This window comes from Pelodiscus sinensis, chromosome 19 (assembly GCF_052426305.1).
Source record: "Pelodiscus sinensis isolate ZL-2025 chromosome 19, ASM5242630v1, whole genome shotgun sequence".
Lineage (NCBI taxonomy): Eukaryota > Metazoa > Chordata > Testudines > Trionychidae > Pelodiscus > Pelodiscus sinensis.
In genome coordinates this window covers 16,432,234-16,573,442 of record NC_143070.1, presented here as the reverse complement: position 1 = coordinate 16,573,442, position 141,209 = coordinate 16,432,234, and the positions used below count along the sequence as shown (strand labels likewise).

Below are 141,209 nucleotides of genomic sequence, written 5' to 3'. Positions count from 1 at the left end.
CGCTGCCTTTGGACCTGGGCGGCAGCAGGGCAGCGGCTGCTGTTGTGGGGCCCAGATCGGAGGGGGCCCCACTGAGCAGCGAGTGAGGGGTGGTCACTGACGGGTCCCCCAGCTCAGAAGTCAACGCCGCCCCAGCAGCAGGGCAGAGGCAGGGTGGCCTGGCATGTTGTTGCCACCGTTCCTTCCGCACTGCTGCTGGCAGGGCTGCCTTCTCCGCTGGGGACCACAGAGCAGGGGCCACAGGGGAGGTGCCCAGCTCGGAGGGCAGCTCCGCTCCCAGCAGCAGCGCAGAAGGAAGGGGGAGTGGCTGCCATTGCATCCTTCCCTCTGCCCCCTGCTGGGGGCATCGCTCCCTTCCAAGCTGGGTGGCCAGAGCGAGCGGGATCCCAGCTGTGGGGTCAGTGCCAGCAGCAGCAGCAGCGCAGGAGAAGTGGAGGCAGCGATGCCGTTGCCACCCTTCTGTCTGCGCCGCTGCTGGCCAGGTTGGGGGCAGAGAGCAGCTGCCCCTCCGGCCGCCCAGCTGGGGAGGCCAGGAGAGATCAGGGACATTTCTTCTTATTTCCAAACTCCGCCGGGATGGGGACCTGGGGACTGAACACGAGGCCACGGCTGGGAAAGCCCAAACGTCCGGTGCCCCCGTGAGCGACCCTCCTGCCCTCGCCTTGCCGCCCCCTTCTGGGCAGGGACCCCCAGGGGGAGAAACGCTGCACTAGGGGATTCCTCTACGACCCCGAGGGCCACCACGGCCAGGAGTTCCCGGCAGCCCCTTTCCCACCACTTCCACGGAGGAGGCGGCAGGTTCTCAGGGGAGGTTTCCCCAACTCGGAGATCTGCCTGGATGGAGAGTGGAGGAGCAAAGGGAGGGCCTGGCCAGGAACGCCCAGGGCAGGGCTCACACGGCAGCACCCATGGCAGGGAGTGGCCAGAGACTCCTGGGAACAGACGGGTGTGAAAAGAAACCTGCTGCTCAGCCAGGCCCAAAACTCTGTGTCTGCCGGCCACTGGGGCAGCCCAGATGTATCCAGCCTCCCGCTGACTCTGGAGTCCCTGCTGCCTTCTCCTGCATTGCCTGGAAGAGGAGAAGTGATTCGTGGTGTCCGAGAGATGCTCCCTCGATGCCAAAATCTCCACCCACCTCAGGAGCCAAGTAAAAGAATGTGAGACTGGTTTAAAATAAAGAGATTGAAGAGAAATAACCCGATCATTGATTGTACGAGCTTTGCTTTCTTGCCCTTAAGCACATGCTCGGGTTGGTCTCAGCCATTCTCTGCAAACCAGAGGTCTTGAAAAACTTTTCTTGTGACAGCTGAGGGGGAGGCTGCACCCCAGGGCCTGTGGGGACAGAGCGGTGCATGCAGCCCACAGGCACAGAAGGGGAGTTTCTGTTGCCATGACAACAGTCTCTCCCCAGGCAAAGCCCTCCCAGACTCCTGGCTGGAGCAGTCATGCCTAGCAGTCAGAGCAGGGGCTGTGGGTCACAGCTGGGGTCAGGAGTCCCAGAGCAGCCCAGAGACCGGTCTGATGGGCTCAGATTTGAAGGGCCAAAGGAATCATCATGCTCATCTGATCTGAGCTCCTGCACCTTGCAGACCCCAGAACCTTCCCCACCCCTCCGGTCCCAGCCCCACTTGCCCTGGCTGTTACTGATGCCCTCACGTCTCGGCTCAGCAATGGCAAGGGATGGAGAATCCCCCATTGCACGACTTGGTCTCTGCAGAGGGGGGCAGCCGCATCCACCCAACCCCCACAGGCTCTGCCCGTCTGACCCCTTGACAAGCCCTTCCCCCCCCAACACGGGGTCAGTAGGAGCAGGCGTGTTCTGGCCGGAGCCCCCAGCCACACGGCGGGGAAAGAATTGTCTGGAGCAGCTCAGCACTGGGGAGCCCCCGTTTCCCTCTGCTGAGCGCGGGGCAGCCGGTCCAATTCCTCCCACCCATGTCAGTCCAAGGGCCGCCGATGGGAGCTGGCAGCACAAACCCTCCCATTCCCGCCCCGTCGCCTGAGCCCCCGTGTCCCTGGGCCCAAGCCCTGGGCCCTGCTGGCCGAGGAGCAGGGACTCCGACAGCCACACGCTGAGCCCCCAGGAACAATCCCCGCCCTGGGCCCCTTCCTACCAGCCCTGGCGTCTCTCCCCTAACGCGGCCTGTGGGCACGGCCCGTCCGAGGGCCTCCCTGGCCGTGGCTGCTGCTGGAGGCTCCTGCCCCCTCGGCTCCCCTGGGCCCGGAGCTCCCTGCGCATCCTCCTGCTCCTGCAGTCGGCCCGGCCTGAGCGGCTCCAGAGGCTTTTCTACTCCGCTCCCTCGGGGGGCAGGCCCAGCAGGACGGGGGGGGCTGATTCTCAGGGCAGGGTTGATGCCCCCCCAGCCCCCGGTCATCTGAAGCAGGGGGCTGAGCCCGCCAAAGCTCATGATCCCACCTGCATGTTTTATTGGTCTGTAAAGTGCTACCAGGCCATTTGTTGTGTGACCAGAGCGAGGGCTGAGGAGGAAGGTCCGGCCTGGGGCTCACAGCCGGTTGTGCTGGGGGTGGGTGAGGCAGAGGATACAGGCCAGGCAGAGGCCTAAGAGGGTCTGTCCATGGCCAGAGGGGATCCCAAGGAGCGACTGTCTCGAGTTGCAGCTGGGGAGCTCTGGGGTGGGTATTAGGGGAAACGATTTCACTGAGGCTGGGGAAACGCTGGAGCGGGAGGCCTGGGGAATGGGGGGAATCTCTGTCCTGAGAGGATTTTAAGGCCAGACCTGACACAGGCCTGGCTGGGGTGAGTGAGTTGGGCTGGGCCCTGCTCTGAGCAGGAACAGGACGAGCTGACTCCTCAGGGCCCTTCCAGCCCAGTGATTCTAGGACTCTGCACCGGGGCAGAGAGGGGGGTCCCAGGAGAGGTTCCCAGGAGCACCAGGCCTAGAGGCTAGAAGAGGGATGTGAGGGGTGCACTGGGCACTGGAACTAGGACGTGGTTTCTCCTGGGCGTGTGTGTTGCTTTTGTTCACACTCAGCTGAACGGCAACATTTCCTCCATCATCATCATCAGACTAGTGAACACAACAGCCCCGACCTGCTCCCGGGGGATACCCATATCGGCTGGTCCAGCTGCCCCCGAAACATAGGTCGGGGTGAAGATTTTCTCCCGGTTAACTCTGCATCCTGAACCATCAGTGCACACACAGCCCAGCACTGCCTGTGCCCCCCGTCCAAACCCCACCCCCGTCTCCCGCAGCCTAGAAACTTCCCCACCCAGACACCCCCACGAGACCAGCTAGTCTCCTATTATCAGTCACCAACCTCCCCATGTACCTGAAAAACTGCCAGTCTGTGCCCCACACACACAGCCCCCTCTGCCAGCCACTGCCCCACATCCCTGACTACCTGCCAGTCTGAGCCCCACAGAGCCCCCCTCTGCCAGCCTCTCCCCCCATGTCCTTAACTAACTGCCAGTCTGTCCCCACAAACAGCCCCTCTCTGCCAGCCTCTGCCCTATGTCCCTGACTAACTGCCTGTCATTTCCCACAGAGCTGCTATGTACGGGTATGTCTACACTACCCTCCTAGTTCGACCTACCGGTACACCTCATTTCACGAGGAGTAATGGTAGTTCGGAATAGGACCCTAGTCCGAACTACCTAGTTCGAGCCCCGTGTAGCCGCGATAAACCTTCAGTTCAACTTGCCGGTGAGAGTCGTGTCTGGCTGCGGATGGGGGTGCAGGCCGGTGACTCCCCCACAGCCCGTGACAGAAGCAAAGAGCCAGGATGGGAGAGATGGGGCCTCCTGTCTCCTTTCCCCAGCCAGAGTTAACAGGGCTCCCCCCCTCCCCTTTGAGCTTCTGCGGAGGTAAGTGAAGGTGCCCGGCTGCAGGGTTTGTGCTGGGGCTTGAGGCTTAAACCTGAGCTGTCTGCTCAGTGGCAACCCCCGCAGGCCCTTCCATCACCCAGCCGGCAGAGCGAGAGCTGTAGCGGGCGCTCAGCTAGTGACTGTCGGTGGCTGGCTGGACTCTGGCTCCAAGGGGAGCGTCTCCTCCCTCCCCTAGCTGGGCAGAGCGAGAGGAGAGAGGAAGGGTTCGGGGGCTCCCAGCCCGAACCCAGCTGCAGCCAATACACCTGGACGTGTGGGTGCCTGGACATGCCACTTCCCTCACCCCCTGGACCCAATCCTGCTGTAGCTGGAATCTTCCATGGCCCAGTCACCACTTTCCAGCCCGAGCCCCCAGGCCCAGACCTACCCGGGCAGACCCCTCTACCTGGCTTCAACCCAGCCATGGTCAGTCTTCTCACACCTGTGGTGTGTCCCTTCCCCTGGCCCAACCTAGCCTGGGACCGGCCCTGCTGTGGCTGGGGAGGGAGGCCTGTCCTGGGGCCCAGCAGCAGGGGAACCCCCAGACACTGACTCAGCCCTTGTGGCTGCCGACTCTACCTGGGAGCGGGGCCCAAAGGGGACACCTGTTGCATAAATTGCTAGTTTCGTCCCCTGGGGGCTAGTTCAATTTGCTTCAAGAAGAGAGTCACACTTTCAGGCTGGGTCCAATTCTATTTTATTGTTTGCAAACAAGTTTGGCCGAGGAGCTCAGTGCTCAAAGCAAGGTCGACCTTGAGCATCGCCTGAGCTGAAACTTTTATAGATTTCACATTCCTTCTGGTCAGCGTGTCGCAACGTGATTGGTGACTGCAAGTTTACTCAGTTCCCTGGCAGAAAGTTTAGCAGCATCTAAGACATGCGCAATCAGCTAAATGATACGTGCTGTTTCGAGCTTAAGCAATGGAGGGGAAGAAGCACACTTAGTTTTTACTACACCCTGGCCCATGAGCCCCCTCCAGCCAGCCACAACCCCTCCCGTGTGATCCCCCGCAACTCTCCCTTTCCCCGCCCGTGGCCCCCTCTCCCGCGGCCAGCCACCCCCGCCTGTGTTCTCTCCCCTGCAACTCCCCTGCCTGTGAACCCCCCCTTGCCTGGCTGTCCCCCGCCACCTGTGTGCCCCCGCCCCCAACCTCCACCCTCTCTTCTCCTCCCCCGGGCCTATTTCCTGGGCCTATTTTGATTGCCAGTCTGCCCCTGGCCACTAATCCCCACCCAGGGACAGATGGTGCCTGAGGGGAAGACAGTCTCAGATCCGGGGCAGTAAATCTTTTCGCTCTGTCACTGGCCGGTGGGATGAACCTCAGGAGCGAAGGCCGAGACCTCAGGGCTGCTCCCCACTCAGAGCCGGGCGCCCCTGGAGGCAGGAGAGTCCCTGAGTCACTGCCCAGCTGGGACAGATTCTGTCCCTGACGCCTCGAACCCTCCCCAGGGCCAAACTCTGCCCCTCACGCTCTGATTCTCCCCCAGCCAACGTGACTCTGGATCCAGACATGGCGCATCCCCGGCTCGTCCTGTCTGAGGATGGGAAACGTGTGAGATGGGCAGACACATGGCAGCCAGTGGCTGACACCCCGGAGAGATTTGACACTTGGTCCTGTGTGCTGGGCCGAGAGGGCTTCACCTCGGGGAGACATTACTGGGAGGTGGAGGTGGGGGATGGGCAATGGGCTGTGGGGGTGTCCAGAGAGTCTGCGAGCAGGAAGGGATGGATCAGCCTGAGCCCCCAGAGGGAGGTCTGGGCTGTGCGGTGGTGGCAGGATCAATTCCAGGCTCTCACTGACCCTCACACCCCCCTGCCCCTGAACCCCCCCAGCAGGATCCGGGTTTGTCTGGACTGTGACTGGGGGGCAGGTGACATTTATCGATGCTGCTACCGAGGTCCTGATCTTCACTTTCCCACCGGGCTCCCTCCCTGGGGAGAGAATCTGACCCTTGATCTGGGTGTTGGGGGACACTGAGCTCCGACTGTCCCCCTGACACCAGCCTCTGGCCTCACACCCCCAGTCTCTGTGACCCTGGAGGACTCCCCTGTACCCAGCCCTTGGCTCCTCCTCTCTATTATCCTGAAACCTCCTCCCTCCCCTCACAGATCCGGACAAGGGAGGTGGAAGGAACCTACTTCAGCCCCAGGGAGCAGACAGGCCCTCAAGGGCAGAGGTGGGGGCTGGGCAGGGACAGAACTAACAGCGGCGCTGGGGAAAGGCAGAGTTGAGGGCTGGGTAGGTGTCTCCCCAACAGGCACCAGGGGGAGAGACTGGGACGCCAGCCACCACGTCCCCCTGGCACAGCAGGGGTTGTGCCATGTTTGGTGCAGCGGTGTCATGGCGCAGCCTCCAGCTGCCATTGCAGAGCAGCCAACAGGTGTCACTAGAGGGCGCTGTGATCCGGTTGATCAAGCCATGTCACACAAGGCATTTGGTTCATCATTCCCAGAGCAAAAGAATCTTCCTCAGTATCTCAGACATCCCTGTAACGAGTTTTACTGCGCTCAGTTCAGGAGCAGTTTGAAAAGCTCTCTATGTATGTGGATGGAACCCCAAGGAGATGACCTGGATTCCTGGGGCTCTGTCTGCTGGCAGCTCAGGGACAGGCGCAGGGAGTTTGCCTTGGCTCCCCATCCCTACCAGGGACAGAGTCTGCCCAGCAACCCATAGGGAGTGAGATGCCCCTCCCAGGGAGTTCAGGAGGGGAAGGAGGAGCCATTGGTTGGAGAGTCTGGAGCCAGCCAGGGAAGGGGAAGCTGGCTGTGTGGGAGCTAGTGAACCCCAGGCCTGCATGCAGGGTTCCCCCTGAGAACTAGCCTCTAGGGACCGGAAGGCAGGATCCCTCAGCTGGGTGTTATGTCTCCACTGTTGATTCCCAGTTTGTGGAGTTTGCTGGGAGGCTTCCCCAGCGAGGCAGAGCTGGCTCTCCCGCTCCCTGGGTGAGACCAGCCACCATGGTCAGCTCTGCCCTGTCTGCTGGTTCGGGGCTGCTGCCGGCTCTGTGTGTGTCTGAATGCTGGGCTAGGAGATTATAGTTTGAATTTTGGTGCAGTTGTGTGGCCTGCACCTTGAGCCCAGCACCCCTTTGTGGTGAGGGGAAATTCCGGGATTGAAGCAGCCTGATTCCTGCCTGAAGAGGATCCCTGCCAGAAGAGAGCAGCCCCTCTGCAGTGACTGAGTCATCTCTGAACCTGAGGCTCATCCATGGAGTGTGTGAGTGCAGCATCTTTTAGTTAGTAAGTCAGGGAATTTGTTTGGGGATTTTATTACCTGCTGCATATTAAACCTGTGGAGGATTTACCACCTTCTCCCACTTGTGAGTCCTTTGGGCTGTACTGGACCCAGTCAGCCCCACTGCTAAACCACTGCAGAGAAGAATTTTGTGGTCAAAAGTCATCAAGGGCCCCAACAAAGTGCACGTACCAAAGGGACACTGACCTTACAGTTGCTGGGCACCGGTGAACTTAAAAATAGTGTTTTACCCTGTTCTATTTGTCTCCTGTTTAATATAACTGTGTTTATTATAGTGTATGTGTGTGTGCTATTTTCTGGGAGTCTCCAACTACCTGGCAAATACGTGGGGATTCCCCTGGGTTAGAATTTTTCTCCCAAGCTGCCCTGGTGACCCTGCCAGGAAGGAGTGAGGGGGGTGGAGGCACCGCCAAATAAATCCATCGGAAAAAATAAAGTTGAGTGGGTGGCGGGATCCAGAAGAACCCAGACCTCTCCATCAAAACCTGTAAGCAGATTGGCCTTAAAGAAGGTAACCAGGTGGAGAGGGGCGCTACATGTATATTTAGTACTAAGCAATTAAAACAACAATACAAGGCATCACAAGCATTAAAAGGCATTAAGAGCAATATTTAAATGGAATAACAATCTACATCTACTCCTTAACCCGATTTAGCAGCTTAATTCTTAATTCAATTTAACACACTCACACACACTCACCCTCTGGGGCTGGCCACACCCCAGGGAATGTTGGTTAATTTGGTTGAGGTGGAAGTCCAATGTGCACATCACCCCAATATGCCAAATCGATGGACTCCAACTCCTGGGGGGAAATGGTGTGGTACATATCCCCTCGGCAGGGGCCAGGCCAGTGGGATGCCATCCACCGGCTGCACACAGTCCAGGTGGGGTGATGTCCGTTAGTGACACCCCCTTCTTCTTACTGGTGTGTCCTCGACCGATCCAGAAATATCCGGTTTTTGCACCACTCGCCTCACCACTAGTGAGAAACAACGGTCTGTCCTTGGTTAGACTCTTCTCTTGTTACTTTTCTTATCTGGCAATGCTGGAAACGCTGCCTCAGCCACATACACAGAGTTCTTTTATTTCCCACGGTCCTTCTTCTTAAAGTTGTAAACACGTCCATAATCCTCCAGGGGTTTTGTCCAGAACAAACAAGTCCATAATTCTCTGGGGCGCTTGCCTGGACCTCAGCATGGCCTCTCTTCAGCTCACTTACTGTTGATTCACTCATGCACTCGTGCTAACCATTCACACTACCCATGATTCATGACACAGGTGACAGAGGAAGGCTGGTTCAGTGGTTAGAGAACTGAGCTGGGTTCAGCTCCCTGCTCTGGCCTGGTTCCTGGGACACTCGGGGTAAGTCACTGGGCTGGGATTCCCAACCCAACTCCCCTTAAGGTCAGTCAGTGTCAGGCACCTACACAGCTCTATGAATCCCATAGTCGCTTCGTGCTTCGGTTCCCCCACCTGTAGCACGGGGCTAATAGCCCTGCCCTGCCTCACAGGCAGGTGAGAGGGTCAATACAGCGATGCCCAGGAGGTGATCACTATGGTAGTGGGGGCCAAGGCAGCACCCTGAGCCTGGTCCGCACCAGGAAGTGTTGCTGGGGCAGTGGAAACCCCCCAGTGTGGACACAGCTCTAGCCCTATGTAAGTGATTCTCCTCCCCTGGCACCACTGATGATGTCGGAGTGAAATAATCCCATTGGCACAGGACAAAGCAGCCGCAGCATTTACCTGGCACCCACCACCTCACACAGACAGAGATGAAAACTGGCTGAGGAGTTGGGGGGGACAGTAGATCACTGCTCCTGCACCTGAAGCATCACAGCCCATTAAACAGCTTCTCAGCTACTAAACACATCGCCCCAGTGTGTGAACTTGGCTTTCCTGGGGTGGGCAGGAGGAGACCTGGCTGGGAAAAAAACGGCCTTTTTTCAACATGAAATTCTTCCCGGAACCAGCTTTGAATTTCTGCTTTTCTAGGTGTTGTTGGAATCACCTTCTGCCTCCTGAGCCCTGTGACTGGAACAGGAGCATTTACTTCTCGCATTGGCCCCCTGCACACTGTGTGGCCATTTGTCATCTTTTTCTCATGCATCCTGTGAACTTTGTCATTTGCTTTTCAGCCCCAGCTCCCAGAGTCAAGGGATTCAATGAGCCTCTCAGTTTCATTATCAGTTCTCTCCAACCTTTTTACACCGAAGATCCCTTCTTCAATGTCAGGGCAAGCCAAGATCTACTCCAAGCACCCACCTTCCCCAAACACCCATCCATTCCCTGAGGCCCCATCCTCTCCATTCCCCTCCTCTCCATCACTTGCTGTCCCCAGCCCTTATGCACTCTCCCTGGGTTGAGACAGGAGGTGCGGGTTCTGAGGTGGGAATGGGGGATTTGGGTGTGGGAAGGGATGAGAGATGTAAACTCTGGGAGGGAATTCAGGTGCAGCAGGAGCTTGAGAACGGACAGATGTCTCAGGAAGAGGGGTGTGACATACTGGACCGGCCTGGGCACAGTTGAAGGTGTCCACTCAGGGCAAATTCCTCAACTTTGGGGCTCCTTATAGACACCAGACTGGAGACCTTCCCAAACAGGCTACAAACCAGTCCCACAGAGCGCTTCAGCTAGTTGCCTGAAGCCTCAGGAGCAAAACCCCTCCAACACCCCCGTAATATCCGTGCCCCAGATGGCCCCGGGCCTCACATTCAGGTGAGGGGTCTTAGAACCCAATTTCACCTACCCCAAACAAGTTCTGTCCGGTTCCAAGAAACCAGCCACAGATTGACGGTCAATTTACCTTCTGGACCTTACCCACAAATCACACTGAGCCAATCCTTTAGCATCTAACATCTAAAGGTTTATTGCTACCAGAAAGAAAAGCATGAGAGTAAGGGTGCTAAAGTATCATACGCTACATGCGTTGCATCTCCCAGCTCTCGATGCAGGCGCTAGCAGAGAAGTTATAGCTGCTGGCTTGGAAGTCCTTGTTGTACATCCTAGGTTAAGACAGGTCCTCAGTTCTTTCCAGCTCTTCGATCCCTGCACTGCTGCCTCTGGGATGAAGTGCTGAGCTGATTACCAAGATGGAGTCAGCTACATGGCATCTTTATACATCCTTCCTGGTCTCTTCTTGGCTGCAACAGGTCACCTGGCTAGTGGCCTATCACTGTGTTCCCTGCTGGCAGCCCTTAGGTGTCGGTCACCATTCCCGAGCCGTGTCCTTGGCCCATTGAGTGCTATTGTCCCACAGGGCCTCACTAATCAGCATGTCCATAGGCCGGGCTCTGCCCACTGCTCAACCACATTCAGAGAGACTTCCAGTCTCCATACAGATTACAGATTCCTAACTACACACACAGGCTACGTCTACACTGGCACTCTTTTCTGGAACAGGAATGCAGATTAGACAAGTCGGAATTGCAAATGCAGCGGGGATTTAAATTTTCCCCACTCCATTTGCATGAACATGGCTGCCGCTTTTTTCCGGCTCGAGGCTTTGCCAGAAAAAAGCGCCAGTCTAGACAGGGATCATTCGGAAAATAAAGCCTTTTCCGGGAGATCCCTTATTCCTGATTTTAAAAGGAATAAGGGATCTTCTGGAAAAGGCTTTATTTTCCGAAAGATCCCCGTCTAGACTGGCACTTTTTTCCAGCAAAGCCCTGAGCCGGAAAAAAGCGGCAGCCATGTTCATGCAAATGGAGCGGGGAAAATTTAAATCCCTGCTGCATTTGCAATTCCGACTTGTCTCATCTGCATGCCTTTCCGGAAAAGGATGCCAGTTTAGACACAACCACAGACATTATACAGATATATGAAGAGCAGATACAGAATCAGAAGAAAGCAAGCTTTTGTTTGCCCCCTCATATGGCCCCCTTTGTACCACTTTTGGGGCGAACACCCCCCCATGGGTGTAGCAGTGACCCGGCTGCTCCCCTCACAATCCAATAATGTGACACTTCTGAGGTGCGACCGTGCAGCCGGCTGACTTCCTAGGAGGAACAGGTATTGAGTGGGGGGAGCACAGGGAATGGCTCAAACATCCCGAGGGGTGGCCAGAGTCAGGACACTCACCCTGCAGCATGGGGGGAGGGGGCGGCCGTGTCATCACACAGGCCTTTGTCAGGCCCTCCCCATATTAGGCAAAGATGGTGGGGAGGTGGTGACCTCACTGAGAGATGGTGACATCAGCCAGGCACAAGAGGGGCAAGGCCGGGATGACCTCGCAGACCCCTGTGGCATTTGCTAAGGCAAGTCTCTGTCTCGCAATGTCTTTCTGAGGACTCAGAGCTTCCTGGTTCCTGCACGTGAGCGCCTGGAGGAACCTCTGTCGAGCTTTCTCCTCCTTCTCCTGATTTCCCTACAGCTCAGACATCCCTGTGGAGAAGGTAAGAGCCTCCGAGGGGGTGGGAACTGCTCAGTCTGATCCACCTGGTCCCGGCTGGATTCTAGGCACGGAACACTGGGTGAAAGGGTCGGAATTTTATTCCCCACCTGGGGCTTTGTCCCTTAGAACCACTGGGGCCGTGGGGGTTTCTCCTGTTTGGTTTCTTTTTCCCTCCGTCCCGCCTGCATTTCTCTTCTTTTCTTGTCTCTTTTGTCCTCTTCTGCTCCACACCCAACATGAAGAGCTGGTCTCCCGGGAGTCAAACCAGAAAGGTGGGGCATAAATAGTGCTCTGACTGGGATCGCCCCCTTGATGTGGCCATGCTTTGGGCTCTTTGGTGAGAACGTTCCACCGCCCTCCCTCAGTCTCTCCGATTGGCAGGACAGGGGCATTGATGGGGAGGAGTCTCAGGTCCTTGTCCTTGTGCAAGTCTGAGCCAGTATGTCAGACCCAAGGAGATGTTTCGCTAAGGTTGGTGGTTCTCTGTGTTCACTGTCTTGGGGCCAGACCCACTTCCTCAGATCATATTCTGGAAGACAGTTGGCATTACCATATACACCAAAGGAATAGAATGAAAAAAGTGAACACATTATTAACCTGACAAATTAGATTAAGTACAGAAGGTGGGGTGAGGGAGAGGAAGGGAGGGAATAGCTGTTAATGAATGGCTAATCAGGGGCTGATGAGTGGGGAGCTATCATTGTAATGGGCAAGGGAATTAGCATCTTTGTATCTTTGGCACATCTCTTATTTTGAGTTCAGGGAGCTGTGTAGACACACCCTAAGATGCTACAGGAGAAGTCCTTGTCTTTTAAAGTTACAGACTCCCAGGGCTGCCCCTCTGAAACTAGTTCTGTGACATTCTTTGGAAGCACTTCCCAGTCTGCTGTTGCTGTCAATGATGTGTTAAATGGGAGGGAGGGAGATGCTCTCTTATAACCTCAGCCCCTGATTTCCCCTCCTCTCCTCCAGCCAGGGCAGAGCAGGGCAAGGGCCCGGCCGGCCACAGGGATGGAACCAGCTCCCTGCTGGGCACGGGGCTGTCCCTGCCTCCTGAGAGGAGATGCCCAGGCCCAGCCCCTGAGGAGCCAGCTGCACTACAGGAGTAGGACCAGGCTATGGGGAGCATCCCTGAGTCATGAGCTCTAGCTGCTCCTTATCGAGTGAGGCTGAGTCTAGGCTGCAAGTTTTTGCAGCAGAGAGTATGCTAATGACTCATTAGCATGAGTTGTGATGTCATTAGCATATTTTGTGCTTTTTTGCACAAGGGGTTTTTGCGCAAAAAGGAACAGTGTAGCCACTTCCGTTTTTCGCCATAAAGCCCTTTTGCACCAGATCCGGAGAGGCATAAGGATCTTGTGCAAAAAGGAGGTTTTGAGCAAAACAGAAATAACTACCCTGCTTCTTTTTGTGCAAAAACCCCCTTGTGCAAAAACATTTGTCCCTCATTATCATACTCTCTGCTGCAAAAACCTCTCAGCATAGACAAGCCCGAGAGCAGTAAAACCAGCAGCTAAAGAAGAACAGAAGCAGCAGCAGAAGCAGCAGCAGAAGGCGGCGGAGCAGCAGAAGGAGCAGAAGTAGCATCAGCAGAAGAATCAAAAGAGGAAGAAGCAGAAGAAGTAACAGCAACAGAAGGTACAGCAGAAAGAGGAACAACAGGAAATGAAGCTGCAGTAGCACAAACAAAAGAAGAAGAAGCATGAAAAAAGTAGGGGCAGAAGAAGTAGTAGAAAAAGAATAGTAGAAGAAACAGGACGTACTAGCAGAAGAAGAAAAATTAAAAGAAGCAGCAGTGGCACAAGAAGAAAAGTAGCAGCAGCAGGAGAAAAAGCAGAAGAAGGAGGAACAGTAAAAGCATCAGTAGCAGAAGAATCAGTAGCAGATTAAAAGGAAGCAGAAACAGGAAAGAAACAGCCACAGAATCAGCAGCAGCAGAAGAAGAGACAGCAGCAGATTGAAGCAAAAGTGGCAGCAGCAGTAGCAAGACTAGAAGAAGCAACAAAAAAGGATGGAGGAGCAGAAGCAGATGAAGCATCAGGAGAAATAGAAGAAGAAGCAGTGTCAGCAACAGAAAAGCAGCAGCAGTAGAAGATGCAACGGAATAAGAAACAGAAGAACAAACAGAAGAAGCAGCCTGAAAAGAAGTTGGGGCAGGGAAAGTTGCAGGAACAGAAGCTGATGAAGCAGCAGCAGCAGCAGCAGAAACATTGGGAGAAGTAGCAGAAGAAATGTGGCAGGAGGAGAAGAAGAAATAGCAGCAGAAGGAGAAACAGCAGCACAGGAAAAGAGCAGAAGAAATAGGTGGTAGCAGCTACAGCAGTAGAAGAAAGTCAGCAGAAGAAGCCGTGGCAGAAGAAGAAAACTAGCAGCAGAATAAGTAGTAGCAACAAAGGAAGGAGGAGAAAAAGCAGCAGAAGAAGAATCAACAAAAGAAACAACAGAAGAAACAGCAGCAGCAGAAGAAGAACAAGCAGCAACGGAAGAAAAGAAACAGCAGAAGAACAAGAAGCAGAAGAAGCAGACACAGTGGAAGAAGCAGCAGCAGAAGTAGCATGAGCATCAGAAGAAGAGCAGCAGCAGGAGAAGAAGAAGGCAGAGCAGCGGAAGGAGCAGAAGTAGCAGCAGCAGAAGAATCGAAAGAGGAAGAAGCAGAACGGCTGTGTCTAGACTGCATCCCTTTTTCGTAAAAGGGATGCAAATTAGACATATCGCAATTGCAAATGAAGCGGGGATTTAAATCTCCCCCGCTTCATTAGCATAAAAATGGCTGCTGCTTTTTTCCGGCTAGGAGCTTTGCCGGAAAAAAGCGCTAGTCTAGACGCGGATATTTCGGAAAATAAAGCCTTTTCCGAAAGATCCCTTATCCCTCTTAAAATAAGGGATAAGGGATCTTTCGGAAAAGGCGTTATTTTCCGAAAGATCCGCGTCTAGACTGGCGCTTTTCTCTGGCAAAGCTCCGAGGGAGAAGGGATCTTTCAGTGTCTTCTTTATGACTCGGCCGTGGCACAATCTAGTTATTTCGAGAGGAGGGGCAGGTATCTAACAATATTGCAAGCCCCAGACCCCCGCTACTCTGGGTCCCAGTCCAGGCTATTGGATTCTGCACCTGCTGCCTAACTCTCTTCTCCATTATTAAGGGCAAAGCAGCAGAGACAACACCAGCAGCTGCCCTTCATAGCTCAGCTGGCAGCGTGGAGAGCGGTAGTGGGGTCACAGCAAGTTATCCTGACGTGGCTGGTTCGGCTTGAAGGAGAGTTTCTTTCCCCTCCCCTGGCTGAGGCAGGGCAGGGGAAGGAAGGCAGGGCATGCTGGGCCCTAGGGGGAGTAGCAGGGCAGGCATGGAGCTTCCAGGGAGCTGCTGAAGGGCAGGAATTCTCAGCAGCCCAGGGGCACAGCTGTGATGCTGTAAAGAGCCCAGTCCTAGAGGGTCAGGGGAGAAAGAGCCCAGCCAAGCCCTGGGACTCAAGCAGGGACCTTTTGCTCTTCAGTCGAACATGGGCCCAACTGAGCTACCTCAGCAGGAGCTGCCCAGGTGCTTTGGTCACCACCTCAGATGAGCGGGGGGAGTCTCTCCGCCGTAGCACACAAGGAAGAAGCTGTTGCAAGGGGCCCTGTGAGGCAAGATGAGTTTTGCCTGCTTCCCTCAGCTTGACTCGCTTCCTGCCTCATTCCTGCCTGGGGTCACCGGACCTGGAGATCATGGGTTTAATTCCACCTGGAGTAAAGACCTGCATTTTCCCCATCTACTGCAAAGTAAAGTGACGATGGAAGTGTGCTGGGAGCTGCAAAGTGCCCCAGTAAGTACCAGATGCCTAGATGGGCTGAGAGAGCAGCTGGGTCTTGCTGAGTGGAGATTGGCCAGAAAGGTCTCAGGACCTGCAATGGGGGTTCACTCTTCTGGGCAGCGCCACCTGCTGGTTGCCTCAGAGTCTTATTTATGACTCGGCGGTGCCACAGTCGCCCACTGGGGCAATGGCAGGTACATCGCAAAGCCCAGCACCCCCAGCATTCTGGGTCCCAATCCAGAGCTATCGGATTCTGCTGCCTCTTCTAACTCCCTCCACCATTATTAAGGGCAAAGCAGCAGAGGTAACCCTTGGGGCTGCTTTCAGTAGCTCAGCTGGGAGAGCGGAGGACTGGAGTGGGAACTCAGGAAATTATTCTTGTCTGGTTTCCCTCTGTGTCTGTGCCCTCCTGAGGCAGGGCAAGAGAAGAAAGGCAGCTTTTGTCTGAGTGAGATGTGTTCCCGAAAAAGCAGACAGCCCAGAACCCACAGCAGCCAGCTTAGCAAAAATCACAGCCCCCCATCTCTGTGAATTTCTGTTGTCACCCGCTGGTACCCAGCACGCATGGAGGAGAAGGGACAGAGCTAGGTCAAGGGAAGGTTCTGCCTCCTGCCTTCCTTCCCAGTAGCTTTCCAGTATGAACCAGCTGTGGGTGTTAGAGCTTCCCCCTGCCTGGCCGTGCGATGGGATGAGTTACCTGGGCGGGGGGTGTCTCTGTATGGAGGCCTGAGTGTATTGTGATGTCATGTGTGACAACAACAAAGAATGTGGCTGCAGCATTCTTATCCTGCCTCCAGTCCAACTGGTTGGCAACGGCTGGTGCCCAAGGATCTGAGAGACGAGAACTGAGCCTCTGTCAAGAACCTCAGGAAGCCGCTGTCCCCGCGGGCGTGAGAGAGGATGAGTCTGTACAGAAGGTAATTCCCGGAGTCTTTCCCTGCCCCCGAGAGCCCACCTTGGAGATTGGAGCCTCCTCGGCCTAGGACGGGTGGGGGCAGGGGCTGCAACAGTCACTTCCCAACACTCCGTTTTGATTTGACTCGGGGCATCTTCCCTTCTCCTTCTGCTTCAGCCTTTCCCGTGCTCCTGAGGCAGAGGGGGATGATTTTCCCTCCCTGCCGACCACTGGGGATGAATTTCCATGTTTCTTACTTAAAGGGAACGTAGCAAAACTTGAGTAGAATTTGTGTTTATTTCTCCATGGAGCTTATTCCTCTTGGAGGTGCCCCTAAGGCATCCCCTGCCTTCAGGGTGGGTAGAGAAATGTTTGGTGTCAAGTAATGATTGTCCAACATCCATGTGTTCAGACAACATCCAGCTCAGAATGTACAGAATTAGAATAACAAAGTGCTATTTTAATTATATTGAAAGTGGTACAGCTCCATAGCCAGTCCCAAGCTCTCATGTGGGTAGTTCTCTCAGAAATTCAAAACCCCATAGGAATTGTCCTGTACCCCCTCCAGCCTATAAAATATCTGTGTAAATTCCCTCTGACATTCTATTCCAGGTAACGGTTGAAATAAACTGCTACCTCATTTTGTCACGAGTCTCGGTGTGTTTTCTTTGTAATTTTTTGGTGACCTCAGTTCTGATTCGATGTTCTAAATAGTGTGTAAAACTCTTCATTGAATGCTCACTGGTTCTTTTCCCCCTGCTAACAAAATCCAGATTTTGAAATACTTGACAGGAATTAAACACATTTGCAGCTGATACTCTGTCCTTGCAGTGCTTCAACCCCGCTACTTAACAATCTTTTATTCCTTTTACTGGGTTTGATGGGAACAGAGGGTTCCTCATTTTCAGCTTGGCCCCTATCTGTAGCCAGAGTCCCAACATTCTGAGCACAAAGCTGTGAGGTTTGAGAGAAGGCCCAGCTGAGAATCATAGAAAATAGATGGGACCAGTGATCCCTCTGAGAGTCTCCAGCCACGAGTTTTGTCTTGTGCACCAATAATAAGGTCATGTGCGCTTGTTTGGATTTGTGCCACTGTGGCACCAGCAGTTACTAACAAATACCTTAGATATATTTAAAATGTTATGGAAGAAAGAATACTACAACAAGGGATCGTTGGCAAGGTGCCTGACTTTAAATGTTTGTTTACTATGAAATCAAATACATTGTTTTCAGTAGCCATTTGGTATCTTACAGGTGTCCTGTTACTCTGAGGTATAACACAAAACTGCTATTTCTTGGCATAGCAAACAAAATCTGTTATCATTCGTATTGACATATTAAATGAAAAATGTGTTACAGTTTATGCTTGAAATTAAAGATTATGTCTCTTGGCTTGATGCACATGAAAAAAACTTTCTGCGGGCAAAAGTGTTAGAGAGTCTCTGTTGTTGTGACTTGTGAAACAAAAACTAAATCATTTGGTTTTAACACAAAAAATCACTTCATTTATTTGCTGTATGTAGAAGAGCACTAATCACAGTTCTTGTCTGTCTGTCACGTGATTTTCAATTGGACCCTCATGAGCACCTGCCGACCGCCCCCACCAGCTCCTGCAGCAGCTCCTGCAGGCATGTGCATGTGTGTGTGTGTGTATATGTGTGTGTGAGAGAGAGAGAGAGAGAGAGCTCACCGTGAGTTCTGGGTGTGTGAGTGATACCACTGTGGCCTGCAGAGTGTGTGTGTGGGGGGGGGGGCTGCCCTAGACTAACTGCCACCAACTGGCGCCCTAGGAGATCAATGCAGTAGGCGCCCCCCCCCCATCCCAAAGGCAGATATTGACTGAGGGTTTTGGTTCTGTGCTGGGGAGAGGGGGGCTGGGGATGGAGTTCTGTGGCTGGGGGTCAGGGGGTTGGGGTTGGGAGTTTGGGGATGGAGTTGGAGTTCGGGGGCTTGGGGCCAGGGGGTTGGGGGCTTTGGGCCATGGGGCTGGGGCTGGTGGCTGCGGGCCCGGGGATGGCCGGGGAGAGGGAACAGGGTGCCAGCCGGGGGACAGAGTCCCCTGCACCCGCCTCCCCCCAAGATCCCACCCCCCCCCAGAGAGAAATCCCCCATGTTCCTCCTCCCCTGGGGACGACCCCTCCTGCGGCACAGGGGAACCCCCCCCCACGTATTCCTCCTCCTCCGGAGCTCCCTCCCCCCACGGCACAGGGGAAACACCCCCACCCCACCCGTGCACTCCCACTCCCAGGACTTTCCCCCTCCTGGCCGCAGGGAAGCCATGCTCCAGGTAAGGCACAGCAAAGGGAATGGGAAATGGAAGAGCCAGAGTTTAGAATTTGGCGCTCCATGCAACTTGGTACCCCAGGCAGCTGTCTAGTATGCCTATAGGCACGGGCTGCCCGTGTGTGTGTGTGTGTGTGTTTGTGAGAGAGAGAGAGAGAGAGAGAGAGAGAGAGAGAGATCATTAGATCATGGTGGCCTGCAATGTGTGTGTATGTCAGTATGCTTGTGAGATCACTGTGGCCTGTAGAGTATGTGTGTATGTGATCACTGGTGTATATCTGTGTGTGCTGAACATGGCCTGCAGTGTGTATGTGAGTATGTGATCACTGCGCGTGTGTGACAAATATCGATCACTGTGCAGGGTGTGTGTGTGTGTGTAAATGATCACCGAGGCACACTTAAGACCAAAATGACAAAAGTTTATACAGAGATAGTTTGGATATTCTAGAGAAGACTAAAGCCAGGCTCACAGACAGCACTGGAAGTTTGAAATGTTGCCCGTGTATCCACTAGTTGTGACACTGCATTGCATTGTCCTACATTCTGTCACCATAAAGTCCCCATTTCCTGCAAATTTGTCATGAGCTTTGCTTCATTATTTCTCTGCAATGATTTATTTGTAGCCCTTGTTCTGGTTTGCAATGAACTCCTCCTCCTCCTCTGTGGTCTTTCGGCTGATGATTTCACTTGACTACTGCCCCAAATTGTTCTGTATTTGTTAGCTCGCTTGCTAATGATTTCAGTGCCAAATTCATCCCTGAATTGATGTGTGGAAAGTGAGGCAAAGCTGTCCATTCATTTAGTTCATTCTCTGGAAACCTCTTATGCAGAGGCTTACACAGCAGGGAGATGAAACATAGAACAGGTTCACTGCTGAATGTTCATCGGTTGTGCTTGATTTGGTTCGATTTTTCACACTGTTGCTCCAAGAGACTGTTTCCCCGATATCCTGCCCTCTCATCCTGTGGATCTGAGCCCTTGCTAATTTTACAGCTTCACTTGTTACAGCTTCACTTCTGCCAGCGTCTGGTCAGTTCTGCTAATTTGCGTGAGACATCATTTAATACAGCTGCAGTGACGTGGCAATTATTGTCAGAGAGCTTATTCAGGCAGCACTTTGCTAATGGGTCATTATTTTCTCAGATTTCTTGTTCCAAATATTTGAGAAGGGGCTCATAATTACACAGCCAAATGTCTAGATAGCCACCGTACTTCAGTTAGAGGTTTCAACGATACAGTCTCATTTTCTGTGACATTTGCTCTTTCCTCAAATTATCCTCCTTGGACTGAGGAGCTGCAAAAGACCCTATAAACAGTCTTAAAAAGGGTCTCTCCTTTCTTCAGCATTGGCACTTGGTTCCACGCATCCGCTAAACCCAGGTCTTCTCGATGTGCCACGCAGGGTTGTGCTGTTAAATATGGGATGCCCTGCTTGAGTTGTGTGGCAACACCATTGTTTTTCCCTAGTATGACTGAAGGGAACATCACCGATTTCATCACATCCCGCTTATTCAGGCTGTCAGAGGCTTAGACAGCAGCTGTAACAGCTTGTGCATTACAAGCAGATCATTGACTAATTCCACCAAACACAGTCTTCTGCCCTGCCCATGCTACACCTCTGAACTTGAAGCAAATGATAAGCAAGTTGGTGACAGGAATCGCTGCGCTTTCATCAGTAATAAGCATATGGTAGGAAGACAGGTGAATAGCTGTCACGATTCTGAATGGACAATGATGTCAATTGACTCCAAAACCTCAAAAGCAGAGTTTTTTCTATGCCAGCTTGTACATGCTGGTGCGTTCCCATGTGGAGCTGTTCATTTGTATTGGAAGCAGAAAATTATCCATGAGAATTTTTATTTCTTCTGGCTTTAAATGTTTTCTTTCCATCAGTTCCAGTCTCTTCTGTTTCTCATTCGTGGTTTCTAAGAGCATACTTCACAGGTCAAATCCCAGGGGATGAGAATTTCTGCTCCTAATAATATGTACAGCAGATTCACGACTTTGGCTTGCAAAATCAACCTCTTGTAGTTCAACAGCCTCTCCATTCCCATTGGTGGCCTGGGGAGAAGTAGCTGGATATTGTAGCCTTAGCACAAGTTTAGAAGGTCAAGTCCACATCAGCCCTGTACAGGAACATGTCTCTCCTCTGTACACAGATCTTGCCTTTAGATCATTGAGATTCTGCTTCATCTCTTTCATTCAGCCATTCTCCTTTGAGCGTGGGGCAGCATTTCTTAGGATTTCCCGCTGTGTTGGTCGATGCTCTTTGCCTCCATTTACAAATGACTGTTATATGCTCCATTATATTTCCTGGCATAGAAGTTAAGCCGAGTGGTCTCTACTTTCTTTGGTGGTTCCTATTTTCCCTTTTATAGATAGACACTGTATTTGCCCATTTCCAGTCTTCTGGTATCTCTCTCAACCTTAATGACCTTTCAAAGACGATAGCTAAAGGCTCAGATACCTCCTCTATCAACTCCTTGAGCATCTAGGATGCGTTTCATCCAACCCTGGTGACCTGAAGACATTTAATTTTTCTTACTAAGTTTTCATTTCTAATGTTTTTTAGTTTAACTTCTAAACCTCCCCCATTCCCACTAGCATCCACTACCTTAGGCATCTCGTGGTCATCAAACTTGTTGGTGAAAACTGAAACAAAGTGTCAGTAAGCACCTCTGTCATTTCCAGGTTTCCTGTTATTGTTTCTCCCTCCTCACTGAGCAATGGGCCTACCCTGACCTTTGTCTTCCTCTTGCTTCTCACATATTTGTAAAATCTCTTTTTGTTACCCTTTATGTCTCTAGCTAGACTGAGTTAGTTTTGTGCATTCGCCTTTCTCATGTGGCCCTGCCTAGCTGTGTTGTTTTCTTGTATTCCTCCTTTGTTATTTGACCTAGTTTCTACTTTTTACACAACTCCTTTTTAATTTTTGGATCGTGTAGGAGCTCCTGGTGAAGCCAAGGTGGTCTCTTCCTGTACTTTCCATCTTTCCTGCTCAGTGGAATAGTTTGCTTTTGGGCCCTAATAATGTCCCTTGGACAAACTGCCAGTTGTCTTCCGCTCTTTTTCCTCTTCATCTTGCTTCCCATGCGAAACTTACGTACCACCTCTCTGAGATTACTAAAATCTGCCTTCCTGAAATCCACTGTCTCTATTTTGCTTTTCTCTCTTCTACCTTAGAATCGGGACCTCTATGATTTCATGATCTCTATCACCCAAGCTGCCTTCCACTTTCAAATTTCAACCAGTTCCTCTCTATTTGTTGAAATCAAATCTAGAGCAGCTTTCTCAGCCTTCTGAAATAAAAAATTGTCTCCAATGCAGTCCAGGAATGTATTGGCTAATCTGTGCCTTGCTGTGTTAGTCTCCCAACATGTGTATGGATTGTTGAAGTCCCCCATCACCACCAAATCCTGTGCTTTGGGATGTTTTTGTGAATTCTTTTAAAACAGCCTCATCCACCTAGAATCATCGAATCCTAGGGCTGGAAGAGACTTCAGGAGGTTATTGAGTCCAGCGCCCCGGCCCAATACAGGAGCAACCCCAACTAAATCATCCCAGCCAGGGCATTGTCAAGCCAGGGCTTACAAAGCTCTAGGGATGGAGATTCTACCACTTCCCAAGATAACGGATTCCAGTGCTTCACAACTCTCCTAGTAAAATAGTTTTTCCTAATAGCCAACGTAGATCTCCCCCACAGAAACTTGAGACCATTGCTCCTTGTTCAGTCTTCCATCACTACCGAGAACAGCCTCTCTCCATCCACTTTGGAACCTCTCTACAGGAAGTTGCAGGCTGCTATCAAATCCCCCCTCACTCTTCTCTTCTGTAGACTAAATAATCCCAAATCCCTCAGTCTCTCCTCATAGGCCATGTGCTCCAGCCCCCTCATCATTTTGGTTGCCCTTGGCTGGATCCTCTCCAATGTGTCCACATCCTTTCTGTAGTGGGTGGCACAGAACTGGATGCAATACTCCAGATGTGGCCTCACCAGGGTCGAATAAAGAGGAAAACAGGCTTTCTCGCCCCGGAACTCGCAGGCGGCGGGACCGCCCAGAGCGCAGCAGTCCCGCCACCTCTACTTCCGGGGCGAGAAAAGCTGCTCCCGGTGCACCTGGTCTGCTGGGGACCGTCTCCAGCAGACCAGGGCCACCGGGAGCGAAGCTGCAGCCACGGCGGGGTACCGCGCTTCTGAGGCTTTGCCAGAGCTTCGCGGCTTCGCTCCCGGTGGCCCTGGTCTGCTGGAGACAGTCCCCAGCAGACCAGGAGCACCGGGAGCAGCCCTGGAACCAATGCTTGGGGCTTTCCGCTTGAAACCGATCGCCATCCAGATATCAAGCAATTTATCACTAGCTGTTGGGCCCGACAATCTAGCTCACTTTATATCCACATTACAGTCCATATGTTCAATCCATACTTCCTGAACTGCTGGCAAGAATATTGTGGGAGATCAAATGAAAAGTTTTGGTAAGTCAAGGTATATCACATCCACTGACTTCCCCATGTCCATGGAGCCAGTTACCTCAACATAAAAGCTAATCAGATTGGTGAGGCACTACTTGCCCTTCGGGAATCCATGTTGACTATTCCTGATCACTTTCCTCTTTTTTAAGTACTTCAAAATGGATTCCTTGAGGATGCCCACCATGCTTTTTCTGGGGACTGAGATAAGGCAGACTGGTCTGTAGTTCCCTGGATTGTCCTTTTCCCCTTTTAAAGGATAGACACTGCATTTGCTTTTTTCCAGTCATCCAGGATCGCTCCAAATCTCTATGAGTTTTCAAAAATAATGGCCAGTTCTGCAATGACATTTGCCAACTCCCTCAGTATCCTCGGATGTGTTAAATCCAGATCCATAGATTTGTGTATGTTTAGCTTTTCTAAATATTTCTTCACCTGTTCATTTTCCATGGAGGGCTGCCCAGCTCCTTCCCATACTGTCTTGCCTAGTGCAATAATCTATGAGCTGACTTTCTTTGGAAAGACAGAGGCAAAGAAAGCATTGAGTACTTCAGCTTTTCCCACATCACCTGTCATTAGGTTACCTCCCTCATCCAGTAAGTGCCCCACGCCATCTCTGAGCACCCTCTAATTGCTAACATGCTGTGACGGACCGGGCCATGTCTTGGCACAGCTGAAGGCATCTGCTCAGGGGGAATGGCTCAAATTCGGTGCTCCTTACAGCCCCCAGACTGGAGACCTTCCCAAACAGTCCACAAACCAGTCCCACAGAGCGCTTCAGCAGCCTGCCAGAAGCCTCACGAGCAAAACTCCTCCGACACCCCAGCGATATCCGTGCCCCACATGGCCCCGGGCCTCGTACACAGGTGAGGGGTCTTAGAACCCAATCCCACCTACCCTTAGCAAGTTCTGTCCAGTTCCAAGAAACCAGCCACAGATCCCTGGTCAATTTATCCTCTGGACCTTACCCACAAATCACACTGAGCCAAACCTTTAGCATCTAACTTCTAAAGGTTTATTGCTACAAGAAAGAAAAGCATGAGAGTGAGGTTGCTAAAGTATCATACGTTCCATGCATCGAATCTCCCAGTTTTCAATGCAGGCTCTAGCAGAGATTAGAAGTCCTTGTTGCACATCCTAGGATCAGGACGGGTCCACAGTTCTTTCTGGCTCTTCAATCCCTGCACTGCTGCCTCTGGGATGAAGTGCTGAGCTGAGTACCAAGATGGAGTGGACCACATGGCATATTTATATACCTCCTTCCTGGGCTCTTCTTGGCTGCAGCAGCTCACCTGGCACAGTATCCCTGTGTTCCCTGCTGGCAGCCCTTAGGTGTCAGGCCTCATTCTTGAGGTGTGTCCTTGGCCTATTGAGTGCCATTGTTCCACACAGCCTCGCTAATTAGCATGTCCATAGGCCAGGCTCTGCCCAATGCTCAAGCACATTCAGAGAAATATTCAGTATCCATACAAAGTAAAGTAAAACTCCATTGGTCCGGCATCTGATGGTCCGGCACTCCTGATGGTCCGGCACCATCAGGAACCCGGAAGTGCTCCGGGCAGCCGGACCATTGGAACTGGTCTGCCCCCGGCTTCCCTGATTCAGACGCTGCTGAAACTGACCAGCGGCTGAATCGGAGAAGCTGGGGGCAGAGCAGTTGGAGTACTGCCCGGTAGGTCCCATAGCGCTGCCCCTTGGGGCTGCGGGACCAACCGGCAGCACCCCAGCTGCTCTGCCCCAGGCATCCCCCAGAGCAGCTGGGGTGCTGCCGGGTTGGTCTCCAAGGGGCGGAGCTACCGGACCAACCCGGCAGCACCCCGGCTGCTCTGCTGCAGGCGTCCCAATTCAGCTGCTGCTGAAACTGACCAGCAGCAGATGAATCGGGGATGCCTGGAGCAGAGCCCGACCATGGGAAGAGGGGGGCTAAGACGGGTGTGGGGTGGCATCTCCCCCCATCCGACCCGTCATAGCCCTCCCTTCCAATAGTCCGGTATATCTGATAATCCGGCATCCCCGGGGTCCTAAAGGTACCAGATTATCAGAAGTTTACTGTACATGCTTATAATTTCACACACAGACATTGTACAATCACATGAATAGCGTACATATGATTAGCAGACAGTAAACTTCTATTCAACACCTCACATGGCCCCCTTTATACCACTTTTGGGGCAAACACACCCCCATGGGTGCAGCAGTGATCTGGCTGCTCCCCTCAAAATCCAGGAACGTGACACATGCCTGTAGAAACCTTTCTTGTTACCCATCACATCCCTTGCTAGCTACAAATCCAATGATGCTTTTTCCTTCAGGACGACTCCCTTGCATTCTCAAGTATATTTAGACTCCTCCCAAGTCATCTCTCCAAGTTTCCACTTATAAACTTCCTGTTTGTGTTTAAGATCACGAAGGATTTCCCTGCTAAGCCCATCGGGTTGTCCACTATATTTGCTTTTCTTACTGTGCATCGGGATGCTTTGGTCTTGTGCCTTCATTAAGGCTTCTTTAAAATCCTGCCAGCTCTCCTGGACTCCTTTCCCCTTCATGTTAGCACCTCAGGGAATCCCGCCCATCACTTCCCTGAGGGAGCCAAGTCTGCTTTTCTGAAGGCCAGTCCCCTCTTCTGCCTGGCTTGGTGGGCTGGAGTGGACCCCTAGCATGACATCACCCTTCTTTTTACCTCTTTTTACCTAACCCAGACACTCTTAACAAGTCTGTCTCCTATGCCTGTCTCCACCTCAGCCCAGTGTACATTCTTAATAGATACGGCAACACCTCCTCCCTTTTATCCCTGCCTGTCAGTCCTGGGCAAGCTGTACCCTTCGGTATCAATATTCCAATTGTGTGTATTATCCCACCAAGTCTCTGTGATACCAACTGGGTCATCCTTGTGTTTCTTTATTAGCACTTCAAGTTCTTCCTGCCTATTCCCCGTCCTCCTTGCCTTTGTACACCGGCATCTAAGATACCGATTGGATTTTGCCCCCCACGTCTGCCTTGTCCCTCCTTTCTCTCTGCTGTTATAGCCCATGCTCCCTCCCATTTCCAACCCATCTCCCAGGTCTCCATGATTTTCATTTGCCTGTGGGCTTTGGCCACCTGTCCCCATCAAAACTAGTTTAAAGCCCTTCTCACTAGGGGTATGTCTACACTACAATGTTAGTTCGAACTAACGGACATTAGTTCGAACTAACATTCATAGCCGCTAAACTAGCGCTCCGCTAGTTCGAATTTGAATCGGACTAGCAGAGCGCTTAGTTCGAACTAGGAAAACCTCATTTTACGAGGATTAAGCCTAGTTCGAACTTACTAGTTCTAATTAAGGGGTGTGTAGTCCAGCCTTCCACAAACTTTGGGCAGGGACACCACTCCTACCCCCTGGCTAAGACTACTCCATGGACCCAACCTCCATGACTTGATCTCACTTCCCTTTAAACTCTGTTCTGCGTGTAGCCTTCACAGCCTCCTGCAGCAAGGAGTTCCACAGGTCGACTCTTTACTTTGTGAAGAACAACTTTCTGTTACTAGTTTGAAGCCTGCTACCCATTCCTTTCCTTTGGTGTTCTCTAGTCCTTCTTTATGGGAACTCATGAAGAACTTTTCTGAATGTACCCTCTCCACCCAACCCCTGCTTTTAGAGACCTCTATCCTGTCCCCGCTCCATCTCCTCTTTTCTAAGCTGAACAGTCCCAGTCTCTGTAGCCTCTCTTGATCTGGGACCTGTTCCCAACCCCTGATCATGTTAGTTGCCCTCCCCTCTCCCAGCCTTTCTCTTCCCCTCTCCCACCTCCTTTTCCCAGTCTCCCCCAGTTTTGTTCAATAAAGACAGAGTCAATGTTGGAAGAAACGTTATCTTTATTTTGTACATCAATATGAATGGGGGCTAGGGAAGGGTAAGTGGAAGAAGGTGAGGGAGGAATGGGGCACGAGCCCCCGATGGGGAGGACTGGGCTGGCTCTGCGGGCTTCTGGGGGTGGAAGCTCTCCTGCAGCCCCCCAATTGCCTCCTCTCCCCAGATGGCAGCCTGCGGCAAGTGCAGCCGGGCTGATGGCCGAGTGCTGTGATGTGCCCAGTGTGGGCACTCCGGGCACTCCAAGCCAGGACTGCTTTGCAAGCGGGGCACCCCTTAGAACTGTGTGTCCGGGGTGGGGGTCGGGACCCTTTAAGCGCAGCCCTCGGGTAGCCTGAGACAGCAGCTCCACGCTCTAAGTCCTCCTCTGATGCCCTGCCGGCACTGCTTCCGGCCATCCTTAAGCCTGGTTCAGGGTCTACTTAATGTGGACATGCTAGTTCAAATTAGCAAAACGCTAATTCGAACTAGTTTTTTAGTCTGGATCCGTTAGTTCGAATTAGCTTAGTTCAAATTAACTAATTCGAACTAAGTTAGTTCGAACTAACGTTGTAGTGTAGACGTACCCTGCCTTACTAACTAAAAGATGCTGCACTCCATGGAAGAGGCTCTGGTTCAGAGATGACTCGGTCACTGCAGAGGGGCTGGTCTCTTCTGGCAGGGATCCTCTTCACGCAAGAATCAGGCTGCTTCAATCCCGGAATTTCCCATTACCACAAAGGGGTGCCAGGCTCAAGGTGCAGGCCACACAACTGCACCAAAATTCAAGCTATAATCTCCTAGTCCAGCATTCAGACACACGCACAGCAGGCAGCAGCCCCGAACCAGCAGACAGGGCAGAGCTGACCATGGTGGCTGGTCTCACCCAGGGAGCGGGAGAGCCAGCTCTGCCTCGCTGGGGAAGCCTCCCAGCAAACTCCACAAACTGGGAATCAACAGTGGAGACATAACACCCTGCTGAGGGATCCTGCCTTCCCATCCCTAGAGGCTAGTTCTCAGGGGGAACCCTGCATGCAGGCCTGGGGTTCACTAGCTCCCTCACAGCCAGCTTCCCCTTCCCTGGCTGGCTCCAGACTCTCCAGCCAATGGCTCCTCCTTCCCCTCCTGAACTCCCTGGGAGGGGCATCTCACTCCCTATGGGTTGCTGGGCAGACTCTGTCCCTGGTAGGGAGGGGGAGCCAAGGCAAACTCCCTGCGCCTGTCCCTGAGCTGCCAGCAGACAGAGCCCCAGGAATCTAGGTCATCTCCTTGGGGTTACAGACACATATAGGCTGTGTCTACATTGGCACCCTTTTCTGGAAAAGGGATGCTAATGAGACACTTCCGAATTGCAAATGCCGCAGGGATTTAAATTTTCCCCTTGGCATTTGCATGAACATGGCTGCCGCTTTTTTCCTGCTCGGGGCTTTGCTGGAAAAAAGCGCCAGTCTAGACGGGATCTTTCGGAAAATAAAGCTGGATGGGGAGCAGCCTCTGGGGTGCCAGGGCCAGGACACCAGCCTAGCAGAGGATGGGTGGGAGGTGGCAGTGACATCACAAAGGGCCTATTGTATGACCACAGCCTATTGGGGGACAGTGGTGACCTCACAAAGAGTCTCTGGCAACAAGCACTCAGGACAGAGGTGCACGGCCGGGGCAAACGCCGAGTTTCCTGCGGCTTGGCAGCAGCACGGCCCCTTCTCAGGGTCTCTGCAGGGGCCGGATGGAGAAGTGGGACTGAGGGGCGGGGGCAGGAGCCTCGTCGACATTTTCTCCTTCCCTGCAGCTGGTCCTGTCGTCCCAGGTGACAAGGTAGGAGCCTCGGAAAGGTTTGGAGCCTGCTCAGTCTGGTTCCCCTTTGCCCCATTCCCTCTCTCTGTCTCGCCTTCTCCTGCGTCTTTTCCCCTTTCCCTGCCCCACCAAGCAGGAGGAGGTGTTGGGGAGTTGGGACAGTGGGAAGCCTCACACAGAACTCAGACTGGCAGAGTTCTCGGAGCAGGTGACCTGGCCCTCCATTTGGACGTGTGCTGAGACCCACCCCCCACCTCCTAGCTCCCACAGTCTTGCTCCCGAATGGCCAAGCGGGTGGTTACCGACGGAGGACACTTGCAGCCTTTTGTTCTCTTTCAAACCGATTTCGGGGAGTCATTATTAACAGTTCCCAGCCATGCGGGAAGTGCCTAACACCTGGGGTTCCACAGGGGTTCCACCTGGGGTTCCACAGGGGTCTGCTTATTAAGTTTGCAGATGACCCCAAGCTGGGAAGGGTGGCAAGTGCTTTGGAGGACAGGGTCATACTTCAAACTGATTTGGACAAACTGGAGACATGGGCTGAAGTAAACAGGATGAAGTTTAATGAGGAGAAATGCAAAGCGCTCCACTTAGAAAGGAACCACCCATTTCACACATGCTGAATGGCTAGGAAGGAGTCCTGCAGGAAGGGATCTAGGGCGTCAGAGTGGACCACATGTGAAACAGGAGTCAACAGTGTGACACTGTTGCAAGAAAAGCAAACATGCTTCTGGGAGGCGTTAACAGGCATGTCGTGAGCAAGATTCGAGAAGTCATTCTTCTGCTCTACTGTGCACTGATTAATCCTCAGTTGGAGTCTCGCTGCTGATTAGGCCTCTGTTGGAGTTTTGTGTGCAGTTCTGGGCACTGCATTTCAAGAGAGTGTGTTCTACTTCCAGGGGAAAAAAAGGAAACTGTGAACCGTAATTTGAATACCTTTCTTCCAGGACAGGGTTTTGTTTTTGTTTTGTTTTTTGAAGAGGCATTTCTGGGGCCAAATGTCCCAAAAAGCCTCTTTCGGAAGCTCCCTTCTTCCTGATGGGAGGAGGAAGACTGGGCTTCCAAAAGAGTAGGTTTCCACTTCCAGCTGAGCAAACGTGTTCCCTGGATGTAGCGGGGGTGGGGATGGGCAGGTTTCTGTGTGGGGGGGGGGGGGGCGTGTTTCTGGGATACAGCAGTATATACCAGCCTGAGAGGGGACACGAGAGCAGTTTTCAAGTGCCTAAAATGGGGTTATATGGAGGAGGAGATAAATTGCTCTCCTTGGCCTCCGAGGAGAGGACAAGAAGCAATGGGCTTAAGTGCAGCAAGGGAGGTTTAGGCTGGACATGAGGAAAAACTTCCTGTGAGGGGTGTTACACTCGGGAGATATTTCAGAGCAGACACCTGTCAGGGATGCTCTAATGGTGCTTGGTCCTGCCGGAAGGGTAGGGGGCTGGACCCAATGATCCCTGATGGCTGGTGCCCATTAGTGGTGGCTGGGCTGTGGCCGGTTGGAAGGCCTCTGTGTGTCCTAAGGGAGTGCTTGGGGGCAGGACATCAGCCTGACTGGGGTTGGGGGGGCAATGACACCACAAAGGCCTATGGAGGGGAGGGGCTAGGGAAGGGCTGAGCTCATGGAGATCCCCTGACAGCTGCACGGCAGGGCAGCCTCAGAGACACCCCCCAGCCCTTTCTGGCTGTGTGAGGAGCCCCCCAAAGAGGCGGGGCTGGAATCGCTCTGAGACCGACCCTGCTGGGGGTGACCTGGGCCAGCCCTTGGGACGTCCCCGGAGACCTCTCGCCCGCCCCCCTCTCCCAATCTCGCTGCTGATTGGCTGAGCCGGGGGCCACGGACAGGGAGGAGGTTTCCCGGGTGTGACCCCCCTGCTCTTCCTTTGCAGGCTCTGCATGGCCGGGGTCCAGGCCTCCAGCTGGCCCTGCAGGGGGACCGGCAGGCACAGCCCCACACAGGTGCCAGGAGAGCTGGTAGGTGAGCATGAGCAGGGGTGTGGGGGCAGTCTTCCCTTAGCACTGGGGTTGGGGGGCATGGGGACCCTGGGGCAGGGCCGGCAGGACAGGGCTGTGTTGGGCCTTTTCTCCATCCAGGACAGGGGAAGGGGATGGAAATTGAAGTCAGGGCCTGGCTGGCTTTGGGATAGGGACCCTCAAATCCCATACACCTGGCGGGGGGGGGGGGGCTTGTTGGCACAGCCTGGGCACTGGTCTATTGACCCGGCTCTACCTCTCTCCCCCGCAGCGCGTCAGCTCCTGCATCACGTCCACGGTGTCCTAGGGGAGAGCCAAGGCCCAGGGAACAACAGAGCCGGTTGTAACCCCCCGCCATTTCCCACATGGGAGGTGAGTGACCTCTGAGCCGGCCCCGGACCCTGGGGTGGGTAGGCGGCTCCCGCAGGGCCGGCAGCGGTAGGGCTGCGGGATGGCAGCAACCCCTGGGGAGGGCCAAATCCGAGCCGGGCCTGAGCAAGGTGGCCAGTGTCCGGTTTGGAACCGGACAGGCCAGAATCTGAGGTTTCTGTGTGGGAAAGAAATGGAGACAATAGAAATGAGACAATGGGAATGGCCGGGATTTCCCTGGGGAGACGGAATGTCGATTGTGATGTCATGTCAAGTGTGTCCAGTAGTTTTGTTGAGACCATCTGGCAACCCCAGGCCTGAGCCAGACTTAGGCCCAGTTCAGGGGTGACCTTAGGACGTTAAGGGCCCATGTTCCAGCCAGACTCCTGCCCCGACCTGGGTCCCTCCTTGTCCCCCTGGAGCATCTGGGGGTGCAAGTCCCCATGGAGGGCCTTGCCCACCGCTCTTTGCCCCAGGAGCTGGGGGTCTCGTTAGCTCCTCTTCCCAGTGGCTTCAGCGGAGGGATGTGGGGAGGGAGGTGCCTGGCCCAGGGGGGTTGGGAGCTGGCAGCAGGACTGCCAAAAACCAGACTCTCCAGTAGAAAACTGGACACCTGCCATCCCTAGCCGGCTGCAGGACACTGATGGGGCCCCGTCTCCTCCCTTCCATCCCAGCTCAGCACAGCCCCCACTAGGGAGCTTGGGGCCCAGCTGGGACTGTCCCTCAGGGGCCCAGCCGAGGACACCGGCCGGCCGGCCAGGGAGGGTCCTGACCCCTGTGCCCACTGCTGCTGCACCAGAGGTGAGGGACCCCGCTGGGCAACGGGCCCCCAAGCACTGACACCCACAGACGCCAGGCCGGGGGCCCTGCTGAAGTGTCGCCCCCCGATCCCGCCCCCCCCCCGGGAATGGGAGCCTGGTTGCTACACACCAGACCCTCTGGGACCAGCCCCACGGGAGGGTGAGTCTGTCTCTCTCCCCTCCCCCACACTCCATGTAGGACCAGCCCCTCCCCAGGCCCCAAGGCACCTGCTCTTTGTGAGGCCAGGGATGCAGCCCACTGGGAACCCAGCCCCAGCCAGGGCCCTAGGGCAGCTGGACGCTGCAGGGGAACAGCTCGGGGGAGAGGGGCATCACCAGCTCCTGCACTGATAGCCCAGGAGGGGTCTGGCCCTGGGGGCACTAGAGAGGTGCTACGCCCATCCCAGGGCCCAGCTCCCCCTGCCCCCTGGTTCCCAGGCACCGCGTCTGACAGGCCCTTGCTCTCTTGGGACAGGAGGAGCCCGGCCACGGGGACACGCCAGCTCCCCTGGTCTGACCCTGGCCCCAGGTGCCTGCAGCTCGGCAGGGGCTGCCCCAGGGCAGGTGACGACAGCTGGGGAGGGAGCCGCCTGCGATATCAGCACCTCGCTTTCCCTGCTCACGCTGGGAGTGGAGCCGCAGCCGCGGCCGGGCACCGGGGAGAGGGAGGGGCTTCCCCCCCCCGCCGCTGGGGATAGAACCATCCACCCATCTCCTGTCTCTGGACAGGGACCTGCACAGCCTCGTGAGTCAAGGCCAGCTTACGGACTACAGCCGTTAGGCTGAACTGCCTGACTAAAGGGGCAAAACACTGGCCATTGGGCCACACTGCCCAGAGGAAAGGGGCAATGTACTGACTCTGGCCATTGGGCCACACTGCCCTTAGAAAAGGGGCAATGTACTGACTGGCCATTGGGCCACACTGCCCTTAGAAAAGGGGCAATTACTGACACTGGCCATTGGGCCACACTGCCCTTAGAAAAGGGGCAATGTACTGACTGGCCATTGGGCCACACTGCCCTTAGAAAAGGGGCAATTACTGACACTGGCCATTGGGCCACACTGCCTTTAGAAAAGGGGCAAGGTACTGACACTGGCCATTGGGCCATACTGCCCTTAGAAAAGGGGCAATGTACTGACACTGGCCATTGGGCCACACTGCCATAAGAAAAGGGGCAAGGTACTGACTGGCCATTGGGCCACACTGCCCAGAGGAAAGGGGCAAGGTACTGACTGGCCATTGGGCCACACTGCCCAGAGGAAAGGGGCAAGGTACTGACTGGCCATCGGGCCACACTGCGGTTACGGACTCCACCCACTAGGCTGCCCTGCCCTATGCCGGGCTCTGCCAGAGGGAAGCTGGGAGCCCACAGGCTTTGTGGCCAGAGAAGCTGCCGTCCCCTCGGCACCAGGCGCGAGTTGGACCCAGGGGCCGGATGGTGACGATTTCAGCCCAGGGACGGGGCGTGTCGTGGCACAGACTGAAGGCTGAAGAACTCACCCAGAGGCCAGGACCAGGGCAGCGGAGGAGGAAACCGGCTGGCCAGGGCAGAGAGGCCAGATGGAGGCTGCACTTCGGGGACCGGCTGAAGCTGGAACAGACGGAGGGGCCTCCCCGTCGCGCCGCTTCCCCCCGGAAGACAAGCTCATGCTGCCGGTGCCCAGCAGCCAGGACGCCAGGCAGAGAAGCCAACGTGAACCCGGCACCTCGCAGCCCTGCCCTGGGCGCTCGTGGCCTGGCCAGGCCTTTCCCAGGGAGACTCCCATCCAGTGCAGATCCCTACGGCGGGGGTGGGGAGCCTCAGGCATGGGGGCCAGATGCAGCCCCGGCTTCCGGGGATCCGGCCCCTGAAGGTCGAGGCTCCCCCTGCGTTGGGGCCCACGCTGGTGAGAGAAGGGGGGCTGTTTCTCACTTGTGTGCAGCCCCCCATAGATTTCTCTTTGGGTCACTGGTCCCGACCCAGCAAAGGTTCCCCACCCCTGCTCTGCGGGGGGTAAAGGTCCCTGGGAACCTGACTAGGGCCCCACCCATTTCACAGCCAGGAGACGTGCAACCGGGGGAGAGGAGGGGATGGGGGAATAGCGAGGGGAGTCTGAGCTCCCCACGTGGAGAGGGGCCTGGGGCGTCAGCTGCTCCCTGACCTGGCTGGGATGGGACAGGAGTTGTCCTGCCCCAACACGGGCACTCGCGGAGGGGGCAGATCAGAGCCACCCTGAGGGGCAGGGAGAAGTGAGGGTGGAACGGCTCTAGCTCTGCCCCACAGGCTGCTGGGAAGTGAAATTGGCACTCTTGGGACGCCCCCACCCCCATTGCACACAATCCTAATTTGGGCCAGGACCCAGCCGGTCAGAGAGCTGGGAAATTTCCCAGGGAAGCCCCCGGGAGTGTGCCAGGGAGCAGTGTGGACACGGTCTGGTTGTGAAATGGGCGAGGTTGCAGGGGGACGCGATGGGGCCCTAGTTCCGGCGTATTCCCTGGAAGTTGTGGGAAAGGGTTTGCCAGAAACTCCTGGCCCTGTTGGTCTCCAGGGTCATTGGGGAATCCCCTAGTGCAGCCTTTCTCCAGCTGGGGCTCCCCACCCAAAAGGGGGTCCCAGGGCCAGGGGAGGGGGCTCGCGAGCAGGGTCACTGGCCGCCTGGGTTTTCCCAGCCATGACCTCGTCTTTGGGCCTCAAATCTTCCTCTGGGCAGATGTTTGGAAATATTAAAAACTGTCGGATTTCTCCCGGCTTTCCCAGCTGAGTGGCTGGAGAGCAGCGGCTACTGTCTGGCCATCCGGTTTGGGGGCAGCCCCATTGACAGCAGTAGCACAGGAGGAAGGGAGGCCTGGTCCGGTGTTGTCACCCTTCCTTCTGCACTGCTGCTGCCGGGGTGGGCTGCCTTTCCATCTGGGTGGCTGCAGAGCAGCGGCCCCTGGCAGGTCACCCAGCTCAAAAGTCAGCGCCAGCACCAGCTGCAGCGCAGAGGGAAGGGGGCAGTGCTGCAGGGTGTGGGGCTGCCTTCTGAGCTGGGTGGCTGGAGAGCAGTGGCTGTTGGCCAGGGGCCCAGCTTAGGCGACGGCGTCCCTGCCAGCAGCAGCACAGAAGCAGGGTGGCTCCGTGTTGTGTCACTCCTACTTCTGCACCACTGCTGGCGGTGGCCCTGTCTTCCGAGCTGGGCGCCCCAGGAGCAGCCACGACTCTTTGGTCACCCGCTCGGCCGTCAGTGCTGCCCCAAGAGCGGTGCAGCAGGAAGTGCAGGAGGGGCGGGATTGCAGCACTTCCTTCAGCACCGCGTCGGGTGTCAGCCCTGCCTCCCAAACCGGGTGACCAGAGAGCGGGTGCCACTGGCCAGGGGCTACCTCAGAGGGCAGCGCCGATACCAGCAGCAGCACAAACTAGGGGTGTCAACGTGTGTAGCTGGCTACACGATTAACCAATACGTCTGGGCTTATTGGTTAATCCTGTCGCCTCCACACACCCCTCCCCCGGCTGCCTCAGGAACAGAGGCAGCAAGAGGGGGGGAAGGTGGGAGCTGGTGTCAGCGGGGATCCAGCTATTAAGCTGCCTCCCCATGAGCACCAGATCCCATGGAGCTGCCTGGCCCGCACCATGGGCTGCTGCCTCTCATAGAGACGCAGCAACACGGAGGGTGAGGGAGTCAGGCAGGAGCTGGTGCACACGGGAAGCAGCTTTTAAGACAGCTCCCCATGTGTATCAGCTCCTGTGGAACCACGTCTCACCCATCCCCCTCCACTGCTGCCTCCCTATCAGCGTGGGGGCAGGGCAGACATGAGATGAGATGTTCGGGGAACTATCTTCTAAGCCGGCTCTCCACACAGGCCAGCTCCATGGAGCCCCCTTTCCGCCCTTGCTGTCTCACATAGAGGCGAGGGGGATGGGGAGTTGCTCGAGGGGAGCTGACTTAAAATCTAGTTCTCCGTGAGCACCAGTTCTGCGGAGCTGCCTGCTCCTGCTTCTCACACTCCAGAGGAGGCTGCTGCAGAGCAGCCTCTGTCCGGGGCTGGCACAAGCTCTCGTCGCACAGAGGCTGCTGTGTGGGATGCCGGTGCAGCCTCTGTCTGCTGTGTGGGATGCCGGTGCAGCCTCTGTCTGCTGTGTGGGATGCCGGTGCAGCCTCTGTCTGCTGTGTGGGATGCCGGTGCAGCGCCTCATTGCTGACTCAGGCTCCAGGGACTATTGAATCATCATGGAATTGCTACAGTTTGATGCAGTGACATGATTGTTCACTGACTCCCTGTCTGACATCCCTAGCAAACAGGGAGGGCGGCCCTGGACGGTGCTCCCCTCGTCCTTCTCTGCCATCGCTGGCAACAGCGCCGCCACTCCCGCCGGGCAGCTGGACAGTCCGTGCTATCTCCAGTAACAGTGCAGAAGGCAGGTGGGCTGCTGCAGCTTTGCCTCCCTGCCTTCCGCGCCGCTGCTGCTGGGTAAGGATGTTAAGTAACGATTCATGGACAAGTTGAGGAGTCGATGGAATTTCCATTGGCTACTCGACTAGTCGATGGGCACTTTCTGCACTTTGAACTGGACAAGGGCCCCAGCAGCGCCTCCTGTGCACTTCAAAACGGGAACTCCTGTGCAGCCCGGGGCCAGCAGGAAGTTCCACTGACTCGGCTTTACGAGGGTCCTTCCGCTTTGAAAGGCTCAGGATCCTGGAGGCTCTTGTGCATTTCTGAGTGGAAGCACCTGGAGTCAGCAGGGGACTCAGACCCCTGGCAACTCCGAGGTCCATGTGGCGCTGCTCCTTTGGAGAACCCCCTTTTCACACCTTTTCCCATGAGCAGGCAGCGCCAGCACCACCAGCAGCGCAGAAGGGAGGGCGGCTTGGTGTGGCGGTGCCTCCCTTCCCTCTGCACTGCTGTGGGTAGAGGCTCTGCCTACTAATGGGGAGGCTGAGGAAGTTATAAGGGGTCAGGTGCCCAACCTGGATGGCAACTCCACCGCCAGCAGCAGTGCAGGAGGGAGGGAAGCTGGTCTGGTATCGCCACCCTCCCTGCTGTGCCGCTGCTGGCCGTGCCTCTCAGTGCTCAGCTGGGCAGCTAGAGAGCGCAGGCACCATGTGCACAAGGCCGCCAGCCCCCAGCAGAGCCACCCTCCCTTCCGTGCCACTGCTGGGGGCAGCCCTGCCTGCCACACTGACGCTACGTCTAGACGACAGGCTTTTGTCCACAGAAGTTTTGTCGACAGATACTGTGGACAAAGCTTCTGTCAACAAAGAGCATCTAGACTACGTCCAGTTCTGTAGACAGAGCAAGCCGCTTTGTCAACATGGCAGTGTAGACGCAAAGGGCAGTGGAGATGCAATAGCGCCTTCTGGCGACAGAACTCTCTCGACAAAAGGCGTTATTCCTCGTACAATGAGGTTTACAGCTGTCGACAAAACAGCGGAGTTCTGTAAACGTTGTCAACAGAACTCAGCAGCAGTGTAGACGCAGGTATAATTGTGTCGACAAAAGTCCACTTTTGTCGACACAACCCTGTAGTCTAGACACACCCTGAGTGGCCTGCGAGAGGCCCATGCTGGCAGGACTCCCAGCTGCAAAGTCAGCACCAGCAGCAGCACAGGAGGGAGGGAGGCCTGGTCTGGTATCTCAGCCCTTCCTTCTGTGCCGCTGCAGGCGGTGGCGCTGCCTTTGCACCTGGGCAGCAGCAGAGCAGCGGCTGCTGTTGTGGGGCCCAGATCGGAGGGGGCCCCACTGAGCAGCGAGTGAGGGTTGGTCACTGACGGGTCCCCCAGCTCAGAAGTCAACGCCGCCCCAGCAGCAGCGCAGAGGCAGGGTGGCCTGGCATGTTGTTGCCACCGTTCCTTCCGCACTGCTGCTGGCAGGGCTGCCTTCTCCGCTGGGGACCACAGAGCAGGGGCCACAGGGGAGGTGCCCAGCTCGGAGGGCAGCTCCGCTCCCAGCAGCAGCGCAGAAGGAAGGGGGAGTGGCTGCCATTGCATCCTTCCCTCTGCCCCCTGCTGGGGGCATCGCTCCCTTCCAAGCTGGGTGGCCAGAGCGAGCGGGATCCCAGCTGTGGGGTCAGTGCCAGCAGCAGCAGCAGCGCAGGAGAAGTGGAGGCAGCGATGCCGTTGCCACCCGTCCGTCTGCGCCGCTGCTGGCCAGGTTGGGGGCAGAGAGCAGCTGCCCCTCCAGCCGCCCAGCTGGGGAGGCCAGGAGAGATCAGGGACATTTCTTCTTATTTCCAAACTCCGCCAGGATGGGGACCTGGGGACTGAACACGAGGCCACGTCTGGGAAAACCCAAACGTCCGGTGCCCCCGTGAGCGACCCTCCTGCCCTCGCCTTGCCGCCCCCTTCTGGGCAGGGACCCCCAGGGGGAGAAACGCTGCACTAGGGGATTCCTCTACGACCCCGAGGGCCACCACGGCCAGGAGTTCCCGGCAGCCCCTTTCCCACCACTTCCACGGAGGAGGCGGCAGGTTCTCAGGGGAGGTTTCCCCAACTCGGAGATCTGCCTGGATGGAGAGTGGAGGAGCAAAGGGAGGGCCTGGCCAGGAACGCCCAGGGCCAGAGCAGGGCTCACACGGCAGCACCCGCGGCAGGGAGTGGCCAGAGACTCCTGGGAACCGACGGGTGTGAAAAGAAACCTGCTGCTCAGCCAGGCCCAAAACTCTGTGTCTGCTGGCCACTGGGCCAGCCCAGATGTATCCAGCCTCCCGCTGACTCTGGAGTCCCTGCTGCCTTCTCCTGCATTGCCGGGAAGAGGAGAAGTGATTCGTGGTGTCCGAGAGATGCTCCCTTGATGCCAAAATCTCCACCCACCTCAGGGGTAGCAACAGCAGGAGCCAAGTAAAAAAATTGTGAGACTGGTTTAAAATAAAGAGATTGAAGAGAAATCAACCAATAATGGACTGTATGAGCTTTGATTTCTGGGCCTTAAGCGCACGCGCGGGTGGGTCTCAGCCATTCCCTGCAAACCGAAGGACTTGAAACACTTTTCCCATGACAGCCGAGGGGGCGGCTACACCCCAGGGCCTGTGGGGACAGAGCGGTGCCAGCAGAGCCCCTCACTGGGATGCAGCCCACAGGCACAGCCCCCTCCCCAGGCAAAGCTCTCCCAGATTCCTGGCTGGAGCAGTCATGCCTAGGAGTCAGAGCAGGGGCTGTGGGTCAGAGCTGGGGTCAGGAGTCCCAGAGCAGCCCAAAGGCCGGTCTCATGGGCTCAGACTTGAACGGCCGAAGGAACCATCATGAGCATCTGGTCTGACCCCCTGCACCTTGCAGGCCTCAAAACCTCCCCCACCCCTCCGGCCCCAGCCCCACTTGCCCCCCAGCCCCACTTGCCCCCCAGCCCCACTTGCCCTGGCTGTTACTGATGCCCTCACGTCACGGCTCAGCAATGGCAAGGGATGGAGAATCCCCCATTGCACGACTTGGTCTCTGCAGAGGGGGGCAGCCGCATCCACCCAACCCCCACGGACTCTGGCCGTCTGACCCCTGGACAAGCTCTTCCCCCCCCACACACGGGGTCAGTCGGAGCAGGCGTGTTCTGGCCGGAGCCCCCAGCCACACGGCGGGGAAAGAATTGTCTGGAGCAGCTCAGCACTGGGGAGCCCCCGTTTCCCTCTGCGGAGCGCGGGGCAGCCGGTCCAATTCCTCCCACCCATGTCAGTCCAAGGGCCGCCGATGGGAGCTGGCAGCACAAACGCTCCCATTCCCGCCCCGTCGCCTCAGCCCCCGTGTCCCTGGGCCCAAGCCCTGGGCCCTGCTGGCCGAGGAGCAGGGACTCCGACCGCCACATGCTGAGCCCCCAGGAACAATCCCCGCCCTGGGCCCCTTCCTAGCAGCCCTGGCGTCTCTCCCCTCACGCGGCCTGTGGGCACGGCCCGTCCGAGGGCCTCCCTGGCCGTGGCTGCTGCTGGAGGCTCCTGCCCCCTCGGCTCCCCTGGGCCCGGAGCTCCCTGCGCATCCTCCTCCTCCTGCTGTCGGCCCGGCCTGAGCGGCTCCAGGGGCTTTTCTACTCCGCTCCCTCGGGGGGCAGGCCCAGCAGGACGGGGGGGCTGATTCTCAGAGCAGGGTTGATGCCCCCCAGCCCCCGGTCATCTGAAGCAGGGGGCTGAGCCCGCCAAAGCTCATGATCCCACCTGCATGTTTTATTGGTCTGTAAAGTGCTACCAGGCCATTTGTTGTGTGACCAGAGCGAGGGCTGAGGAGGAAGGTCCGGCCTGGGGCTCACAGCCGGTTGTGCTGGGGGTGGGTGAGGCAGAGGATGCAGGCCAGGCAGAGGCCTAAGAGGGTCTGTCCATGGCCAGAGAGGGGATCCCAAGGAGCGACTGTCTCGAGTTGCAGCTGGGGAGCTCTGGGGTGGGTATTAGGGGAAACGATTTCACTGAGGCTGGTGAAACGCTGGAGCGGGAGGCCTGGGGAAGGGGGGGAATCTCTGTCCTGAGAGGATTTTAAGGCCAGACCTGACAAAGGCCTGGCTGGGGTGAGTGAGTTGGGCTGGGCCCTGCTCTGAGCAGGAACAGGACGAGCTGACTCCTCAGGGCCCCTCCAGCCCAGTGATTCTAGGACTCTGCACAGGGGCAGAGAGGGGGGTCCCAGGAGAGGTTCCCAGGAGCACCAGGCCTAGAGGCTAGAAGAGGGATGTGAGGGGTGCACTGGGCACTGGAACTAGGACGTGGTTTCTCCTGGGCGTGTGTGTTGCTTTTGCTCACACTCAGCTGAACGGCAACATTTCCTCCATCATCATCATCAGACTAGTGAACACAACAGCCCCGACCTGCTCCCGGGGGGATGCTCAAAGGAAGCACCAGAAACCAAGTCGGCTGGTCCAGCTGCCCCCGAAACACAGGCCGGGGGTGAAGATTTTCTACCCGTTAACTCTGCATCCTGTATCACCAGTGCACACACAGCCCAGCACTGCCTGTGCCCCCCGTCCAAACCCCACCCCGCAGCCTAGAAACTTCCCCACCCAGACACCCCCACGAGACCAGCTAGTCTCCTATTATCAGTCATCAGCCTCACAATGTACCTGAAAAACTGCCAGTCTGTGCCCCCCACACACAGCCCCCTCTGCCAGCCACTGCCCCACATCCCTGACTAACTGCCAGTCTGTGCCTTAGAGAGCCCATCGTTCCAGCACCTATCCCATGTTGCTGACTGCCAGTCTGTGCCCCACACACAGAGCCCCCCTCCCCCTCACCAGACCCAGTAGTACAGGGTGTACGAGGCTCATGAGCAATTTGCCCTCCCCCCTGGCTTCTCTCCATGGCTGCTGAAGGGCTCTGGGATCACCACTCCCTGCTGTGTCCTGTCCAGCCGCAGGCCGAGGGGGAGCCGCACCTGGCTTGATTCCTGCTGCCCTGAGCCAGAGCTGAGCCAGGGGGTCAGACGCTCCCTGCAGCCCCCAGCGCCCAGGAGAACATGGACAGTAAGTGGGGTTGGGGGCCATGGTTGTGGGGAGCTGCCGCTCTCAGGGGAGCTGGGGAATTCCCGGTACCTCGACCCCCGACATTCCCAAGAGGAGCGGGCAGGGAGAAATCTCTGCTGTCCTGCTCATGGGCATGGAAACCTCAGCCCTGTCCTTCCCCCCCACACACACACAGTGGGGACCCCAGAGTCATCTCTGCCTCCCCTCTGTTCAGTCCCTTCTCCCTCCCAGCCTGAGTTCCTGTCTCCCCTCCTCTGCCATGCTGTTCGCTGCCTCTTCTTGTCTTTGCAAAATATCCTGTGAGGCAGAGACTTTTTGTGGGTTTTCCTGCATCCAGCCACAGTTTGGGGCCTCTGGATGCCCCTGTCCCTGCCCCGCCCAATGCAGGATGATTTAGCCCATTGTAATATGTCACGGTGTCAGCCTGTTTACCCACCTGCACCCCTGAGAACTTTCTAGATCCCCCTCCCTCCAGGGAATGTGGTTCCCAGCCTTGGGGGCTCAGTGCGGATTCTTGCCATGTCCGCCTGTGATGTCTGAAGGGAAGTTGTGACGTTGTGGGGTCTGTGTTCACTCTGTTGCCTTGTGGTGCTGTATGTGATTCTACTGTCCTGTGCTGTTCTGTAATAACTCTCTGTGTGTATGTGCCTCAGTTTCCCTGGGCTCTGCAACACGGCTTGGCTGAGGAAGGGAAAGGTTGGACATGACTCACTGTGGAGGTAAATGCATCTCTCCTGTCTTGAGTCTTGTGTCCTAAGGACCAGGGGACTGCACCTTTGGCCAGGAAGGGAAACAAAGGGGAGTGGTGCTGGCTGGGAAGGGGAGGGGCTGGAAACAGCTAACGGGGGAGGGGGGCAACGGGGCTGTCTGGGGGATGTGGGGGGGCAACGGGAAGCAGGGCTAGTTGTGGGGGAGGGGTTTGGCGGAAAGGGGCTGGCTGTGGAATATCAGGGGAGGGGGACTGGCCAGGAGGGGGGCGGGACTGCCCGGGATGAAGTTGGGGGGCAGAAAGCAGAGCTGGCAGGGTGTGTGCAGCGGTGCTGGCTGGGGGAGATTGGGAAGAGGAACTGGCCAGTGGGAAGCAGAGGTGGAGGTGGGAGATTGGGGGCTGCAGGGCTGGCTGGGAGGAAGGGGGAGCGGGAAGCAGAGTTGGTGGGGTCCGGGGCCACGGTGCTGGCCACGGGAGATCAGGAAGAGGAACGGGCCAGCGGGAAGCAGAGCTGGGGGGAGGGTCAGGAGCCGTGAGGCTGGTTGGGATGCACGAGCGAGGAGGAGGTGCCGCCCTCCTCCTCACACTTCTCCTCACCCCCACTTCCCCGCCTCCTCACACTCAACCAACCCAGGGCTCCTGGAAGCAATCGCGGCCCGTCTCCCAGCTGGGACCCCAGCCGCTCCCCTGGTGCGCAGCTGGAAAAATCAGAAAATAGCAGACCTTGCAAGTGTTTGGTATTTTCCGATTTTTTTTTTACCAGACAGAGCAAATACCGGACTGTCTGGTCCAATCCTGGACACCTGGCAACCCTATTGGTAGGAGGATGGTGGGAAAAGTCTTTAGAGGGGAGTCACATGAGACCTTTGAATTCTGGTCCTGTATCCCTCTTCCCCCAGAGTGTTACCTCGAGGCCCGGCTAATGGGGGTCAAAGTGCACTTTAAAAGATTCTCTGGGTGCACCCCCTGCTGAATGCTGCGCGCGCCTGTGGATGGACTGAACCCCCAAGAATGTGTCTAGTTCTCTTAAACCGTGTTCCCCCCCCCCCCACCTGTACCGCCCCGGGGGCACAGCCTGGAGCCCCGCCCCGCAGCGCAGGATCGCACCAATCCCGGGCTGGCAGGACACGGGGGTGGGACTCGCCTCCGCGTCAGCCGCCCTCGGGCTGGGTCCGGGGGTTCGCTCCGCGCTGCGAGGGGCCGGTGAGAATCCGGGCTGGGGGGTGGGAGCGGGACCCAGGTCCGGGCTGCGGGGCGCTACGGGGGGCAGGGGAGGAACTGGGGCTGGAAGACGCGCGGGGGGCTGGGGAAGGACAGGGGGGCGCATTTTGGGGGCGGGGCTCACGCGGACCCCAGGATAATGGGGGGGGGGGTTGCTCTCCCAGGGGCTGGGCCCGAGCTGCCGGGAGTGGAGCTCCACTTGGGAGGGCGTGGCCAGGGGGGCAGCCCCACAGGCAGAGGGAGAAGGGAGGGGGCGAGGCACAGAGCGCCCGGGGGCTCGGCCCCCGCTGCCTCCCCCCGCGGCGGGGTGGGCGCCGATCCGAGCCTGGTGCGGGCGAGCGGGGTCGAACGCGCTGCCCCGGGGCTGATGCTACTCCAGCAATGCGAGATCAGGGGGAGCCGGGTACCGCAGAAAATGAAACCCTCCTTTCTCCAAGAGGGGAACGCGCCGCGGTGCCTTTGAGCCAGGACCAGGAGAAACCGGGGGACACGCTGTGGCAGGGAACTGAGCCCCCTACAGCATCCCTGGGCGGTACAAGCCCCCCGAAGATCATCAAACCGCTCAGCGGGACCAAAGAGGTGGGTTAGTTTCCCTTCAAAAATGGCTCCTCGCTGACAGCCCCTCCCGCCCTGTGTCCTGTTTGTCCCGGGGCAGATGGAGCTTTTCTTACCCCATTAAAGCCCCAAATACATTCGAAACAAAAACAGGACTTGCTTCTTGTGCAATTGTGTTTCATTCCACAAGTGGGCTCTCACTGTTCTCAGAGATGTCAGAGGGAAATCGTCACAAAATGACTTCTGGTGTTTGGAAAACAGAAAGCAATGGGGAGGGGAAGGGAGATGAATTCTGTTGTGCCTCATACTTACAAGGGGGAAGGGAAAATTATTTCCTGGGTGAATCAAAGCAGAAACTGGCATCTTGCTCTCAAGGGTGTGTCTACATAGCACCCTTAACTGGGAACAAGCTAAGCAATTTGAGCTAAGCAAATCATGTCACATTACCGAATTGGAGGGAAGCAGCCAGATCGCTGCTGCACCCCTAGGTGGGGGTGTTGGCCCCAGAAATCTGTATGAAAGGGAGCCATGTGGGGTATTGAATGGGAGCTTGTTGTTTTCTGATCCTGTGTACACTGTTTATGTGAGTATATAATGTCTGTGTGTGTAGATCTGTAATCTGTGTGGAAACTGAAGATTTCCCTGCATGTGGTTAAGCATTGGGCAGGGCCGAGCCTGTGGAGCCTGTGGACATGCTAATTACCTGTGGAACAATGGTTCTCAGCTCAGCACTTCATCCCAGAGGCAGCACTGCAGGGATTGAAGAGCCTGGAAGACTGTGAACCCATCCTGATCGTAGAATGTGCAATAAGGACTTTTAAACCAGCAGCTGCAACATCTCTGCTAGAGCCTGCATCGAGGACTGGGAAATTCGGTGCATGTAACGTACTGTACTTTAATAACCTTACTCTCAGGCTTTTCTTTCTTGTGATAATAAACCTTTAGATATAGATTCTAAAGGATTGGCCCAGTGTGATTTGTGGGTAAGGTCCAGAGGGTAAATTGACCAGGGATCTGTGACTGGTTTCTTGGAACCGGACAGAACTTGTTCGGGGTAGGTGGGATTAGGTGCTAGGACCCCCCACCTGTGTATAGGCCCGGGGCCATCTGGGGCACGGATATTGCTGGGGTGTCGGAGGGGTTTTGCTCGGGAGGCTTCAGGCAGGTTGCTGAAGTGCTCTGTGAGTCTGGTTTGTGGCCTGTGTGGAGAGGTCACCAGTCGGGAGCTGTAAGTAGCCCCGGATTCGAGCAGTTCGCCCTGAGCGGACACCCTCAGCTGTGCCCAGACACAGCCCGGTCCGTCACACAAGCTAAGCAATTTGAGCTAAGCAAATCACATAGCTTATTTCAATCTGATTTCTAAGTAAAGCGTTATTCTGGAATGTCCCTTAGCCTTTGTGGAATGAGGGTTACAAGGGCCTTGGAATAGTGCGCCTGTTATTTTGAAATAAGGGGTTAAGAAGACATGGAATAGCTCTTCAGGGATCCCGGAGGTAACCCAACATAGTGCGGCTGTCGAGAGGTTGCCTTCCTGAAGTGGGGGAGATTCAGCATGCCCCTGGAGCAGGCTTGCCATATCTTAGTCTCCCAAAAAGAGGAAATTGCTGGGGGGGAAGGGTGCAACAAGGGTGAGGGAGAGAGACACAGGAAATGACATCGAGGAATTTCACCCCTCAAAGGGCTGTTTTCCTTTGGCAATGAGGGGCTAATGAAAACATCCAACACTCAGGGTGGATGAAAATAGGATTTGATTTTTTAATAACTTAAATAAACACTTGAATTTAAACTTGGGCTTTTAAAGCAAGTTTTTTTTAAAAAAATAAGTAATTTCAAAATTTTAAAATCATAACAATCCAAGGTAAATGATAAAGATCTATACTCTTGTAAAATCATTTAAATTAAATATACATAAATGAATGTGCAAATAGTACATGGGTGCCGCAGAAGTTTTACACAAGCCACTGAACTGCTAGAAATTACTAAGCTCCTAGAACTGTTATGCGGACACAATTCTGTCATTCAGACACTCTGGGGGCACCCACTGTTACCCATCTTTGGGCTCAGGCATAACCTTACACTCTATGGGTTTTAGGGTCTTTTGTCAGTGAAAGCACCTTACACAGTAATATCCTCCTTAATCGCTGTTTATGAACCGTCACCCAAAACAGACGGCACGCACTAAGCATACAATGCTCAGCCCTCCCAATAAAGCAGAGGAGCATTTCTGAATGGCCAGTCTGGATCAGGTCCATTAGGGGCACTGCTGAGCCTGCATTTTATCAAAGCACAGAGTCAAGGTTCAGCTGCTGTGGGCTTGGAACTGTGTCTTGGGGCTGCTTCCCAAAGAGCTTTCTTTTGGAGCCCAGTTTATACAGTGAAATTTGAGCCCTGCTTAGCTATATAAACCCAGGATAGCAGTTTTCAGGTATCTAAAAGGGTGTCATAAGGAGGAGGGAGAAAACTTGTTCATCTTGGCCTCTGGGGATAGAACAAGAAGCAAAGGGCTTAACTGCAGCAAGGGAGATTTAGGCTGGACATTAGGAAAAAGTTCCTAACTGTCAGGATAGTTAAACGCTGGAATAAATTGCCCAGGGAGGTTGTGGAATCCTCATCTCTGGAGATAGTTAAGAGCAGGTTAGATAAATGTCTATCAGGGATGTTCTAGACCCGTGGTCCCCAACCCAGTGCCCGCGGGCGCCATGGCACCCGCCGGGCCCTTTACGTGAGCCCGCGGAGCAATCTGGGCTGGCCCCGCCCCCGGGCATGCGGCAGGTGCCAGCCCCGGGCGCATGGCCGGCCCCGGGGGCGCCGCGCGTGTCCTTGCCGGCCCCAGCCCCGGCCCCGGGGGGCACCGCGCGTGTCCTTGCCGGCCCCAGCCTTGGCTCTGGCCCCGGGGGGCCCCGGGGGTGTCCTTGCCGGCCCCGGCCCTGCGCGTGCCCTTGCTGGGCCCGGCCTTGGCCGCGGGGGGCGGGGCCGCTCATGTGCTTGGCCCCGCCCCCAGTCATGTGGCCTGTGAGTGGCCCCGCCCCCATGCACCCAGCGTGTGAGCGGCCCCGCCCCCAGGCGCCCGGCAGCCCCAAAACGTTGGGGACCACTGCTAGACAGTAGTTGGTCCTGCCATGAGGGCCGGGGACTGGACTCGATGACCTCTCGAGGTCCTTCCAGTCCTAGTATTCTATGATTCTATGATATGTGAGCTAGTTATTTTACTGCAGTTTTACTAACCAATCGCACCCCACCACTTTCATTGATTTAGACCTAGGAAAATTAACCATGCAACAGACAGAAACAATTAGAGAAACGAGATCGTACAAACACTAGGGGAGAGGGGACCGTAATGACAGAACAATAAAGAAATGAGGATTTCACAACCCTAACTATTGATAAGCGGTTTGTTGCCAGCCAAAGTGCAGTTTCACTAAGTTTTCTTTACTCATCTTGAGTTCTGTTTCTTTATCTACTGATACTGGGTATCATTAGCACAAGGTCTCCTTGTGGTTCTAAAGTGTTATCATATAGATCACTCAGGGTATGTCTACACTACAGTGTTATTTCGAAATATCTTATTTCGAAATAGTTAATTCAAAATAGCTTGTTTTGAAATAACACATCTACACACAAAATGCATTTCAAAATAACATTTTGCTCTTTCGAAATAGCGCGTCCACACTGAGTGGACACTGAATTGCATTGAAGGCCAGCCGGAACCAGGTCCAGCAGGGAATCAGGTCAGGAGTTTATTTGTGTGGCTGCTGCCTGAGGCTATCTGAGGCTTGTGCTTAAAGCAACCCCCACCCCAGGCAGCCGGTTCTCAGCTTTCCCTGCTTGCTTGCCTACATGGATGAGGGACAGCAAAGCATTTTGTCTCTGTGTACTCTGGTTGCCCTCACTCAGGACACCACAGCACTTTGCAACATGGAGCTGGAGCTGCCTCTGGGCACTCTGGTGCTTCTTGTGAATGCATTGCTGCCAATCTGGTTGCACTTTCTGCAGGCTGCCATCCAGGAGGCCCATCGGGAGGCTGTCAGTATCCAGGAGGCCCTGAGGGAGAGCTTCCACCCTGAGGAGCACTAAGATCCTCCCTGGTCTGCCTCACTGGGGGCTTGTGCCTCATTCCTCCCCCACATTCTTCCACTTACCCTCCCAGCCCCCCTTCCTGATGTCAAATAAGATAGACGTATTTTCATGAACACAAACTCTTTATTTAACAAAACGGGGGGAGGGGGGATGAGACTGGAGAAAGGAGGTGGGAGGGGGTGAGAGAAACCTGGGAGGTGGAAGGGGAAAGCAAGAGGAAGAAGGGGGAGGGGAAGTTGAGGGTCTTGCCAGACCAACTTTATTTTCATGCGAACTTGCTCCTGGGTTTGCATGTGGCCTTTGGTGGCCAGGATGGCAGCTAGCCTGATATAGATGGCTGCGTTCCTCTATTTAGTGCGGAGATCATGGACGTTGGGGGCATCCCCCGCAAACCTGAGTAAGGTCCACCCTGATCTCCACCCTGGACCAGGAAGGTGCCCCCCTTCTCCAGGCCCTGGCAGGTTCCTGGGAGCTGGCAGACTGCTCCTGGGGAGCAGTGGAGGGCTGGCTGCCAGTGGCTTGCTGGCTCATGTTTTGGGGCCACTGAGTCAGGGGCAGTGACTGCTGGCTCTGGGCTGGCAGGCTTGGAGCTGGCACAGGCACTGTGGCCAGAGTCTACCCCTTTAAGAGCTCGGGGGAAGGAGAGGAGTGTTCTTGTTTGAGACTGGAGTGGCCACCAGGGCACCCTGGGAAGGTTGAACATAAGAACATAACCGCTGTTGATAACCAGTCGGCTTATCCGGATAAGCAAAGTGCTAAAGTGCCTAGCCTTTAGTACAAGGGCTGGAGATGGATGGCAGCCGATAAATCACTTGATCGTTGTCTTCTGTTCTCCTTCTCTGGGGCACCTGGCAGTGGCCACTGTCGGCAGACAGGATACTGGGCTAGATGGACCTTTGGTCTGACTCAGGATGGCCATTCTTATGTTCTTATGTTCTTATGCTCCGTGGCTGTGCCCAGTGGAACAAATCCAGTCCTTGATGCCACCTTAAATGATACACCAGCACTCTGAAGTGGATAAGTGATGCATTATAAGAAGTAGCAGAACATTGGATTTCATTCATTCATTTTCTGTGTTCACCAGACCAGCTATGGCTGTGTCTGCACTGCCGGAGGTCTATCCAGAAATAACCGAATTGAAAGACCAATGGAGCCCCAAACCTATCTGTTTTCTTCCTTGTTGCTTAATAAGTGAGATAACGAAGGTGGCTTTTTAATACAATGTTGTTTTATGTGGTAAATGCGCATGGTGGGGGGGTAGGCGGGACTGTCTGTCTTTAGCCGGCAATTCCGGGCAGAGAGGCTGGGAAAGTAAACAGGCAGATCCGCTGGCAGGGAACAGGCCCCAGCGCTAGTGAGAGGAGGCTCCAGCAGGCAGAGACTGCGCTGGGCCAGCCTGCGGGGAGGGGGCTCTGGCCTCCTGCTTCCCTGCCCCCTCTCAGCTCCCTCCTTCCCCGTGGGCTGAGGAGGACGTAGGCCCAGAGCCCAGCCTGCCCCAGGAGAGGGGAAGCCAAGTGCAGGGATGTGGGATGAGGCCTCATCTCTGGGCCTGAGGCAACAGGGCTTCCCCTCCCCTCTGAGCGTGTGTGGAGGCGAGCGACAGGGCCCGGCCGCAGGGTTTGCACTGGGGCTTGAGCCCGAGCTGTGAGCCTCGGCCGGACTTGATCCTTCCCCGCTCACTGCTGCCCCTCTGGCGAGCAGCGCACAGGAGGAGCCGGCCTCCCGGGGCAGGGGAGACCGAGGCACCTGCCTGGGAGAGGGGACGGGCTCACGCCAAGGGGCTTTCTGTGGTGCCGGGAGGCGGAGGGAGGCCAGGCACAGGCCAGCGGGAGAAGGGGCAGCGTCTGCCGGGACAGAACAGGAGACACCAAGAAGGAGACACCACGTTTCTGCCTGGTTCCACCAGGGGCCTTTCTGTGTGAGAAGTACCCGGGAAAACCTGCTACGCTGGTGAGCTCCTCTGCCCCGCCCCTGGGATGCCACCCACTTGGGTGCCACTTGCAGATGGGCCAAGCTGGACATGGCCTGTGAGCTGCAAATTCATTACTCCCCAGTGCTTCCTGGGGCTCCACATCGAGGTAGCTCATCTCCATTAGGGGAGCCTGCCTCAGACTCATTCTGAGGCTTCCCTGCAGTGTAGATGCTCGTATTTCGGAATGTATCTTCCAGAACAGCTTATCCTGAAATACAGGGCAATGTAGATGCACCCTGAGCGCCCAGGCCCAAGTTTGGGGCCTGGCAGATCTTTTGGAGGAGTCACTGTCAGTCTGGACTCATCACACTTCATGCAAAGGCTCCATAGAGTCTGAAAAAGGAAAGAGCAGGAAAACACGCCCAGAAAGGCAGAACTGATTGATACAAAGTGCAACCCGCCCATTTCCCAGAGGACGAAAGTGAAACTAAACTCTCTGGATTCCCTTGCAAGAAGCCATGGCTGCTGCGAATCCAGCAAAGACACTCCAGGATGAAATGACCTGTCCTCTCTGCCTGGAGTATTTCAATGATCCGGTGTTTCTCGACTGTGATCACAGCTACTGCCGAGCCTGCATCACCCAGTGCTGGGCAGGGGGGGCTCACTGCAGACGTCTCCTGCCCCCAGTGCAGACGGACCTTTCCCCAGGGGAACCTCAGGCCGAACAGGCAGCTGAGGAGTATTGTGGACGCAGCCAGAGCACTCAGGTTGCTGGCAGGGAAGGAACCAGCCCCAGAGAGACTGTGTGAGAAACACCAGGAGCCTCTCAAGCTCTTCTGCAGGGAGGATGGAATCCCCATCTGTGTGGTGTGCGACAGATCCAAGGGGCACCGAGGTCACACCGTGATTCCTGCCAAAGAAGCTGCGGAAGAATTCCAGGTAGGGAAATGCCGATTGCGATTCCTGCCCTCATGGGACTGAGGGGAGCACTGGGGAGCAGCTCCTGCCCTGGGAATCTAGCCGATAGGATCAGGGGTGGGACTGCAGGCAGCAGGGACGGCCTGGTGATAGGGCACCGCAGCAGGGACATTGCCTCCCAAGTGCCCCTCGTGGCATGGGGTAGTCCTGCCTCAGTTTCCCAAAAAAGACCCACAGTGGCATTTTGTGTGGCCAGTAACAGCCCTGCTCTCCCAGCCGGGACTCTCAGGACTTTGAGTCTGGAGTTTGCTCTTATCATCCTGAAGAAGATCCAGGGTCTCCTCTGCCTGCTCCAGGGGCCTCCTCCCTCTGGCTTTCCCTGGGCCTGTTTGACATATCTCAAGCTGGGTTAGATCCCAGGATCCCTCACCCTGCCCTTCATTGTCCCTTCCTGGGGAGAAGAATTGACTGTGTCTCAGGCAGGGCTGACAACCAATATTCTTTCTAATATTTTCCATCCATGTGTGGAATAAATTTTGTTCTCTGCACCAATGCATGTGTGTCTGAGCAGCACTCGTAGAAACACCTGCTGCCAGCTGTGGGTGACTGGGTGCTCTGCTAATCAGCTGGGCTGCACTGGAATCTCTCCTGGGTGCTGCCCAAGCGCCCGGCTTACAGGGACCCTGCTGAGAGCTCCTCCCTTGAAAGGGCCAGCCAGCCTGTGCCCAGTCTCCTCCCACCCACCTCTCCTGAGCCACAGGGACCTATGATTATGTGACCCCAGCTCCCTACGGTAACAAGGTCCGACAATTTCAAACACTCTGAAAACACTCCCAGTGTCTGTTACTGTGACTCTGTGTCTCTGAACCCATAAACCTGCCGGGCTCTGCAGCCGTGAGGACAGTGTGTGGTTGTGGTGGGCCAGCTCCCCTCCCTCTAGTCCCTCTAGTTTTGAAACTAACTCCCCTCCCTCTAGTTTTGAAACTAACAAAAACAGAAACAAAACTAAAAACCTAAACATCTTTGCTGGCAGGACATTACAGAAATGGGTTGAACCAAAAACGATCTATTTTATAAATGATTAGCAAACTCACATTTGATTTTTGTTTAGTCACATGAAATGTTTCTGCGTCTCCAGGAAAGGCTCCAGGCCCATCTGAAGACTCTGAGAGTCAAGAGACAAAAGCTGCTGGGACTGAAAGTGAGCAGGGAGAAGACCAGCCAGGAATACCTGGTAGGTTCCCGGCATTATGACCCTGCCTTTCTAGTGAGCCAGAGGGAGCTGATCCCGAATCAGACCTAAGGAGCAGCCAGGACAATCTAGTGACCAGATTATTGTTTCCCTTGGTCAGCCGAGGAATGAGCACCCAGAAATCACAATTCATTGTTTTAGCAGGATCCCTCCTTAGAGTTGGGCCCTAAACCAGCCACTTCCACCCTCTGTGAATTTGTGGACTTCTTTAGAAGTGTCAAAGGGAGGTTCCCCTTTGAAAATTGATTGTCTGTGTGAACAGCTGAATTCTATCCAGTGCTTGTTAGTCCAAGTCTTTTACTGACATAGTCCATGGCCCCAAAGGCACAAAGACCACAAGTCGGAAACCACTGTCACACCCACTGTAAACTGAAGCTTCTAGGAATAGCCAACTTAGCCTGTAACAGGATACACTTAAAAAACAAAAAATAGGCTGGTAGCACTTTAAAGAGTAACACAACGGCTCTGTCTACACTGGCATGATTTTCCGGAAATGCTTTCAACGGAAAAGTTTTCCATTAAAAGCATTTTCGGAAAAGAGCGTCTGGTTCTTCTTCTTCCAGAAACAGACACAAGCTGAGCGGCAGAAGATTGTGGCCGAGTTTCAGCAGCTGCGGCAGTTTGTGGAGGAACAAGAGCGACTCCTGCTGGCCCAGCTGCAGAAGCTGGACGAGATGATAGCAAAGGAAGGGACTGACACTGTCACCAAACTCTCGGAGCAGATTTCCCGTCTCAGCGAGCGGATCCAGGAGCTGGAGGGGACGTGTCAGAAGCCAGCGAGTGAATTCCTGCAGGTGAGACTGAGGGGAAACAGCCCAGCTCCCACCACAGAGACAGGACAGCCCCTAACACAGGGGTTCTAAAACTTGTGATACCGCAACCCCCCTCTCAGCTGTTTGCGATCCCCCGGAGGGTCAAGATCCACAGTTTGAGAAACGCTGCCCTGACAGGTGGGCACAGGAGTCAGAGGTCACAGGGCAGCTCCGTGTGCGCCCTCCTGGCATGGGAATTGTTGTTTTGTGCAGACCCACAGGCACAGAGAGACTAGCGATGGCAAAGCCCCATTCGCTCAGGGGTCCATGGCCCTGGGGCCAGGCAAAGTCTAGTTCCCCCTCACTCGCCAAATCCCTCCCTTGGAATTCACAGTGTGTGTCAGGTGAGACTGAAACTCTCTCTCTCTCTCTCTCTCTTTCTCTCTCTCCAGGACATCAGAAGCTCCCTGAGCAGGTAGGTCGCTCTCACCCCCTCACACCTCACAGTGCGGGGGGGAAACACTTGGCAGTGAAGTTGTCCCTGCCTCTCCCCAGGGCTCCACAGCAGAACGTGCGGGAAGGTCACATTTGGGATTTAAATCTCTGACCCATTTAACCCTGAGGCCCTCGTCCTTTTAGAGACGACTCTGCAGTTACCCATGGAAAGGCGCAGACTGGCCTGTGGTACATTCTACCCATGTCACCGCCCTGGGGACTGGCTGCCCCAGGACTGAGGGCTGGGACATGGGCCTGTCCCTGCTGGGCGCTGGGCACCATTCAGCACAGGGCAGCAGAGATCCAAGGTCTTTCCTGCCCGAGGGCTGTTTGGAGACCTTTGTGTGTTGTGCTTAAAAGAAGTACTCGGGATCTTTTTCAGGGGGATAAGGCACCACACCACATTTACTGAACATACATAGATCAATCAACACTTTATCATATGCATATGATATATCACACTCACACACTCACACACACAGACACAACCGCACTCCATCTTGTTGTTACCAATAGTTGCTCCCCCTAACTGCACTAGCCAGGTGAGTTAGATGGGGGAGGGGTGGAGCCAGGCTTCTGCCTATCCGGATCAATGCTCCTACGTTGACAAGACGAAAATCCGGGGTCCCCCTGCAAGATGCCTCCTATTTATCCCGCTCATGGATCCAGTTAGTCATCACCTCACCTTTATAATACTTCTAAGAAAGTTCTTCCAAGGGCAGGCACTTGCTGCTGGACTCCCAAGGAGTCTGTATGTCCAGTCTTCTTAATGAGCTCACTGCACAGGTATTGTCTTGGGTCTGGCTCCCAGCAACTGCTGCTGGAGGTGCTCCCCTTTCATTCTCCATTCACACCTCATTCATTTCAACAGGGCAATCAAGGAAAGGGGAGAGTTCAAATGACATTTTTTTCTTTACCTTATACAAAGTTTCTTAATACCAGGGATTCTATAAGAAGGCCTACAAGATCTATATATATAAAGGAAAGTTTCTCTTAATACAAAGTTATATGAGAAATGTTACAGAGATTCTATAAGAACACTTAAAGATATGTCTAAAAGGATAAGATCTTAATACAAAGTTATATGAGAATGATAATATTACAGGGATTTATCCACATGGGTGGGATGAGCTGGGGAGAGGGGAGCTGGTCTGTCAATCTAGTTCAGTGGTCATCAATCTTTTGAAGCATGAGATTACTTTTTTAATTTAAGTGCCATCCAAGATCTACCTCAAACCCAAATAAATTTGCCCCATCTCCTTTATACCCCTTCTCCAAGACCCCACCCTTGCTCACTCCATTCTCCCTCCCTCTCTCCCCCATCCTCTCTCCCTTTCACCAGGCTGGGGCAGAGGGTTGGGGGGCAGGCTCTGGTCTTGGATTAAGGGATTTGGAGTGTGAGAGGGGCTCTGAGCTGAGCTTGGGGCAGACGGTTGGGATGTAGGCGGGGGGTCTAGGTGCAAGCTCTGGGAAGGTGTTTGGATGCAGGGGTGCTTGGGGCGGGAGTCTGGGATGCAAGAGGGGTTCATGACTGGGGTAGGGTTTCAGGATGTGGGCTCCAACTGGGCACTACTCACCTCAGGAGGCTGCTGGGGGGTGGTGCAGTGAGGCTAGGGCAGGCTCCATGTCCTGGCCCTGCACCACTCCCCACAGCAGCCAGCAAACTCCATCCCAAGTACTGTTGTGCCCCCTCTCTGCTCTGTGGAGATAGGATACAGGATGAGAGAGCAGGTATCTTGACATCAGCACTCCCTCTTCTCCCTGCCCTGCCCTGCCCAGAAAGCAGGAGGCTTCTAGGGGTGGGGAAGGCAGCTCCAAGGCAAAGATAAGGAGACGCAAGGCAGGGGGGGAGGGGCAGCTAAAATGCCAGCGCTTGACAGCCTCTTGGCCAAACCAGTCAGGATCACCTGTCAGAGGCTCCAAGATCCACTGCTTGGTGACCACTGGTCTAGTTCTTCGTGGGCAGATTCCTACAGCCCTTCCCCTGGGAACCTCCCGTCCCTCAGTGCCTGGAGGCCCAGGAGGGAGTTGGCTGTGGAGACTCAAATACCCACTAACCAGAACTTAAGAACTGAGTCACTCAAGGCAGGATCACAGCGGGTCCCAACCTGTGGACCACAGACCCCTGTAGGGTTGTCAGGTGTCGGGTATTGGCCCAGACAGTCCAGTTGCAGCCTCTGTCCGGTAAAATGTCTGGTATTTTCTATTTCTCTCGGTTGGAAGGCCGCTTGGGACATTTCCCCCTATGTCAGGTGGGGATGTGGAGAGCAGGGAGCCTGGGGATTTAAAGGTGCAGTGACTTTTTTTGTGCGCTTTTTTTTCTTAACCAAATTTTTTCCTGCCATGTGAGGGGGAGGTGTTTTTTGTGAAAGTGTCTGGCAACCCTAGACTCTTGATGGTCCGTGAAGGTACTGCAGGGGATCTGTGGAAAGTCCAAAAGTAAGGTTTGAACCCATGGCGGTGGACATTGAAATTCTGAGGGAGATTAGAGAGGCTACCAAAATAGAGAACTCTGTAATAATGGGGGATTTTAATTATCCCCATATTGACTGGATACATGTCACCTCAGGAAGAGAAGCAGAGAAAATTTCTCAATGGCTTAAATGACTGCTTCTTGGAGCACCTGGTACAGGAACCCACAAGGGGAGAGGCAATTCTCGATTTAGTCCTTAGTAGAGCGCAGGATCAGGTCCAGGAGATAACCATTACAGGACCGCTTGGGAATAGTGACCATAATATAATAACATTTAACATTCCTGTGGTGGGAAGAACACCTCAGCAGTCCAGAACTCTGGCATTTAATTGCAAAAAGGGGAATTACACAAAATTGAGGAGGTTAGTTAAACAGAAATTAAAAGGCACAGTGACTAAAGGCAAATCCCTGCAAGCTGCATGGAAACTTTTTAAAGACACCATAATAGAGGCCCAACTTAAAGGTATACCCCAAATTAGAAAACATAGCAAGAGACCTAAAAAAGAGTCACCGTGGCTTAACCACCATGTAAAAGAAGCAGTGAGGGACAAAAAGGCATCTTTTAAGAAGTGGAAGTCCAATCCTAGTGCGATAAATAGAAAGGAACATAAACACTGTCAAACCAAGTGTAAAAATGTAATAAGAAAAGGAAAAAAAGATTTTGAGGAACAGCTAGCCAAAAATTCAAAAAGAAATAACAAAATGTTTTTAAAGTACATTAGAAGCAGGAAGCTTGCTAAAAAACCTGTGGGTCCCCTAGACGATCGAGATATAAAAGAAGCAATCAAGGACGATAAAGCCATTGCGGAGAAGCTAAATGATTTCTTTGCATCAGTCTTCACAGCTGAGGACGCTAAGGAGATTCCCAAATCTGCACCGTCCTTTATGGGTGATGAATCTGAGGAACGGTTCCATATTGAAGTGTCATTAGAGGTGGTTTTGGAACAAATAGAAAAACTTAATGTTAACAAATCTCCGGGACCGGATGGCATTCATCCAAGGGTTCTAAAAGAACTCAAATAGGATATTGCTGAACTATTATCTGTGATTTGTAACCTATCCTTTAAATCGGCTTCCGTACCTAATGACTGGAAGGTAGCTAACATGACACCAATATTTAAAAAGGGCTCTAGACAAATTCTTTTATTAAAACTAATAAAAGAAAGTTCTTCTTCACACAGCATGTAGCCAAACTGTGGAACTCCTTGCCAGAGGAGGCTGTGAAGGCTAGGACTATAACAGAGTTTAAAGAGAAGCTAGATAATTTCATGGAGGTTAGGCCCATAAAAGGCTATTAGCCACGGGATAGAAATGGTGTCCCTGGCCTCTGTTTGTCAGAGGCTGGAGAAGGATGGCAGGAGACTAATCACTTGATCATTGTCTTCGGTCCACTCTCTCTCTGTGGCGCCTGGTGCTGGCCACTGTCGGCAGACAAGCTACTGGGCTAGATGGACCTTTGGTCTGATCCAGTACGGCCGTTCTTATGTTCTTTTTCTTTTCCTTTTCTTTGTTTCTCCCCCAGGGAGGGGAGGGGGTCCGTGAAATTTTCATGGATTGAAAAGAGGTCCATATGCTTGAAAAGGCTGGGAACCACTGCATTGCCACCATGGGATGTTGCTTCTCCCCAGGTGTGAGAAGGGACAGGCCCAGCAGCCAGAGGAGATGGCTCCTGAACTGGAGAAGCGAGTCCATGGTTACTCCCGGAAAGTTATTGCGCTGTCGGAGACGCTGAGGGAGTTCAAAGGTACCTTGGGGGGATGGAGGAGGGGAAAGTGGGACCCTGGAAGGAGAATGGCGCAGGTCAATTGGTTCATAATTAGATGATGCTCCCATATAATTGCAGGGTGCATGACACTGCCTTGGGTTCCAAGACACTCAGGCTGATTAATTCAAACCCTTGTTTGTTCAGAAGCAGCCTTTGCAATTTCATTGAGTGTGAGAGTGAGAAACGCCAGAGAGAGAGAAACACGCCCAGTTCCCTTCTCCTGGGGCATAGGCGAGTCATGGTGCATTTCTCCTGTGATAGCAGGATGACCCCTGACAGTATCTGACCTGTTAGAACCATCCAGATTATACCCGGATGAGTTCTGTTCCAATCTCCTTTGTGTTGGGGACAGTCAGTACCTTGTGTGACTTGTACACGGCTCACACAGGAACTTTCAATTGCTGGAGGGTTTTTGCTGCCCAAGCAATTTTCAAGTTACTCTCTTTTCTGATGTGCACGAATCACTTCTCCACAGGGGGGTTCTGGACGTCGCTCCCTGGCCTAGGCAGGTCACTCTGGGTGTCTATGCAAACACCTTATGTGAGCAACACATCTGGGTCCTGCAGAGCAACTCAGGAACACGGCACTTTAAGAGCAAGGTCACTGTAGAAAACTTTTCCCTTATGGCAAGCACACGGCTCACCAGGCCCAAGCAGAGCCAATCAGCATCAATGCTGGGGGGCAATAATTCTTGGTGGGGGCCACTACAAGATTTTGGAAAGTGGCCAAGGCCCACACTTTGCTATGGTGGGGGTGCAGGGTTTAGGGTGGTGTTGCATACAGAAGGCCACACAGGGTAAGGGACTGGGCTGCAGGAGATGGTGTGGGGTCTGAGAGGGAGTTTGCGGTGGTGACCTGGGTCGCAGATTGGGGTGTAGGATCAGGGAGGGGGTCTGGATGCAGGTGAGGATTCTGGCCTGGGGGAGAAGTGTAGGAGGGGGGTACAGGTTCGGGGAGGGAGCTGTGACCTGGGAGAAGGGGAAAAGGATGGTGCAGACTGCAGAGGGTGTGGGTGGTGACCTCGGGCAGGGGAATGGGAGGAGGTGTGGATGTAGGAGAGGATTCTGGCCTGGGGGAGGGGTGCAGGAAGGGCTACAGGGTCTGGGAGGGAGTTATCACCTGGGACAGAGGGTACAGAGTGGGGGTGCAGGAGAGGCTGGGGTGCCAAAGGCAGCTCTGCAGCACCCCCAAGGCAGGCTGAGCTCCCTGCCTGCTGCAGCCCCAGATCACATTAAACTGCAGACTGCTCCCTCCATGTGGCTCTAAGGCTTGTGCTACCCCCACACCCAGGCCAATCTCTCAGTTCCTATTGGCCGGTTGTTTCCAGCCAATCGGAGCTGAGGGTTGGGCTGGGGGTGGGGAGATCACATGAAGCCCCCCCCCCCCACTGCAGAGCCCAGAGCCGCAGGGACTGAGCTTTAAACCACGGCAGCTGCGTGTGCCTGAGAGTCCCGGGATTGGGGTCCCCAGGCCTGATTTGGGGGCTTGGTGGGCCAGATCTGGCCCCTGGGCCGTATATTGTCCAGCATAAATACCCAGGTTCAGTCTCCAATCGTGTAGAGAGCAACGACCCTGGTCCCAGTTCTCAGCACTTCCCCTACTAGCCAAGCCGAGGGAGAGAAGGAGACTCATGGATGGTCACAACCTTCTGGCCCAAATTCAGCAAAATCCCTTCGTTTTGGCCCCTGCGTCTCTCCCAGCCAGAGGGCTGCAGGGCGGGTGTCCCAGGGCCGGGACAGAGTGGCCCGGCGAGATACCGGGAATTTCCCCGTTGGCCGAAGGGCCGAATGGCGGCTGCTGAAGGAGGAGGGGGAAACCCGGCAAGCGGCTCCTGGAAGCAGCTGCCGGAGTTGTGGCTCTGCACGGCCCTTTCTCCCCCATCCCCTCCCCACTCCAGAGGTATGGTGAAGGAGGGGCGGCGGGACAGTTACCTCTGCCCCCTAGTGCCGTGCTAAGGGGTGGGCCCCGGGCTGGGGTGAGTCCAGGAGCTGCCCTCTGGCTACATGCTGCTGCGGCTGAGCCAGTTCTCTTCAAACTGCAGCTGAAGCAGCCAGCTGGGTGGGAGGAGCAGTAGTTTTCAATCAAGGCTGCCCCCCCCACCCTGATCTCCCCCAGCCAGCCCCGCTGTCCCCGACCCTTCCCGTCCCCTCCAGCTCTGCTTTCTTCCAGGTGCCCATCCCCCAATCTCCCCCGGCCAACCCCACTGCCCCTGAGCCCCCTCCGCCAGCTCTGCTTCCCGCCGGCTGCCCCCCCCCCGATCTTTCCCAGCCAGCCCCGCTGCACCCGAAGCCCCCCTCCCACCAACTCTGCTTCCCCCCCCTTCCTCCCAGCCAGCCCTGCTCCCCTCCTGGATGGTCCCTTCCCCCCACCCCCATCAAGTGTGTCCAGTATTTTTTTAGACTACCTGGTAACCCTAATCAAGGGGCCAAAGTGCCAAAAGCTGCTTTGATGCCAAAGTCTCTGCAGGGCCTGGGCCTAGGGAACGACAAATGGCGGGAATTGAACAAGGCCTGAGTGTGTCTGTGACGTGACAACCCGGCTCTGGGCTCCCCGTGCAAACCTGAATCTCCCCCTCTCCTCCCCCAGACACTCTGCCGGATGCACTGGAGGGACCCCTCAGCCTGTATAGACCAGGTGAGCCACAAACTGCCCCTCCCCCAGCTTTCACCGGCACAGGGGCCTCCTCCTGCCCCCAGACGCCTCCTCCTGAGCCAGCCCAGAGTCCCAGCCCAGAGTCCAACCCCCCAGCCCAGAGCCCTTTATCTCCAGGGCTCCCCCAGAGCTCTCAGCCCCTCCAGCACCTGAACTCCCTGCCTCAGCTTGTACTCCCCCCCCCCCGTATCCAAAACCCTCAGCCCCCCCCAGCCTGGACCCCCCAGCTTGGAGACCTCCTACATCCAAAACTCCTCTCGGCCTTGGGCTCCCCTTGTTCTCTGGCGCGGGAGAGGTGGGGGGGGTCCAAGTGGGGAGTTTCCCTTCCCCCCAGTGACTGAGGGGCGGTGCCCAGCATGGACTCTGGGGCACTCGGGGACGTTGCTCTTTCTCCTGCCCCCGGCAGAGGACCCAAGAGTCCATGGGAGGGTCCCTGCTCTGCTGGGGGAAGGGATGGATCAGACCCCAGAGCACCAGGGCCTGGGGCACAGACAGGGGCAGTCCTGGGCCCATGGCAGGCAGCTGGGGAGCTGCTGAGAGCAGAGCTCTGGTCCTGTTCCCCTTTTCCTCTCCCCCCGCGTGAGCTCAGCTTCTCTCTCCCTCCGCCCAGCCCCCGCTGGGACCCCCTCAGCTCCCTGGGGCCCCTCTTCCTTCTGTCAGCCCTGAGTCAGCCTCCTGCCATGGCTGGGACAGAGACACCCCCGTTCCCTCCGCACGGCGCCTGGGCACCCCCAGTGCAGGACTCGCCTTGTTCAGCCTCTTCCCGCCCCGCCCAGCTGGGGCCGGTCCCTGCCCCTCCCTGCTGGCTCTGCGGGGTCTGGGCGCTGGGCCGGAGGCTGAGCAGCCTGGTGGGGGGCAGGTCGGAGCTCGGCCCAGAGCCCCAGTGCGGCGGGAAAGGAGCCGAGCCCAGACGTGCCATGCGGGGGAGACATGTCACGGGGGGAATCACAAACCCTGCCCAGAGGCAGCTGGGACCCAGGGACATTTCAATGGGGAGGGGCCCAGCCGAGGGCAGGGCCTGGATCCAGCCAGCCCTGACCAGGCAGTTTCCATCTGGGGTCCCCGGCCCAGAGACGCTTGTCCCCGGCCCAGTGCGAGGGGGGCAGATTCCCAGTGTCAGGGCCCCTCTGATCCCTTCTCTCTGCCACGGCCCCTCCCTGCCGGGGAGTGAGCTGCCCCTTGGGCTGGGCCGAGACCTCAGGGCTGCTCCCCACTCAGAGCCGGGCGCCCCTGGAGGCAGGAGAGTCCCTGAGTCACTGCCCAGCTGGGGCAGATTCTGTCCCTGACGCCATTGACCCCCCCCAGGGCCGAGCTCTGCCCCTCACGCTCTGATTCTCCCCCAGCCAACGTGACTCTGGATCCAGACACGGCGCATCCCCAGCTCGTCCTGTCGGAGGATGGGAAACGTGTGAGCCTGGGAAACACACGGCAGCCACGGCCCGACATCCGGGAGAGATTCGACAGTGTGTCCTGTGTACTCGGCCGTGAGGGCTTCACCTCGGGGAGACATTACTGGGAGGTGGAGGTGGGGGATGGGCAATACTGGGCTGTGGGGGTAGCCAGAGAGTCTGTGAAGAGGAAGGGAGAGATCATTCCACCCCCCAAGGAAGGGATCTGGTCTCTGGGGGTGGCCAGACAGTCTGTGAGCAGAAAGGGAGGGATCAGCCTGAGCCCCAGAGAAGGGATCTGGGCTGTGGGGTGGTGGGGGGATCAGTTCCGGGCTCTCACTGACCCTGCAACCCCCCTGCCCCTGAGCCCCCCCAGCAGGATCCGGGTTTGTCTGGACTGTGACTGGGGGCTGGTGACATTTATCGATGCTGCTGCCAAGGCCCCGATCTTCACTTTCCCGCCGGGCTCCCTCCCTGGGCAGAGCATCCGACCCTGGATCTGGGTGGGGTGGGGCACAAACACCGAGCTCCGACTGTCTTCCTGAGAGCAGCCCCTCTGGCCTCACACACCCCAGTCTGTGTGACCCTGGAGGACTCCTCTGTACCCAGCCCCGGCTCCTCACCTCTATGGTTCCTGAAACCTCCTCCCCTTCTCTCCCTGCAGCTCCGCTTAAGGGAGGTGGAAGGACAGAGGAGCAGACAGGCCCTGAAGGGCAGAGCTGGAGGCTGGATAGAGACAGAACTAGCAACCTTGCTGGGGACAGGCAGACTTCAGATCAGGTCACACAAATCATCCACCCCCATGGCTCTGCCCCTCACTAGTCCCCTCTCCCCTCCCCCACCTTTGGGCTCTGGGGGCCAGCTGGGCTCAGGAAAGCAGCCAACCCCGGCTCCTGAAGCTGCTGCCTGCTGGGAACGTTGCTCTCCCCTGCAGAGCTGGAGACAAGGAGCGAGCTCCAGGCAGGGGCTGGGCTATTGCAACGCTGAACGGCGCTGCCTGGAATTGTAGCTGCCCAGAAAATCCCTGGCACGACGCTGCGAGCCCCCAGCCTAAGTGACGGGGGATGGGAGTGTCTGGGACAAGCCAGCAGGCCCGGCAGGGAGCTGCCTGAGCTAGTCTATGGGGGGCGCTCACCAGGGAATATCAGAGCAGCCAGACTGGGTCAGACCAAAGACCCGTCCAGCCCCGTGTCCTGTCGGCCCACAGTGGCCAGTGCCAGGTGCCCCAGAGGGAGGGAACAGAACAGGGACCATCCAGTGACCCCTCCCCGTCACCCATTCCCAGCCCCCCACACACAGAGGCAGGGACCCCTCCCTGCCCAGCCCCTGTGTAACTTTTGTGTCGGGAACTGAGAGTGAATCATTCGCTTTAATAAAATGTTTCCATCTGCTCCTGTCTGGTTGCTCTCTGGTGTGTTCCCCCCTCTAGGAAATGGATTGTTGCCGCAAAGGGGGATTTCTTGCGCAAGAAATCGCTATGGCTAAACTGGCCATCAGCGCTTTCTTGCGCAAGAGGGCGTCCACATCTCTTGTGCAAAAGCACATGCCAGTGTAGACGCGCTCTTGTGGAAGACTTTTTGGGCAAGAACTCTTCCGCAAAACAGTTCTTGCGCAAGAAGCTGCCAGTGTAGACATAGCCTGAGGGACACAGGAGTCAGAGTAAGAAGTCCTACAGCTTGGCAATATTTTGAAACCATTTTGAAATAACTACATGCTGTGTAGAGATGGACTAACTTATTTCAAAATAAAGTTGCAGTGTAGACACAGGGGCTGTGTCTACACTGGGCCACTTATTCCGGAAAATCAGCCGCTTTTCCGGAATAAGCTGCGAGCTGTCTACACTGGCCCCTTGAATTTCCGGAAAAGCAACGACTCTCTACTGTACAAAATCAGCCGCTATTCCGGAAAAACTATTCTGCTCCCGCTCGGGCATAAGTCCTTATTCCAGAACACTGTTCCGGAAAAGGGCCAGTGTAGACAGCCCAGTAGTCTTTTCCGGAAAAAAGCCCCGATCGCGAAAATGGCGATCGGGGCTCTTTTCCGGAAAAGTGCGTCTACATTGGCCACGGACGCTTTTCCAGGCAGTGCATAGCCAGCACGGCTCTCCCATTGACCTGGGGGAAGGGCGCGGGTGAGTCACTCTGCTAGGGGCTGTGGGCGGGAAGGAGAGGCAGAGGACAGGTGGGATGGAGTAAAGCAGTCCCTTGCCTCCTCCTTCTGACTGCTCCATCCCAGCACTGGGCCATGGGAACGAGGACCCCGGTGAGCCAAAGGATTCGGAGCAGCGGGGTGTCCTCCAGCCCTGAGCTGAGTCCAGCCTCTCAGGTCCAGCTCAACCACTCCCATGGCTCGCCCAGGTACCAAACCCAGGTCAATGGAACCCTCCCCCCCCACAAGTTCTCACATTCCTCTGTCCGCAGGCCCCAAAACCTGCCTCTCTGCAGCTGCTCCCCTGGCAAAGGCTGCAGGTCTGGTTTCTGCCTCTGGGCCAGGGCTGCAGAGGGAGGGGCCACAGCCAGGGCCAGCTCTAGGTTTTTTGCCACCCCAAGCAAAATATTTTTGGCCACCCCCTTCCCCTGCCCTTGGCCCGCTGCTGCAGGAGAGGCCCTGAGGAGGAAAGTGCCCCTTGCACCTGGCGGCTCTTTGACTCCCATCCCCCTCCGGCCAAACCCAGCCTAGTCCTGTCCCCCCTCCACACACCCCGACCCCCCCCCACTGAACCCAGTTTCCACCTTCTCTCCCCTCCCAGCCAAACCCGATCCTACACCTCCCCCAACTGACTCTGTCTCTTTCTCCGCCAAAGCCCCGTGTCCCCTCCCCGCAGCAGGTGCGGGAACGTGGGAGCGCCCCGTGGCGCGTATCATTCTTCCCAGGGGCCGGGTGAGGCAGCAAGAGCACCCGCCCCCCTGCAGGCCCCGGCTCCGCCCCGTCCCTTGCCCTGGGGCCACAGGCAGGCCTGCGGGGCGGTGAGGTTGGCCAGGATCCGCCCCTGGACATGGGCCGCTCCAAGCAGGTGCTCGATTTGCTGGTGCCTAGAGCCGGTGCGACCACAGAAAGTGAAGCCCTCCGTTTTTGCGACCATTGCGGTTTCTGTCATGCATACGTGAAATTCGTTGCTACTGCTCAGGACTTGCTACCTGGGTCAGAGGTTGCAAAATCCAAGGGATGGGGTGTAAGTCTGGGTACGTCTACACTACAGCGCTAATTCGAACTAACGCGTCTAGAACTAAAAACTAGTTCGAATTAGCATTTTGCTAATTCGAACTAGCAAGTCCACATTGAGTGGACCCTGAACAGGGCTTAAGGATGGCCGGAAGCAGTGCCGGCAGGACATCAGAGGAGGACTTAGAGCGTGGAGCTGCTGTCTCAGGCTAGCTGAGAGCTGCACTTAAAGGGTCCCGACCCCCACCCTGGACAGACAGTTCTCAGGGGTGCCCCGCTTGCAAAGCAGTCCTGGCTTGGAGTGCCCGGAGTACCCACACTGGGAACATCACACCACTCGGCCATCAGCCTGGCTGCACTTGCCGCAGGCTGCCATCTGGGGAGAGGGGGCAATCGGGGGGCTGCAGGAGAGCTTCCACCCCCAGAAGCCCACAGAGCCAGCCCAGTCCTCCCCATCGGGGGCTCGTACCCCATTCCTCCCTCACCTCCTTCCACTTACCCTTCCCTAGCTCCCCTTCTTATTGATGTACAAAATAAAGATAACGTTTCTTCCAACATTGACTCTGTCTTTATTGAACAAAACTGGGGGAGACTGGGAAAAGGAGGTGGGAGAGGGGAAGAGAAAGGCTGGGAGAGGGGAGGGCAACTAACATGATCCGGGGTTGGGAACAGGTCCCAGATGAAGAGAGGCTACAGAGACTGGGACTGTTCAGCTTAGAAAAGAGGAGATGGAGCGGGGACAGGATAGAGGTCTCTAAAAGCAGGGGTTGGGTGGAGAGGGTGCATTCAGAAAAGTTCTTCCTGAGTTCCCCTAAAGAAGGACTAGAGGACACCAAAGGAAAGGAATGGGTAGCAGGCTTGAAACTAGTAAGAGAAAGTTGTTGTTCTTCCCAAAGCAAATAGTTAACCTGTGGAACTCCTTGCTGCAGGAGGCTGTGAAGGCTACAACTAGAACAGAGTTGAAAGGGAAGTGAGATCAAGTCATGGAGGTTGGGTCCATGGAGTAGTCTTAGCCAGGGGGTAGGAGTGGTGTCCCTGCCCAAAGTTTGTGGAAGGCTGGAGAGGGATGGCACGAGACAAATGGCTTGGTCACTGTCTTCAGTCCATCCCCTCCGGGGTCCCTAGGGTTGGCCGCTGTCGGCAGACAGGCTACTGGGCTAGATGGACCTTTGGTCTGACCCAGGACGGCCATTGTAAGCTCAGGGCTCAGGGTCAGGGGTCTCAGTGGACCCCCTTGATTTTCATGCACACCTGCTCCTGGGTGGCCAGGCTAGTAGCTCTCCTGCCCTAGACGGCCACTTTCCTGTGCCTAGTGCAGAGATCATGGACGAGGTCCACGATGTCTGCACTAGCCCAGGAAGGTGCCCGCCTCTCGCGGTCCAGGGCAAGCTCCCGGGAGCCGCCAGCCTGGTCCCGGGAAGAGGGGGTGGGCTGGGGGACATCGGGTGGGTGGCTCTGTGCTGTGCCAGGTGCAGGGTCTGCTGGCTGGGTGCTGGCAGGCTTGCACCTGGCACGGGCTCCGCAGCCAGCCCGTGCCCCTTTAAGGGGTCCGGGGCCGGGAGGGGGGCAGACGAGTTTCCCTGGTGTTGGCCAGAGTGGCCTCTAGGGAAACCTGGGGAGGGCTAGCCTCCCACTAGTTCGAATTAAGGGGCTACACACCCCTTAATTCGAACTAGTAAGTTCGAACTAGGCTTAATCCTCGTAAAATGAGGTTTTCCTAGTTTGAGCTAAGCGCTCCGCTAGTTCAATTCAAATTCGAACTAGTGGAGCACTAGTGTAGCGGCTATGAATGTTAGTTCGAACTAACATCCGTTAGTTCGAACTAACATTGTAGTGTAGACATACCCTTAGGCTACGTCTACACTGGCCCCTTTTCCGGAAGGGGCATGTAAATTTCACCAGTCGTCGTAGGGAAATCCGCGGGGGATTTAAATATCCCCCGCGGCATTTAAATAAAAATGTCCGCCGCTTTTTTCCGGCTTTTAAAAAAGCCGGAAAAGAGCGTCTACACTGGCCCCGATCCTCCGGAAAAAGTGCCCTTTTCCGGAGGGTCTTATTCCTACTTCAAAGCCGGAAAAAAGCGGCGGACATTTTTATTTAAATCCCCCGCGGATTTCCCTACGACGACTGGTGAAATTTACATGCCCCTTCCGGAAAAGGGGCCAGTGTAGACGTAGCCTTAGTGTTTCTGTCCTTACACCGGCAGTGGGTAAAAACATCAAGGGGAATTGCCTCTTCTTGTTCCTTCCCTCTCCCATTTTTTTCCTTCTCCCCCCGCCTCTATTTATTTTGGTCTTGGACATCCAACTCCAGTCACCTGAAGCAGCGGGCTGTGCCCACCAAAGCTCACAATCCCATCTACATGTGTTGTGAGTCTATAAAATGCTACCAGATCATTTGTTGTTGTTTAAGTGTATCCTGTACAGCACTGGTCTCCAACCTTTTTACACCCAAGATCACTTTTTAAATCTCAGAACAGGCGAAGATCTACCGCCCCGCACCTTCCTTGAAGCCCCTCCCCTTCCTTGAAGCCCCGCCCCTTCCTTGAAGCCCCGACCTCGCTATTCTCCTCCTGTCCATCACTTGCTATCCCCAGCCCTTACTTACACACTGATAAACAGTTTATTTTTAAATTATGCAATACATACAATTAAAATCACGTTTATAGTTATGAAATAAATGGTCTGTTTTTTATTCATGCTATTTAAATCTAAAATGAAGCTTTTATAATTATACATTTTGTGGGGACAGAGTATTGCGGCTGGGGGCAGGGGAGAGGGAACAGGGTGCTGGGAGGGCAGAGGACAGGATTCTGCAGCAGGGGACAGAGTGCCAGTGGGGACAGAGTTTGGGGAGTGGGGATGGGAATGGGGACAGAGTTCTGTAGCTGGGGACAGGGCAGTGGGGACAGAGTTTGGGGAGTGGGGACGGGAATGGGGACAGAGTTCTGTAGCTGGGGACAGGGCAGTGGGGACAGAGTTCGGAGAGTGGGGACCCCAGCATTCTGTAGTTGAGGACAGGGGAGTGGGGACAGGGGCATGGGATGCCAGTGGAGGCAGAGAGTCCCCTGCATCTCCCTCCTCCCAGTATTCCCCCCCCCTGCCGGGAAACCAGCGCTTGCCTACCCCGGGGCCGACCCCCGCAGGGAAGCCCTGCACGCGCGCCTGCCCCGGGGCCAACCCCCCGTGCAGGAAAGTCTTGCGCGCACCTGCCCCGGGCCAACCTCCCCCCCCGGTGCAGGAAAGCCCCATGCGTGCGCGCCTGCCCCGGAACCAACCCCCCCGTGCAGGAAAGCCTTGCGCGTGCCTGCCCAGGGGGCTGACCCCCCCACCCACGCAGGGAAGCCCGGCGCGCGCACCTGCCCCGGGGCCAACCCCCGTGCAGGAAAGTCTCGTGCGTGCGCCTACCCAGGGGGCCGACCCCCCCCCCCCGCACAGGGAAGCCCCGCACGCGCTTGTCCCAGCGCCACCCCGCCCCGCGGCGGGAAGCCCCGGGGTCAACCGCCCCCTCCCCGCCAGAAGCCGACACTACCTCCGTCTTCTCTGGAGGTAAGTAGTAGGGCTTCTGGGGGGGTGGGAGGGAAATGGGGGTGGGGCTGACAGGACACCTTGCGAGCGACTGGTCCAGGCCTCGAGATCGACCAGTAGCTCGCGAGCGACCAGTTGGTGACCACGGCTGTACAGACTAACTGAGCTGTCCCCTGAAGCTGCTCTAGATAGTTAAGACCAAAACAGACTGCAGAGCACTTCAAAAATATCTCACCAAACTAAGTGACTGGGCCACAAAATGTCAAATGAAATGGAATGTGGATAAATGTAAAGTAATGCACATTGGAAAAAACAATCCCAACTGTACAATAGGATGGGGACTATTTAGCTACAACTACTCAAGAGAGATCTTGGAGTCATCGTGGATAGTTCTCTGAAAACAAACGCTCTGTGTGCAGCGGCAGTGAAAAAAGCAAATAATGTTAGGAGGAGTTCTTGAACAAATAGACTCACAGACAGGCAGACAGGCAGACATGCAAACTCTCTAAAATATACAGTGGATTTCTATTTTGTGAAGTAAGTTACAAACTTCTGGAAATCCAGCAGTAGGGGAAGCATCTTTCTCTGTCGTCCCTGCTACTTAACTCTCCATTTGTGGCATGGAATCATTTTGCCTCTGACATGTAGGAAGATGTATAACGCAGCAGTTCCTAATGACGCTAGTGTGGAACCAACATATACTGGGGAGATGTATAGTGGGGATGCCCTCTGCGGGGAAGCCTCAAAAATAGTCTGAGGCAGGCTCCATTACTGAGGCCATGCTACCTGGACATAGAGCCCCGGGAAGCCCTGGGGAGTAATTAGTTTGAATGACTCTGGGGGGTTTTAACACAAGCCCTTACTGGCAGGGCGTTCTCACGTCCTTGGCAGGCCTCCACCTTCTGTACCTGCGGTGCCAATGCAGGAACAGCCTGGGCAGTGCGTAGCCGGCACGGCTCTCCCATTGGCCGTTGGGAAGGGCGCGGGTGAGTCACTCTGCTAGGGGCTGTGGGCGGGAGGGAGAGGCAGAGGACAGGTGGGATGGAGTAAAGCAGTCCCCTGCCTCCTCCTTCTGACTGCTCCATCCCAGCACAGGGCCATAGGAACAGGAACCCGGTGAGCCAAAGGATTCGGGGGGGGGAGGGGTGTCCTCCAGCCCGGAGTTGAGTCCAGTCTCTCAGGTACAGCTCAGTCACTCCCATGGCTCGCCCAGGTACCAAACCCACGTAAATGACCCCCCCACCCCCACCGCCACCCCAAGTGTTCACATTCCTCTGTCCGCAGGCCCCCGAACCCCCGAAACCTTCCTCTCTGCAGCTGCTCCCCTGGCCAAGGCTGGTTTCTGCCTCTGGGCCAGGCTGCGGAGGGAGGGGCTGCAGCTGTTTCTGCAGAGCCGGAGAGGAGGGAGACCCTGGAGAGTGGGTGGGAAACGCAGCCCAGCCCCCCCCCAACCCTCCAGTAAAGCCCCTCTCGGCAGCCCTGCTCACGGGGACAGAGCAGTGTCACAGGAGCACTGGAGGTGAGATGGCCCCAAACCCCCCCGCAGCATGGACTGGAGTGAGGGGGCTTTGCCTGCCCCGGGGGAAGGGGCCTCGTGCTGCAGGGTGGAGCCGCCGGGCTGGGTAAATCCCAGGCTGCTCGCAGAGGGGACACGGGGAGGCCAGTGGCACTGGAACCGGGGGAGGGTCGGACAGGCTGGGCCTGGTCACTTTGGCTCCCACCCCCTCCCCTTCCAGACCCGAGCGGCCGTGCGAGGTGTCTGCACACGGGCTGGTTTGCAAGTGCCGTGTCTGTAGGTTTGTGCCCCCTTTGCACTGGGAGCTGTGGGGCTGCGGGTGTCTCTGAATGTCGTCCTGGCGCTGTGCAGCAGGGTCACACCTCACACAGAGCGGCATCAGCCCGGCCTCCCCGCTCGGGGCTCCAGCCAGGGACATGGGCTGTGCCACTGCCCCAGGGACAGACCAGGGACGGCACCGCTGGGCCAGCGAGCCAGGGGGCCTGTCGGTGACCTGGTTTGGGACACAGGAAGTACCAGCCTCTGGCACAGAATGGAAAAGGCCCCGGCAGCCCCTCGGCTTGGTCCTCGCTCCTGCACCTCCCTCGGGAGCAACCTGGCTACAAACCAGCCTGTGAGGGGGCAATGGAGGATGGGGGGGATTTAGGCTCCTGTGGGGGAGGGGACCGGAACGGGGGCAATGGGCCACCCAGGCCCAGCACTGGCAGGGGAGCCTTTCCCGTGTTTGGGGACCAGCAGCCTCCAGAGCCCTGCCCAAGCCGGCCACTGTCTGACGGGTGCACGGCCACGGGCACAACGTCTGGTGTCCCCTTTGGGCCCCGCTCCCAGGGATAGTCGGCAGCCATGAGGGCTGGGTCAGTGTCTGGGCTTCCCCTGCTGCTGGGCCCCAGGACAGGCCTCCCTCCCCAGCCACGGCAGGGCTGGTCCTGGACTGGGTTGGGGCAGGGCAGGGGAGACACCACAGGTGTGAGCAGACCGACCATGGCTGGGTTCACACCAGGTAGGGGGGTCTGCCTGGGCAGGTCTGGGCCTAGGGGTTCGGGCCATGGAAGATTCCAGATACAGCAGGATTGGGACCAGGGGTGAGGGAAGTGGCATGTCCAGGCACCCCCAGGTCCAGGTGTATTGGCTGCAGCTGGGTTCGGGCTGGGAGCCCCCAAGCCCTTCCTCCCTTCTCTCGCTCTGCCCAGCCAGGGGAGGGAAGAGACGCTCCCCTTGGAGCCAGAGTCCAGCCAGCCCCCGAGGGTCACTAGCTGAGCACCCGCTACAGCCCTCGCTCTGCCGGCCGGGCTATGGAGGGGCCTGCGGGGGCTGCCACTGAGCAGACAGCTCAGGTTTAATCCTCAAGCACCAGCACAAACCCTGCAGCCAGGCCCCACTCGCCACCACACAAACTCAAAGGGGAGGGGGGACGAGACAGGAGGCCCCATCTCGCACATCCTGGCTCTTTACTTCTGTCACAGGGTGTGGGGGAGTCACCGGCCTGCACCCCCATCCACAGCCGGACATGACTTTCAATTGCAAGTCGAACTGAAGGTTTATTTGAAACAAAAAACTGGACTATGTAGCACTTTAAAGACTAACAAAATGGTTTAATAGGTGATGAGCTTTCGTGGGCCAGACCCACTTCCTCAGATCAAATAGTGGAAGAAAATTGTCACAACCATATATACCAAAGGATACAATTTAAAAAAATGAACACATATGAAAAGGACAAATCACATTTCAGAACAGAAAGGGCATGGGTGGGGGGGGGGGAGGTAAATGTCTGTGAGCTAATGATATTAGAGGTGATAATTGGGGAAGCTATCTTTGTAATGGGTATGGTAATTATAGTCTTTATTCAAACTTAAGTGTAAAGTGTTGAATTTGAGCATGAATGACAGTTCAGAGGATTCTCTTTCAAGTGCAGTCTTAAAAGGCCTTTGAAGCAGGATGCATGTGATCAAGTCGTTGAGACAGTGTCCTTTCTGGTTGAAATGGCAAGAAACTGTTCTTTCTTTGTGATCCTGTCTAATGTCTGTTTTGTGGGCATTGATCCTTTGGCGAAGTGTCTGAGACGTTTGTCCAATGTACATAGCAGACGGACACTTTCGGCACACGATAGCATAGATTATATTTCTGGATGCGCAGGAATATGTGTTCTGGATCTTATAACTCACTTGGTTAGGTCCAATAATGGTATCAGCAGAGTGACAAAGCTGGCAATGGGGTTTGTTGCAAGGGAAGGTACCAGGGTTGGTATTAGTGTGGTATGTCCTGTGGTGGTTGGTAAGAATCATCTTGACTTTAGGTGGTTGTCTATAGGAGACTATGGGTCTGTCTCCCAGAGCCTCTCGGAGTTTAGTATCCTTTCCAGGATAGGCTGTAGTTTATAGATAATGTGTTGGACAGGTTTAAGTTGGGGGCTGTAGGTGATGACAAGTGGTGTTCTATTGCTGGTTTTTTTGGGTCTGTCTGAAGTTGATGGTTTCTAGGTATTTGTCTGGCTCTTTCAATTTGCTTTTTTATTTCTCCGGGTGGGTAGTTGAGATTTATAAATTTCTCCCTGCCCGCTCCTCTTGGGAATGTCGGGGGAGATTTCGCTGGGGGTCAAGGAATCGAGAATTCTCTAGCTCCGCACGACCATGGCCCCCGACCCCACTTACCATCCACATTCTCCTGAGCGCTGGGTGCTGCAGGGAGTGTCTGACCCCCCGGATCAGCTCTGGTTCAGGGCGGGAGGACTCCAGCCAGGTGTGGCTCCCCCTCAGCCTGTGGCTCCACAGCAGGCAGCAGTGACCCTGTCGCCCATTGCAGCCTGGCCCTGTGAGCTGGGCCCAATGTGGGAGAGTGCAGGGGGAGTCCCTCAGCAGCCATGGAGAGAAGCCAGGCGGGAGGGCAAATTGACCCTGAGTCTCGTACACCCTGTACCACCGGGTCTGGCGGGGGGAGGGAGTGGGGGGGGGGCTCTGTGTGTGGGGCACAGACTGGCAGTCAGGGACATAGGATAGGTGCTGGAACGATGGGCTCTCTAAGGCACAGACTGGCAGTTAGTCAGGGATGTGGGGCAGTGGCTGGCAGAGGGGCTGTGTGTGTGGGGCACAGACTGGCAGTTTTTCAGGTACATGGGGAGGCTGATGACTGATAATATGAGACTAGCTGGTCTCGTGGGGGTGTCTGGGTGGGGAAGTTTTTAGGCTGCGGGAGACGGGGGTGGGGTTTGGACGGGGGGCTCAGGCAGTGCTGGGCTGTGTGTGCACTGATGACACAGGATGCAGAGTTAACAGGTAGAAAATCTTCACCCCTGGCCTGTGTTTCAGGGGCAGCTGGACCAGCTGACGTGGTTTCTGGTGCTTCCTTTGAGCATCCCCCCGGGAGCAGGTCGGGGCTGTTGTGTTCACTAGTCTGATGATGATGATGGAGGAAATGTTGCCGTTCAGCTGAGTGTGAGCAAAAGCAACACACACGCCCAGGAGAAACCACGTCCTAGTTCCAGTGCCCAGTGCACCCCTCACATCCCTCTTCTAGCCTCTAGGCCTGGTGCTCCTGGGAACCTCTCCTGGGACCCCCCTCTCTGCCCCTGTGCAGAGTCCTAGAATCACTGGGCTGGAGGGGCCCTGAGGAGTCAGCTCGTCCTGTTCCTGCTCAGAGCAGGGCCCAGCCCAACTCACTCACCCCAGCCAGGCCTGTGTCAGGTCTGGCCTTAAAATCCTCTCAGGACAGAGATTCCCCCCCTTCCCCAGGCCTCCCGCTCCAGCGTTTCACCAGCCTCAGTGAAATCGTTTCCCCTAATACCCACCCCAGAGCTCCCCAGCTGCAACTCGAGACAGTCACTCCTTGGGATCCCCTCTCTGGCCATGGACAGACCCTCTTAGGCCTCTGCCTGGCCTGCATCCTCTGCCTCACACACCCCCAGCACAACCGGCTGTGAGCCCCAGGCCGGACCTTCCTCCTCAGCCCTCGCTCTGGTCACACAACAAATGGCCTGGTAGCACTTTACAGACCAATAAAACATGGAGCTGGGATCATGAGCTTTGGCGGGCTCAGCCCCCTGCTTCAGATGACCGGGGGCTGGGGGGCATCAACCCTGCCCTGAGAATCAGCCCCCCCGTCCTGCTGGGCCTGCCCCCCGAGGGAGCGGAGTAGAAAAGCCTCTGGAGCCGCTCAGGCCGGGCCGACAGCAGGAGGAGGAGGATGCGCAGGGAGCTCCGGGCCCAGGGGAGCCGAGGGGGCAGGAGCCTCCAGCAGCAGCCGTGGCCAGGGAGGCCCTCGGACGGGACGGGCCCACAGGCCGCGTGAGGGGAGAGACGCCAGGGCTGCTAGGAAGGGGCCCAGGGCGGGGATTGTTCCTGGGGGCTCAGCGTGTGGCGGTCGGAGTCCCTGCTCCTCGGCCAGCAGGGCCCAGGGCTTGGGCCCAGGGACACGGGGGCTCAGGCGACGGGGCGGGAATGGGAGCGTTTGTGCTGCCAGCTCCCATCGGCGGCCCTTGGACTGACATGGGTGGGAGGAATTGGACCGGCTGCCCCGCGCTCCGCAGAGGGAAACGGGGGCTCCCCAGTGCTGAGCTGCTCCAGACAATTCTTTCCCCGCCGTGTGGCTGGGGGCTCCGGCCAGAACACGCCTGCTCCGACTGACCCCGTGTTGGGGGGGGGGGGGGAAGGGCTTGTCAAGGGGTCAGATGGGCAGAGCCCGTGGGGGTTGGGTGGATGCGGCTGCCCCCCTCTGCAGAGACCAAGTCGTGCAATGGGGGATTCTCCATCCCTTGCCATTGCTGAGCCGTGACGTGAGGGCCTCAGTAACAGCCAGGGCGAGTGGGGCTGGGACCGGAGGGGTGGGGAAGGTTCTGGGGCCTGCAAGGTGCAGGAGCTCAGATCAGATGAGCATGATGATTCCTTTGGCCCTTCAAATCTGAGCCCATGAGACCGGCCTCTGGGCTGCTCTGGGACTCCTGACCCCACCTCTGACCCACAGCCCCTGCTCTGCCTGCTAGTCATGACTGCTCCAGCCAGGAGTCTGGAAGGGCTTTTCCTGGGGAGAGACTGTTGTCATGGCAACAGAAACTCCCCTTCTGTGCCTGTGGGCTGCATGCACCGCTCTGTCCCCACAGGCCCTGGGGTGTAGCCTCCCCCTCAGCTGTCACAAGAAAAGTTTTTCAAGTCCTCTGGTTTGCAGAGAATGGCTGAGACCAACCCGAGCATGTGCTTAAGGGCAAGAAAGCAAAGCTCGTACAATCAATGATCGGGTTATTTCTCTTCAATCTCTTTATTTTAAACCAGTCTCACATTCTTTTACTAGCCTCCTGAGGTGGGTGAAGACTTTGGCGTTGAAGGAGCATCTCTCGGACACCACGAATCACTTCTCCTCTTCCCGGCAATGCAGGAGAAGGCAGCAGGGACTCCAGAGTCAGCGGGAGGCTGGATACATCTGGGCTGGCCCCAGTGGCCGGCAGACACAGAGTTTTGGGCCTGGCTGAGCAGCAGGTTTCTTTTCACACCCGTCGGTTCCCAGGAGTCTCTGGCCACTCCCTGCCATGAGTGCTGCCGTGTGAGCCCTGCCGTGGCCCTGGGCGTTCCTGGCCAGGCCCTCCCTTTGCTCCTCCACTCTCCATCCAGGCAGATCTCTGCGTTGGGGAAACCTCCCCTGAGAACCTGCCGCCTCCTCCGTGGAAGTGGTGGGAAAGGAGCTGCCGGGAACTCCTGGCCGTGGTGGCCCTCGGGGTCGTAGAGGAATCCCCTAGTGCAGCGTTTCTCCCCCTGGGGGTCCCTGCCCAGAAGGGGGCGGCAAGGCGAGGGCAGGAGGGTCGCTCACGGGGGCACCGGACGTTTGGGCTTTCCCAGCCGTGGCCTCGTGTTCAGTCCCCAGGTCCCCATCCCGGCGGAGTTTGGAAATAAGAAGAAATGTCCCTGATCTCTCCTGGCCTCCCCAGCTGGGCGGCTAGAGGGGCAGCTGCTCTCTGCCCCCAACCTGGCCAGCAGCGGCGCAGACGGAAGGGTGGCAACGGCATCGCTGCCTCCACTTCTCCTGCGCTGCTGCTGCTGCTGGCACTGACCCCACAGCTGGGATCCCGCTCGCTCTGGCCACCCAGCTTGGAAGGGAGCGATGCCCCCAGCAGGGGGCAGAGGGAAGGACGCAATGGCAGCCACTCCCCCTTCCTTCTGCGCTGCTGCTGGGAGCGGAGCTGCCCTCCGAGCTGGGCACCTCCCCTGTGGCCCCTGCTCTGTGGTCCCCAGCGGAGAAGGCAGCCCTGCCAGCAGCAGTGCGGAAGGAACGGTGGCAACAACATGCCAGGCCACCCTGCCTCTGCACTGCTGCTGGGGCGGCGTTGACTTCTGAGCTGGGGGACCCGTCAGTGACCACCCCTCACTCGCTGCTCAGTGGGGCCCCCTCCGAACTGGGCCCCACAACAGCAGCCGCTGCCCTGCTGCCGCCCAGGTCCAAAGGCAGCGCCACCGCCTGCAGCGGCACAGAAGGAAGGGCTGAGATACCCGACCAGGCCTCCCTTCCTCCTGCGCTGCTGCTGGCGCCGACTTTGCAGCTGGGTGTCCTGCCAGCATGGGCCACTCTCAGGCCACTCAGGGTGGCTGTGTCTACACTGGGCCACTTATTCCGGAAAAGCAGCCTACACTGTCTACACTGGCCGCTTGCTTTTCCGGAAATGCAATGACGGTCTAATGTAAAATCGTCATTGTTTTTCCGGAAAAACTATGCAGCTCCCACTCGGGCAAAAGTCCTTTTTCTGGAAAAACTGTTCTGGAAAAGGGCCAGTGCAGACAGCACAGTAGTCTCTTCCGCAAAAAAGCCCTGATCGCAAAAATGACGATCAGGGCTTTTTTCCGGAAAAGCGCATCTACATTGGCCACGGACGCTTTTCCGGAAAAAGGGCTTTTCCGGAAAAGCATCCTGCCAATGTAGACGCTCTTTTTCCAGAAATACTTATAATGGAAAACTGTTCCGTTTTAAGCATTTCCGGAAAAGGGTGCCAATGTAGACGTAGCCAGTGTGTCTAGACTACAGGGTTTTGTCGACAAAAGTGGACTTCATCTACACTGCAGATGAAACAACGTCGACACAACTCAGCAGTTTTGTCGAGGGCTGTAAACCTCATCTACGAGGAATAACGCCTTTTGTTGAGAGAGTTCTGTCGCCAGAGGGCGCTATTGCATCTACACTGCCCTTTGCGTCTACACTGTCATGTTAACAAAGCGGCTTGCTTTGTCGACAGAACTAGATGTAGTCTAGACACACTTTGTCGACAGAAGCTTTCTCGACAGTATGGCTGTGTCTGGACTACATGCCTCTGTCGATGGAGGCATGTAGATTAGACAGATAGGCAAAGGGAAATGAAGCCGCGATTTAAATAATCGCGGCTTCATTTAAATTTACATGGCTGCCGCGCTGAGCCAACAAACAGCTGATCAGCTGTTTGTCGGCTCAGCGCGCTAGTCTGGACGCTCCCCTGCCGACATCAAAGCCCTTTGTCGGCAGCCCCGTTATTCCTCGTGGGATGAGGACAGAAGCCTGTAGTCTAGACGTACCCTCAGTGTGGCAGGCAGGGCTGCCCCCAGCAGTGGTACGGAAGGGAGGGCAGCAGCCGCAGACCTTATGTGCGTTGGCTCGGGGCAGGCGGCCTTGTGCACATGGTGCCTGCGCTCTCTAGCTGCCCAGCTGAGAAGTGAGAGGCACGGCCAGCAGCGGCACAGCAGGGAGGGTGGCGATATCAGACGAGCTTCCCTCCCTCCTGCGTTGCTGCTGGCAGTGGAGTTGCCATCCAGGTTGGGCACCTGACCCCTTATAACTGCCCCCAGCCTCCCCGTTAGTAGGCAGAGCCTCTACCCGCAGCAGTGCAGAGGGAAGGGAGGCACCGTCACACCAGGCCGCCCTCCCTTCTGCGCTGCTGGTGGTGCTGGCGCTGCCTGCTCATGGGAAAAGGTGTGAAAAGGGGGTTCTCCAAAGGAGCAGCGCCGCATGGACTTTCAGGTCCCCAGTCGTCTGAGTCCCCCACTGACTCCAGGCTCCATGCAGGTGCTTCCACTCAGAAATGCAAAAGAGCCTCCAGGATCCTGAGCCTTTCAAAGCGGAAGGACCCTCGTAAAGCCGAGTCAGTGGAACTTCCTGCTGGCCCCGGGCTGCACACGGAGTTCCCGTTTTGAAGTGCACAGGAGGCCCTGCTGGGGCCCTTGTCCAGTTCAAAGTGCAGAAAGTGCCCATCGACTAGTCGAGTAGCCAATGGAAATTCCATCGACTCCTCAACTTGTCCATGAATCGTTATTTAACATCCTTACCCAGCAGCAGCGGCGCGGAAGGCAGGGAGGCAAAGCTGCAGCAGCCCACCTGCCTTCTGCACTGTTACTGGAGACAGCACGGACTGTCCAGCTGGCGGCGCTGTTGCCAGCGATGGCAGAGAAGGACGAGGGGAGCACCGTCCAGGGCCGCCCTCCCTGTTTGCTAGGGATGTCAGACAGGGAGTCACTGAACAATCATGTCACTGCATCAAACTGTAGCAATTCCATGATTATTCGATAGTCCCTGGTGCCTGAGTCAGCAATGAGGGGCTGCACCAGCATCCCACACAGCAGACAGAGGCTGCACCGGCATCCCACACAGCAGACAGAGGCTGCACCGGCATCCCACACAGCAGCCTCTGTGCGACCAGAGCTTGTGCCAGCCCCGGACAGAGGCTGCTCTGCAGCAGCCTCCTCTGGAGCGTGAGAGGCAGGAGCAGGCAGCTCCGCAGAACTGGTGCTCACGGAGAACTAGATTTTAAGTCAGCTCCCCTTGAGCAACCCCCCATCCCCCTCGCCTCTATGTGAGACAGCGAGGGAGGAAAGGGGGCTCCATGGAGCTGGCCTGTGTGGAGAGCCGGCTTAGAAGATAGTTCCCCGAACATCTCATCTCATGTCTGCCCTGCCCCCACGCTGATAGGGAGGCAGCAGTGGAGGGGGATGGGTGAGACGTGGTTCCATAGGAGCTGATACACATGGGGATCTGTCTTAAAAGCTGCATCCCGTGTGCACCAGCTCCCCCCTGTCCTCCTCCCCTCTATGTTGCTTCATCTCTATGAGAGGCGGCAGCCCATGGTGCGGGCCAGGCAGCTCCATGGGATCTGGTGCTCATGGGGAGGCAGCTTAAAAGCTGGATCCCCGCAGACACCAGCTCCCACCTTCCCCCCCTCTTGCTGCTTCTGTTCCTGAGGCAGCCGGGGGAGGGGTGTGTGGAGGCGACAGGATTAACCAATAAGCCCAGACGTATCGGTTAATCGTGTAGCCAGCTACACACGTTGACACCCCTAGTTTGTGCTGCTGCTGGTATCGGCGCTGCCCTCTGAGGTAGCCCCTGGCCAGTGGCACCCACTCTCTGGTCACCCGGTTTGGGAGGCAGGGCTGACACCCGCCGCGGTGCCGAAGGAAGTGCTGCAATCCCGCCCCTCCTGCACTTCCTGCTGCACCGCTCTTGGGGCAGCACTGACGGCCGAGCGGGTGACCAGAGAGTCGTGGCTGCTCCTGGGGCACCCAGCTCGGAGGACAGGGCCACCACCAGCAGTGGTGCAGAAGTAGGAGTGACACCACACGGAGCCACCCTGCTTCTGTGCTGCTGCTGGCAGGGACGCCGTCGTCTGAGCTGGGCCCCTGGCCAACAGCCACTGATCTCCAGCCACCCAGCTCAGAAGGCAGCCCCACACCCTGCAGCACTGCCCCCTTCCCTCTGCGCTGCAGCTGGTGCTGGCGCTGACTTTTGAGCTGGGTGACCTGCCAGGGGCCGCTGCTCTGCAGCCACTCAGATGGAAAGGCAGCCCCCCCGCCAGCAGCAGTGCAGAAGGAAGGGTGGCAACACCGGACCAGGCCTCCCTTCCTCCTGTGCTGCTGCTGTCAATGGGGCTGCCCCCAAACCGGATGGCCAGACAGTAGCCGCTGCTCTCCAGCCACTCAGCTGGGAAAGCCGGGAGAAATCCGACAGTTTTTAATATTTCCAAACATCTGCCCAGAGGAAGATTTGCGGCCTGAAGACAAGGTCATGGCTGGGAAAACCCAGGCGGCCAGTGACCCTGCTCGCGAGCCCCCTCCCCTGGCCCTGGGACCCCCTTGTGGGTGGGGAGCCCCAGCTGGAGAAAGGCTGCACTAGGGGATTCCCCAATGACCCTGGGGACCAACAGGGCCAGGAGTCTCTGGCAGACCCTTTCCCACAACTTCCAGGGAATACGCCGGAACTAGGGCCCCATCACGTCCCCCTGTAACCTCGCCCATTTCACAGCCAGACCGTGTCCACGCTGCTCCCTGGCACACTCCCGGGGGCTTCCGTGGGAAATTTCCCAGCTCTCTGACCGGCTGGGTCCTGGCCCAAACTAGGATTGTGTGCAATGGGGGTGGGGGCGTCCCAAGAGTGCCAATTTCACTTCCCAGCAGCCTGTGGGGCAGAGCTAGAGCCGTTCCACCCTCACTTCTCCCTGCCCCTCAGGGTGGCTCTGATCTGCCCCCTCCGCGAGTGCCCGTGTTGGGGCAGGACAACTCCTGTCCCATCCCAGCCAGGTCAGGGAGCAGCTGACGCCCCAGGCCCCTCGCCACGTGGGGAGCTCAGACTCCCCTCACCATTCCCCCATCCCCTCCTCTCCCCCTGTTGCACGTCTCCTGGCTGTGAAATGGGTGGGGCCCTAGTCAGGTTCCCAGGGACCTTTACCCCCCACAGAGCAGGGGTGGGGAACCTTTGCTGGGTCGGGGCCACTGACCCACAGAAAAATCTATGGGGGGCTGCTCACAAGTGAGAAACAGCCCCCCTCCCCTCCCCAGCGTGGGCCCCCAATGCAGGGGGGAGCCCCGACCTTCAGGGGCCGGATCCCCGCCAGCCAGGGCTGCATCCGGCCCCCGCGCCTGAGGTTCCCCACCCCCGCCGTAGGGATCTGCACTGGATGGGAGTCTCCCTGGGAAGGGCCTGGCCAGGCCTCCGACGCCCAGGGCAGGGCTGCGAGGCGCCGCGGTTGCTGGGGCGTCTGTGCCCGGCGTCCTGGCTGAAGGGCACCGGCAGCCCGAGCTCGGGTCTGGGGGAAGCGGCGCGACGGGGAGGCCCCTTCGTCTGTTCCAGCTTCAGCAGGTCCCCGAGGTTCAGCAGGTCCCTCTCTGCCCTGGCCGGCCGGTTTCCTCCTCCGCTGCCCTGGTCCCATGTGTGACCTCGCCTGGTCCTGGCTGCTGGGCGGGTTGTTTAGTCTTCAGTCTGCGCCGTGACACTCCCCGTCCCTGGGCTGGAATCGTCTCCATCGGGTTGCTGGGTCCAGCCCGCGCCTGGTTCCGAGGGGACGGCAGCTTCTCCCGCCACAAAGCCTGCAGGCTCCCAGCTTCCCTCTGGCAGAGCTTGACTTAGGGCAGAGCGGCCTAGTGGGTGGAGTCTGTACTGGCCCCTTTTCTCAGGGCAGTTTGGCCCAATGGCCAGAGTCAGAACTTTGCCCCTTTTCTAAGGGCAATTTGGCCCAATGGCCAGTGTCAGTACATTTCCCCTTTTCTAAGGGCAGTGTGGCCCAATGGCCAGAGTCAGTAATTGCCCCTTTTCTAAGGGCAGTGTGGCCCAATGGCCAGAGTCAGTAATTGCCCCTTTTCTAAGGGCAGTGTGGCCTAATGGCCAGAGTCAGTACATTGCCCCTTTTCTAAGGGCAGTGTGGCCTAATGGCCAGAGTCAGTACATTGCCCCTTTTCTCAGGGCAGTTTGGCCCAATGGCCAGAGTCAGTAATTGCCCCTTTTCTAAGGGCAGTGTGGCCCAATGGCCAGAGTCAGTAATTGCCCCTTTTCTAAGGGCAGTGTGGCCTAATGGCCAGAGTCAGTACATTGCCCCTTTTCTCAGGGCAGTTTGGCCCAATGGCCAGAGTCAGTAATTGCCCCTTTTCTAAGGGCAGTGTGGCCCAATGGCCAGAGTCAGTAATTGCCCCTTTTCTAAGGGCAGTGTGGCCCAATGGCTAAGGTCAGTTTCTTGCCCCTTTAGTCCAACCAGCCTGGCCCAATGGCCAGTGTCGGTACCTTGCCCCTTTAGTCAGGGCTGTGCAGCCCAATGGCTACAGTCCATAAGCTGGCCCTGACTCACTGGGCTGTGCAGGTCCCTGTCCAGGGACAGGAGATGGGGGAGGGGAGGTTCGATCCCCTGCGGGGGGGAGGGGCAGCTCCTCCTTCTCCCCTGGTGCCCGGTCCAGGGCCGGGTCGGGTCCGTGGCTCCAGTCCCGGCGTGAGCAGGAAAAGCTCCGACTGATGCTCCGACTCCCGCTGGCAGCTCCTTCCCTGCAGGCAACACCGGCCCTGGAGCCAAGCTGGGGGTGGGGGAGCTGGTGCATCCCCGTGGCCGGGCTCCTCCTGTCCCAAGACAGCAAGGGCCTGTCATATGTGGGGCCCGGGACCCAGGGGGCAGTGGGGGCTTGGCCCTGGGCGGCGCCTCTCTAGGGCCCCCAGGGCCAGACCCCTCTGGCCTATCATTGCAGGAGCTGCTACCGCCTCCCCCCCCCATGCCAGCTGTTCCCCCACAGCATCCGGCTGCCCCAGGCTCCCATTCAGGGTCCAGGTGTCCAGTGTTCGACCAGACAGTCCAGTTTTTGTGCCCTCTGCCCGGTGAGAACAGTCAGAACTCACCGGGCATGAGCAATGTCGGGACTTTCTGGTTTTCCGGCTGGGCCCCCGTCCAGTCCCGCTGCCCCCGACCTGTTCCCCTCTCCCCCCCGTCAGGCCTGCTTCCCACTGGCCGCCCCGACCCCCCTCCCTCCCCCGGCCAGCCCTGCCTCCCTCCTGTCCTGTCCTCCCACCCTTATCTGAGATCAAGTGTGTCCAATATTTTTTTTACTCACCTGGTAACCCTACTCCCATTGCTGGTGGGAGCCTGGGCGGGGTCATTTCCACAGGGCCCCCGGCCTGGCATCTGTCAGTGTCTTTGCTCTAGCGGCCCATTGCCCAGCGGGGTCCCTCACCTCCAGCCCAGCAGCAGTGGGCAGAGGGGTCAGGCCCCTCCCTGGCCGGCTGGCCGGTGTCCTTGGCTGGGCCCCCAAGGGACAGTTCCAGCTGGGCCCCGAGCTCCCTACTGGGGGCTGTGCTGAGCTGGGATGGAAGGGAGGAGACGGGGCCCATCAGTGTCCTGCTCCCAACCCCCCTTGGTCAGGAGCCCCCCTCCCCATGTCCCCCTGCTGAAGCCACTGGGGAGAGGAGCTAATGGGGCCCCCAGCTCCTGCGGCGAAGGGCGGTGGGCAGGGCCCCCCATGGGGACTTGCACCCCCAGCTGGTTTTGCAGGGTTTGGACTGGGCAGTACCAGCCAGGCAGCACGTAGCTACACAGCGGGGGGGGGGGGGGGGGTCCGGGGAGAGATGGAATCCTGGGGCCAGACTCGCTCGTCTTTCGCCGGGACCGTGTGCGGGACAGGCAGTGCCCCAGGATCTGCATGCGCCCAGGACAGCCCCCTCCCCACTGGCCGCTCCTCCCTTGGCCAGAACTGCTCCCCCCAACTCCATCCCGGCTAGGCCCCTGCTTCCCGCCGGCTGGTCCCTTCCCCCCCTCCCCGCTCCCAGTTCTCCACCGCCCCATCAGCCCTGCTCCTCCCGACCTCCTCCCATCCAGCCCTGCTTCCCGCTGGCCGGTCTCCCCCACCCCCGATCTCCCCGAACCAGCCCCATTCCCCCAGCCCCATCCCAGCCTCACTCCCCTCCCAGCCAGTCCCCCCTTCACGTTCTGAGATCACGTGTGTCTGGGAGGTTTTTCAAACCCATCTGGTAACCCTACCAGGGGACAAGGAGGGGCCCATGGCCAAAAAGGAACCTTATCGTCCCCAGGTCTCCCCTGAGCCAGGAGAAGATGAGCTGGGCCCAAGTCTGGCTCAGGCCCGGCTCTGACTCTGTCCTCCCCAGGGGTCACTCCCAGCCTACAGCCCTGCCGCTGCCGCCCTGCGGCCTGTGGGAGCTGCCTGCTCACCCCGGGGCCAGAGAGGCTCAGAGGTCACTCACCTCCCATGCCGGGTGCGGGGGGGCAATTACAACCGGGCTCTGCTGCTCCCTGGGGCCTTGGCTCCCTTGGGACACTCTGGGCGCGATGCAGGAGCTGACGCGCTGGGAGGAGGGGGGGGGGCAGGTCAATAGACCCGAGCCCAGCCTGTGCCAACAAGCCCCCATCCCCATCCCCGGGGCTGGGCCCTGGTGCTCAGGGGAGCGAGTCGGATCCCTGGGGCCTGGCTCTTGGGAAGGGCCTTGTCTCTCCAGGCTAGGGCAATGTGGATGGATCCCATAGTGGGGGAAGGGGGAGTTGTGAGGGGAGGGGATGGGATTTGAGGTTCTTGTTCCCAGAACCAGCCAGGCCCTGAGATCAACTTCCACTCCCAGCCCTGACCCTGGAGGGGGAAGGGCCCAACACAGCCCTGCCCAAGGGTCCCCAGTCTCCCCTTTCCCATCCCCCACCCCCAGTGCTAAAGGAAAACAGCCTCCCCCTGCTCGCCCATGCTCACCTCCCCGCTGTCTGCGCGCCCGTGTGGGGCTCTGCCCGCAGGTCCCCCCGCAGGGCCGGCCCGAGGCCAGACCCCGCCGTGCGGAGCCTGCAAAGGAAGAGGAGCCGGGGTCACCGCTGGGAAACCTCCTCCCTCGCCATGGCCCCCTGCTCAGCCAATCAGCAGTGAGACTGGGAGAGGGGGCGGCCGAGAGGTCTCAGGGGACGTCCCAAGGGCTGGCCCAGGTCACCCCCGAGGGGTCGGTCTCAGAGCGATTCCAGCCCCGCCTCTTTGGGGGGCTCCCACACAGCCAGAAAGGGCTGGGGGGGGGGTGTCTGAGGCTGCCCTGCCTTGCAGCTGATGTCAGGGGATCTCCATGAGCTCAGCCCCCCCGCCCCTCCAGCTCCTTCCCCCCCACAGGCCTTTGTGGCATCACCGTCCCCTCCCCCCACACGGCTGGTGTCCTGCCCCCAGCCAGCACCTTGGGACACTTGGACAATCAGAGCCCAGAGCTGTACAACCAGCCACAGCCCAACCACTGCTCATGGGCACCGCCAGCAAGTGTGTGAGCAGCCCTGGCCCTTAGAGAGACTCGGGAACTGCCCAGAGATAGGTAGGTAGAGAAACAGCTTGATCACTCCCCCTCCTGCGACACACACACACCTCCCCCGCAAGCCCTGCTGGTCTGGGACTGATCCGTCTGGTCTGGGAATCACAGAACAGTAGAATGGGAAGGGACATTGAGAAGCCATCAAGTCCAGTTCCCTGCCCTCACGGCAGGACCCAGCTCCGTCTAGATCATCCCTGACAGGTGTCTGTGCAACCTGCTCTGAAATATCCCCAGTGATGGAGATTCCGCAACCTCCCCAGGCAATTTGTTCCAGTGTTTCACAACACTGACAGGAAGTTTTCCCAACAGGCAGAAACATTTTCCAAATGTCCAACCTAAACCTCCCTTGCTGCAGTTTCAGCCCATTGCTCCTTGTCCTGTCCTCAGAGGCCAAGGAGAACAGTTTGTCTCCCTCCTCCTTGTGACACCCTTTTGGGTACGTGAAAACCGCTCTCATGTCCCCTCTCAGTCTTCTCCTTTCCAGACTAAACAAGCCCAGTTCTTTCACTCTCATGTTTTCTAAACTGTTCCACATTTTTGTTGCTCTTCTCCAGGCCTTCTCCAATTTCTCCAATTCATTCCTGAAACATGGTGCCCAGAGCTGGAGACACGACTCCAAGTGAGGCCTAATCAGTGCAGAGTAGAGCGGAAGAACGACTTCTCCTGTCTTGCTCACCACACTCCTGTTAGTGCCTCCCAGAATCATGGTTGCTTTTTTCTACAAGTGTCACACTTTTGACTCCTATTTAGCTTGTGGTCCACTCTGACCCCTAGATCCCTTTCTGCAGGACTCCTTCCTAGACAGTCACTTCCCGTTCTGTGTGTGTGACGTGGATTGTCCCTTCCGAAGTGGAGCACTTTGCATTTGTCTTTATTAAGCTTCATCCTATTTACCTCAGACCATTTTTCCGGTTTGTCCAGATCACTTTGAATTCTGACCCTTCCTCCAAAGCACTTGCCACCCCGCCCAGCTTCGTATCATCTGCAGTCTTAATAAGCGCCCTCTCTATGCCAAGATCTCAATCACTGATGAGGATTGAACAGAACCGTCCCAGAACAGGCCCCTGCAGAGCCCCACGTGTTAGGCCCTTCCAGCATGGCTGGGAGCCATTAATAACGACCAGTTTTAAAGAGAACAAAAAGCCATAAGTCTCCCCTGTCAGTAACCACCCACTCGACCAATCTGCACCGAGACTGAGAGCGCCGATTCAGCAGGGGCAGGGGACAGGGATCCACAGATGTCCAAAAGGAGGGGCCAGGTCACCTCCGGCTCCCAGCGCTCTGCCAGCTCAGCTCTGAGTGAGGCCTCCGACCGCCCCGACCCTCCAACACCCACCCACCCTAATTGGTGGGGCAGGGAAAGGGGGGAAGACGCAGAAAAAGGCGAGACAGAGGGAGGGGAGGGGGCAAAGGGGAACCAAACTGAGCAGGCTTCATACCTCTCTGAGGCTCCGACCGTCTCACCAGGTTCGACACGACCGGCTGCAGGGAAGTAGAAAACGCCGACGAGGCTCCTCCTGCCCCCGCCCCTCGGTCCCAATTCTCCATCCTGGCCCCGCAGAGACCCTGGGAAGGGGCCGCGCTGTTGCCAAACCGCGGGAATCTCTGAGCTTGCCCCGGCCTTGCGCCTCTGTCCTGATTGGCTGTTGTCAGGGTCTCTCTGTGAGGTCATCCCTGTCCCCCAATAGGCTGAGGTCCTGCCACAGGCCTTTGTGATGTCACTGCCATACCCACCCCTCCCCTGCAAGGCTGGTGTCCTGGCCCTGGCCAGCCCCTCTGCATGTTTGAGGGGTTCCCCTGGGTCCCACTGAATGGCAGCTGGGTGTGGGGCCAAGCGAGCTGGGCAGTAACACCCCCGGGGCTGCTCCCTCGGCCCCACCCAGCTTGTTGGTCCTTAGAAGAATGTAAGGCCAGATCGGTCCATTCTGGAATCACAGGGAAAGTTGCCCCTCCCCCATCGGCACTGGCCGCCCTTGGGACTGAGGGTTTGCCAGAGGGCTCTGGGAGAGATACAGCCCCCGTCTGACAGCCTGGAATTCGCCTTCAGTTGCAGACCACGTGCCAGGCCAACACCAGAGATGTCAGACCAGGGTAACTAGGGGGGATTGTTAACGATACTGGTCTAAGCCCTGGCGTGGACACACGGGCACTGCTATAAGGGGCCCTTCTCTTGCTAGAGTGTAATGTACGTCCTGAGCTGGAATCAGTCCCTGCCAGAAACTTTCACATGGGTAGGACCAACTTCCTGGTAGTTTTTTCCTTCCCTCACTTTATCAGTAGTTGAATGATACATTGGCAATTGCCTCTAGCTTGCCTCATCCACAGTGCTCAACCGACTTCCCAAAGGAGAGTAGGTTCATTATAGGGAAACTGAGGCATGGAAAGGGGCAGTACCTTGCCCAAAGTCACCCCACTGGAAAATGGTAAACCCAGGTCTGCTGAGTCCCCATCCAGTACTGGACACGCACTCCTCAGTCAGGAAGGGCCAAATTCGTGACCCTCTGAGCATGGGTTCTTCAGGCTCTAGAGCTGTGGTCACCAACCAGTAGATCTCAGGGGCTTTAAGAGTAGCTCTTGAGCCCTCTCTGAACTGCACGCCTCATTTGAGGAGCAGCTACTCACCGAGCAACAACACAGGTGAGTAGCTGCAAGGAATGGTGGGAGCTGGGCGATCGGAGGGGCTGAAACACCCCAGCCAGCTGACTGTGGCTTTCAGCTGAAAGGCTGCCCCGCGCTCCAGCTATCGTCAGCTTCTCCTCTGCACCTGCCCACGTGGAGCTTGGTGCACCCTGGCTGAGCGCCATGGCCAGCTGGCCGCTTCTCTTCCCTCCAGCCTGGCTGCCCTGTGCTCAGCCCAGGGAGGCTGCCTCTAGCTCCAGCTGTGCTGGAGCAAGCTTCCCAGGCTGAGCGCAGGATCACAGATGCCCATCTGATGGACTGTATACGACTAGCAATCTCAGACTACAACCCAGACACTGTTCAGTCACAGGTGTCACACTGAGACTTTATTGGAAGAAAAAATATATAATTATCAATACTTGATTTTAGATTTACAAAATAGCAGAGAACAAAATGTATCATTGTAAATTTTTCATTTGACATTGAAATAGCATGAATTAAAAACAGAGCATTTATTTCATAACTATAAACGTGATTTTAATTTTATATATTGCATAATTTAAAAATAAACTGTTTAACAGAGTGTATAAGAGCTGGGGATAGCAAGTGATGGACAGGAGAATAGAGAGGGCGGAGTTTCAAGGAAGGGGCGGGGCAGTAGATCTTCGCCTGGTCTGAGACTTAAAAAGTGATCTTGGGTGTAAAAAGGTTGGAGACCACTGATCTAGAGGCTGGTGACTTAGAGTAAAGGACCCTGGATGAACTGGAAAAAATTCAGAACCAGGGGCCGAAGATGACAAAAACCATGCAATGGGTCCGTATGAGGAGCAACTAAAAGCATCAGGCTGCCCAGCTTAGAGACGACACAGCTACCAAGGGATCTGAGGGGTGTCTATCAAAGGACGAAAGGTGCAGAAACACGTGGCTAGAGAAGTGGGATTGACCTGTTCCCACAATACAAACCAACAGCACAGACGGAGTGGGGGTGTCGGCTGATGAAACTTGTTATGCTTGTAAGAAGCACACGGGATCTTTTCCAGGGGAGAAGGCAATACCCTGTGTTTATTGAGAGTACAGTAGAGAAGCTGTTAGCATATATAAAGACAGACACAAGGGCTATGTCTATGTAGTGCCCATCTTCAAAAAAGGGAAAAAAAGGACGAGCCAGGGAACTATAGGCCAGTCAGTCTTACCTTGGTTCCTGGAAAAATCATGGAAGGGATCCTTAAGGAATCCATTTTGAGGGACTTGGAAGAGGGGAAAAGTGATCAGGAATAGTCAGCATGGATTCTCAAAAGGCAAGTTGTGCCTGACCAATCTGATTAGCTTCTATGATGAGGTAACTGGCTCGGTGGACATGGGAAAGTCAGCGGATGTGATATACCTTGACTTTAGCAAGGCTTTTGATACGGTCTCCCACAATATTCTTGCCAGCAAGTTAAGGGAATGTGGATTGGATAAATGGACAGTAGATGGATAGAAAGATGGCTAGAAGGCCAGACCCAGCGGGTAGTGATCAATGGCTCGATGTCAGGATGGCGGTCGGTTTCTAGCGGAGTGTCCCAAGGTTCGGTTCTAGGACCGGTTTTGTCCAATATCTTTATTAATGACCTGGATGAGGGGACGGACCCCACACCGTCTGGTATTTTTTTTTTTTTTTTTAAGATTACCTGGTAACCCCACCGAGCTGCCCCAGCACCCAAACTGCCCCAGGCACGGGCTCCAGGGGAGCAGCAGTGACACCGCACAGGAGAGCTGGGGTCAAGGCTCCCCAGGCACTTGACATCAGCTCTCAGGCCAGGGGCCCGGCCGACCAGACTGCGTTGGGGAAGCTGGATCTCCCCACCCCCAGACCTCCAGCCTCTGGCTCTGGGTGGACCACTTGCCACCACTTGCTCCCCCGCCGGGGCCCGGAGGGAGCTCCGCTCAGCTGGGGGCTGCACAGCGTGCCACGGAGGAAAGTGAAGGAGGGCGGGGCAGGGCACCACGCAGGGAGGGGAAGGGAGTGGGGCTGGCCAGAAGGGGGGTGGGAAGCAGAGCTGGGAGAGGATCAGGAGCTGTAAGGGCCGGCCGCAGGGGAAGAGAGGAGGGGTGGGGCAGTGATGTACATGGCCAGGGGGCGGCCCCCCTTCCTCCTCCCGCCATGGCGCTGAGTAGTGTGCCCCTCAGCCGGGCCGCTGCAGGAGAGGGAAGGGGGGGGGCGGTGACGTCGACAGCCCTGCCCCATGGCCGTGTATGTCACTGCCCCGCCCCTCCTCTCCTCACCCGCGGTGGTAAGGCTGAGCACGCACCACTCAGCCAAGCCGCCATGAAGGAAGGGGAAGGGGACGGGGCGGTGACATACACAGCCAGGGGGCCGGGCCGTGTACATCACCACCCCCCTTCCCCTCCTGCTGCGCCCCTCAGCCAGGCTGCCGGGGGAGCCAGCAGTGCAGGAGGCTGTTTGGGCTCCCCGGGGTGGGAGGGGAAGGGAGGGCGGTGATGTACACGGCCCTGGCCCCGGCCATGTACATCACCGCCCCGCCCCCCCTCCCTCGCGGCAGCCCAGCTGAGCAGGCAGCACTCAGCCAAGCGCCACGGCGGAGGGGAAGGGGAAGAGGGCGGGGAGAGACGGAAGGGAGAGAGAGGCAGGAGGGGGAGAAGAGCTGAGGGGGGGGGAGGCAGTAGGAAGAGAGAGAGAGAGCGAGCGCGCGCGCTCTGGAGAGAACACCTGAAAATCCCGTCTTATGACAGGCTAATTGTATCAGACTAGCCCAGTGACCTGTCTTCCAACACTCACCAGCAATAGGTATTTTGGAGAGAATGAACTAACCAGGGAAGTTCCCGAGTGATCCATCCCATATTGTTCTGTCCCAGCTTCTAGCAGGCAGGATGTTAGGGACATCTAGAGCATGAGGCTGTATCCCTAACCAGTTTTGCTAATAGCCCTTGATGGGCTTCACCTCAATGAACTTCTCACTTTTTTTTTAAATCTAGTTATATTTCAGGCCTTCATAATATCCCCTGGCAAGGAGTTCCACAGGTTGACTGCCATGAGAGGAAATACTTACTTTTGTTTGTTTTAAACTTGCTGCCTGTTAATCCCATGGGTTAGCCCTGGTTCCTGTGTTCTGGCAAGGGGTGAATAATATTTTCATATTCACTGTCTCCATACCACTCGTAGTTATATTGATCCTCCTGCCCAAGGTGAACAGTCCTATTCTAATCTCTTCTCACATGGAAGCTGGTCCATCCACTAATTTTTTTACTCTTCACTGTACCTTTTCCGATTCTACATTTTTTTTGAGATATCAGAACTAATTTCAGTATTCAGCATGTGGGCACACCACTGATTTATAAAATGACACTACTATATTTTGTCTCATTCTGAGCCTCTCTCAGGGATTTCTAATAGTCTATTTGCTTTCTTGACGGCTGCTGCCACTAAGTGGATATTTTGAGAACTGTCTGCAATGACTCCAAGATCTCTTTCTTGAATAACAATTAATTAGTGTTCTTTTTACATGTTGCCACCTCACTGTGCACCCCATTCCCTAATGGTTTATTAACATGTGGAGCAGTGCAGAGCCTTGGCAGACACCCTCCCCCAATTTAGCTCTCTCCATTGTGAAAACTGACCCTCCATTTCTGTTCTTTTTCCCCTACGGTGCAACTGATGGTTTTTTTTTTTTTTTTTTTTTTTTGCAAGGGGCCACTCCATGAGTTTTGGAAAATCATCAGGGTCCACACATTTGTATTATATTTATATGGGAGGCAGCGGGGGTGAAGGAGGGAGCTCTGGGTTGATGCACAGTGTTAGGATGCAGAAGAAGGTGACAGGTGTGGGCTCCAGGAGGGAGTTTGGTGCAGGAGTGCAGGAGGGGGTCGAGGATGCAGGCTGTGGCCAGAGGCGGGGGGCGGGAAGCCTTACCACACGTATAACCAATGTGTGGACAAGGACGAACCAGTGGATACAGTGTACTTAGACTTTCAGACATTTCTATCCAGCCTGCTGAAGTGCCACGGTGCAGCAGGGTGCTCAGGAAGGCTGTTTGCCTGCAGTGGCCCCACTGTTCTTAAAAGCAACCAGCTGCTGCTGGCATGTCTCTGAGCAGCCTTGGCACATGCAAAAGACAGGCCAGCAGCAGCCAGCCGCTTCCAGGTACAGTTGGGGCCACGGCAGACAGCCAGCTCAAGTGCCCCTTGCACCATGGGACTGGGAGCAGGCTGAACAGATATGGGAGGTGGGCCAAATCTGAATGCGGCCACATTTTTCCGGCATCTGGTTTAACCAGGGTACGTCTACACTACAGCGCTAATTCGAAATAACTTAGTTCGAATTAGTTAATTCGAACTAAGCTAATTCGAACTTACGCGTCTAGAACTAAAAACTAGTTCGAATTAGCATTTTGCTAATTTGAACTAGCATGTCCACATTAAGTGGACCCTTAACCGGGCTTAAGGATGGCCGGAAGCAGTGCCGGCAGGGCATCAGAGGAGGACTTAGAGCGTGGAGATGCTGTCTCAGGCTAGCCGAGGGCTGCGCTTAAAGGGACCCGACCCCCACCCCGGACAGACAGTTCTCAGGGGTGCCCCACTTGCAAACCAGTCCTGGCCTGGAGTGCCCAGAGTGCCCACACTGGGCACATCACAGCACTCGGCCATCTGACCGGCTGCACTTGCCGCAGGCTGCCATCTGGGGAGAGGGGGCAATTGGGGGGCTGCAGGAGAGCTTCCACCACCAGAAGCCCACAAAGCCAGCCCAGTCCTCCCCATCGGGGGCTCGTACCCCATTCCTCCCTCACCTCCTTCCACTTACCCTTCCCTAGCCCCTTTTCTTGATGTACAAAATAAAGGACACGTGTGTTCAAAAATAGAAACTCTCTTTATTGAACAGAACTCGGAGACTGGGAAAAGGAGGTGGGAGAGGGAAAGAGAGAGGGTGGGAGAGGGGAGGGCAACTACAATGATCAGGGGTTGGGAACAGGTCCCATATGAAGAGAGGCTAAAGAGACTGGGACTTTTCAGCTTAGAAAAGAGGAGACGGAGGGGGGACAGGATAGAGGTCTCTAAAAGCAGGAGTTGGGTGGAGAGGGTGCATATAGAAAAGTTCTTCATTAGTTCCCTTAAAGAAGGACTAGAGGACACCAAAGGAAAGGAATGGGTACCAGGTTTCAAACTAGTAAAGAAAGTTGTTCTTCACAAAGCAAAGAGTCAACCTGTGGAACTCCTTGCTGCAGGAGGCTGTGAAGGCTAGAACTACAACAGAGTTTAAAGGGACGTGAGATCAAGTGATGGAGGTTGGGTCCATGGAGTGCTATTAACCAGGGGGTAGGAGTGGTGTCCCTGCCCAAGGTTTGTGGAAGGCTGGAGAGGGATGGCACGAGACAAATGGCTTGGTCACTGTCTTTGGTCCATCCCCTCTAGGGTCCCTAGGGTTGGCCGCTGTCGGCAGACAGGCTACTGGGCTAGATGGACCTTTGGTCTGACCCAGGACGGCCATTGTAAGCTCAGGGCTCAGGGTCAGGGGTCTCAGTGGACCCCCTTTATTTTCATGCACACCTGCTCCTGGGTGGCCAGGCTGGCAGCTCTCCTGCCCTAGACGGCCACTTTCCTGTGCCTTGTGCGGAGATCGTGGACGAGGTCCACAATGTCCGCACTAGCCCAGGCGGCTGCCCGCCTTTTGCGGTCCTGGGCAAACTCCCAGAAGCCGCCAGCCTGGTCCCGGGAAGAGGGGGAGGGCTGGGGGGCATCGGGTGGCTGGCTCCAGCCGTGCCAGGTGCAGGGTCTGCTGGCTGGGTGCTGGCAGGCTTGCACTTGGCACGGGCACTGTAGCCAGCCCGTGCCCCTTTAAGGGGTCCGGGGCTTGGAGGGGGGCAGACGAGTTTCCCTGGTGTTGGCCAGAGTGGCCACCAGGGAAAGCTGGGGAGGGCTAGCCTCCCACTAGTTCGAATTAAGGGGCTACACACCCCTTAATTCGGACTAGTAAGTTCAAACTAGGCTTAATCCTCGTAAAATGAGGTTTTCCTAGTTTGAACTAAGCGCTCCGCTAGTTCGAATTAAGTTCGAACTAGCGGAGCGCTAGTGTAGCGCCTATCAAAGTTAGTTCGAACTAACGTCCGTTAGTTCGAACTAACTCTGTAGTGTAGACATACCCCCCATTATTGATCCATGACAGGACCTTCCCTCTGATCCCACAACAGCGTTTTTTGCTTAAGAACCTTTGGTGAGGGATCTTGCCCAAGGCTTTCAGAAAGTCTAAGTGGATCCACCAGACCCACTCTTCTCCACACGCTTGTTTATACCCTCACAAAATTCTAGTAGACAGATGGCGTAAGAAAGTTACAGCGGCAAGACAGGGTCTGAGCAAAGGTCCATCTAGCCCAGCATCCTGTCTACCGACAGTGGCCATTTCCAGGTGCCCCCAAGCGAGTGAACAGATCAGAAAAACATCAAGTGATCCCTCCCCCATCATCCATTTCCAGCCCCCGACAAACGGGCTAGGGACACCATTCCTACCCATCCTGGCTAACAGCCATTGATGGACCTAACCTCCATGAATGTATCTAGTTCTGTCTTGAACCCTGTTACAAGCCCTGTTTTTCACAATATCCTCAGGCAAGGAGTTCCACAGGTTAACTGTGCGCTACATGAATAAAAACTTCCTTTTGTTGGATTTAAACCTGATGCCTATTAATTTCAATTAGTGACCCTGAGTTCTTATGTTATGGGAAGAAGTAAATAAATTTTTCTTATTCACTTTTTCCACACCAGTCATGATTTTATAGACCTCTATCATATCGCCTCTTAGGGTATGTCTACACTTGCACCCTCTTTCGATAGAGGGATGCAAAGGCAGACATTCGAAATTGTAAATGAAGCAGAGATTTAAATATGCTGCGCTTCATTTGCATAATCGCATTATGGCGCTCTTTTGAAATAAAAGCTGTGAAGATGCAGTTATTTCAAAAGGAAACCCTTCTTCCGAAATAACTTTTAAACCTCATTTTTATAAGAAACAAGGGTTATTTCGGAAGAAGGGTTTTCTTTTGAAATAACTGCGTCTTCACAGCATTTTTATTTCAAAATAGCGCTATTCTGAAATAGCACCATAACGCAATTATGCAAATGAAGCACGGGATATTTAAATCCCAGCTTCGTGTACCCTCAGTCTCCTCTTTTCTAAGCTGAGAAGTTCCAGTCTTTTTAGTCTCTCTTCATATGGCACCTGTTCCAAACCCCTCATCATTTTTATTGCCCTATTCTGAACCTTTTCCAATGCCAATATATTTTTTTTTGAGATGAGGCAACCACATCTGTACACAGTATTCAAGATGTGGGCATCCCATGGCTTTATACAGAGGCAATAAGATATTTTCTATCTAATTCTCTGTCCCTTTGTTAATGATTTCTAACATTCTATTTGCTTTTTTTGACTGCCACTGCACACTAAGTGGATGTTTGTGGAGTTGGGATTATTTTTTTCCGATATGCATTACTGTACATTTATCAACATTAAAATTCATTTGCCATTTTGTTGTCCATTCACCTGGTTTTGTGAGATCCTTTTGAAGCTCTTCACAGTCTGCTTTGGTCTTAACTATCTCAAGTAGTTCAGTATCATCTGCAAATTTTGCCACCTCATGGTTTACCTCTTTCTTCAGATCATTTATAAATAAGTTAAATAGGATTGGTCCCAAGACAGACCCTTGAGGTCCCTACTAGTTCCCTCTCCCAATTCTGAAAACTTAGCATTTATGCTTCCTGTCTTCAGTCCATGAAAGGACCTTCCCTCTTTTCCCATGACAACTTACTTACAAGCCTTCCGTGAGGGACCTTGTCAAAGGCTCTCTGGAAATCGAAGGACACTATATCCACTGGATCCCCCTTGAACACATGCTTGATGAGGCATGATGTCCCTTTACAAAAGCTTTGTCCATCCTTCTTCAGATATACCCCATTCACTTCTGTGTCTGTTAATTCTGGTCTTTACCACTGTTTGCCTGGCATTGAAGTTAAGTCTAGTTGTCTAATATCTGTGAGCCTCAGAAAACACTAGCGACCCTCCAGTCATGTGGTGCAAAGGTAAATGTAAGTACGAGGTTACACACTGTTGGCAGCGCTGCAATTTCTTTGCTGAGTTCCTTCAGAACTCCCTCCTGAATTGGCACGTACCCAGGCAACATGGGGAGAGCTGAAACCCTCCAGTATTATTATTGGGTTTTCTGCTTTGTAGCCCCTCTCATCTCGCTGGGCTTTTCACAATCACACACCTGACCAGCATGGGGAGTTTGGTGGCACTTCCCTATTGCTGTGCTCTTAGGGTTCAAGCAGGGAATTTCTATCTAGATTCCATGCTGCAGCTTATGGTGAGATTTGCACACCCCATCCCCACCAGTGAGGCCTATTCTGCCATTCTACGATTCACACCCTGCGATCGGCTCAGGTGGGGGTTGGGTGTTTGATCTCACCCAGCTCCCACTGAAATCAGACCTGAGACTTCATTGAGTCAGGCCTGTCATTGGAACTGGGCTACAGCAGCCTCAGGCACCCAGAACTAACACTGTCCAGCCTCTTCCATGTCGATGCCTCATTACAGCCAGACAGACAAGGAGGCTTTGGCCCATCACCAAGCAGGAAATACTGGCTCACACCCATCACTAACACACTGAGCACACACATCCCCAAGCACTCTCTGGCTGCTCCCACAGCCCTGGCTGGGGGCTCAGCCTGAACTCGGCACCTCAAACACCAGGGACCCAAAGCCCAGGGAGCTCAGAGATGTGGGGATGGCGGCAAAGACTCACAGGTGGTTGAATTCGGTGCCATTGGCCCATTTCCAGGTCGACCCCTGGTCCTTCCGGAGGCCGATCCAGTAGTCAGATTTGTCTTTATGGTGCAGCAGGTTATCCTAGAACAGCGGAGGGGGAGGGGGTGTCAGGGCCCAACTCTGCTGCTCCCCGGCTCTGGGCAGGGAATCCCAGGGGCGCACAGAGGGGTCTGAGTGTTCCCAGGGGTGGCTGGAGACTTCCTCTCTTCCTTTCCCAGCCCTGGGTAATTCTGTATTAACCCTCCCCTGCCCCCAAAACCCAGCTCCCCCCACCCCGACCTCCCCAGGGCTGGGTCCCGCCCTCCATGCCAGGCCAGGCTCTGTGTGAAACCTTCACCTGACAGGGCAGCTGGGCTCCCTTCACCCTCTGCGGGGAAGGAGAGAGATGATCAGCACAGGGGATGCTGGGAGGGGCCAGGCCTAAGGGGACCCCTCCCCCACCTGGCTGCTGTTCCCCTCCCCAGGGGCACTGGCCCTTCCAGCCGCACTGGGGTCTCAGTCCCCTCCAGCTCCGCAGACACCGGGGCCAGCCCAGCCCCAGAGGGGCGTCTCCTGCTGAGAGGCCTGACAGTGGCTGATCCCCCCGTTACTGACACCAGAGGGGCCCTGGGCCCAGCCCGGCCGGGCATTCAGCGGCTGGAAAGTCCATTGGCTCTGGGCTGCTCCTCGCCCACAGGGCAGAGCCCAGCCCCTTTGGGGGCTGGATTCCCAGCGTCCTCCTGGCTCCTTCACACACCCCCAGCACCTGCCAGGGTCAGAGGAGTCTCAGCAGCCTAGGGCGCCGGGATCATTTCTGCCCGTCCTCAGGCAGGACCCCTCACCCCACCTGTTCCTGTCTCATTTCAGTGTCGTTATCTGGCCGCTGTCCAGATGTGCAGGGCCCCATATGCCTGGACAGCTGGGTCGAGAAATGGGGGAAATGCTTCTATTTCTCCACAACTGAAGGGAACTGGCCCGACAGCTGGAACAACTGCTCTGCCCTGGGGGCCTCCCTGGCTGGGATTGACACCCCGCAGGAAATGGTGAGAGACTCGTCGCACTGGCTTTGGTGTGGACACAGCTATACTGGCGAAGCTGTACTTTTGCTAGTCTATTTTACGCCAGACTCCCAAAGCAATTCTAACCTATACAGGCGTGTAAGTGCAGGATTTCTAGTATAACTATGACTGCAGTTGGGCTTCTGTCAGAAAAGCTCTGTTGATAAAATATCACAACCCCAACTCCCATAGCTCTGCTGTCCAGAAATGTTTTCTGTTGTAGAGTAAATATTGGGCACTTTTGAAATTCCTGCCTATACTATGCAGAGTAATCAGACCAATCTAGTTACTTTATATCTCTGCCAGAAAGGACATAAGGACACTGATCTGGCTGAAGAATGTGTTATGTTCTGTTTGCTTCCTTTGACTGAAAGATTTTGAATAACTCACCTGAAACCTTGAACTGTATTTGACTGAACAGTAAAGGGAAGGCGCAGGAGACAAACTGCCAAACATCCTTCCACTCCCGCACAGATGTATAATTGTTAGATATTCTATTGACCATTTATGGGTGAAGGGACAACTCTTCACTCTGTTGCAAGGCTCAAACTCCAGGCAAATCTCTGGCCCACAGACGTCAATGGCAAAGCTTTGATTGAGTTCTGTGGGACCCAGATTTCATCACCACCGATATCGTTTCTTAAGCTCTGACTGACATGGTGATGCTCCCAGCTCTGATTGCCATGCACAACCTAGATGCTCTCAGTTTGCATCATTGCAGAGGTGACTTTTGAGGAGAAACCAAAAGCAGGACAAGATGGTGTCTTTATGGGCCTTGCCTGCAGTGTTTCCCACTTTGTGGGGCAGCGTGTGTGAAAACCCAACATACCTTGTTGAAGACACCTAGAACGGGGGGACTGAAGTTGACACAATCCATGAACTGAACCCGGCACCTGGCCTTATGGTGCTATGCAGGGTTGGTAGGTGGGGTGACCTGGAGGGGTGAAGACAAGAGGTTCATGTCTGCTGCTTTGGGAAAGGGAAGCCAATAGAGGGCTATAAAGCGGCCAATAATGCAGTCTGAGCAGTGAGATGGTGGCAGTGGTATTCTGCTTTGATTTCATTGCAGGGAAGAGGGAGCATTGAGGCCAGGGAGGAGGAGAGTACGCTTGCATAGGAAGAGGTGGTGAGATTTAGACCTGAGATTTAAGGAGAACCACAAATCAGGAATAGTTCCCCGCACAGTAGTTGGGATGAATTGTGATTATGATTCATTTACAAATTATGGGGGAAGTAGTGGATTTACAAGCTCTTGTTTTCAGACAACCTGACAGTTTCTGAGTGTTCTTTAACACTGGTACTTGTTCTCCTTGGCATAACACCCGCTGATCAAAGACTCAAAAACCGAGGAGTACAGGATCTGTCGAAAAGCTCCCCGCTGTCGACAGAACCGCGGCTAAACTGCGGTTTCATTTTTGAATTGGTGCTTGATTGGCACAGCGCCGGAACGTGAGTATGCAAATGAAGCCCAGGATATTTAAATATCCTGGGCTCATTTGCACTTGTGAAGTGCTTTATTTGCATCCCTCTGCCGACGGACGCAATCTAGCCATAGCCAGAACGACAGTCTGTTCCTGCTACAACGAACAAGTGTCTAAATCATCAGGACCCCAGGAAAGCTGGCCAGGAAATGGAGCTACAGAGAGGGGAAAGGGCTTGTCCACGTTCCCACGGCAGATCTCACAAGTCCCATCCCACTGCCCCAGGGACTGGAGAGCGAGCGTTGTCTCTCATTGCACGCCCAGCCAGGCTCACTCATACACCAATGTGCAAATTTGGTGGCTGTCTTAGTTGGAGACATTTTAACATCAGTTTGTGGTGTTTGGTGCGGTGCCGATGGGGCCACATTCCCTCCTTTGTGTCAGACCGGTCCCACGGGGGCTGGCCTTATACACAATGGAGTCATCAGAGCTCTGTCCCTGCTTAGTAAGTAATGTGAGTACCTCTGGGCTTGTGTTTTTCAGGTCCCTTTTTCCCTAAGGTGAATCCCTGGAAGGTGTTTCTAGGAGTGATCTTGGTGGCTTTGCTGGGCTCCTTTGCCCTGATTGTTTATCTCTTCAAACTCAAAGGTAAATGTTGGAGCAGGACATACAGGGACATTCACAAGGGATTTTCTGCAAAGAAGGGGGAAATTAAACCTTTTTGCCTTTGTGGGATGCATCAAAATCACCGTTATTCTAAACATTCTAGGGCCGGTGTAAACACTCTGCGTGTGACATGCTGGAGGGGGTGCAGGCGCTGGCGCTCTGGCTCACAGCCACTCTGCCTGTGCAAATGTAACCCATTCATGTAACTTTGGCTTTTAGCTCAGAGGGTAGAGGCTCCTCTAGTCAGCTCCCAAGGTCCCAGGTTCAAATCCACCTGGTGGTGGTTATACAAGCAATGAGTAGTACAGAGGGTTTTGCATTAGCCCTGTGCAGCATAGGCCAATTTCACAGAATCAAAGATTACTAGAACTGAAGGAACCTCAAGAGGCCATTGAGTCCAGTTCCCTGCCCTCACGGCAGGACCAAGAATGGTCTAGATCATCCCTGACAGGTGTCTGTCCAACCAGCTCTTAAATATCTCCAGGGATGGAGATTCCACAACCCCCTTGGCAACTTATTCCAGTGTTTCACCACCTTGGCAGGTAGGAAGTTTTTCCTAATGTCCAACCTAAACCTCCCGTGCTGCAGTTTCAGCCCATTGCTTCTTGTCCTATCCTCGGAGGCCAAGGAGAACAATTTTTCCCCTTCTCCTTGTGACGCCCTTTTAGATACCTAAAAACCACTATTATGTCCCCTCTCAGTCTTCTCCTTTCCAAACTAAACAAGCCCAATTCTTTCAGTCTTCTTTCACAGGCCATGTTCTCTTGACTTTTCATCATTCCTGAAATGTGGTGCCCAGAACTGGACACAATACTCCAATTGAGGTCTGATCAGCCCAGAGCAGCGCAAAAGAATGACTTCTTGTGTCTTGCTCACCACAGTCCTGTTAATGCAGCCCAAATCTTTTTTTTGCAACGGTGTCTCATTGTTGACTCCTATTTAGCTTGTGGTCCCCTAGGTCTCTTTCTGCCGGATTCCTCCCTAGGCAGTTGCTTCCCATTCTGAATGTGTGAAACGGACTGTTCCTTCCTAAGTGGTGTATTTTGCATTTGTCCCTATTAAACTTCATCCTAGTTACCTCAGAACATTTCTCCAGCTCCATTTCATGTGTATAATCCTTGGCAAGTAGGATTTCCAAAGCTGCCTAAATGATGTAGGGGACATCGGGACTTCTTGCCCTAGTCACTTAGGCAGTGTTGGGAACCGCACCCTGCATGTAGATCCTGGAAAGAGAAACCCCCCAATAATCATTGATTTGTTTGTCCTTGTTTTCTAGAGAAACAAGCTTCACTCAGTAAGTGTCATTCTCCTTCTTCCTACGTGTAAAATCTTTGTACTAACATGTGTCCTTAAGAAGGTGCTTTATTTCTGTAGGGTTTTGTCTTTGTTTTTTGTCATTTATAATATACATTTAAAAATGAATGGTGGTCTCAGAGTAAGCATGAGAATTCTCATGCCAAAATGTCACTTGAGAGAGTATTCTGAGCTACTAACACGTACTGATTTTTGAATAGATGTTGAGCATTAACCTTAGTTCTGAAAATCTAACAAAATAAAATGAAGTAACATGATGCGAATCATCTTTTGGTCAAGATAGATGAACACTTATGGAAGGGGGTGTGTTCTATGACTAGTAATCAAAGAAAAGCAAGTGCTCAAAGTTTAATATAAGAAACCCTTCTCCCCTATTCTTGTACATTTTTTAGAATAACCCCTGTAGCCACAAGATTCAGTGGCAGGTGGCATTGATTTCAATAAGAGCAGGCACGTGCTTGAAATAGGTTTTCTAGGTTTTCTTGGCTCATTTGTAAGTGTAACATGTTTGCAGGTAAAAGTTTGGCTGTAGCTTACCAGGACTAATTCCACAGGCAGCGGAGCTGTATGAAATACAAAAGAACCCAGCCGCAAGGTTGTGTTTGTGAAGTGTTTGCACAAACATCACTTAGGCATCTTTGGAAACAGTGTTTGTGCAGCTCTCTTTTTTTTCTGATTTATTTGACATTGCTAGTAGAATTTGTAACTTGCAACTTTCTCACGGCGTCAATGAGCACAATGTTGAATTCTGCATATATAACAAAGTGGGTCGCCTCAGGGTACAGAAATTGTAGGGAGGGCCGGAGAGGGAAGAAAACAGCCAGGCATAGCTCAGGTCTTGCCCCTATCTGACTCCCCCATACTCCAGCTCCTCACTGCCCCCTGAGGACTTCCCACCCCAATCCAATCCAATCCCCACTGCTCCTTGCCCCAGACCACCCCACCCCCGGATTCCCGTCCCCTGACCAACTCTGCCCCATGACTGCACCACCCAGACCACTGGGGTTGGTGGCACCACAGCTGTGCTGCCCGGCCACAGCTGCAGTCACACTGCCAGGAGCCTGGGGCAGGTGGCGTGAAGAGCGAGGACTGTGGGGAGGGGGAAAGAAGGGAGAGAGCTGAGGGCTCCGCTCAGGGCCGGATAGCAGGGCAGGTGGGGCCCACGGACCGTGGTTTGCTCTCTCTGAGATCGAGCGTGTGCTCAGATCACCTCATTGATGTTTCTCTGCTTGGTCGTAGGGTGGAGAAGATTGGCATTCCATAAAGGAGAAGGTAACCGACGTTAATGGTTTGTCCGTATTCAGATGTCCCCTCCCATGTGACAATGTGGCTCCTTTGCCATTACTGTGGAAGCAGGGTGAGGCCTGAGATTTTTGGAGCGTCAGCACCAGCAGCTGCAGTTTAAAAGCTGCTGTAAGGTCACGACTCTTCTGCCAGGTGGTACCAGGGCTCCCTTTTAACAACACCTCACAGAGCCTCCTCAGGCTGTATTCCCAGGCTGGCTGAACTCAGCGGTGGAGAGGCCATTTACAGCTGCCTGCCTGTCCCCTTCCTCCGGGTATGTCTATACTACCACCCTAGTTCGAACTAGGGTGGTAATGTAGGCAATCGGAGTTGCAAATGAAGCCCGGGATTTGAATTTCCCGGGCTTCATTAGCATGTTGTCGGCCGGCGCCATTTTTAAATGTCCGCTAGTGCGGACTCCGTGCCGTGCGGCTACACGCGGCATGGACTAGCTAGTTCGGATTAGGCTTGCTATTCCGGACTAGCTGTACACAACGTGGAACGAGGCATACAGCTAGTTCGGAATAGCAAGCCTAGTCCGAACTAGCTAGTCCGTGCCGCATGTAGCCGCGCGGCACGGAGTCCGCACTAGCGGACATTTAAAAATGGCGCCGGCAATATGCTAAAGAAGCCCGGGAAATTCAAATCCCGGGCTTCATTTGCAACTCCGGTTGCCTACATTACCACCCTAGTTCGAACTAGGGTGGTAGTGTAGACATGCCCTCCCTCTGCTCCACTCCCCTTGCCCCAGAGATGTAGCCCCCCCCCCCCAGTGATCTCCTTTTCCATCCCATCCAATATGGTTCCAGGCACTGGTCTCTCCCTCTCTCCCCTCCCTTGTCCCTCCCTCCTGGCTGTCTCTCTCCAGCACGCTTGGCTTGGCCTGGCCTCCTTGGCAGCTCTTGGCCTTGGGCTCCCCTTGTTCTTTGGTGCAGGGCGTCCAAGAGGGGAGTTTCCCTTCCCCCCCCAGTGACTGAGGGGCTGTGCTCAGCATGGACTCTGGAGCACTCGGGGATGTTGCTCTTTCTCCTGCCCCCGGCAGAGGACCCAAGAGTCCATGGGAGGGGGAAGGAATGGATCAGACCCCAGAGCACCAGGGCACGGGGCACAGACAGGGGCAGTCCTGGGCCCATTGCAGGCAGCTGGGGAGCTGCTGAGAGCAGAGCTCTGGTCCTGTTCCCCTTTTCCTCTCCCCCCGCGTGAGCTCAGCTTCTCTCTCCGTCCGCCCAGCCCCCGCTGGGACCCCCCTCAGCTCCCTGGGGCCCCTCTTCCTTCTGTCACCCCTGAGTCAGCTTCCTGCCATGGCTGGGACAGAGACACCCCCGTTCCCTCCGCACCCCCAGTGCAGGACTCGCCTTGTTCAGCCTCTTCCCGCCCAGCCCAGCTGGGGCCGGTCCCTGCCCCTCCCTGCTGGCTCTGCGGGGTCTGGGCGCTGGGCCGGAGGCTGAGCAGCCTGGTGGGGGGCAGGTCGGAGCTCGGCCCAGAGCCCCAGTGCGGCGGGAAAGGAGCCGAGCCCAGACGTGCCGTGCGGGGGGGAGACGTGTCACAGGGGGAATCACAAACTCTGCCCCTCACGCTCTGATTCTCTCCCCCCAGCCAACATGACTCTGGATCCAGACACGGCCCATCCCAACCTCATCCTGTCGGAGGATGGGAAATGGGTGAGCTGTGACTCCGTATCACAGCAACGGCCCAACACCCCGGAGAGATTTGACACCGTGTGCTGTGTGCTGGGCAGTGAGGGCTTCACCTCGGGGAGACATTGCTGGGAGGTGGAGGTGGGGGATGGGCGATACTGGGATGTGGGGGTGGCCAGAGAGTCGGTGAACAGGAAGGGAGGGTTCAGCTTGACCCCTAAAGGCGGGATCTGGGCTGTGGAGCGGCACTGGGAACAGTTCCGGACTCTCACTGCCCCAGTGACCCTCCTGCCCCTGAGCCCCCCCAGCAGGATCTGGGTTTGTCTGGACTGTGACCAGGGGCGGGTGACATTTATCGATGCTACAGCCGAGGCCCCGATCTTCACTTTCCCTCCGGGCTCCCTCCCCGGGGAGAAAATCTGACCCTGGATCTGGGTGTGGGACACAGGCGACTGGCTCCAACTGTATCCCTGAAATCAGCCTCTCTGGCATCTATAACCCTAGAGGATTCCCCCCTGCTCAGCCCCTGGCTCCTCATCTCTATGATCCCAGAAGCTCCTCCCGCTTCCTCGCAGATCTGGAGAAGGGAGGTGGGAGAAACCTACTGCAGCCCCAGAGAATAGACAGGCACTGAAAGGCAGAGGTGGGGGCTGGGCAAGATCAGAACTAACAGGCGGGCTGGGGACAGGCGGAGGTGGGGGGTGGGCTGAGACAGAACTAACAGGCGGGCTAGGGACAGGCGGAGGTGGGGGGTGGGCTGAGACAGAACTAACAGGCAGGCTGGGGACAGGCAGAGGTGGGGGCTGGGCAGGATCATAACTAACAGCCGGGCTGGGGACAGGCGGAGGTGGGGGCTGGGCAGGATCACAACTAACAGGAGGGCTGGGGACAGGCGGAGGTGGGGGTGGCAGGACACAAAATTAACCAATCAGGGTTGGGGAGAAGCTGGAGGCTCTGCAGCAGCAGGAGGCGATTTGCAGAGATCTGAGTCCATTGGGATGGCCAGAAGGGAAGGGATAAAATCAAGACAAAGAATGGGACCACATCAGATGCCCGTCCACTGCCCCAATCTTGGGGTCCCTGGGCACATTCTTGGGGGGGAGGCTCTCTAGGCCCTGCCTGAGGGGTGTCACCCCCTGCCCAATGAGCTGACCCTTCAGCGTCCCACATGCTGAACCCCCCCCCCCATCTCCCAGAGCTCCACGCCATGGTAATCTCTCTTGGCACAAGTCCCACCCAGTAGGGCTCTGTGACTTCACCAGACAAAGCACAAAAGAGCTCAGATCAAAAGAGCCTGTAGCACCCGCGGGGTGTGTGTATGTGTGTGTGCGCTCATTGAGGGGAGCCACCAGGGCATTCCAGCACCCACTTCCACCTGCTCATTTCACCCCCATAACCTGGCTCTTCCCTACCTCCCCCCCCATCCCCCACCTTAGCTCACGGTCTCTCCCTGCACTGACATCTCTTCGGTGGGTACTGAATGCAGGCAGCAGAGCAAGGAAAGGTGTCTGCCACCCTAACTATAAGGGATTAAAGGAACCAAGGCCAGATGTCTGCCTCCCACCTCAGCTCCCTCCATCCCTGGAGGGGACTGAAAGGGACAGATTCCAGCCAACCCTCCCTGCCTGCACACACCAGCAAAGTGGACGCAGCAAGGAGGGGACGGGACCGAGTCCAGGTGGTTCATTTGTGATGAAAGACGTGCCAGAGCTCAAGCAATTTTTTTTTATTTTTATTTTTACTTTACATTTATAACTGATGCAACAAGTCCAGACGTGCTGGGACTAGGAGCTGCGACCACCGGAGAAGAGAGGGGGGACTTGATAGCATCCTTCAATCACTTGAAGGGAGGTTCCAAAGAGGGTGGAGCCAGTGTGTTCTTGGTGGTTGCAGATGAGCAATGGTCTCAAGTTGCAGTGGGGGAGGTCTAAGTTGGATAGTAGGAAAAGGTATTTTCCGAGGAGGGTGGTAAGACACTGGGATGGTTGCTGAGCAGATGAGGACGCTGCTGGCGGGGAGCTGTCTGGGGGTGGTGACATCGGGTTAGCCCCATTGTCTTCTCTCCTCCTTGTCTCTAGTTGAGTTTGAGTTCATTTGCCCAGCCACCTGCAGCTGGTTGCCAGGATTCCCAGGACAGGGGGGCCAACCCTGGGCAAACCGCCCCCCCCCCCCCACTTGCTGTCTCTGGGCTCTGTTTGGTGGCTAGGGCCAGCTGCTATTAGTCACCCTCTCTGGGACCCTGCTCTCCCTTTAATTCCCAGCTGCCTGGCCCCCGGTCCTTCCTGCACACCGGCTGGGAAGCCGCTGCTGTGCTCTGTGACAGGGACCCTGGAGTGTTGGCAGCTCCTCGGGCTGGACTCAAGTTACTTACGAAATTGCTCCTCCAAGGTCGTGTGCACCCCTGTGGGTTTCACCATGATCCCCCACCGTGCAGCCTGGATCCTGCCAACAGTATGGGGACACGCCCCACTTGGGCAAAGGGGATCGTGGGGGAGGTTGATTGGAGTGTGTGTGTATGTGTGTGTGTGGGAGCGGGGGAGATGCTTAGCAAGGGCTCTGCAGGGACACAGCCCAGAGATCATTAATCTAGAGAGGAATGCTGTTTGCTTTTTGCTCCCTGCTTGCAGAAAGCAGATCTTTCTCTGTGTCATGCTGGCACTGTCCCAGGCTGGGTATAGCTGCCCGTGGGCTGGTGGGGAGGCAGGTGAGTGGCAGCGAGGGGAGAATTCTAACCCGGGGGCCTTTCACAGCCCCTGGCAGTGGGCAGGGCTGGTACAAGGGTTTGGGCAGGGAGAAATGGGCTCTTAGTATGTGCACCTAAACTCTTAATGGGGATAAAGTTAAAAAAACAACAAATGGTCTGGTAGCACTTTATAGACTAACAAAGCATGGAGATTAGTAATAGGTAGCTGTGTTAGTCTGATCTTGCTAAAACAAAAGGAAAACTATGTAGCACTTTAAAGACTAACAAGATGGTTTAATAGGTGATGAGCTTTCGTGGGCCAGACCCACTTCCTCAGATCATATTCTGGAAGAGAATTGGCATGACCATATATACCAGAGGGATACAATGAAAAAAGTGAACACATTATAAAACTGCCAAATCAGATTAAGTACAGAAGCTCGCACGAGGGAGAGGAAGGGAAAGAACAGCTATTTCTGAGTTAATAAATGGCTAATCAGGGTGATAAGTGGGGAAGCTCTTTGGCACCTTTATTGTTTGGTTGATAATATTCCAGACTTCCGTTATCTTAATTGACACCATAAGTGTGAATTACATTTGTGGCTGAATTGTAATGCCAACCCTTCTCTGTGTCTATAACAAGACAACCACTTGGAGATCTTTTAAGTGTGACCAGGTAGATTGAAGTGTTCCCAACAGGTTTCTGTATATTCTCTTTAGGAATAGCTGATTTGTGTCCATTGATTCTTTCTAGTAGGGACTGTCCAGTTTGGGAAATTGTCTTAATTGGGGAAACTGCTGCATTTTCTGCATCCCAGCTCCTCTCCTTGTGACATGTTATGCTTGGGGAGAATTAGCTGTCTCTTGGTAAAGTTGGCAAACATCAATTTCACACACACTGTACAAATACTATATTTCTGTTGCAGGTGATCAAAATGTAGATATGAGAAATACTGCTTCCAAACTTTGCAGTCACCGGCCTATTTCTGAATGAGGCTTGTTACAGATGCCTTGGTGAATGAAGAGCTAAACACGGGTCTGATTTGTTGGTTGAAGGATATTTACCATGAGGTTAGATTTTGTTTTAATGGCTTACAATGCATTACTTGCTTGAATCCGTGCATCAGGGTCTCACTAAATAATTGTCTGAGCTCCAATTTTGTGCAGCTGTGAAAATGTTAAAAGGAATGCTGAAAAATCAATATTCTCTATCAATGATAGATAAACCTAAAACTCTGCTCAGCCTAGTTATGGACAAAATAGGGGGTGGCAATTTAAAAGTTATGCCCTCTCCTTACCCCACTGATCTGCTAATAGCCTAGATGAGCTGTAAGAAAATGACTTTGTATAGTTAGCTGTCCTTGTATCTGTCTGTTGCCTGATTGAAATGCAATTTCAGACCATTTCCACTAAGGGGGCAGGATTGTGGTTAGCTTGTCCTGTTCCCTCAAAAGGCTGTTCTGAACCACTCCCCTCACTCAAAGGTAGAGAAATGCAATTCAAGGATGGAATGTGTTTTCTCACCAGGCATAACTGGCCCATGGAGCTCTCTGCCACAAGAACTCCTTGATGGTCCTTTCTGAATCCTGCCCAGCTCTTTACATTGATGGGCCCGTTCAGAGACTGTCAGTATCACACAAGAACCTGGAGAGCAACGGACTCTACCCTTCTGTGGCAAGATACAAGCTGCCGCTTGTAACTAATGGGGGTGAGGGAGGGGCAGGTTATTGCGTTGCTGTCCAGTACAGCAATGTCCTGCCCCTCTGATGAAGTTGGTGGCTGTTAGAGATGGGAAGCTCCCTTTGGATCAGCTGAGTGGGCCACCCTACTGCTGTCAGAGGTTATAAGGACTGTGGGGGCAACCCCCCGAGGGCAGACAGCAGGAACTGCCCCCATTGTAAAATTCCAGGCTCTCACATTGAACTATAACAACTTCTTAGTATTTGCATAGGGGCAGGGATCATGCCTGTCTCTTTATTAGAAAGATGGGACATTGTTCCACACATGGGAACAATCAGAGCTGAGGATCAGACCCCAGAGGGGCGCTGGCTCCTTTCACCAGCTGGGGGGCTGGGCTCAGGGATTTCAGTGGAGCTGCCCCAGGGCACAATAGCCGGGGGCCTGGCCCCACTCTCTGACCATGGAACTGGCCCCCTCTAGCACACGCCTCCCTGTGTGTGTCAGGGGCTTTGGGAGTCTTCAGCCAACAGTGGCTGCAGAGAGACCAGGGCAGCCCCAGCTCTGTCGGCTCCACCTGCCCTGGCTGTGCAGGGCTGGGGCTGGGCAGATAAACCAGCGACACCAGCCAGCCTGAGTGACGTGGCAATTCTCTCCACTGGAACCCGCCAGCCCAGCCCTCACCGGGCAGCAGGGAAGAGACACAGCCAGGATCCTTCAGCACCTGGAGTTGGTTTGGTCGGCACCTGCTAACCTGGGGATAAAAGCAGAGCCAAGGACACTGGTTCATTGGAACACGGCTCAGACACAACTCGCCATCCGATGATACTGGAAGGGGGGTTTCCCTGATCACCCCACGTAGCCAAACTGCACCTGAGCTGTAATCGAGGTAGCTGCTTTGAAATTGCCCTTAGGAAGGGCTCTGCTGGCCCTGCCAGACCAACAGTCACCAGGACTTAGCTAGCACTGGCTGCAGATAGGTGGTTCCAGTGACCACATCACAGACGTTGTGTCCTCATGATGGGGAACAGGTCATGTTGTGACATGATCTTAGTGGAAAGGGGTATTGCTTTGAAATATAATTTCCCTTAGGATGATGTGGGGAAGATAGTGGGCAGAAAGAAGACTTTTTCTCTCCTTCCCAAGATGAGGGGTCCACTGGGCTGAAGAGCAAATAAATAATGTGATTTGTCCAGCAGTAGTTGCCACTTTCTGACTAGAAGAGGGGAGGTTGTCTAGGGCACACAGTTTGAACCCAGCTGTGGGAGAAAGCTGTGTAACTGTTAAACCACAGGGCTGAGTTCAGGTGCCTGGGTTCTGTTCCTACAGCTGCTACTGACTCAGTGACTCTGTGGACGTAGCAGGGGGGTGCTTACTGCCGATGCCTTAATTCCATCCTCTCCGCCATGGCTGTAGCAAGCTCATCCAAAACGCCTTGAGCTCTGTGGAGAGCAGGTTCTGTGCAACTGCAAAGACCTTTAGGGCAGCAGTTCCCAACCACTGGTTCACAGACCTCTGCTGGTTTGTGAACCGCTGGCATCTGGCCACGGGCCTGGGAACAACACCCAGCTAGTGTTCACTCTGAGGCTCATCCAGCTCAACAGAGCCATGCAGTGGCTGCTCAGCTACTCTGGGGCGGGCAGCTGGAGAACTCACCACATGGCCCTTCCCCAGGGCTGGAGCTGTGGACCGCATGGCGGGCGGCCTGCGACTTCTCCGGCAGCCTTGGCATGACGGGTGGCTCATGGCTGCAATTGCAACTCTGGCCGGAGCCAGAGCCCCATGGTGGGTGCCCCACAGCTGCTCCTGTGACCCCTGTGTGGTGGGCAGTCTGTGGCTGCTCCAGCAACACCCTCCGGGACCAGAACCAGAGCTACATGGCGGGTGCCCACCGCTTCTTGGGCTGTGCCAGCCGGGGCCAGAGCCACGTGGTCAGCACGGGGAGGTGGGGAGGTTCTAAGGAGGGGAGGGGGGGAGCTGGTGGAGCTAAAGCTGGCTGTTTGCAGCAGCTCTGGGGGCCAGGACTCTTGGCAGACCAATAACATTTTATTTGCATAATAAATATGCAACTAAAACTGTTGCCCAGGTTCATCAGTTAACAATGGACTCGGATTCACATGCACATCCCTAGTAGAAAGCTGGTTTTCAGCTTACTCTGATGCAAGGTGCTAAACTAATTTTCCAACGACTTTCTTTGAAGTGTAATTAGAAAAATGCACTGGTTGAGTGAGTCACCTCTCGCCCTGACATTTATTATGGTTATCAGGATGACTTATTAAATACTCATGTCATAGCATGACACATCTTGCAAAGCAGTTTGGGTATGTCTACACTGCCACCCCAGTTTGAACTAGGGTGGCTAATGTAGGCATTCAAACTTGCAAATGAAGCCCGGGGTTTAAATATCCCGGGCTTTATTTGCATGTTCCTGGGTGCCGCCATTTTTAAATGCCCCGTAGTTCGAACTCCCTGCCTGCAGCTACACGCGGCATGGACTAGGTAGTTTGAATTAAAGCTCCTAATTCGAACTACCATTAAACCTCCTTGCAGGAAGAGTAATGGTAGTTCAAATTAGGAGCTTTAATTCGAACTACCTAGTCCATGCCGCATGCAGCCACGGGCAGGGAGTTCGAACTACGGGGCATTTAAAAATGGCGGCACCCGGGAACATGCAAATAAAGCCTGGGATATTTAAATCTGAACTAGGGAGGCAGTGTAGACATACCCTTTGGTATTTGTCATGGTACTTTGAGTTGAGAGTTTTGACAAGTAAATGAGGTGGAGGAAATGCACCTCTTCACTGCCTGCAATTTAACTTTGCTATTGGGTATTTCTGTGTCACGTTGCTGGATCTTGAGGGGAGCAGCCAGATCACTGATGCACCCATAGGTGGGGGTGTTGGCCCCAAAAATGGTATAGGAGGGGGCCATGTGAGGTATTGAATAGAAGCTTATTATCTAATAATCCTATGTACGCTGTTCATGTGTTTGTATAATGTCTGTGTGTGCAATTATTAGCATGTACTTGTATGAACACTGAAGATTTCCCTCCATGTGGTTAAGCATTGGGCAGGGCCGGGCCTGTGGACATGCTAATTACCGAGGCCCTGTGGAACAATGGCTCTCAATGGGCCAAGGACACACCTAAAGAATGGGGGCTGTCACCTGAGAGCAGCCAGCAGGGAACACAGAGGCCCTTTTGCCTATACACCCGGCTGTGTGGATAACAACACAAGCAGGCAGTGATTCTGAAGACACTTAATTTAATTTCTCATCCCTGCGGCACTGGCTTCTTGGAAACAAACTTTTCCCTGCAAGTCAGAGTTTCGCCCGGCACCCTAGGCGGGGCCGCGTCTGGGCAGGTGAGGAAGCTGGGGGAGGAGGAGCTGGGCGGGGCTGCGCTAAGTGACTGAGCGGGGCCAGGGGCAACACTTTGTGCCACTTTGGCGAACTCCGAGAAGAGCCGCTCACGCCTGCTTCTGTGTCTGCAGCCGGGCCAGGCTCCTTCTGCCCGCGATCCAGGAGCCTAATCCCGTTCGGAACCCACAGGATGCTCAGGTGAGAGGCACGGCTGGAGCATGGCAGCCGGGAGGATGGAGAGAGAGCAATGAAGAGGGGGGAGGAGAAGGTGCTGGGGTGAAGCTGTGGGGGGGGGGAGGGGAAGGTCCCTGGGGAGCAGGGCCGCACTATGACTTTCGTGGGCCTTAGGCACTTTTGCCTTCGTGGGCCCCTCCCACCATAATAAAACAGGGCTCGACAAATAATGCAATCTACTCACCCGTGGTGAGTAGATTGCAACCCGGAAGAGCCGGGTTCGGGCAATCTGCGCAGCGCAGATCGCCGGACAGCGTGGCTGGCGAGCCCTCAATATTAAAAATTAATTTTGATATAACTTTTAATACTTCAACATTTTATTTTTTTTCTGTTTTAGGCAAAATTTAATAGATTTTCGTGGGCCCTAAAAGTTTCATTTTTTTCTCATGTGAGAAAAAAATTAAAACATTTTCTTTGACCCTAAAAGTTCATTTTTTTCCCTTCTGATTTTAAAAGAAATTAAAACATTTTCATGGGCCCCTAAAAGTATCGTGGGCCCTAGGCACTGTGCCTACCGGATAAGTCGGCCCTGCTGGGGAGGGGGGGGCCTGAGTACAAACAACACTGGGCCCGGGTTGGGGACGGGCTGCACCGGCCACGCAGCTTCTGCGTCAATATCCCACCCCCGCCTTCGGGCTGTGAACTCAGCTGGGAAACATCCAGGGTGGGTCTCTGGGGTTCCCCGCCTCTCGGGCTGCTGCCCCCTCGGGTCCCGGCTCCCTCTTGTTGGTAGCGTCAGGTCCCGGGCAGGAGGGTCCTGGCGGTGGGGAGGGACTTGGAAGAGCCCCAGTCTGTGCAGCCCTTGGGGAGGCGGGGCAAGGGGGGGATTGACGGGACTGAATCCCCGCTGCACCGCTTCTGTTCCCCTTGTCCCGTCTCGGTTCCAGCCCGGCCGCGGGGTGCGGAGCAGGGAGGGCGCCGGGGTCAGGACCCGCCCGGCAGCGCTTTGCTGTTGCTGCATCGGACCCGCCACTCAGAGAGGAGCTGAGCCTGGCCCAGCGCCTGCAGCAGCGTCTGCAGCCCGAGCGTGGCAGAGAGACCATGGGGCCAGCAGATGGGGACTATGAGAGCCAAGAGCTGCTGCAGGACCCGCCTGTTGATAGACGCTGGAGGACTAAATGGGAGCAATGGTCCTGGTCGCTGCCGAGGACCAAGCAGGAGAAAAGCAGAGTGCCTAGCCCCCATCTGCCAGCAGCAGGTGCTAGATCCCCCGGGGCTCCCAAGGCCCAGATCCTTGGCTCCCAGAAGATGGCTGGTGCACCAAGCACTGAGAGTGTGTCTGAGCAGGGGGATCAGACCTCCTGTGACAGCCTGGGCCCCTGTCAGCCTGGCTCCTCCTTCCCTTCAGATGTGTCATGCCCAGGTGAGACCTCGTGTGTGGGGGGGGGGGAGGGAGAGGAGAGCTCCTTTCACTGGAACATGTGGGTCTTTATCTCTGTGCCCTGAGCTCAACGGCCTGGTGCAGGTATAACACAGAAAGCTGCTACCTTATAGGAATGTGCTGCCAGTAGCATTTTCTTATCCGTACGATCATAAGGGAATGCTCCAATAGGAAACTTCTGCCAGAAGTAGCACAATCCTACCGAGGGCTGTTCCATACAGTGCTGTGTGTAGATCTGCTCCCTGTGGGAATGTGCTACCCGGGGCGGTTTCTGATGTGCAGGAGTACTGACCTGCTCCTATAAGAAACTGCTACTAGAAGTAGCACCGCCCTGCAGGGAGCAGGCCCACAGAATACAGTGTAAGAAACCGCTACTGTAAAACACTAAAACAGCAGTGTGTGGAGGGGGAGAGGGGGAGGGGCTTCTGGGCTGAGGGGGGAGGGGCTGTTCTGCCAGCCCCAGCTTGTCTGAACCTCCGGGTGCCTCTCCCAGAGCGTCTAGTGGGAGGTGTGATGGACAGAACGGGGCGTGTTCTAAGGCAGCCCCAGCCTGGTGCTGTCAGCGAGACGCGGCCTCGCGGCCCGGCCTGACGGGTTCCTCTGTTTCAGGGCATCGCTGTTACTACTGGAAATGCACAGTCGCCCTCGGAGTTGCTCTCGGAGTCGTGTCCTTAGGTTTCCTCATCGCTGTTGCTGCCCTCACAGGTGAGTTCTCAGCCCCCCTGCTCCCCTCTCTGCACGTCCCACCCCCCTGGAGCTGCCCCAGTCACAGCGTCTCCTCCTGGCCTGTCTGGTTCCTGCCCCTGGGACAGAGGGTATCTGGGGGATGCTCCTCCCAGAGCCGCTTCCTGCCCCCCCCTCCAGGCCCTGCCCTGGGCACTCGCTGTGGGGGGAGGGTCTGACTGACAGTAGGCCCCCCCGCCCATCTCTGAGCATGTGGGGTCCCAGTGACTATTGCCGGGCTCCAGACACAGTCACTGACACCCGTGTGGGTGGGGGGGGAGGATGAGGAGTGAAGGGGCGCGTGCAGGGCAGCAGTGAGCTGGGCCCTCTGCCTACAGCTTGATGTACCAGCCTGGCCTTCATGCATCCCTGCGTTGTGCCCAGGGCCGGGCTGGCAGGTGCTGCCTGTCCCTGAAATGAGCCGGGGGGTGCAGCACAGACACCCCCATTAGTGGGGTGTGATGCCCACCAGTGAGTGACCTGGGGAGGGCCCCACGGTGACTCCCTCACATGCACAGGTATCATGTGGTGCTGAGAGCTGCTGTTCCTGGTGAATGTGAGCCCGGCTGTGTCTGCCCCCAGTCTGGGGAAAGGCTGGGTTTTAGCTCTTGTCCAGTGATCAGATCCCAGGATCCTGGAGGGTATAGCAGCCGGCGGGGGGTGACTGCAGGTCTGTCTGCACTGGGAATCCTCTGTGCTGATGCTACTGACTGGTGCGTTACCAATTTGCACCAGTTCACCTGTAAGTGTGCGGCTGTGGTGCAGAACGGGGCCTGCCCTGGTGCCGGTCACTGCAGCAAGTGACCAGAGTGGGACGTGCTGCTCTGGCACGTGTGTGTGAGGGGTTTGCACTGGTGTATCTGCCTCAGCAACCTTACACCAGAGCCAGCTGCCCTGTTGAAGGCAGTGTGGGCCCACACAGTTTAAGGTGGGATCTGTGAGCTTGGGGTTACTCTCCCTGGCATGTGCAGAGTGCAGTGGGGCCAGATGGTAGAAATGGCACCAGTTGGGCCTTGCTGGGCCAGGGCCCTCCTAGGCAGTACGGGAAGGAGTCCACAGGTCTGGCAGCCTTTCTCCTGGGAGCCTGTACAGGCCCACGTGCAGCTTGGTGCAGAGTGTGAAATTGTGCCCTGCGCAGCTGCAGCCGCTCCCTGGAACGTGGGACACAAATTCCACACCAGGGAGCAGTGTCTGCACTGCCGGCCCTGCTCCATCCGCGTGCGAGCACCAGTGCGTATAGCATCCGGCACTGTGACACTTCCAGGGACATGCAGGCGGGTGCACGGCCTATTCGTTCTTTGATCTCTGCTGCTGTTGTGCCAGAGGCTCCCAAACCCGTGTGTGTCCCAGCCACAGGGGAAGGCTTCAAAACCAGCTAAAGCGTCGCTGTGGTGCAAAGGAGCAAGTGCTCTAAATGGCTGGAGGGGTTTGCGGCTCTGTCCCAAATGCCCCAGACTGAGCGTGAGCAGGAGTGATTCAGGGGAGGGGGCAGGAGGTGAGTGGGGGGAAATCCCGAACTCACATGGCATTTGGTGTGGGCTGGATCAGGGCTACTTAACTTTGGAAGCCCCAGAGGCCACAATGATACTCACAGCACATGCCGAGGGCTGCAGCTTCAGTGTGGTTGCATAGACATGCAAATATATGCAAATAGCTTCTTTCACACTGAGGGGCATGAATACAAAGATGAAGGCAGGACTACCCAACACGCAGGCCCCATTTAAGTCAGTTCTCCTGATATTAATAAAATGCAATAGTGACCTGATGGCAGCACTTTTACTGAGCCATGACAGTCCAGGAATTTTAACTACTAAAATGCAGATCAACAGAAGACCATTATACTGACTACATTAATTCCTCATTGAACACTAGAGATGCGTTTCTGAAAATGTTTGTGCTAAGCGAAAATGTGCTATGTGGGGTCAGTTTTCCCATTAAAAATAATGGAAAAGGTGGGGGTTGCGTTTCACATGGAGGTGGCAAAGTCAATTTTTTGTTGGTGCTGGGTCGTCAGCATCAACGTTCGATATCTAGCAACACAAGTCGCCGCGGTTTGTTAAAACACAAAGATAAACACGTGAGTGTGCGGAGGAGCGCCGTGACCACGTGTATTCCTCTGCTCTTCTGTATTATCACTGTTTTCACCAGCTTATACCACCGCGTGAAGTAGTCCGCCACTTGATTATTTTCGTGTTATTTTGGGGACAGTCGTGTTATTCGAAAAAGTTCCCTAAAAAAAATTGTGCTATTGCAAAACATGTTGAGTGGGCACATGTTAAATGAGTAATTACTGTACTTTTTTATTTTGGTTCCCACCTGTGGGCCTCATGTTGAGCCCTGTGTAAACCCAAACCGCACCATGGGCCACAAACAGACGGGCTGTGGGCCATATGAAGCCCACAGGCCACATGTGAAGTAGCCCTGGGTTAGAATTTAGCAACTCCTCCATAGTGACCTTAATAATCTGCCTCTGGCTCCTCACCTGCAGCTCCAACCCTGCCAATAGCTCCTGGGGGTGAATTGCGAATGACCCCACTACAGCTACTTCCTCTGGCACTGCAAGGGTCACCCTGCAGGGAGGCCTCAGTTTCCCTCTGGATGCTGAATTAGCAGGGAGCAATCTCTCTGCATAGGGAATGCATCAGGCTGTCAGTGACTGCACTTCCCTCAGGCCTGCCTTGTGTGGCTCTGTCGAACGTCTGGCTGTTGCTCTTGTGCCTGGGCTGCTCTGAGCTGTCCCTGCCTCCGGGCTGGGTGTGTCCCCGCCCGGCAAACGTCTCCCACCAGGCGTCTCCCTCGCCCTGCGTCTGGCTGCGCTGGGAGCTCCGGGCAGCGGGCGCTCGGCCTGGCGAAGGGCAGGGAGTTTGTTCCCCCCCTCCCCACAGCCCCTCCTGGGCAGCCAGAGCAGGGGAGGGGAAAGGCAGCAACCCCGTGAGCAGAGCTCCTCCAGGAACCAGCCTCTTATCCAGAGTAGCTCTCCTGCCTGTCCGGATAACTGCCCCCTCTCCCTGCTGCCCCTGCCCATTCCCTGCTCTGACCCGCAGCCTGGCCCAGCTCTGGGCTTAGACACACGAGCCCTTTGTCAGCTATTTCCCTGTTGAATGTGAACTGAGACAGTGGCCCGGTGAGACCTTCGGGGCTGGATTCCCAGCATCCTCCTGGCTCCTCTCCCCCCAGAACCTGTCAAGAGTCAAAGGAGTCTCGGTTGCCTGGGGGTGCCAGGGTGATTTCTCCCAACCCATGGGCAGGTCCTCTCTTACCTCATCCCTTCCTGTCTCATTTCAGTGTTGCAATCTGGCTGCTCTCCAGCTGTGCAGGGCCCTGCGTGCCCGGACGGCTGGGTCGGCTACCAGGGGAAATGCTTCTATTTCTCCAAGGGCGAAGGGAACTGGGCCTACAGCCAAAGCAACTGCTCTGCCCTGGGGGCCTCCCTGGCTGCAATCGACACCCTGCAGGAAATGGTGAGAGCCTCATCGCACTGGCCTGGCCTGGGCTCTGCCCTGCGGGTGAGGAGCAGCCCAGAGCCAATGGACTTTCCAGCCGCTGAATGCCTGGCTGGGCCGGGCCCAGGCCCCTCTGGTGTCAATGACCGAGGGGATCAGCCACTGTCAGGCCTCTCAGAAGGAGATGCCCCTCTGGGGCTGGCCCGGCACCAGTGTCTCCTGGGGCTGGAGGGGGCTGAGACCCCAGCGCGGCTGGAAGGGCCAGTGCCCCTGGGTAGGGGAAGAGCAGCCAGCTGAGGATGAGGGAGGGGTTCCCTTAGGCCTGGCTCGTCCCAGCATCCCCTGCGCTGATCATCTCTCGCCTTCCCCGGGGAGGGTGGAGGGAGCCCAGCTGCCTGTCAGGGAGGGTTTCACACAGAGCCTGGCCTGTCCTGGCTTGGGGGGCAGGACCCAGCCCTGGAGAGGTTGGGGGGGGAGTTAGGTTTGGTGGGGGAGGGTTAATACTGAATTACCCAGAGCTGGGAAAAGGGGGAGGGGCAAATCCTCAGCCACCCCCTGGGAACACTCAGACCCCTCTGTGCACTCCTGGGATTCCCTGCCCAGATCCGGGGAGCAGCAGGGTCGGGCCCTGACACTTCCGCTCCCCCTCCACTGTTCTAGGCTTTCCTGCTGCGCTACAAAGAGAAACCCGACCACTGGATTGGCCTCCAGAAGGACTCGGGGCAGCTCTGGAAATGGGCCAACGGCACCGAATTCAACCACCTGTGAGTCTTTCCCTCCCCCAGCGTGAGCTCCCTGGGCTTTGGGTCCCTGCTGCCTGAGTTACCGAGTTGAGTCTGAGCCCCCAGCCAGTGCTGTGGGAGCGGCCAGAGGGCGCTCGGGGGCGTGTGTGCTCGGTGTGTTAGTGACGGGTGCCAGCCGGTGTCTCCTGCTGGGAGATGGGCCAACGCCTCCACGTCTGTCTGGCTCTAACGAGGCCCCTGAATCTGTAACGAGGCATCGACATGGAAGAATCCAGAGAGTCATAAGTCCTGGGTGTCTGGGGCTGCCACTGGAACTGCAATAAGGTGGAGATGGGCTCAGTCGACATCCCCACCCAGATTTCAGTGGGAGCTGGTGGGATCAAATACCCAACCCCCACCTGAGCCGATCGCAGGGTGTGAATCCTAGAACGGCAGATGAGGCCTCAGTGGTGGGGATGGGGTATGAGAATCTCACCTCAAACTGCACCATGGAATCCCTAGGTAGAAATTCCCTGCTTGAACCCTGAGAGCACAGCAGTAGGGAAGTGCCAGCCAGCACCTGACCAGCCTGGTGAGTGTGACTGTGAAAAGCTCAGTGAGATGAGAGAGGCTACAAAGGCTGAAAATCCAATAATACTGGAGAGTTTTAGCTCTCCCCATATTGCCTGGGCATGTGTCGCTCCAGGATGGAAGGCAGAGATCAAATTCCTAGGTAGTATCAGTGGCTGCTTCTTGGAGCAGCTTGTCCCGCAACCCATGAGAGGAGCATAAGTTCTAAATGAAGCATCGGATCTGGACCCAGAGGGTATGTCTACACCTCATTCCTCTACACCCCAAATTGCAAAGGAAGCCAGGATTTTAATATCTCGCGCTTCATCTGCATAATCGCGTCCGGCTGCTATTTCGAAATACTTCATTTTGAAATAAAAAATACTGTTTAGACGCGGTTATTTCGAGAGAAAACCCTTCTTTTGAAATAACCTTTACTCCTGATAAAATGAGGTTTAAGGGTTATTTTGAAAGAAGGGGTTTCTCTCAGAATAACCGCATCTAAACAGCGTTTTTTATTTCGAAATAGCAGCTGGACGCAATTATGCAAATGAAGCATGGAATATATAAATCCCGGCTTCATTTGCAATTTCAGGTGTCTACACTTGCATTCCTCTCTTGAAAGAGGAATGAAGTGTAGACATACCCACAGTGAATTTATCTGGACTTATGGGTAATAGTGATAGTGATGTTAAATGTAATTACTTTAGCGGGGGAAATGCCAAAGAAACCCGCCACTGCAGCATTTACTTGAAGAAGGGGAACTTCATAAAAATTAGAAGCTACTTAAATGGGAATTAAAAAGGAAGAGTCAGTGAAATGCCTGCAAACTGCATGGAGACTATAAGAGAGGCTTAAGCTAAATGTATATTACCTCCCTACCCCCAACACTTGAAAAACAAAAACAATTTTTTTTAAAGAACATATAAGCCAGTCATTATCCATCAAATCATTATGCATCCTAATTATAGTCTTATAACAATACTGAAATATACTTTTGTATAAAAAATGTAAGTTACTAAGCTAAAACAAAACACGCCAGCCAGGCCTAGCCAAAGACTTTGTGGGCCCCAAGGCAGGAAGCTGGGAGTGGAGTCCTGAGCCCAGGCAGGACCCAAGTCAGGACGCTCGGAGCAGGGCCCTGGGCCCAGCTGGTGGATGGCTCTGTGGATATGATATACCTTGACTTCAGCAAGGCTTTTGATACAGTCTCCCACAATATTCTTATCAGCAAGCTAAGGGAATGTGGATTGGATAAATGTACAGTAAGATGGTTAGAAAGCTTGTCGGGCCCAGCAGGTTGTCATCAACGGCTCGATGTCAGGTTGGTGGTCAGTTTCTAGTGGAGTGCCCAAAGGATCGGTTCTATTCAACATCTTCATTAATGAGCTGGAGGAGGGGATGGATTGCACCCTCAGCAAGTTTGCAAATGACTCTAAGCTAGGGGGAGAGGTAGATACATTGGAGGACAAGGATAGGATCTAGAGTGACTTAGACAAATTGGACGATTGAGCCAAAAGAAATCTGATGAGGTTCAACAAGGACAAGTGTAGAGTCCTGCACAGGCTGGGGACCAACCAGTTAAGTAGTAGTTCTGCAGAAAAGGACCTGGGGGTTACAGTGGGTGAGAAGCTGGATAGGAGACAACAGGGCGCCCTTGTAGCCAAGAAGGCTAATGGCATATTAGGTTGCATCAGGAGGAGCATTGCCAGCAGGTCTAGAGAAGTGATTGTTCCCCTTTATTCAATTCTGGAGAGGCCACATCTGGAGTACTGTGTCCAGTTCTGGGCCCCCAACTACAGGAAGGATGTGGACACATTGGAGAGGGTCCAGCGGAGGGCAACCAAAATGATTTGGGGGCTGGAGCACATGACCTACCAGGAGAGGCTGAGCGAGTTGGGTCTGTTTAGTCTGCAGAAGCGAAGAATGAGGGGGGATTTGAGAGCAGCCTTCAACTTCCTGAAGAGGCTGCAGAAAGGCTATTCTCAGTGGTGACGGATGGCAGAACAAGGAGCAATGGTCTCAAGTTGCAGTGGGGAAGGTCTAGGTTTGATATTAGGAAAAACTATTTCCCTGGGTGGGTGGGGAAGCACTGGGATGGGTTCCCTAGGGAGGGGGTGGAATCTCCATCCCTAGAGGTGTTTATGTCTTGGTTGGACACAGCCCTGGCTGGGATGATTTAGTTGGGATTGGTCCTGCCTAGGGCAGGGGGCTGGACTCAATGACTCCTGAGGTCTCGTTCAGCCCTGTGATTCTATGATGAATAGTCAGCTGCACGAGGCCCCAAAAGCGTGGGGCCCAAGGCATTTGTCTTGCTCACCTTGCCGTAGGGCCGGGCCTGACGCCAGCTAATCCTAATACCCTAAGAAACTTGTTACATGCAAATTCTCACCCCGACAGTTGCCCTAATCCTCTCACAAGCTAAACAGCCTCCTCGCTTGGGCCCAATCCTCCCCCTTCAGTCTTAGATGTTTCCAGCAGGTGCCTTAGGTGGTAAGTGGGAGTCATGACCAGACGCCAGGAGCCCCTCCACTCGCTACCCAAGATCCTTTGGGTTACCTCATTGCCATCCCAGCAGAGCCATGCTGGGTGTGGGGGGTGCAGTTTACTGGTGCCTCTTCCTGCCCACCCCAATCATGTGATCAGGCGGGTGGGGGCTGGGTTAGCCTGTGCCTGGGACACGTCTTGGCCCACCCAGAGCCAGAGGCTGGAGGTCTGGGGGTGGGAAGATCCCAGCCTGCCCAGAGTGGTGCTGGGCCTCCTGCCAGCCCAGAACCTGGATACTGAGCCAGCATGGGACCGTGGGGGAGGGTTTGCCTGTAGGCCGGGCTTCCGCCTTGTGACCAGGTGGATCGTGCTGGGTCCAGCTCTGGCGTGAAGCTGGGTGTGAGTGGCTGGGTCACACCATGGACCCGGGGTCTGTGCTGCTGCCGTTTAGCTCCAACCTCCCCAGTGCAGCCTGGTCGGCCGGGCGCCCGGCTTGAGAGCTGATGTGAAGTGCCGGGGGAGCCTGGCCCCAGCTCTTCTGTGCGGTGTCACTGCTGCTCCTCGCCATGTGCCGCTCCCCTGGAACCTGCGCCCAGGCTGTTTGGGTGCTGGGGCAGCTGGGTGGGGAGCAGGACCTGGGGTTAAAATATTCCCTTGGCATAAATGCTCCATGGAGGCCAGGTCCTCTTAGTAGCTCGCCTGGCCCTGCTGCCCAATTGCCCCCTGTGGAACTGTCCCCTTCGGCTAGGGGTATGGAGCCTGGTGCTGGTGCAGGATGGGGAACTGAATGGCTGCGAATGCAGCAGCTCCCTGCACTTTGCAAGGACTGCCTGTGACTGACGGGAATCACCCAGCTTCTACCTCACACTCGTTCCCTGGGTTCTGCCCTGCAGGTTTGAGATCCGAGGAGGAGGTGAGTGCGCGTATCTGAACGAGATTGGAGTCGGCAGCCTGCGATGCACCAGCGAAGGACGCTGGATCTGCAGCAAACCCGATGCATTTACAGCAGCAAAGGAGACTCCAGCGGGAGGAGGCTTATAACAGGAGTGTTGGACAATTGGCCCTGGGAAAGCTGGACTGGCAAGGAGTTCCACAGGTTGACTATATGATGTGTGAAGAAGAACTTTCACTTATTAGTTTTAAACCTGCTACCCATTCATTTCATTTGGTGTCCTCTAGTCCTTCTATTATGGGAACTAATGAAGAACTTTTCTTTATGCACCCTCTCCACACCACTCATGATTTTATAGACCTCTATCATATCCCCCCTCAGTCTCCTCTTTTCTAAGCTGAAAAGTCCCAGTCTCTTTAGCCTCTCTTCATATGGGACCTGTTCCAAACCCCTCATCATTTTAGTTGTCCTTTTCTGAACCCTTTCCAAGGCCAAAATATCTTTTTTGAGATGAGGAGACCACGTCTGTACACAGTACTGAAGATATGGCGTACCATAGTTTGATACTTCCCCTCCTCCTTCTTCCCCTGGCTTCCCCCTCCCCTCTTCCACCCTCTCTCTTCCCCTCTCCCACCTCCTTTCTCCCCCCCCCCCCAGTTTTGTTAAATAAAGAGTTTCTATTTTTGAACACACGTGTCCTTTATTTTTTACATCAGGAAGGAGGGCTAGGAGAGGTAAGTGGAAGGAGGTGAGGGAGGAATGGGGTACGATCCCCCGATGGGGAGGACTGGGGTGGCTCTGTGGGCTCCTTGGGGTGGAAGCTCTCCTGCAGGACCTCCTGGATCCTGACAGCCCCCTGATTGACCCACCCGGATGGCAGCCTGCGGCAAGTGCAGCCAGGCTGATGGCCGAGTGCTGTGATGTGCCGAGCGTGGGCACTCCAAGCCAGGAGTGCTTTGCTGTCCCTCATCGAGGTAGATAAGCAAGCAGGGATCCCTGAGAACTGTCTGTCCGGGGTGGGGGTCGGGTCCCTTTAAGCACAGCCCTCGGCTAGCCTGAGGCAGCAGCTCCATGCTCTAAGTCCTAACCTGATGCCCTGCCGGCACTGGTTTCGACCAGCCTTAACTTCGGTTCAGGGTCCACTCAATGTTGACATGCTAGTTCGAATTAGCAAAACACTAATTTGAATTAGTTTTTCTGTCTAGATGCACCAGTTCGAATTAGCTTAGTTCGAATTAGTGCTGTAGTGTAGACATACCCATAGAGACTAAGAAAACACATAGATGGTATCATGAGCTTTTGTGGGCACAACCCACTTCTTTATTCTTGGATCTGGACTTTTAATACTCCAGTCATCTGAAGAAGTGGGCTGTGCCCATGAAAGCTCATGATCCCAGCTACATGTTTTGTTAGTCTTTAAGGTGCTACTAATCTATTTGTTGTTCTTTTTCAGTTTTTCCTATTTTAGACTAACTTGGCTACCCCTCTGAAGCTACTGAATGTTTGGTTGGGGAAATCTGAGTGTCCATCTCTCAGCCAGTTTGGGCCTGTGCCCTGGTTCCCAGCAGGCTGCCCTGAGGTTGGTATGTATCCTCTCAAGACACTGCAGCCAGCTCTAGAGCAAGGTCTTGTCTCCACTTCCCCTGTTTGCAGGACAGAGGAGCCGAGCTAGCCCGGAGCAGAAGCTGGGCGGCATCATGTGTATGGAGCCAGGAATACTTTGACCCAGCTCGCAGAGGTCACTGGCTGAGTTACAGGGATCCCCTGGGACTGAGTGTTAAGGTTAAAATCCTAAATAGTTAAATGTTCAATTTGTAATGTATGTTTCGTTTGTGATGTGCCCCTGTTAAAATTAAAATGGAAGAATGGTCATCCATTTTGTAAATCAAAATGGAACACAAGCCACCTGCCATGGGTCTGTTGGACCATGATTTTCCCGCTTTCTGGCAGAAAACAGGTAAACAAGTTTCAGTCCAACTGGATTTACCTCAGGAGTACATCCTACAGAGTCTCCCTAGCAGGGGCAAATGCTGCGGGGTCTCCCTCACAGGAGTCTCCCACCTTAGAGATCATAAAAGGCCGACAGCCGAACCGTTCCGGGCTGCCTATCCTAGAGGAAGGTGCACAGGGTTTTTCCCTACAGATCACCAGACTCCATAATAAGACACTCACTGCAGCCATAGGAAGACACCATCACCAGCCACCCTGACCTTCAGTGTGGAAGAGGATTACGATGGCTCTCCTCAGTGCTCCTCTCTCAAAGCTCTCAGTCAGCTGAGAGATTGAAATCCTGAGTGACTGTCTGGGATCCAACAAGGAGGCTGCTATAAACTTTTGCTATACTTACCATAGAGTTGGAAACTGATTACCATTCATTATTTGCTGCTTCTTATTGTTACCCCTCTAAATCCCCCATTTTGTAAATTTACCGTTAATAAATTGGTTATTGTTTGATTCACATAAACTGGGTCCTTTGATTAATTAAAACATGCCACCAGATGCTGGCTGTAACAGGACTTGAACAGAGGGTCTAGAATGATTAGGGGATCCTTCTGCAGCCTTATCTTTCCTCCCATCTAACATGAGCTCTACCTAGTAGTTCCCCAAAGGGAGTATGTGAGATTTGTGCTGACTAGAGATGTTAAATATTGGTTCATTGAATAGTCAATTAACCTCATGAATTCTTATCCGTTAGTTGGCTGTTCTATAGTCCCCAGGCAGCCTCTGCCCAGCTCCTGAACCTGGTATGAGCTGGAACTGAGCCAGGCTACCTGTCCGCCTGGCTCCTAATAACACTTTAAATGCAGAGCCGCAGTGGGAATAGGTCCAGGACTCAGTGCAAGCCGGGACTGAGCTGGGCTGCTGGCCAACCTGCTGAAAATTGACTGGCAATGGGTGGGTGGGGAGGGGAAATGTGTGTCATCTAGAGCATGAATCTATAAGCTTTTGCTTATCAGTTAATCAACTGCACTATTATAGCTGATGTGACGGAGTGGCGAATCCCCTGCCACCAGGGCTCACCAGTACTCGCACTCACCAGGGGGCTCTGGAGGTACTCAGCGGCGAGAGAGCCACCCCGAGATGGAAGTGATGCGGGGCCTGCTCAGCTGCAGCATGCCACATATGTGCGAAGCCCCAGCTGACGGCTTCATGCCCAGGTGTCCAGGGAGGTGCCGGGATGGAGGAATGGTGGGGCCTGGGAAGCGCTGGGCCTTCAAAGGGCAACACGCTGGACGCCAGACGGGGAGAGGCGGAGGATTGGCGTAGCAGAAGAGGTGGCTGAGGACCCGGAGAGGGGGACGGACAGACTGGAGGAAGTAGCCCAGGACGGGGCATTTGGCGCCCGCAGGTTGGTGAGTTAAGGGGCATCACCCCACCAGCCGGACAGGAATGGGGTTCCTATCCTTAGGGTCCTGGGCTGGGGCCTGGAGTGAGGATGGGCCCAGGCCCCCCTCCTATCCCGCCTGGAGAGGCCCTATTTATAGCTGACTGCTGCGGAGAGATAAAAACTGGACATTGATTCAGAGCCAAGGGACTCCAGTGGAGGGCACGGGGAAGACTGGTTTTGGTGTGGATAAGAGGTGCAGGGGTGAGGGGGTCTTCGCCCAATGATGAGGCCCTTCAGGGACTGAGGGCGATACCCCTGTATGATTGATAAGGGGGGAAACTGCAGGATCCTACTCTATTCAAAAGGCAGAGGCACAGCAGGGGATGGGTATGAGCTGGGATGGGAATCAGCTGTCCTGGTTCTTGCCCGGTCCCCGCTGCACCTCTGACTCCCCTGCCCACCCGCAGAGAAGGTACTGGGGGGTAGGGAGGTGGAACAGCTTTTAAGACAGCTCCCCCCAGCACCAGCTCTTGCTCCCCCTCCTAGAAGTGACTAGTCAAGTAGTGACTCGACGACCCAGTAAGCCTATGCTTATCCGATAGTCAACTACTTGACTAGTCGCTTACATCCTTAATCCATTGGCCTCTAGTTGTCACAATCATTGTGAGATGTCTTCAGGGAGATTGTTCCCAAAGTTCTGTGCCCAGACTGACAACTGTGCCTGTAAGGTCCTGGAGTCCAGGCAGGTCCCCAGGGGTGACACAGCTTGGACATGCTCCATTCAGGCAGGAGAGAACAGATACTGGTCGCCCTCTCTGACCACATGTACATTGTATAGCTCAGGCTGGATGCATATTTCCCTACTGAGCCATGTGCAAACTGAGTGATTGTCTCTTTTAGATTCTCTTGCTCCAATTTCACAAAGAGTCCGTTTAAGGAGAACGACAAAGGGTTGGTCTGCTCTGGGTTGGGGGTGCAAAGAGACACCTTGTATCTCTCACCTCAAGAGCAAACTGAAACCAGGAGATTGCACGGAAGTGTCACAGTCTGAGGGGCTGTAAAACGCTGTCAGGTTTGGCATGAGCAGGAAAGTGTCTTATAAACACAGACACCGCCCCAGAGTGTGTGTATGACAGTTTTATTTTCCATGGAGCCATTTGTTTCCAGGGTTTATACCAGTGAGCCTCTGTGCGGGGCTAAATCCACTGACACTCGATGGCACCAGGAACATTCACACTAAGTGCAGTGAGTGAAAGTGGAGCGGGGAGCTGAGGGGGCGCTTGTACAGCGGGGGCGGAGGAAGTATGAAGCAGCAGCTGGGTGACCAGTGTGAGTGTCCCATGGGCCAGGGGCTGGACACTGCAGGGGGAGCCTGCAGCATGCCAGCTGGTCTGTGTGGCCTGGGGGGCCAGTGGGATTGGGACCTGACCAGGCATCATGCTCGGAAGGTGACTCCCAGACCTGGGTACCCCGGGAAGCAGCACAGGGTACTAACTTACTGCAGGTTTAGGGCAGGTACAAACCTCACCCCAAGGGCCCAGCCCAGCGAGAAGGACCAAGGGGGGAGCTGTGGCTGTGAGGGGTGTCTCAGCCCTAGGGACTCCCAGGGTTTGCCTAAAGCCACAATCCATCCTGCTGAGCCTAAATACAGGGTCCTTGACATCACATAGACACGGCTCCTTTGCTCCAGTGATTATATCACGGCAGCTTCTTTCTGGCAGATCCATTTGAGCGCAGCATCGCACGTCTCTGAGTGGATCCGGCTGCCTCTGATCCGACCGCAGCTGTTCCCGTCTGCAGAGCCTGAGACGGGGAAGCTGCAGAATGGAAGCGAGTCCGTGTCACTGTGTTTCCCTGTCACAAGGAAGGGCCTTGGAGTGGGTCTTTCCTCCCCCTCGCACTGCTGGGAAGCTTGGCTTTGCTGTCACCCTTCGTCTATCCCCTCCCTACAGAGCCTCAGCCAAGCCGACCGCCCGGGAGCTGAGAGGAATCAGGGGTCTCAGGCAAGGAACAAACCAGGCTGAATCCCAGGGGGCCTTCCTTTAAAAACCAAGTCAGAGTCTCAGGGGTGAGAGGAAACCTAACACCCCCCCGCACTCCACCATGAGGGGCAGCTGCAGGGAACTTGAGGGCTGGGCTGGATCAGTAGTTCCCAACCTTTTCTGTGCTGCCAGCAAACTCATTCACAAGTTTTTGGCAGTCTGGTAACATTTTATTTGCATATTTATTATGCAATTAATGAATATGCAAATGAATGCTACCATCTGCCTAGCCTGGTCTTATCAGTTAATTGTTTAGTTGACCACACGTTCACATCCCTAGTGCAGAGAACCAGCCGCTGGTCAGAGCACTCGGCTCACCCACAGCCCGGCCATCAGGCCCCTTCCTTCCCCCACCTCTGGTTGGGCCAGCACCCCGGGAAAGCTCAGACCATCCCGTGTGGGGCGCTGGCCAGGAGCTGAGTCCTGCCTGTGCCAAACCCCGCACAGGGCGGCCCAGGGAAGTGTCTCCGGCTCCCGGCTGAGCTCTGCCGTGCTGCTGGGGAAGTGATTTCGGGCCTGCTCATGCCCCGATCCTGCAGGCTCCACAGCCACCCCCTGCAGGGGCTTAGCACTTCCTCACCCCTGCCCACCCTGGGTCCTGCTGTGGCAGAGTGGGGTGGGAGGCTGCCTTGTCCCCTAGGGGCCCTGCTGAGCCACCTCTGTGGCTTGTCTGGCTGAAGCCAAATTTAAGAAGCCCCTGCAGGCAGGGGCCCTGTGGCTCACTGCAGCCTTAGGGCTTAACCCTCCTGCCCTACCCGTGGGGGGTGTAGAGAGACCATCACATTCCTCCCGCACTTCCAGCTCCAGGAGCACAAAGCCCAGCGGGAGGGGCAGAGCCCAGGCCAGGGCCATGACTCGACATTTGAGGGTCCAGGCATGACCTTGTATCGGTGTCTCCCCCATGGGCACCCTGGGGAGAGACGGGGGCACCAGTCACCACGTCCCCCAGGCACTGGCAGGAGCAGTGGCCACGTTCTGTGCAGCGGTGACATGATCCAGCCTCCAGCTGCCCGCCCGGAGGAGCCGACACATGACAGAGGGAGGCCGGTTCAGTGGTTAGGGCGCTGAGCTGGGTTCAGTTCCCTGCTCTGCCCAGGCTCCTGTGACACTCAGGGCAAGTCACTAGGGAGGGACTCACAACCCACCTCCCCTGGAAGTCAGTCAGTGGCAGGCACCTAAACAGCTTGGTGAATCCTATAGTCTCAGTGCCTCAGTTTTCCCCACCTGTAGCATGGGGCTAATAGCCCTGTGCTGCCTCACCAGGGTGTGAGAGGATCAATACAGTGAAGGCCATGAAGTGCTTAGATATGATAGCAATGGGGGGAGGGCAGCACCTGGAGCCTTGTCTGCCTAGGGGATGTTTTTGGGGTAGTTAGAGTGGAAACCCCGTAGTGCAGACACAGCCCTGGCTACATGTCAGTGCATCTTCCACCACGGCAGCTTATGCCAGAGCCCCCAGTCAGCACAAGACACCCTGCTACCAGCCCAGCTACATTGGTAGAATTACAGCAACACTAGGGCTTGTGCTGGTGCAGCAAAAATGCTCTTAATCAAGGTAGTAGGCCAGGCCGTAGCCACATAAGCCACCGCATCAGGGGCTCACAGAACTGCACATCTTCTAATGCAGGGGTGGGGAAACTAAGGCCTGGGGGCCGGATGTGACCCTCGGCATGCCTGGATCCAGCCCCTGAGGCTTAAGGCTCCCCCCTCAATATTGGGGAGCCTGTGCTAGCACTCCAGCCACCTGCTGTCTGCCTATGGGGATGGAGCACACAAAGTTTACTAGCTTGGGTCCCCTCTAGCCTCTGGTGTGCAAGGGGAATGTGTCAGTGTCTTTCTGTTTCTCAGTTGGGTGACACATCAGTGAGGGCTTTTTGTTTGTTTCTTTGACTGGTGTTTTTGCTTCTAACATGTGTGCAGCCCCCAACTGACTTTTCTGTGGGTCAATGGCCCCCGGCCCAAAAAAGGTTTCCTGCTCTTGATCTAATATGCCATCAAGTGCCAGCAATGCCCCTCTGCTATGTACATTGGCCAAACTGGACAGGCTGTACGATAGAGGATTAATGTACATAAAACATATGTAGTCCCCTTACTAAAGGGACCTCTGACTTTTAGTGGGAGGATCCTTTGTGCTGCAGTCTAGCTCTAGAGACTACAACTCCCATGAGCCCCTGGGAAAAAGGGAAATGGTGGTTCTTCCAGATATGGAGAGGGAGAGTCTCCATTTTGGATATAGGAGCCAGGCTGCTGGTGTGGAGCTTTTTCCAGTCCAGAGATGTTGTGTTGCAGCTACAGCCTGTGACTGGGGAGCCCTCTGGGGCTTGGATGAAGCAGGCTTCTTCAGAGGCTGTTGATTATCCCTGGAGGGGAGAGATTCTGGGTGTGCCTGTGGCTGAAGAGCCTAAACTTGCACAGGAGGTAACTGGGGGTAACTGGGCTCTTTGGAAAAGTGCTTCCTGGGATGGAGCACAGAAAACTAACTGACTCTGGATGTAGCAAGAGCCAGAGTGACCAGCCCAGCAAACCAGAGCTGCTGGCGTTTGGTGCGGTCTTCTCCAGTGGCAGAAGGATTTTGCAGCTGGTTGCACAGCTTGGACTAACACACACAGGACCTGCCCAGTGCTGTCTCCACTTCAGCTACAGACCTTCAAGTGCACCCACCCAAGCAAGTGTCTGGGATTCTGAATCCAGAGGAGGGCACACTCTGGGGTAGGATATATGGTAGTAGGGTAAATACCAGATGGATAAGTTTCCTTTCTTTCTGTGCACTTTAATTGATTTGTTCACTTTTGATCTGTTAAACCCTGTATCTTTAAGTGGTTAAGAAAAGGTGTGTTAGTTCTAATTTAATCCATTAGATGTATATTATTTATAATTGTTTTAGAGTTAGTTCCAGATTATTACTCGAATAATTTTATTCCTGGAGGCTCCCAAGGCACACCTTTCAGTTTGTACAGGGCCAGCCAGGTGGAGACACCGCTACTGTATATTCCTTAGGAGCAAGGAACTTCAGCAGAAGAGGGGGAGGGATAGGGAATCCCCAACTAAACATCACCACTGGGGTACTCAGGAAACATCAGGCATTAAAAACATACTATGTTAAAAACATCAGGTGCCCAGGCACACAGGTGAGTGTGACCTGCTCCTGAGTAACTCAAGGAGGAAAAAAGGGATTATACATATATTAGAAATGGTAATGCACAGAAACTGTAGGCCTTTAGACATACACATATTTAACAGCAGCATGTTACAGTGGAAGCACTTCTCAAGCATCTCTCAAACAAAAAAAGCAGTCATGTAGCACTTTAAAGACTAACAAGATAGTTTATTAAGTGATGAACTAGCTGAAAAAGTGGGTCTGGCCCACGAAAACTCAATGCCTAATAAACCATCTTGTTAGTCTTTAAAGTGCTACATGACTGCTTTTTTGTTTTACCAAGATCAGACAAACACAGCTACCTCTCTGTTACATCTCTCAAACCGTGAGCATCAGGCACCACTTACCGCGCTGGGTCCAACCAGGAACCGTCCACCCAGGTCCAGTTCCCCCGGGGGGGTATCACTTTAAGCCCAATCCAGACAGAACTTGCACCTTGTGTAACTACCTGTAGGGAGTCCTGTGAGGCACAAGCAGAGGAAGAGGAGGGTGAATAGGCTGCAAGAGGCTGGAATTCCCTCAGTGCGCCCGTTAAATGTCTGCTCTGGCTCTGTTATATGCCAACAAAAGGACCCATCAGCACCTGAGCTAATCCACTGTCACCCCTGGGCAGGCAGGGTCCCAGCTCAGCCGCAGGGGAATGTGACTCTGTGCAGAGCTGGTGACACCAGCCCCAACCCTTGGTGTCATAGACTGAGCTGGCCCTTTAAGGGAGTCCTCAGTGAGTAGGTGTCCCTGGAATGAGAGGTTCAGGTGAGGGAAGCAGGTGACCCGGAGCCAGGCCTGGTGGGGCTACAAGGGCAGCCTGAGGCCAGACAAAGCAGAGGTGCTGGCTCTGTGGGTGCTTTGGGGCTGCAGCACCCAGAGAAAAGTATTAGTGGCTGCTCCTGTGTTGTGTGTTACCAGCTCCTCCTGGCTCTGGAGCACGAGCAGTCGCGAGCGCTTCCCCCAGCAATCGTCCCGGCTCCCAGTCCAGTCTTTACGCTCTTGCTCTTCCGACAGCCAGTAGCATTTGTCCCCACGCAGCAGCCACTCCGCGGGGCAGAGTTTGCACCCGGCACCCCCTAGAGGAAGAGATGGAAACAGGTGTCAGTTCTGAACAGTCAAGACTGAAGCTGACTAACAGGGCTGGCTGCCCTTTTTAATTTGTGCAACCAGATTTGCACAAACCAGAGGTTGTAGGACTCCAGCTAGTCCCACATGTTTTCACACTTCCCCTTTGGGAGATCTGGGCTCCTTTTTTCAATGGAAAATGTCATTTTTACCAGACTGAAATACCTTGGGTGCCATTGTTCCTGTCTGATGGGGGGAAGGGACTCAAAATGGAAACACCGACTAGGGGTGAGGGGGAGGGTCTCATTCTGTTTTGGAGGGGAAATAAAGTCCTGGATATTGCTGACATTGCCTCTACCCAGCCATCAAAACTCTCAAGAGATTGTCAGTTCCTATCCCTTGTATGCATAGCAGGACCAAGCACCCTAGATCATCCTTGAGAGATATTTGTCTCACCTGCTTTTCAATATCTCTAATGATGGAGATTCTACAACCTCCCTAGGCAATTTATTCCAGTATTTGATCAACCTGACAGGAAATTTTTCCTATTGTCCAACCTAAACTTCTCTTGCTGTAGTTTAAGCAAATCCAGTTCTTTCAATCTTCCCTCATAGCTCATGTTTTGCTGACCTTTAATCATTTTTGTTGCTCTTCTCTGGACCTTCTCTAATTTCTCCACATATTTCTTGAAATGTGGTGCCCAGAACTGGACACAATACTCCAGTTAAGGCCTAATCAGCGCAGAGCAGAGCGGAAGAATGACTTCTTGTGTCTTGCTCACAACATACCTGTTAATGCATCCTAGAATCAAGTTAGATTTTTATTTTATTTTTTTTGCTATGGTGTCACACTGTTGACTCATATTTAGCTTGTGGTCCACTATGACCCCTTTCTTCTGGTGTCTCACCCACTGTTACCGATTTTTCCTCCACCTCTCTGTTAGGACCCAAGTCCCTTCCAGACCATGGAGTTCTAACCTCTGTGTACTGACCTGCTGTAGGGCCCCCCTTCATCTGAGGTCCTCCCCTTCAGGGAACCCCGTATGCCCACCTTGCCTCAGTGACCCAATGAAAGTCATCATCTAGCTCTTGCCATAGGGGCAAACTGCAGTCTGTAATGGCCACTCAGCATTGACAAGGGGGTGTGGACCTGCTGCCTTTGCCTGCCCTGGCTGTCTCTCTGCAGCCCTAATAACCTCAGGGCCTGTAGTCTAGGAGCTTGCTTGGCCAGAGCTCCCCAGCCCTGCTCTAAGTCAGGCAGCTTCCCTAGCAGCCAGGTTCCTCCTACTCTCCAGCTAGAGCAAGAGTGTATATGTCTGTCTTCCTTCCCCCCAGGAGCGCTGATTTATGTAACCCCAGCTAATTGGCCGTGTCTGCCTCAGCTGTGGGCACCACTCTCTCAGCTCTTTCCCAGGCTGGGTTTTACCCTTAAAGGGCCAGGCCAGGGCAGACACCCTGTCACACCACCATTGTAGAGGTGGGATTATTTTTTCCAAGGTGTTTTGCCTTAACACTGTTGATTTTCATCTGACACTTTGTTGCCAAGTCACCCAATTGTGAGAGATCCCTGATTAACAACTTGCATTCAACTTGGGATTTATTAGCTTGAATCTCTTGACATCATCTGCAAACTTCGCCACGTCACTGTTCACCCCCTTTTCCCAAATCATTAGTATGTTCCACAGCACCTGTCCCAGTACCGATCCTTGGCGGATGCTGCTAGTTACCTCTCTCTGCTGTGAAAACTGACCATTTATTTGTACCCTTTGTTTCCTGTCTTGCAACCAGTTACTGATCCAGGAGGGGAACTTCCCTCTTACCTCAGGGTGCCTAGTTACCCGTAGAGCTTTGAGTAAGATACCTTTTCAGAAAATCCAAGTACATTATAGCCAGTGAATCATCACATTCACACTTCTTGTTGACTCCCCTGAGGAATTTCCTTTACAAAAGCCATGTTGACCCTTTCCAAAAAATCATGGTTCTTGTCTGGTCATTCCAGTTTGTGACCCTGCCCCTCATTTCTTCAGAGTGATATTATGACACAGGATGTATTTTATGTGAGATGTCACTGGAAAGGTTCTGATTTGCTTATTTATAGGCATTTATTGTTTTTGTAGTTGAAGTTATGAACAGTAACCCTAAAAGGGAGAGGGGGGTTGCTTTCCACTTGTGCATGACCCCAGCCATAAAAAGATTCCCCATGCCTGTTGTGGAACTATAGCGCCATCACTCACAGCCACAGGCTGCCTGTAGCAGCCTCAGGAAGGGAGGAGAAGCCCAGGTGGGAGATCAGCCTCTCCGAAGGTCTATTGTTTTATTTCCTAACGGGCCATTGCCTCCAACAGGCCCTTCCTCTCTCACTCCTAGACTAAAAACAACTTGTCTAGGGGGCATTCCCCAGGTGCAACTAATCTGAATATGCAAATAGAGAATTAATATTTATAACTTCAGCTACTAAAATACATACAAATAGGATCATTATATTCAGCAATCAGAACCTTTCCAATGACATCTTCTCATACCTATCTCATAATCCTACCTAATCTCACTGTGAAGAAAACGGGGTGCAGAGTGTTGCACTGTCCATGGTAGAAACTCCAGTGACTTTGCCCAATATTGAAGTCAGACTCACCAGCCTGTAATTGCCAGGATCCCATCTGGAGCCCATTTGTAAATTTGAGCATTGCATTATGAGTCCCTCCAGTGCATCATTAACTATCTACAGCCCATCCTGGAAAATGACCCCTCACTCTCACAGTAGACAATCCTTGCCTATGGATTATTTCCAGCAACCACACAGCTCAACTCAGATACTCACCCAGGAACCCACCCCTGAAATCAACCCCAATACCAACTCTGTCCTTGCATCTATGCAAGCGACACCATCACAGAGCCTAACCACATCAGCCACCGCAGCAAAGACTCATACAACTGCACATCCACCAATGTGATTTATGCCATGAAGTGCCAGCAATACCCCTCTGCCATGGAAACTGTTTCTATGACAAAGGACTAATGGATACAAATCGGATATTCGAAAAGGTAACAAGTAGAAAGCTGCTGGGGGACATTTTAACTTGCCCAAGCACTCACTAATGCAGGAGTGGGAACCTCCAGCTCACAGGCTGGATCCTGCCCACAAAGCAATTTAATCTAGCCCTCTGGAAGGTCCAGCAGCTGTTAAATGCTGTGGGCGGCCCTGGGGGCTATGTTAAAAACTTCCCGCAACCTCTCCTGCAGCGCAGCCAAATACTCCTGGCTGCTCTCCTGCATGTAGGAGAGGCGTGCAGGAGACCTGGCCAGAGGGGGAAAGTTCCACATGCTGCAGCTCCTGCATAAACAGGAGCTCTGGGGTTTCTGTGCTTGCTGCCCTTCCCCTGCACCAGGCAGCTGCAAAGAGGCTGGAGCTGTTAAGGAGACAGGCACGGACCAGGAAGGGAAGGAGGAGGGGGAAATCCATCCCGGAGTGGAAGGGAAGGGAAGCCCTTGAGTACCTTCTCTGCATGAGAGAGGCCACAGTGGGCCAGCTTCTTTTCCCCTCCCCTCAGTCTTTTCTTTGCACGGGGTAGCCACATGCTGCCAGCAGTGTCTCCTTAACAGTTAAGAAGGCATGCAGATTCCTACAAGGGGGGAATCCCTTGTAGGAGCAGGAGGGAAGGGAAATCCCCTTCCCATGCCCCTTCCCTGCATGGGGTGCCATTAAGGGAGGAAGGGGTGGTCACAACTGGGCAAGGAAAAGCAAACTCAGTCATCACACAAAAATATTGAATACAAAAATAAAGAAGACCATTACATCATATCAAGGAGGGACTTCTCTCTCTCTCTCGCTCTCTCTCTCTGTGTGTGTGTGTGTGTGTGTGTGTGTGTGGTTTTTTTTTCTTCTCATTCTTGCATGGGGCCTGAACTGATATCTCTGTGGGTTAGTGCCCCCGCCACTCGAAATTTCCCGCGTAACTCTGGGACTGCCTGTACATATTTTGTTGGTTTCTAAGGTGCTGCAGGACTATTGGTTGTTTTTTAAGTTTGTTCTGTTACACGCTAACATGGCTACCCTTCTGAAGTTTTCCCCAATTCAAAGTTCTGCACCCTGGTCGCAAGCATTTGGAGGATGAGGCCCTTAGTTGTAAGACAGGAAATACTGTATTGCCAAGGGTCGTGCTAATTCCTCATCAAGATTGGAGGTTTTTTCTAGATCTGCTCTAGGAATTGCTCTGGGGAACTTCTACTACACAGGACATCAGACTAGATAATCTCACTGGTCCTTTCTGGCCTTGGACTTTGTGAATAAAGGTCCCAGTCCTGCAGCTGCATTCACATGAGTCGGCCCTCGTGTCCATTCACTCCAATGGGATTCTGTGCAGGTCTGACCCATAAAGGATCAGATCAGATCACAGGATTGGGGATTAAATTTCCATCAATTAACACAGAGCCAGTCTTCAAATTATATAACTGAAGACTAAATAAACCATGTAAAGTCAAATTCAGCTGGTAGGTACAGTTATGTGTGTTTGGAGCAACTTCACTGATTTCTATGGAGTCACTCTGGATTTACACTGATGTAACCAGCAGAATCTTAAGTCCTAACGTGTTTCTCAAAAGTAGATCAGATCCTGTCTGAAAATAATATCTAAAGTGCCTGGAAACAACTTTATGCCATTTCATGACATGAATTAAATTTAACTAAACAGCCACATACTAAGCGACATTTTGCTGTGATGTAAACATAGACTGTTGTTAAAATTCTATAGAGCACTTCAGTAAGAAGTAGAATAAGAAGCTGTACAATAATTCAGTTATGTTCACAAGATGTAAGTGTATATCAAGAAGGAAAACTTCTGAGATGAAGGAAGCTCATTTGATAAATAGCTTGATTAAATCTCTGGTCTAGTACAGTGAGATTTTTAGAAACACCTGTCACTTAGGCACTTCATGTAAATCTGTAGCCTCGCTGTACTCATGAAAAATGTGCTCTAACAATAGCTATTTAATAGTTAGATTATTTCCGTCCAATCTCCGAAGTACAGTACCAAGATTTTAAATTCATTTAATATAATTTTCAGGGGAATCATAATTATTAAGTTAAAAATATGAAGCATAAACCTGTATACAGATCTAGACCTGTGACGTGAGGACCATTAGTGGTATTTAGGGAACTTAATGCCAGGCATTAGGGACAATGAGTTGTGAATAGTCTTGATTCTCCTGTGAGCCTCAACTGTAGTTGGCTGCTGGAAACCAACACTATATTTTTTTCACTCAGAATGAGAAAAGTTTGAACTGAACACAAAGGATTCCCCCATGGGGCAAAATCTACATAAAGGCATGAAACCAAACAACAGGGGCTGCTATGAGATGCCAGGACACCAATGGTTACTCCACAAGATGACCCCAGGAAACATCTAAAACTGAACGGGGGAAGGATCCAGGTCAAAGCTTTCTCGGTTGTGAGAAAAGGTGATTAGAACTACTGTTAGGGTAAGAATTTGCATGTAATAAGTTTCTTAGAGCAAAGTAAGTTACTAAGCAAAATAAAACACAGTAGTTAAGCTTAATGCACTGTGTGCTATTACTCGCAAATACTCACACCCTACATTTCATACTTAATTAAAAAAATCACTTCTGTTTATTAATAAACCCAGTGTAAATAATTGTTTACACATTCTCCAAAGCACTTTCACCCCCTTTGAACTGGGTATCTTCCGCAAACTTAGTAAGCGTACTCTCTATGCCAATATTTGAATCATTAATTAAGATACTGACCAAAACTAGTACTAAAACAGTGGAACCCTACTTCTTATACCCTTCCAGCATGATTATGAACCATTAATAATTACTCTCTGAGAATAGTTATTAAACCAGTTATGCACCCACCAGATAGTAGACCCATCTAGGTTGTATTTCCCTAGTTTACGAAAGAAGGTCATGCAAGACCGTATCAAATGTTTTACTAAAGTCTAAGTATACCACATCCACCATCTCCTGCTTATCCACAAGACTTGTTACCCTATCAAAGAATGCTTTAGGATAAGTTTGACATGATTTGTTCCTTACAAATCCATGCTGGTGTTTGCTTATCACCTTATTTTCTTCCAGATGTTTGCAGTTGAATTCCTTAAGTTGCTCCATTATCATCCCTGGCACAGAAGTTAAACTGACTGGTCTGTAGTTTCGTGGGTTATTCTTATTTCCCTTTTTATTGATGGACACTTTAATTTGCCCTTTTCCAATCTTCTGGAATCTCTCTTGACTTCCATGACTTTTCAATGATGGTAGCTAAAGGCTCAGATTCCTCCTTTATCAGCTTCTTGAGTATTCTAGGATGCATTTCATCAGGCCCTGGTGACGTGCAAAGATCTAACTTTCCCAATTAACCTTTTACCTGCTCTTTTCCTATTTTAATTTCTAAACCTACCCCATTTCCACTAGCATTTACTATGTTAGGCATCCTGTCAGCATCCATTCTCTCGGTGAAAACCAAAATAAAGATGTCGTTAAGCACCTGTGCTGTTTCCGAGTTTCCTGTTGTTGTAATTTCATGAGAATGTTCCTAGCACCTAAGATGGGATTGCACTGAGGGGGTAGGTTTACACTTGTTCCCTATTTTGAGATAGGGATGCAAATGTAGTATACCGAAATTGCTAATGAAGTGAGGGATTTAAATATCCCTCCCTTAATTAGCATAATTGCGTCCGGCCACCATTTTGAAATTGTGTTATTGCAAAATAAATCTCCTCGTGTAGCAGGGTTATTTCGAGAGAAAACCATTCTCTCGAAATAACTGTTAAACCTCCTTGTAGGAGGAATAACAGTTATTTCTAGAGAAGGGTTTTCTCTCAAAATATCGCTACTACATGGGGCGATTTATTTCGCAATAATGCGATTTCAAAATGGTGGCTGGACATGATTATACTAATTAAGGGAGGAATATTTTAATCCCGCACTTAATTAGCAGTTTCGGTACACTACATTTGCATCCCTATCTCAAGATAGGGAGCTAGTGTAGACATACTCTGAGTGGCTAACCCAAGAGGTGCTGCTATTTTTTGTGCACTAGCTAATCTGAGCTACTGCAGGTGTATCTACCCAAGCTGAACTCACTTTTTTAGTCCTGGTGTAGACATACTGCAAGATTCTGCCACTTCCCACTAGGTCCAAGCCTTGTCTGGCAGCTTGAAACAAGTTAGAGCTCACTTATGTGATTCCTGACACCCAGAACTGCTGTCACAGGACATGTCGAATCAGGCCCTTTCAACCTTAGCTACCACCACCTGTGGCCTCCTGGCTTTAGGGATGGTGACTTTTGTCCATGAGACCTTTTCGTATTGCACTGCCAAATGTTTCATTCGAGGATGTGACCATGAGGCATTCACTAGTGTCTGATTTTATAGCTCTGAGGTTGGAGCGATGCTTCTGTAGGAGAGCTAAACCAGAGGGCTCCAATATAGATGGGAGACAAGACTCTGAAGCATATTATAGCAGTGTTTCTCAACCAGTGGTATGAGTACCCTTAGCAGTACTTGAGAGAAGTCTGGGGGATACGTCAACACAACTGAAACTGGGAGAGAACTGAATTTTTGTTTTAAGTTTTACGGCTCCTCATTATTTTTGTACTTTTTACACCCCAAAATGTTATCACCTACCTGGCTATGATTAAGCTGTTAAAACAAATGTGTTGAAATAGAAGAAAAAAAAATGTGTGTGTGAAAACCGCAGTATTGGGGGTACTTATAATTGTTTTTTAAAAGGGGTACTTTATAATAAAAGGTTGAGAAACACTGTATTATAGAACTCACAGGAGCGAGGAGAACCAGCTCAACTCTATCTGGAGTTGGAGCACAGACTTCGCTCCTGAACAGATGCAGTAAATTCAGTCTAATCTAACTAATCTAGTGACATGCTTCAGCTTTGTAGCCTCATGACCTATCTCCTTTCCAGATCATGAGTATATTATACACCAGCCTATTGCAGAACCTTGTGGCAGCCCCCTGCAAACTTTTTGTCACGATGAAACTGACCATTAAGTCCTACCGCTTCTTTCCTGTCTCTTGCAAGTCTCAGTTCCTAACTAGAAATTTACCATTCAGCTCATGAATACCTAGGGCTCATCTACTCAGGGAAATTGACCAGATGGTTATTCCCACATTGGTTTCCATGTGGCTGCTCTATTCTAATTAAAATCACTTTATTCCAGAATAAGCAATGTGCTTTCAAAGTGAAGTAATTATTTCTGAAAAAACTCACTTTTAAAATCACTATCCTGGTCAGTTTAGCCATGTAGATGAGTCCTTATTTTCCTTAATAGCTTCTTGTGAGGGACTTTATCAAAAGCTCCTTGAAAGTCAGGAACCTGGTACACTCATGTGTGTGTATAAGTGTATCTGTATTATGAGCACTTGGGATCACACTGTCATAATGTGACTCCCAAATCTATTATGTCCTTCCTGAATTGTGTACAGTTAGGTGCTACAGTGCCCCCTCAATCTGGTAAATATTCCCACCTATTATGTGCTGGGTTCTGCCAGCATCCATTCCAATTCACCAGCTTCTTGCTTTGATACTTCTTGCATTTGTGGATTGACTTGTACAAGTTTTATTTTTGACCATTTGCCTATTTTTATTTAAATCCTTTCATGACCGTTTGTATAATTTACTTTTTTGATCTTACCCTACCCAGCCACCTGAGCAGCAGCCCTGTATGTCCTGTCCTTTATTGGATCCTGCACCCTTGATATTACTAACATCCCCAATGGACAGATGTCTGACCTTAAAGAAAGCTCCTCAGCAATCGTTAGCTTTCCCCCAGCTCCTACCTTAAATAAACATCCCAACTCCTATTTACTGCATGTGACAAGAGTCTGCTCCCGCTCAAATGAAAGCAGAGCCCAGCCTTTCTGTGCAATCCCTCTTCCACCAGATAACTCCACTCTCACTTTATCTCTAGCCACTAGCCCCAGCATTTCTCTGCACCATCACTGGCAATTCCAGAATTTCCTTTCATAAGAGATGTTGTCCCTTGTCCCCTCCCTGCAAGGTACCATCAGGAATGAACATCCAGGAAGACAGTGAGTCACTTACCTTGGGTCTCAGGTTGACGTGAGTGCTCTGCTGTTCTCACCTTTGGGCGAAAGCTTAATGCCGTATAACCCTCTTCGTCCTCCATTGTCCTGGCTTGTCCCAGCTGTGAATCCTTTTCAGCAGGTACAGACAGGAAGGAACAGAACTGCTACTGACTGACCACCAGGCTCTGCAGCTCAGGGCTCACCTGCTAAAGTTGCACAGATCCTCCCCATGAGAAACCACAGGAAGGGCAAACTCTGAACATACGTGACACTCAACTCTTCCGCCTTCCCCATACACGTCTGAGCCCATCACTAGACCCTGACAGTGCTTAAATTAGGTTTGAAAAGAAAATAAACTGTATGAGCCAATGCTTGCTGGGAAGAGGGGAGAGGAGTTATGGGGAAGAAGGTAAATGGGGTTGGGTGCTAGAGAAATGGAGAAAACTGATAGGTGGAGCACAGGTAAGGGAGAAGAGGTGGAGAGTAGAGCAGTGGGACAATGGAAGAGAGGAATGAGGGTGAATGGCAGGGGGTTGGGGGAGAATAAGGATGGAGCATCTATCACCTCCATGTTCTCCCCTCTCACGGGTTTTCCAGGATCTGGAGGGAGCTATCCCCTCACTTGGGATTGCACTGTTATAATGTGACTCCCAAATCTAATGTTTCCTTCCTGTGTTGTTTACAGTCAGGTGCTACAGTGCCCCATGAATTTAGTCAATTCTACCACCTACTATCTCCGGGTTCTGCCAGCATCCCCCACTGTCCCCCGTGGTGTGTGCCAAGATTGGGGGGTTTCTCCCACCTCTTCTATGAGCCAAGGTCCAGGGGGCCTTTCCCCTCTGGTGTGCCTGCGCTCCTCTCCATAACCTCTGACCCTCCCTCATGGGAACTCGGCTCTGAGGTGGTCTGTCTGGTGGTGTCTTTGCCTTTCTTCCTGCTCTTCCCACATCTGGGGAATCTTTTTTTCTCTGCAGAGTCTGAGCTCTTCCTCCTGTTCCCATATGGGTTGGTGTCTGTCCCTACAGGGGCGACTGAGAAAAGAGTCGGTGACTGTGATGAGTTTGTTGGGCTGTGAAATTGTCTCTCCTAGGTGGGGGAGCTGAGGCCCTGTGGCTCGGCACACGCAGGATCAGGCAGGTCAAAGCCCTGGTGGAAGGGCTGTAGGGAATGAGCTGGCCCTGG

General features: G+C 54.6%; 1 protein-coding gene and 1 pseudogene across 2 annotated transcripts; both read left to right on the top strand.

Moving 5' to 3' along the window:
* The first annotated feature begins 49,995 nt into the window (after positions 1-49,995).
* Positions 49,996-103,692, top strand: LOC142823245 (zinc finger protein RFP-like; annotated as a pseudogene). The gene is made up of 8 exons (XR_016347284.1): positions 49,996-50,452; positions 51,570-51,665; positions 52,247-52,477; positions 52,888-52,910; positions 57,032-57,147; positions 61,094-61,136; positions 81,533-81,549; positions 103,178-103,692. The product of XR_016347284.1 is annotated as a zinc finger protein RFP-like (transcript).
* A 7,089-nt stretch (positions 103,693-110,781) lies between these two features.
* On the top strand, positions 110,782-122,083 carry LOC149522221 (C-type lectin domain family 2 member D-like). The gene is made up of 6 exons (XM_089770629.1): positions 110,782-111,135; positions 112,059-112,534; positions 113,162-113,257; positions 116,561-116,736; positions 117,379-117,482; positions 121,391-122,083. The coding sequence occupies exons 1-6, from the start codon at positions 111,128-111,130 to the stop codon at positions 121,536-121,538; spliced, it is 1,008 nt and encodes a 335-aa protein (XP_089626755.1). The 5' UTR covers positions 110,782-111,127; the 3' UTR covers positions 121,539-122,083.
* Positions 122,084-141,209: the final 19,126 nt, after the last annotated feature.

Coding starts and splice junctions, on each gene's coding strand:
- LOC149522221 (XM_089770629.1), top strand. Junction 112,535..113,161: donor TTCAGATGTGTCATGCCCAG/GTGAGACCTCGT, acceptor CCTCTGTTTCAG/GGCATCGCTGTTACTACTGG. Junction 116,737..117,378: donor TCGACACCCTGCAGGAAATG/GTGAGAGCCTCA, acceptor CCACTGTTCTAG/GCTTTCCTGCTGCGCTACAA.